The sequence below is a fragment of the Peromyscus leucopus genome, chromosome 15 (genome assembly GCF_004664715.2).
Source record: "Peromyscus leucopus breed LL Stock chromosome 15, UCI_PerLeu_2.1, whole genome shotgun sequence".
Classification (NCBI taxonomy): Eukaryota; Metazoa; Chordata; class Mammalia; order Rodentia; family Cricetidae; genus Peromyscus; species Peromyscus leucopus.
This window is the reverse complement of record NC_051076.1, coordinates 16,634,622-16,778,800: the sequence shown is the minus strand read 5'-3', so window position 1 is coordinate 16,778,800 and position 144,179 is coordinate 16,634,622. Positions and strand designations below refer to the sequence as shown.

The following is a 144,179-nucleotide window of genomic DNA, read 5'->3' as shown; positions in this document are numbered from 1 at the left end:
ACCCAACATTTATGTGGTTTATGTGAATTAGTGTTCTCGGCATTAACAATTATAATTCCATCACTTCTGAAAAACACTGAAGATATTCCATGTCCTAGGGTATAAAATGTTTAGCCAATGTCATATTTGCTATGTAAATATAGATAATTACATCCAGTTCACGGCTATACGAATTTGTTTTCATCTTTAATAAATGGTAAAATTATAGGTACACCTAAGCATTGCTTTAAAAATTCTTTATGAATTATTTCCTGTAAACATTTGATTGGCTACATGTTTTGTGTCTCTGTATAGCTAGGGTGGCATGCAAGGAGTGAGCCAAAAAAGTTGAAGGCCTGCCCTAAAGAACTTTTCCCGCCAGAGCAGTCCTACCCTCCTTTCTGGGAGCAGATGGCCTGGAGAGTTCTGGCCGGCACCCGGGTCACTGTACTCTTCCTGTACCCACAGCCAGACCAGGTCACAGTGTCTCAGCCGCCCTGGGCTCCCAGACCAGGCAACCAGCATCCCAGAGCCTGAGTTAGACGCTGCTGGGTTCCTCCTCTGAGCCCCGCTGCCTGGAGGACTGTAGGAAAGAATTGCCCAGCCCCCAGGCCACTGTGGACCCTCGGACCTCGGCCTCCTCCCTCCTCAAGAGTGAGTGGGAACAAGGAAGCAGGAACCAAGAGCTGCCACAGGGTTTGAGGTGAGAAAGCTCCTGTCACAGCTCTAAGACTACCTTGTGGTGAGCCACAGAGTCAAGTCGGGTGGGGTGGGGGTGGGGGAGAGTCCAGCCTCCAGGCTGAGGGCCCAACCTCTGGGAAGCGCTTTCCAGATCTGCCCTAACCGGGGTCTCCTGCAGCAGCCCAGAGGGACTTGGAACCCCGGGCCCACCCACTCTGATACTCTCCTAGCACCCGGGTGGGTGGGAAACTTCTCTCCCACGGCTCTTACTCTGGCAGGAAAGGCCCAAAGCCTCAGAGGAAGAGAGCAGAGGCCCAGATGGCCTCATGTCCCCTGGATGAAGGCTCCTGGTGTTCGCTGCCGTAACGGATGGGCAAAGAGAAAGGGGGTCAGCTTCTTTGGGGGGCGGGGTATGTGATCCCAGAAGAGGCACCAACAGGGGTCATCTCGGGTGTCATCTCGAAGAGCCGCTGTGCTGCAGGGAGCTGGCCTGTAGCCCGGGCCACTCTGGCTTTGAGAGAGAAAGCCCAGACCAACAGAACCCCTGGCTCTGCACCAGCCAGTCGGCCCTGGGTAAGCTGCCTATTGGGCAACACTCTTCCTGAGAGCCCAAGGAGGAGGGACGTGAGTCTCGAGTCAGTGGGGTGACAGGAAGCAGGGTGTGGCGATGCCAGGCTGGGCCAGGCCCGAAAGGGCTTTGTCAGCCCCAGGGAGAGTCTGGGGTGCCACCTGGCATTGGACTGCCCACCATCAGGCCAACACCATTTTCCTGACGACCCACGCACCTCCTTTGACGCTGGCCAGTGGGGCGACAGGCCACAGAGTTATCTGTCTGGACACCAGAGCTTGAGTGAGAGGGGTAACCCTTTCCCTGATCCTTTGTGTTCCCCAGCCAGGTTCAGGGTGGGATGTGGGGTGGGGGGTGGGGTGGGATGTGGGGTGAGGGAGTGGGGGCGGGCAGGAAGGATGGAGAGGTGTGCTTTGACAGCCTCCGGGCAGGAAAGCGCAGCATCTCACACTACCCTTGTGACAATGATTGGGCTTGCACAGGCCCACAGATTCCGCCCCTGCCCCAGCCCTAGGCTAGAGAACAGTGTGTGTGTGTGTGTGTGTGGGGATCCCTGGGCATAGCCTGAGGCCACTGTGGCAGGAGTGTGAACTCCTCCGAACCCAGGAGTTCCGAGGAAGTGTGTGAGTGGGAGGGATCCCTGAGAAGGAGGAGCTGCCGGTTCTCCTGGGGAGATGTGCCATGTGGGAGAAACAATGCCCATTTCCAGTCCAAGTGTTAGACCACCGTTCCTCCTGCAAGGGACCCTCGTGACCCATAGGAAAGGCTGGTAGGCTGACAGGAGGGCTATAGCTCCATGGTGCTCATTCCGCACATGGAAGGCCCCGAGTTCAAGCCCCAGCCTGACCGGAAGAGCCCCAAGACAGGACTTACCACTCCAGGTCAGGCAAGAAGGTCCTGAACCCAGAATGGCAGCACACACCTTTAATCCCAGCATTCAGCAGACAGAGGCAGGGGGATCTCTGTGAGTTCCAAGCCTGTCTGGTCTACATAGTGAGTCCAAGACAACTGGAGCTACATAGTGATGTTCCATGTCAAAACAAGCACCACCAGGAAGGAGGAGGAGGAGGAAGAGGAGGAGCAGGTGGTGGTGGTCCTGGGCATGTCTCAGTTTACAGGATATCTCCCTCCTTCTGGTTCCTCATTTCATAACAGCCTTGGGAAACAGGTTGGCCTGAGGCTGTGCCATGGTGCTCTGCCCATGTGGGGAAGCGTGGTCCCAGGCCCCGGGGAAACTACCCACTGTCTCTAAGGTGATTCCTACTTGGGCACAGCCAGGACAAGCTGGCCACTGTACTGCTGTCTCCCCAGGAATCCACAGAGAGCAGGCAGGCCCTCAGCATGCAGGGCCTCAGACCTGGTGTCTCCTCACCCAGCCTGCATAGCTGTGGTCAGTCCTATGCTCCCTCTGTCTCCACCCGAGAAGAGGGTCCAGAATCTGCATTTTAACACGGTTACACTTGGACAGACCCTAGCCAGCCCAGGTCTGGAGAGCCTGTGGCTCTGGCAGGCCTTGCCCTTCATCCCATTCCCTCTGCCTGCTAAAAACCGTTAGCTTACATTCCTAAAGCTGGCCACCAAGGTCTAGTCCCTTATTTGGCCACTTCCTGAGGCTGATCACCAAGGTTCAGTGATCAAAGTATTGAAGTCCAGCAATCAAAAGTCCCCTTTGGCTACCCTAGTTAACACGCCCAATTAAAATTAAACACCTCATCCTAACAGAGGGCTTCCCCTTGTACCTTTACAAACTGCCATTTTCCTATGTTCCACATCTGTCTGCTTTCCATCCAGAGGCAGTCAGTCCTCTGTTCCTCTGGGACAAACACCCCTTCCCCTCCGCCCTCATCCTCTATCTCCTGTCTTTGTCTCTTATTCCCTGCCCTCTGTCCCTCAGGGGCAAATAAATCTCCTTTGTGCTGAGAACTTGGTTTTGGGGTGTCCTGGGCTGAAACCTTTCAACCCTGAATGAAGCCGGTCCAGACTGGCTTCAGTGGTGGTGGCGCCTCAGGCACATGGGGACACCTGCTGTTCCCTGACATCTCTTCCCCTTTGCCCTCCTCCAGATGGTTTTAGCTCTGTCTGGAGTCCTCACCGGAGAGCTTCTTCCTGGCCACGTCTCAGCAGATGAACAAGTCGCTTTTGTGTGTGGGTGTGGTATTGACAAGGCGCCCAGGAGGCCGTGGTGTGTTTTGGACCGAGGTGTCCCGGGGCAGGTGAGACACGCCATGTGGGCGGGGCGGTCGCGGGGCGGTCGAGGCAAGTATGTTTAGTTTGGGGTTTGGGGGGGGGAGGAGAGGAGAGGAGAGGAGAGGAGAAGGAGAGAGAGAGAGAGAGAGAGAGAGAGAGAGACATGCACTACCTCTGGCGAGAAGGGAGAGGGATGGGTTTTTTCCTCTTAAGGGAGCTTTAACGTAAGATGATGTCAGGACGCTGGGCGGGTCTCCAAGGGGCGGGTCAGAATACTAGCAGGTGTATTTCATGCAATATTTGCAATAAAAATTTTTTTACTCTAAAATTATTTGCTGTCAATCTGAAATTTAAATGTAATTGGGCATCTGGGTAGTGGTTTTGTTTTGTCTTCTTCTTAGTTTCCGGTGACAGGAAGGTGACTCAGGACCTCACACATGCTACATACATACAGGCTTTCCTGCTAACCTACACCTTCAGCCCAAATGGAATGTCTAATGAACGATTTTGTCTGTTCATTTGTTTTGTTTGAGACAAAGTTTCTCTGGATTAGTTCTGGCTGTCCTGGAACTCACTCTGTAGACCAGGCTGGCCTCGAACTCAGAGATCCACCTGCCTCTTCCTCCTGAGTGCTGAGATTAAAGGCTTGTGCCATCACCACCCAGAAACCATTTATTTTTTAATAGGTTAAATAAGATTTATTTATTTATTGTTTAATTTATGTGTGTTGGTGTTTTTCCTATATGTATGTCTGTGTGAAGGTGTTTGATCCTGGAGTTACAGGCAGCTGTGAGCTGCCACGTGGGTGCTGGGAATTGAACCCAGGTCCTCTGGAAGAGCAGTCTTAACCATGGAGCCATCTCTCCAGCTCCAAGATTTATTGATTTTTATTTTATGTATATGGGTGTTTTGCTGCATGTGTGTCTGTCCACCACATATGTGCCTACTGCCTGTGGAAACCGAAGAGACTGATGAGGGCCCTGGAATTGGAAATACACACTTGGTGAGCCAATGCATGGGTGCTGGGAACCAAACCTGGGTCCTGTGTGTGCTGTGGGATGTTCTGTATGTTAAATATGCTGCTCTGATTGGTTAATAAATAAAACACTGATTGGCCAGTAGCCAGGCACAAGAGCAGGACAAAGTAAGTAGGCTAGGTGGGAACAGAAGCAGAGAAGAGAATTGTGGGAACAGGGACAGGCTGATAGATAGGGGAAGAGACAGCTTGCCAGCCAGCCAGCCGCCATGTCAGAAGAAGTATTGTTAAGAATTACCAGGTAATAAGACTCATGCCACTGGTCTGATACCGGATGAAGTCAACAGAGCCACGTGGCAACTTATAGATGAACAGAAATGGGTTAATTTAAGATATAAGAATTAGATAACAAGAAGCCTGCCACGGCCATACAGTTTGTAAATAATATAAGTCTTTGTGTTTACTCGGTTGGGTCTGAGCGGCTGTGGGACTGGCGGAGTGAGAGAGATTTGTCCTGACTGTGGGCCAGGCGGGACTGGAGAAAACTTCAGCTACAAACAAGTGCTCTTCTCTGCTGAGCATCTCTCCAGCCCATGTTTATTTGCTCTAAAAGACAAAGTCCTGTTATGTTGTCAAGGCTGGCCTTAAACTCCTGGGCTCAGGGGATCCTCTCACACCTCTGCTTCCCGAATAGCAGAAATGACACGCATGTGCCACCCGGTACCCCTACCTTGCATTTGTATTTGCTATTTCTGGCAACCCTACACTGGTGGGACTTTCTGCACCCCAACCCTGGCAGCAGGCAGATGTTAGCTGGGGTCCCCAGGGCCACAAACACAGCTGCAGCAGCACCTCCTGCCCCAACTCTGTGACGGGAGGAAGAAAAGAGCAAGTCGCTAAAGGAGGTTAAAACATGTGCTTCCTGAGACCGGCTAGAGGGAGAGACTATTTCTAATTCTAGTTTGTACTGTTGATCCCATAAAAGTGGCCACAGTGGGAACTGAAAGCCAGAAGCTCATCCGGGAATCTGCCAGTCAGGGACTCCAACACGACTGTTTCAGGAAGACTTCCCAAGGCACGTCTGCCAGATGCTAGCAGTTCATGATTTGATGGGGTTCTGTTATCAACTACTTGCGCTGAGAAATCTCAGCGTTAAAGCTAGGCTACAACCAATATCAATAGAGCTAATTTCTCTTACTTTTGCTTCCTGTATACTTAATAAATTAACTCATTTGAAATTACAGCTATTCTAGACTCTTTTTTTTTTTCTTTTCTGAGACAGGGTTTTTCTCTGTTTAACCCTGGCTGTTCTGGAACTCACTCTGTAGCCAAGGCTGGCCTGGAACTCACAGAGATCTGCCTTCCTCTGCTTCCCGAGTACTGGGATTAAAGACATGCTCTAGACTGTTCTTATGGAATACCTCCAGTGACCGTGGAAACCTGGAGTTGGAGATTTTCAAGGTTGAATTGTTTCCCCTTAGTTCTATGAAGGAGTCCTAATCACAGGACTTGGAAAGTGCCTTATTCAGTGGACTGTGTTTTTCTAGAGCAGTAGTTCTCAGCCTTCCTAAGGCTGAGGCCCTTTAAACAGTTCCCACCTGCAACCATGAAACTATATTTGTTGTTACTTGATACCTGTGATTTTCCTACTGTGATGAATTGAAATGTCAACATTTTTGGAGATAGGGGCTTGCTAAAGGCGGTTGTGAGGCACCCTGTGGGGGCTGGGAACCGAACCCAGGGTCCTCTGGAAGAGCAGCCAGTGCTCTTAACCATTGAGCCATCTCTCCAGCCCCCACGTTAGTGCTTTGTAGAGAGCATTGTGTGGGGCTGGAGAGCTGGCTCAGCGGTTAAGAGCACTGGCTGCTCTTCCGGAGGACCTGGGCTCAGGCCCCAGCACCCACAAGGCAGCTCACCACCCTCTGTAACTTCAGCTCCAGGGGATTTGATGGCCTCCTTGGCCTTCTTGGGCCCTGCATGCACATGGTGCTCAGACATCCACACAAGCAAATGCTCCCTGGGGCACCTTGAGTAAGATGTCCAACGTGAGTCTCAGGCGCTTGAATGCTTTCCATAGCTAGTGACTGAGGGGGGCTTAGGAGGCATGGCTCTGCTGGAGAAAGCGTGTCACTTGGGGAGGCTTCGAGGCTTCCAAAGACTCAAGGCCATTTCAAGGGCTTCCCGTTTGTAGTTGAAGCCCCCGGCTGCTGCTGCAGCTGCCTGCCACTTGCCACCTCTGCTCTGCCCGCACGGACTCTGACCCTCCGGAACCGCAAACCCTAAATAAACCCTTCGGTCTAGAAGTTGCCTTTGGTCGGGTTTTATTGCTGTAATAGGAAAGCAACGAATACACTCATCCACATAAAGTGAAAGTAAACACATCTTCTAAAGAAGGAGCTATGTGAACACACATGCGGAGGGAAGGCTGAGTGGAGATGTGGCAAGAAGGTGGCCATCTACAAGCCAAGGGGGCGCCTCAGACGGAGACGACCCCGCTGACACCACAATCTTGGACTCCGCCTGTGGAATAGTGTCCCCTCCCTCCAGTTGGTGGCACTTTGTCAAAGCGATCCTAGGAACCTAAAAGAGATCCCTGGGCTTGGAGCCCAAGGCTGGCTCTGCCCTCTTCCGACACCCGTCTTCCTCTGCTCACCCTGGTAGGATGGCTGCGCATTCCCAATTGGGGGCAATTTTGGGACAAAGCCTCCAGTTTTCCTGCACTTCCTGGGCCTTTGACTCATCTAAGCAGGCTTTGACCTTTTGACCCCAGCCCCTAAGATAGGCTAAAGAGGCAGGGACTTGTCTTCCTGACAGCTACATGGGTACTTTTGATCTCTGGATGTAAATGTTCCCTGGGAGCCATGAGATCTTCACGTCTTTGGACTGCAGGAGAGAAACACAGAGCAGGCTGTGGGGAGGAAAGCAGGACTCACAGGCGCATGCACAGTGGGAAAGGGACTCTTAACTCTCACGACAAATGGGCTGGACACCACTGTGCACAGACCATCTATCTGTAGCTGAAGAGAGGGATCGGGGTAAGAACACTGGCTGTTCTTGCAGAGCACCCGATCTCTGTTCCCAGCACCCACACTGAGTAGCTCCCAGCTGCCTGTAACTCCAGCTCCAGGGGATGTGATGCCCTCTTCTGACCTCAGATGATCACACACCCTACCACCACCACCACCACCACCACCACCACCACCACCACCACCACTACCACCATCAATAATAATAATAAAATAAAAGAAGAGCCAGATGTGGTGGAGCACACCTTTAATCCCAGTCAGAGGCAGGTGGCTCTCTATGAGTTTGAGGACAGCCTCGGCTACATGCTGAGTTCCAGTCTAGCCAAGTCTACAATAGTGAACCTGCTTCTCAGGAAACAAAGCAAAACAAAACACATAAGTAAGAGAAAGAAAGACTACCTTATTTCTCTCCATGTGTCCAGAGAGCAGCACATGGCAGATCATCTAAAGTGACCCAGACTCCTAAGATCAAAGAGAGGACCGGGCAGTGGTGGCACACACCTTTGATCCCGGTACTCAGGAGGCAGAGGCAGGCAGGTCTCTGTGAGTTCGAGGCCAGCCTCGGCTACAGAGTGAGATCCAGGACAGCCAGCATGACAAAGTGAGACCCTGTCTCAGAAAAACAAAACAAAACAGATCAAAGAGAGGATCCTGGCTCCACCAAAAGGAGATTATCTGACAGGAAGAAGTTCACTTAGAGGAGGTAGGTGACACTTTGATCTGCCATTCTCGACACCCAGGCTGGGTATCAGGGACTCTGGGCACAGGAGCAGAGAGTACTACCTCGGGTGACCTACTTGTGGTCTCTGTAAGATGAGGGGTCTTCAAAGTAGGAGAACTCCTCTCAGTAGTAGGCAGGATGGAAGGTACCCATGGTGAACAAGGACAGCGGGGGCTGGCAGCCCCAGGCTCCTAGGCTCCTCCCCTCCCCTCAGTCCCACCCAGGGGTCAGTGCGCCCAGGAGCTGGAGCAGAGGGCAATCTTGCATGGACTCCATTCAAGTCCATAGCAGGATCCCTGTGGCAGGCTTGGCTTGCTTTACATCTTATTAATTTATTATTTATAGACAGGTTCTCATGTGGTACAGGCTGGCCTTAAACTCACTGTAGTTGAGGATGACCTTGACTTTTGATCTTCCTGCCTCCACTTGCCAAGTGCTAGGAATACAAGTATGTTTCATTGTGTCCTGTCCGTGGCTAGAGACCAAACCCAGAGCTTCTAACGTGCTAGACAAGCTATATGCCCAGCTTGGTTTTTTTTTTTTTTTTTTTTTTTTGTTTGTTGTTTTTTTTTTTTGACAGTTTACGGAATGAATCCAGTCTTGAGTGACTGTCCATCCATTCTGTCCTGGCCTCAGAACAAAGACCAGAAGGCTGGAGCAGAGAGCATGCTTGTATGGAGTCCAGTCAGGTCCATAACAGGCTGACATGGAGGTGATCGGTGTCCCAGTTAACCCTGAGCGAGCAGGATGCTTGGAGGGGAAGATGTCACCATTACATCTGTCCTACCAGTAAGTGACGGGCCCTTCCTGGCAGGGTGGGACACCAGAACCAGAGGAAGTAAGAACAACTGTCTTCTGCCTCCTGGGTCAGCTTTTACCACTGAATCTCTCTGATGTCCAGGAAAATGAAGAGGGAGGGGGCAGCAGCAGGAGGGACTGAGAACCCTCAGGGAAGCAACATGCTACACTCAAGGCTGACAGTGGGTGGCACTTGGGGAAGCCAGTGGCTCTTCTGCCAGGTCACTTCATGAGCTTTGCTTGAGAGTCCATGCAAGTTGCACGTTCCTCCGTGAGCATGGAAGACCCCAACTCAAGCTATCTGTAGCCATGAGCCACAAAAGCTGGGACTACACATAAACCAGCTTGTCAATTGGGCGTGCAGGGCCCTTAGGTCCTCGCTGGTTACTGGGACAGCCAGTCTAGAGGACCCTGGAGACTGACTGCCCTTCTCCCTCAGGGCCCGTCATGTTAGGAGGTGGCCACTGCTAGCTGCTGGACTCAAAGGGGAAGCCCTGAGCAGTGAGCTGTGAGCTGGGTCTCTAGGCCAAGCTCCACCATGGGCCTGTCAGAGGGAGATACCTGCCCAGGTGCAAAGCTCATGACCCCCTGGCTGCTGGCTTCTTCTGGTTGACCTAGACTTGGTTTTGTTTGTTTTGCTTTTCTGAGTAGACCTGGCTGTCATGGAACTCGATTTGTAGACCAGGCTAAGCCTAAACTCAGAGATTTGCCTGCCTCTGCCTCCAGAACGGTGGGATTAAGAAAGTCACTCACCACCACCATCCAGTGTAGCCTCGACATTGAGTGAAGGTCAATGTGAATGCTGTAGACAAGATTTCTGCAATTCAGGATGCTGGGAAGGAACAGAGTGCATGCTAGTCTTCTCACCTACCCAGCTAGTGATCAGTGAGAGCACCTCCATCCTGATGGGTGCCTCTGACGGCTAAGCATGGGTACAGACGGTCACAGATCCACACTTCGATTCTGTAGTGCCTTCAACACACTACTGCGTCCCCCGCCCCCATCCTCCACTGATGTTGCTCACTGATGCTCAGTATCCACCCCTGGCTCTCTTCTACTAAGAAGACTCTAAGGTGACTGTTTCTACCTCCCAGGAATCCTTCCTGCTGTCTGCCTCTGTTCTGTGCACCTCTCCCCATCCTCGAGGGCTAGCCATGTTCCCTGAGATCTCTCTCCCACCCCCAAACCACAGGCATGTGCAAAGGGCTTCTTCTTGGGCCCTACCTGCCGCTCTACCCACGTATTTTGTTGTTCATGATAGCTTCCCAGCATTAATGCAGACTCAGCAGCCCAAGTGTCCTCTTCCCTCTGCCTTCCAGTCAGACTCCAGTTGATGCCGGCCCAACGCGAGAAGAGAAGGAAGGTCGTCAGCCAGCAGAGGGCGCTGCACACCCTCCGGGAGACTAGCTGCCGAGCGCTACCGCCGGGGGGCGCCGAACACTGCAGCCTGGATAGCCTGTGCCAGCTGGGTGACGCCAACCTTAAAAGACAATGGGAGGGCCGCGCAGAGGGACGCTGGGCATAGCCCAGGACGGGGCACGGTGGAGCTGTTTTCTCCCATCACTTTCGCTGTCTGCCTTGGTCCATCGTAGCACTCTGTCCTGACTCCCAAGCTAGCCTGGCCTGCCCGGGAGCCCCAGACTCCAGGACCGTGTTCTCAGTGCCCGCACCATGCGCGAAAGCCAGAGCAGATGGGGGAGGTGGGAACGGTCCCGGGGTGCTGAGACGACACGGAGCTCTACTTTCCTCCAGGGATGAAATGGGGACAAAGCCTCTTCCTGGTCAGAAGAAAACTTAGGCTCAGTATTTAATCCAGCCGGAGGTACTGAAAAAAACAAAACAAAACAAAACAAAACCCCAAAAAAACCTTTCCATGGAGCCCACTAGGTCCTTGGCAGCTGGCGGAAGATCAATACCTGTGATGGTTAATTTTGAGAGTCATACTGACCGGGTTACAGTGTCCAGATCATTTGACAAGTGTTATTCTGAGTGTGTCTCCGGGGCAGAAGTAGCTGCAGCAGAGCAGAATTTGGCCCCACGTCTCACCACAAGAGACTGGCCCTTTCTTCGATGTGCCACGCCCTCCTGTAGCACTTCCGGGAATGCGAGGCACCAGTTGTGGCCGCAGGTGCCTCTGAAAACTTGCTCACCCTTTCCAGCCTTCTCCTACTTTCCCTTTGTTAGGGTTTCCAACAGATCCTATGCCTAGGGACAACCTGAACAAAAGTGACTTGATTGTCTCTAAGTGCAAAGTATGGTGGTTGCTAGCCTGTCCGGTGATGCCAGGTCTGGCATCTGGGTCCAACTTTCCCCTCCTTATTGCAAAGTGACTGCAGTCGCTCTGAGCATTAAACACATCTCATTCAAGGAAGAGAAATGAAGAGTGATGGGTAAAGTGCTTTTCCACATTTATCTTCTTATGCTGGAGGAAAAGGGCTTTGTCAGAAAAATTCAGGAGATGTCCCCTTTCATCTCCCTGTCCAGAGAGAGCCATGAGGGCCCCTCAGAGCAAGTGTGGATCTACATTCTTAAGATCAAAGAAATTCAGTTGAGACCTGAGCAAATCGGGGTCACAGCAGCAGAGGGAGCGGGTGGAGGTGAGGTGGGAACAGACAGCCCAGGCACCACGGTCTCTCTCCCTCCTCCTCCAGCTGCTGGTCCCAGGAGCTTGTCCATGATGGGCGGGTGAGCTCAGACTTTAATCTGAGCCAGCTGGAGCCTCAAAAGGCCTTCAGTAGACAGGGCTGTCTTGATCATATGCTGCTCTGGCGAATGGGGGCTGTAAGGGGAGGGGAGATGGGAGAGGTGGTTCATGAAGACCCTTTAGAGACAGCCATAGCTTGTCTGCCTCAGGGCAGGTGAGGCAAATCCAAGAGATACCAAGAAATGGAGCCTTCGGGTTACGGTGGACGAGGATTGGTGGCTGGGTCATATTGAACTTGAGACACCCTGGGTGGAGAGGGTCTTGTGTGGGAGGCAGTGGTGGCAGGTCTCAAGAAGGAGGGAGGAAGGGCTTGAACTGGGGTCTGAAGTCCCAGAGGAAAAGGCTTTCACAAGACATAAAGAGGGCAGCACCCCCATGCCCAGCTCTAATTTCCCAACAGCCTGCACTCACACTCTCAGGTGTAAACTCTCCGCAGAAGCACCCCCCACCTCTCGAGGTCTGCCATCTGCCCATTCCTGGAACTCAGCTAACCCAGATTCCAGATGGACCTGCCACTTCCAGGCTATCTACATTTCCTCATCTGCTTCTGGATGGATCATGCCATGCGCTTTCATGCACCTGCAGTATTATCTATTTTGGTAAGCTTTACAGTGTGAGTATAAACTGTGCCCAGAGGCTCACGTGTTTCAACACTTGGCCCCCCAGCTGCTGCTGGTGTTTTGAGAAGTCATTGAACCTTCAGGAGGAAGTGGACCACTTTGGGGCAGGCCTTATGGGTTACAGTTCTGGTGGGGGCATTTAATGTTTTTATTGGTCAGGGTTCTCTAGTGTAACAGAACTCACAGAGCCCCTCCCACCCCGTATATGGCTTTATTAGAACGGCTTATGGCTGTGGCCCAGCTAATCCAACAATGGCTGCCTATGAACAAAAGGTCCAAGAATCCAGTAGTTGCTCAGCTTTTGAGGCCAAGGCTGGATGTCTAAGCTGGTTGTCAGCATTCACCAGAATCACAAAATAGGCTCTAATGCCCATGAAGGAATGAACTTGCTAGCTAGGTTGAGCAAGAAGCCAAAGGGAGAGAGAACACCTTTCTTCCGTGTCTTTTAGCAGGAGGGGTGGTCCAGATTAAAGGTGGATCTTCCCACCTCAGAGATCTGGATTAGAAGTGGGTCTTCCCACTGTGAATGATTTAATTAAGAAAAGCATCCCCCCACAGGTGTGCAGAGACATTTGGGTTTTAGTTCATTTAGGACATAGTCAAGTTGACAGATAAGAATGGCCATTGCAGCGTTGGAGTGTTTTGTGACTCCCTCGGAACTAGAGTTACAGATGGCTCTGAGCTGCCATGCGTGTGCTAGGTTTGAACCGCTGATCCCTCACAAGAACAAAATGCTCTTGATCACCCAGCACCTCTCCAGCCCTGGGGCTACTTCTAAAAAGCAAACAATCAAGGCTTTGCTTCTCCACTCCACGCCTTACAATTTTAGAGGGGGAAAAGGTGGGAAAAAAAAAAAAAGACCTGGGCTGTGACCCATGAACATCATTCTTCCGAGTGTTAAGGTTCTCATGTGTAACCGGGTTTAACATGGAAAGAGACCTTCCCACTGAGCTCTCAACTTACATAAAAAGATCTTTTCAAGCTTGTTCAATTATTTACTAATGTAATAATGGGCCCACTCCAGGCTGAATTCATCACACCCCAACCTTTCCATTCTTAGACCTTCCTCTGACCAAGGTGCTGGGGCTCAGGTGAAGGGCAGACTCTGCCCATACTTCTTTAAACACTGCAGCTAGAGCTGATGGTTGCCGTGGCTGTTGGGATCTTCCCAGAAGGGATCTGTGGGCTCTGGCACACCCCTCCTCCTCAATGAGTTCTGAGTCTGTGGTCAGACTCCAGCGCTCACCTTGCCATGCTGGTCTAGGAGGATTCCAGAAGGGACTGCATGCACTCCCACCCTCCTGGCCTCCTGCTAACATGGAGGCTAACACAGTCAAGCAGCTATTTTGAGCCTTTGTGCTCATCACCAGCCTGCATGAAAGGTCAGAGGGACTGTGCCATTAGTGACTCAGTGAGGAGAAAAGGCTTCACAGGAAAAGCCCTCCTTCCAGGTCCTTCTGCTGCTCAAATCCATATCAGACCAATGGCCAAGCCCAGTGTGTGTGTGTGTGTGTGTGTGTGTGTGTGTGTGTGTGTGTGTGTCCTTCTGCTGCTCAAATCCATGTCAGACCAATGGCCAAGCCCAGTGTGTGTGTGTGTGTGTGTGTGTGTGTGCATGTGTGTGTGTATGTGTGTGTGTGTGTGTGATTCAATGCAAATACAACACCAGAGTGTGGGTTTGTTTTTATTAATAAGACCTTTTAAGATTTGTGTTACACCAGAGAGCAGACTTTGGGGATTTTGAACAGTTTGAAGATAATATATGTAATTCTGTTAAAAACCTGTCAATTCCATACCACAGGTTAGTCTTTCACTTTGTGCTCAAAAACCTTGGACTATTACGGACAGCAGGATCACCTCCTCAAATCAAGAACAGTGGCTCTTAACCTGTGAGTTGCAATCCCGAGGTCGAACAAAATACTTTCACAAGGGTCGCCTAAGACCATCAGAGAACAGAGAATATTCACATTACGACTTGTACCAGTAGCAAAACCAGTTATGAAGTAGCAATGAAAATAATTTTATGGTTGGGGGGATACCACATGAGGAACTGTATTAAAGGGTTACAGCATTAGGAAGGTTGAGAACCACTGATCTAGAATACCTTTCAGAGAAAAAAAGTGGTATTAGGTAAATGTCTCACCTCTACTCCCTGAATGGGAACTTCATGGAATCCACCCATCAGAAAGGAGAAACTGTTCTGTAATCCCGTACGCTAAGTGATAACTTAAAATGCAATCAATTTAAAAATGAATTCAGTATAAACATCTCATTGGGGGCAGGTGAGTTGTACCTTGTAAGGTAATTCATTATGTGTACTCATGAATGAAATTCTTGCTAAGGAGGAAGAGTTTCTTGCTTCCGGTTCAGGAAAACAAATTTGGTTAGTGGTGTGCTGAGGTTTTTGGTTCTCTCACTTGGTGTTTGCTGGGTTGATGTCAGGCCAACAACAGGAGGTGCCCAGACCCTCTGATGTGCTCCTAGGTGGCTACTGCCATAGTGTCTGCAGTGAGGAGGTGCCTGCTGAGCTGACATGGGCATCTGTTGTGGCCAACCATGGCTATTCCTAGTTACAAACCCAGAAGAAAGGCACCCATCTGTTCACCACACATGCTGGAATATTCATAGTGGCACTGCTCATAATAGCCCCAAGCTGGGAACTACTATATCACACTGAGGACGGACCACCCACCACTATGTGTTAGGGATGAGTCTCACGTACAACACTGAAAGATGCCAAGCACCCAAAGGCACAATTCCATTTATGTCCAGCATGAGAGACAGCTAAGTGTGGAGAAGCCAGGAGAGGTTATGCCAGCTGTGAACTATGGAAGGAATATGAAGGGACTCCCAGAGTCCCAGCAAGGATGCTTCTTGACCTGGGTGCTGGTTACGTGTGCATTTAGCGAGCCGTGTGTAGCTAGTTTTATTCCAACTAAGAGAGGACCAGAACATGATGGTGAGAAGCCTCACCCAGCTTGTGGGAGTTCTGGTTGAAATCTCTTGTCAATAGCCTTTTCACAGGAGTTAGGGGTGGGGACACATCTGTCCCAGGAGGTTGAAATCTTCAAGTTGGGTTCCCAAGGCTCTAGGTTCAGAGGCAGAGCTATAAAACGCAACTGTATTGTATGAATCTTACAACAACCATCTGATTACCTTTCAATGTCACATCTGAAGTGATGTGTGTTTTTCCAAGTTTCTTAATTTCATAACTGTTTTGCCTCCATGCATGCATGTGTACTGTGTATGTGCCTGATGCCTGTGGGGCTAAGAAGAGAGGGTCAGATCCCCTGGAACTGGAGTTACAGTTGTAAGCCACCACGTAGGTACTGGGAACCAACCCTGGGTCCTCTTAAAAAGCAGCAAGTACTTAAGTCTTAGCTGGAGAGTCATTTCTCCAACTCTCAAGGTGACTTTAAAACCTAGCTCTGAAGAAGAGATCTTCAAGCTGGGTATGGCAGGTGCCTATCAGCACTTGGGAGGCTGAGGAAGGAGGATCATGGTCAGAGCTGTACAGAAAATTCCCGAGGAGTGAGTGAAACAGTCTCAAGAACTGTGATCCTGTCCTGCCAGCCTGGGTTGTCTGCAGCAGGCATCCCCACACGGGTACCCCTCAGCACACCACAATCACAGAAACCATGACACGAGTTTTGAAGATCCCACTCCTTCACAGGGAAAGCAGCAGCTCCCATGGCTTGGTGCACATGCCCACACTAGCCAGACTGCCTTCTCTCGGCCCTTCATGCAGCAGCCACTGGACAGCAAGTGTATTCTCTTACAACGTTCAATCTTAGGTAGCGGCCTTCAGGAGGAGTGTCCTCCTGTGCTGTGGGTTCTCAAATGTATCTTACACTATATATACTCTTGTTCCTTTGTGATGATGGGGTTTAGTCCAGAAAGGAAAAGTACAAAGGCCGAGGGTCAAACCTGCTGATAGGAGCCACGTGAACTTGGTCCCCATGCTGTGTACCACAGGGGTGCTCCTCGGGCCAGCTTGGGTCCAGGGTGCCCCACAAAGGTTTGGTTACAGGACTGACCTTGGTATCAGGCCAAACACTTGGGACTCGGGGCCTAGCGCAAGTCAGGCTGTGCAGTCTGTGTCCCTGAAGGTGACAGCAGTCCTCGCCCCTCTTGTTCTCCTTGCTTCCCGGCCACCATGACGTGACCAGGCCTCCTCAGCCACCCTTCTGCCATGATGCACCGCTTCGCCACAAGACCGAAGCAAAAGGGTCACATGATCATGGGGGTGAAACTACAGTCCAGGCCAACCTTTCTTCCTTTGAAGTGGACTTAAGAATTTTGTCTCAGCAATAGAAAACTGGCTGGCACACTCTGCCTATTTAGAAACCCGGCTGGTAAATAACGAAAGAAATGGAGTTATTTAATAAAGGTGCCTGGGCCTTCTTTCCACTGAGGCCATTAAATGGCCACATCTTTTGCACTAACTGAATACCTCATCAGGTTTCCATCAACACTGTTTGGTGTGTGTGTGTGTGTGTGTGTGTGTGAGAGAGAGAGAGAGAGAGAGAGAGAGAGAGAGAGAGAGAGAGCATCCTGGAAATTGAAGCAGGTTGCTTGACCCTCCTTGGATGAGATGCAGAAGGGTGGGTGAGCAATCTCCAGACTGCGAACTAAGGGTAGTGCAATGTCAGAATCACAACCATGGGAATAGGACACAAACACTTTTTCACGTAATATATTAGGTAAACAAACGGCAACCGGCAAAATAAATACAAATCTCTTTTGAATTAGGTATGGTGTCTTTTTATTTCCAAAGAAAGATACCAAGAAGCAGAAGAATGAAGCCGTTAAAATCAGCAAAGCTGCAAAGTAGGAGAGAAAGCTGAAAGGGGGACAGGTCTAACTGGACGACAAAAACTCTGAGTGCAAACCCCAGGGTCCAAGGCTGCAAGCTTAAGTCACAACATGTCCAACTCTGGCAGCCTGCTGACCCGTCAGCAGCAGGGCTCAGGCCTCTCTGCTGAGTCCTAGCTTTGCACATTCTGGACAAGTCATGCACATACATGTTACACGTCAGGGTTACATGAAACTGCATGCAATTCACACATAACATTATTGGAAGGCACTGTAATGTGTAGCAGAAACTGCTACTTTCTGGCAAGTCTTCCTAGGGTGGATCCAAAGTGGTCCTCTATATTAAATCATTGGAAACTTTGGTGCCAAACTCAGGCGCTACCCGATCCCACTAAGCCAACCTTCTTGCCTTCTCACTCTCTATTTTACTTCCCTTTCTTAAACCACGTGCCAAGCTTGGATGATGGTTTTTCCTGACGATGATATCGTGTTTCATACAGACTTTCAAACTATTCCATCAGTCAAACAACATTTTACAGTAAGTTATAAAATTTACAGTAAGCGGTGGCCAGTTTCACTTCTCCTGAATGTTAGCAAGGCCGATAATCCACAAGATTGACTGAGATAAGATCCACAGGATTCCAGCTAGCAAATGATTTAGAATTAAAACTCTTCCACTGAGGTGTCTACTTAGCTTCTAAAGTCTGACTTAAGTGATGCTGCCTCCACACTTGACTTTAGATCATAAAAGTCCCCAGTTCACAGGCTGCAAATCCTTTAGCAAGAATAACACTGGGCATCTTTTAAGGACACACGTGCATATTTCTAACAGTTGCTGCAGCAAAGCAAGATGATATGAGACTAAAAGTCCAGTGTGTTCTAAAGAAAGGTCACAGGCTCCCACTATCCACCTCTTCTAAGACTGCCCCTGAAAATCTCATCCATTGTGCTATTCTAGTGTGCATTTTTGGTTTATCAACTTGAGGTCTAAGAAGGAAAATGCATGTAAGGATCTAAATCTGGTTCTTTAGCCAGAAAGAGCCACACTGACTCCCTATTTCCTACAAAAGAAGAATCAATGCTAGAAACTATTTCCACGCTACACATGGGCCTAGTCACTGACTCCCAGAGGCTCACCAGGGAGCACAAAAGGAGCAGCTGGCTTGCATCAGGCAGAGGATCTGGACCTTCTCTCATGGGTCAGGCCCTGGGTTTCTAGCGGGAATCTCCCGGCAACTGTCTGAAGTTCTGTTCTGGGCAAAGCAGATGCAGTAGCCTTTTATCTGCTAATGGGGGTCACTAGAAATTCAGTGGGTGCCTACAATTATAGACCACAGAAAGGCTCCCTCAAAAGTACCTGCCCTTATTATAAACATGTATTATAGAGATATTTTCTACTAACTACAGATGTCTCGAGACAGACTTTAAGAAAACTCTATCCTAGTTTGCTCACATTCATGAGAGTAACTCGATCCTCCCCACCAAATACATACATTAAAGAAAGCAAGTCTTGTCAATGAGAAATGAATGCCAACACATATACCAAGAGTCAAAGTACCTCAGGAAGACAAGATGCCCACACATGTCTTCAGTTACCTATCTTAAAAAGCAAGCGGCAGTGTCAAGGGGGCACTTTGCTTTTAATTGTTGTAAAGCCTGAGTCAAAAACAAGGAGCTAGGGAGGAACGGACTTCATCTACTAAAAAGAGTAGACAGAGAGGGACGTGTAGTGCCGTCCCTTGCTCAAGCTGGCAGTGACCGAGTAAGTGCACTGTGACAGCTGCCTCCCAGGACACAGGCACTCACAAACACCTCGGAGGTGCGGAGGTGTGTGTGCTCCAGGAGAACAGGAGGGCTGGGCTGCTGCCCTCACTGGCTCAGCAGTTGGCTAGCTGAGACCCAGCTCACAAAGCACGGGAAGGGCACACAGGGCTTGCTTCCCGCCACAGACGGTGCGCTGGAGCACAGGTCTGAACACGACCCCAAAACACCAGCAAAAAACACTGGTCTTTCTGATGGCACACACCTCTACGGAAGTCACCAAGGTGTCCCCAGTGTTTCAGTTTATGAAAGCACACAAATGATGCACAGTGGACAATCACCAATGCCTAACAGAACACTTCTGACCTCAAAACGGCCATCTGCTGATACTTCCTTATTCATATAGGATGTCAGGGTTTTTTTTACTGAACATAATCTAGTATTTTTAAACATTCAAAGGCTGCTCTTTAAGACCAGAGAGCAGAGAGCTGGAGAGGTGATGGCCCAGCAGTTAACAGCACTTTCTATTTTTTTTCTTCTAGAAGCCTCAGGTTTGATTCCCAGCATCGAAAGGGTAGTTCACAACTGTCTATAACCCCAATTCTAGGAGATCTGATGCCCTCTTTTGGCCTGCAAAGGCACCAGCCACATATGTGGTGCTCAGATGTACATGTACGCAAAACATCTGTAAGCATAAAAAAATTCTGTTTCCTGGGTCAACCAACTAACTAACCAACAACCACAACTACGGAGGGTGAATGAAGAAACTCAACTAAATTTCAGAGGTAGAAGGGACTTTACAGACAAGCAATCTCACACACGGGGTCCCAACTCAGTGCCTGCCTCAGGGTTCATGGTCACAGCAAAGCAGGAACATGGAAACAGAGTAGCAGTGCATCTCACATGGGGACTGTATATACCCGAATTAATTGTCAGCAAGTGGAATGAGGGGTTTAGGATAAGTAAACAAACTCCTGAAATTGCCCCACCCCCGCCACAGTGGTAATTAGAAACTGTATCTAGATTTTTAACATGGCTTTCTTCTTCTAAATATCCATACCTTCCCAACTACCTTTCTCTGAGATAGTTTTCCTAGACACTGTGCAAAGCTGGTAGCAAGCACCATCTTGGTCTCTGAAGGGCTAAGCCAGCTCAGTTCTGATTTCTCCCGATACAAAAACGGGCAGAGGCCTGGTGGCTTTGGTATCAGGTAGGGCTCGTGACTATAAAGTTGTAAGAGAATTCCTCAGGACAGACAGACCTCAGACTTGAGGGTGAAAATGTTTGGGGGAAATCCCACAAGTTAGAATATCAAATGCCAAAACATGCCGGCATCCAGGTTCAACCTGGCAGTGGGACGACAATCTTATGCTGGTATGTCTCACCTAGAACAAGTTGAAAATAAAAAAATAAATTAAGCACAAAACACCATGTGAAAGCATCTTAAAAGTTGTGTGGATAGAACTGACTAGAGAACGTTGAATTTCAGATGCTTTTAGGTACCAAGCTTTAAAAAGGTTTCTGAGTCACATTTACTTCATGATTACAATAGACTATATTTTGACTTTTTTTTCAGTGCTAGGGATCAACCCAGAGCCTCATACATACTATGTAATCCTACACACACTTGCATCTCAGTGCTAGAAAATACGCATGCTTCTTCTCTGTGGGGTACCATTTTCCTTGTGCCGCCTGACTGACCTCCTGTGTGTATGTTCTAACCCTACCTAGAAGAACCATGACCAACACTGTATCAACTGGCAACATCACTCACTGTTTGACTTAGAGATTTTGTTTTTTAAAGGAGTCTATTATCTACTGCTAAAGAGATCTTCCTGGAGTCAAAGGGAGACAGTTAAACCAGATTTACAGAACAATAAATGGAGACTGTCACTCACAAATAGCTCTTTAACAAAGCACATGAACTTCTAATTTTTATTAAAACAGAAAGCCCTATTATCTTGCAGCTTAATTTATGTTTAGAGAAGGCTGAATTTAGTGATGAGCTCAGTGGGACACTTGAATTTTCTACTGCCAGTCAGTCAGTGCTCTGCCTTCTCTCAGCCCTTACCTAGCTCCCTGATCAAGGTCTTCCATTATCCAGGAATCCTAAGGTCCTACACCAGAAGCTTCTAAGGCTGTGTGTTACTGGAGTACCTGGTAAGCTTCAAACTAGAGTACAGTGACAGATCTCCTGTCTAAACACTTAACTGTGTATGTTAATGAGCATCTATAACTGAAGGGAAAAGCTATTTCCCTTACCCCTGATCCTCACATATATCATATCTTCAGATTTCAATGGATATGATCAATAACTGTAGCAAATTCTTTTTAACATCTTAAGTCAGCATGACCAGGTCACTTTTTACCCTTTCAGTGACTATTGCTTTACGAATTAACATAGCTCATACTTCAACAGTTTTCAAATTCACATTTTACTAAAAAGCTCAATTTTCCTTGTCTGAGTTGACTAGTCATTAGTATTCTACTGATGGAAGGTACCTGCTACTCCGTAAATTTACTGTACCGTTTTACTTTCTTTTCTAAGCAACTATTCAACCTTAAGAGTTTAAAAATTTGAATGTTTCATTTTTCCAACATTAAACTACCAAGAACAAAGGGGGTGGGGCTAGGAAGCTAAGGTAAATTGGAAAAGTGCCTCCCTAGCAAACAAAAGGGCCAGAGTTAGATCCTGGAACCCATGTTAAAATGCTGGGTGTGGCGGTACCAATTAGTAAGGCCAGCACCAGGAGGCAGAGACAGGAGGGTCCCTGTGGCTCACGGACAGCAGCTGGTCTAGCTCAATTTGTGAGCTCTAGGTCAATGAGGGACCCTGTCTCAAAGGAAGGGAGTGGTGATGTTCAACTCCGGTCTCTACATGCATACGTGCGTGTTCACCAACACCAAAGAACCCTGGTACTTCAAAAAATCATCAAGGGAAACACAAGAGAACAAGATTTAGTCCACAGCCTATTTTGGTATTGGGAATAGAGAAAGCCTGTATCACAGAGAAAGCTCCCCCACCCCCAAGAATATCTGGCATAAAAATAGATGGCTTTTCTTGAGAGATTGCTGATTTTAGCTTCTTAGTCAAATAGGTGTTTACTCAACAAAAACAATTGCTGTGAATACATGTTCTCCATGATCTTCATATAAAGTACTGACCAGAGTAACTGTTTAGTCATACTCCTTAAGATACAGCAAGTTATGACTTCAAAAGAAGCACTGAACTTATAAACAGTAAATGGCTCTCATCTAAATGTCAGAGGTATCCAGTAAACTCTTAGGATCCTTTTATATTTCTCAGTGCTCTGGGGAGATGATCAAATACCAATTCTATTCAAAACAAAAATGGCACTACCAGGAACAGGTTGGAGTTTGGAAGTGAGAAATGAGAACGTCCTTAGGAAAGTGAGTTTTCTTACAGCTTGATAAAGGGACAGGTACCCCCTTTACACTCTGCCTTCCGTGACATCATTTCCATGCTACGACCCGTAGGACTTTATGGATTTCTTTTAGACAAAGTCTCTCTATGCAGCCCAGCCTGACCTTGAACTCACAATCCTCCTGTTTCTGTCTCCAGAATGCTGGATTGGAGACCATGGTAAAGGGCTTAAACAAGTCTCATGGCCACACGAAACTACAGACCTTGCAGCTCACTTTCATAGGCCCTGTGCCTACTAAAAGCACGAGCTCTTCACAGCAGCACTGAAAAGATGGATAGAACTTAGGAGACAGTAATTTTAGCCAGGCAAACTGAAAAGCTTAGCATCTGTTGCTTAATTCATTTTTGAATGAGAAGTGACTAATCTGTGGATAAAGCAGGAATGTGAGTTAGGACACAAAGAAAAATCAGCTGGTGTTTTCACAACGGTGGGCTACACAATGGCTGCAAAATGCAAATTAATGCTAGGAACATGTAGTTCACAAAAATAGAGGACAGCTTGGGATAGAGGCTGGGGTCTGGGAAAAGGACAAGAAAATATACACGATTATTGTACTTCTAATGAAGAAATTACAGTTTGGAAATGGAACTCAGAACCGGTACTTTATAATAGATAAAAATGCTGAGGCTGAGATACAGAGCCAATTTAAAGAGCTCAGCATAATGTAGAAAAACACTGTAGATGGTACAGACTACTACATGTAAAGTGAATGACTTGGCAATATCCTTTAATCTGCAAATTATAGAGACAAAAATGAACTGTGCAAGAGGTGAAATATATGATCGTGCTATAGAACAAAAATGGAGTAAAACATTTTTTTACCATCTTGACTATGAAAGACACTGTATCAAGGTATGCTGAGAAAATGTAAGATATAAGGAACACACAGCACTCACTTCAAAAGTAAAAGGCAGAGAGATCATTACACATTCCCTTTGTGTTATGTACTATTCCTGACCTGGATGAAATCTTAAAGAACAGTGACATGATGTGTAAACTGTAAACAGTGAAGCTTTGGGCTTCATGAGGTGCGAATTTTACACCCAGTATCATCACTTGGTTTGGAATTAACGTATTATTTCAGAAGATCATCTAAGTGTCACAAACAAGAAACATGTATATACTGAAATTTTATTTCAATCACACAAATGAAGTTAGCGTGTAAGAAATTTAAATGAAACAGTTATGGTAAAAACAGCAGAGAACTGAAAAACCTAAACAGGAAATACACCTGCAGCATGAGGAATCAACATTCTTTAGTTCTGATTGACACGTTATGCTTGTAAGTTGTGAACAAACTCTGAGATCATGACGACTATTCTTTAGAGATTTCAGCACCAGCACTAAGGTTTGTACATTCAGGTTGTTTGCTATTGACGTGCTAGCCATTTACAGGGTGTGTTGTAGAGCTGTCGCAGGTCGGATCACAGTGTTGAGGAGAGCAGTGCCTTCCTGTAGTTAGAAAGGATCCCTAAACTGTACTCAGCTGAAGACATTCAACACACAAAAGCGAAACCCACCATCATACTACGGTTCCAAGGAACAGTTCTGGGAAAATAACCTAAGCTTCGGTTTCCCATTTTAATCACTGAAATCTCTAACAATGACAAGACTGTCATGTCTGACAGTGAACATACAGAATAGTCCAATCACGCTTTAGGAAGGGACACATTAGCCATGTGGGATAATGCAGTATTATGGAGGACATAGCATGAGTCAACACTGGTTCTTTTTTTTTTTTTTTTATCATTTTACACAGACATTGTGTTAAATATTAGACCAAGGCACAAAACGTTTAGTGCATAAACCAGTTTCTTTTAGGACTTAGCATCTGACTTTAGTATTCTGTCTCACTTTGGACCACTGATACCCAGTACTCTACCTATTACAGACTATTTAATTTCAGCAACAAAATCAAAAGTGATGTTTGATCAGATCTGTAAGGGATGCACACATTTACATTATCAAAGGAGCGCATAATCAGAAGTTCAACAGTAAAATGCAATGACTATTTCTTTGAGAGAACAACTGATGAGCTCACTGCATCTTCAATGCCTTAACTATTACTGCATGACAATGGAGAACAGGCAGAAGAAGAGCTGTGTATTTGAACTATGGTAGCTCATCCCTCACAGTTTAATCTAAAAATGAAGTTTCTACAGAAACAAACTCTTAACAAGGAAAAAAAAATCCTCATTCAACTTCTCGGTAGTGTGATGACTGCAAATTGTAGCGTTTAGAAAACTACGCTGTCATCAAGCTTTGTTTTAAAACTGAGATGTATGAAATCTAGAAAGCAAAAGAAAGTGGATTATTCCCCCCCCCCTTTTTTTTTACGTTTTGATAACCAAAGCAAGTATGGCACATGAATAACTCAAGCATAAACCATGATGGAGAGCCTGGAGAATTTTTGATTTCCTAGATTTTCCAAAAAGCTAACATTACAACAAATAGAATTTCTCCCTTATTTTAATCTTGCCAATTATAACATAAAGGGGTGGAACACATCCAACACACACACACACACACACACACACACACACACACACACACACACACACACACACACACACCCCTCTCTCTCTGGGTCTAAGTATCACTTCAGTTTTATGAAAAGAAAACTGCAGAACTCCCCACTGGTTTCCCTTTATCTGGTGACTTCTGTGACCCCAACTGCTGCCATCACTGATATTTCTTGCATTTCAGCACAACCAAGGTCAAGAGCAGCATCCACTCAGGAGCATGCACCCAGACACCCGCAGCACTGCAGGGTCTGGTGACAGCAACTGCCAAGTTCAGTGATCAAACTCTGGAGGTCCACAGTGAGGTGTAATTCATGTGAAGCTCAGAATCATGCTTCAGACCATGGGAATTGCTGGTTAAAATACAAATAGCTGAAGACATGATGTAAAAGATTAAGTACTTGGTTTTGTTAACATGTTTATCGACTAAAGTCACAAAATATTTCTCATAATTCATGCAGATAATTGAGAAAAAAAAAGATAGTGCAGAATTAACTTTAAATAAAAAATTATTCCTCCCCTTCCTCCCACTTCCCTATATTCTACAAAATATTTTCCCCTGGGACTAGGCCTTGAAAAGGCCACTACATATTAGTGTGACATGCATTACTGTCTGTAATTAAAAAAGCTAACTTTGTTGTGATTGTAATTACATTATAAAAATGTCCGCATGCATAAGTCTAAAAAAGGTTGAAAACCTACAGGAAATCTATAATAGAATGTTTTACATTTGACCACTGTTTGTATATAGAAGTCATAGATTTGGTAAAGCATTGTAACAATTTAGGAAGGCATCTAAATATTTAAATTCTGGACGGATTTTGTTTTAAACTACAAAATTGCATGAAGGCTAACCCGAGAGACTTCCTATCATTCTAAATTCCTCAAGTGGGACTAAACATTTTAGGACCTTTCTTATAAATACCACCCTTTGAAAGCACATACAATTCCATTTGTTCCATATTTTATGATCTTCACTATTCACGGAATATCAAATATGATAGGAAGACAAACCTGAGAGAAACGTTTACAATGCAACAGCAGAACTTGCTAAATTAAATTCTTCATCAGCGCCCCCTGAAAAAAACCTCCTAAGCCTTTATCTTTATTTTAGCAATGGATTGTGGAAAACGTGCAGCTTCATCTAGACATGAAAATATTTCTTGCCTGATGGGTTTAGTACTGCTAGGGAATTCAAACACAAGTCTTCATCCTGCGGTAAAGGTCAGAACAGGAGCACGCCGGGAGGGAGCAGCTGATTGCCAGAGTTGCTATGTCTGAAGGCTTTCAGAGGTTGGCGCTTTTTCCCTCCTGACTGTATCCATTTTCTTCTTGCAGCTTAAAAATCGTAGGGGGTTGTTAACAGTTGTTTGTAGGATTTCTTGTTTTTCTCCAGATTCAAGTCCTGTCTCTCTTAGTTCGCTTCTCTATGCAGTATTCGACTTGCTCAGTTCCTGCCTGATTGCTGTAATAGGGAAAAAAGGATTTTCAATGTCAATATTCCAGGAAGGAGATACAGATGAATGATTCATTCCTGAGAAATCCTGAGAAAGGGTTGTGTTCAAATTCAGTCATAAAAAGATATGAAATTTACATCTCCACTGTATACATCTTTTATATCACAAAGATTCCAATCACATGTGATTATATTTACGTACGCCAGACACAGACTCTGGTTCTGTGGGCTCCAAAACAAGGGGTGTACAGTGGAATGGATGAATCAAGGTGTCTTAGAGAAAAATCTGCCTGACTGGTTTCCACCACATACTACACTTGACACTTAGAAATCTTCTTTATCTTCCTTTTTACAAATTACCCCCATTCTAAGAGGACAGCACCTCCGCAACAACCTAAGCCAAGGCTAGCCCCTCCGGAAGAGCAGTGTGAAGAGAGCCGCATGCCTGGTACTTACCATCAATAAGCTCTTCCTTCAGCTTCGCTAGTTCTTTTCTCATTTCATCTAAAATGTCCTAAAGAACCAAGAGAAAACACCAGGAAACAAAGCACAGATGAAAGCACAGTGAAGCAGTTTCCTGTTCAGACAAAACTGAAGAATATCTAGAAATAGAGTTCTTTTGTGTCTGTACATGACCAGAGAACAGTCTCGGGCATTAGTCTACAAGTGCAGGCTGTCACCTGTCTGTCGGTGTGCGTCCCCCGCCCACCTTTCTGAGGCCATCTTTTACTTGCCTGGAACTCACCAAGTAGGACAGGCTGGCTGGCCAGTGAGCCGAGGGCACTGCACACCAACGTGCCTGGCTTGTTCATGTGTGTCCAGGGGTCAGACTCAAATCCCCATCCATGTGCTTGCTCCCAAGGGAGCACTTCTCTCCCCAGGGTCCCTCCACCCCATGGCTTCTGATTCCACCACAGTTTCAATTCTATTTCCTAGGAGACTAGCCTTAGTAAATTCTGTTTAAATATTTCTTCCTTACCCATCTTTGCTTCTTCTGGCCTAATAAGATATACAATGGCTAGTTCTGTCATTCAGAGAAGTATCACTCAGACAGCTGTGAGACCCAATCCTCTGCCAGCCATCTAAGAGGTGATGTATTGATGAGGAAGATGGCACTGGACAACCATCTCCTGGCAGATCTATCACCACATCTTAAGTATGGCAATTTCTTAGGAATCACCACAGCCTGCCAAGTCCTACTTCAAGTACCTAACAGAGCAGGCAGCAGCCACACTCAGCTGCTGAGCTCTTGAAGTTAGTCTGAAATGAGACGGACTCTAAGTGTAAAGCATCTGCCAGATTTCAGACTTAGTATTAAGAAAACAATGTGGAGGCTGGCTCTTGAAGAAGACCCAGGTTTGGTTCCGACTCACACGGCTGCTCACAACCCTCTGTAACTCTAATTCTAGGGGGGCCGATGATGCCCCCCTGACCTCTGAGAGAGGAAAGAATTCATTAAATGAAAAATTTTACGAAACAGTGTGCATATACTAAATTCATTTTTAATAAATTAGGGCTAAATAAAATACTTCAATTATTTTTGTTCATTTTAAGCAGACTTCATTGTTTTTTTTTAATTTTCCACATGTGAGTATTTTGCCTGCATGTATATATGTGTACCACATGTGTGCCTGATGCCTGAACAGGCCAAAAGAGGGCATCAGATCCTCTGAAACTGTATGATTTTTAAGAGAACATGTGGGCATTCAGAAGTGGATCCGGGCCTCTGCAATAGCAGCAAATGCTCCTAACTACTGAACCACCCCTCCGGCCTCACCCTGCTCCATTTGTTATGTGGCTGCCATTTCGTGTGTGTGTGTGTGTGTGTGTGTGTGTGTGTGTGTGTGTGTGTGTGTGTGTATGACGATATATATATCATATATGATGCTCTGTGTCTCCATCAAGAATTTACATTAAAAGTTAAAAGAGAATGAAAAAGAGCCACAATTTTCATAGGTGAAAAACAACAGCTATATTTGGAAGGGATCTTAAATTATGTGTTATACTGTACACTTCAGAAAAATTTTAAATTATCTCTTAAAGTTCATTAAAGAAAAAGCTTTTCTGGGTGGTGGTGGCGCACACCTTTAATCCCAGCACTCGGGAGGCAGAGGCAGGGGGATCTCTGAGTTTGAGGCCAGCCTGGGCTACAAAGCAAGATCCAGGAAAAGCACAAAGTTACACAGAGAAACCCTGTCTCGAAAAACCAAAAAAAAAAAAAAAAAAAAAACAAACAAAACAAACAGAAAACAACAACAACAACAACAAAAAAACCCCAAAAAGAAATAAAGAAAAGGCTTTTCGTGTACAATGAGGTTGATGTCTATCAACTTGTTAAAATCCTTTATCTTTGCACCAATCTATCTTTATAAGTCACTTCAAACTGCTGGAGTCAAAAGCTGGGGATCTGTTTTTGCCAAACTGCTTCTTAGAAATCCTAAGTATGCAAGAGCGTTCATTTCCCATACATTCTTGCCAAAATCAAATTGTTCAGATTTGTTTGGTCAAGTTTTGCCACTGAGGTTATGAGAAAGGTGAAGCCCACTGTTGCGGTAGCTGCAAGCCTTACCCTTACATCTCAGCTTTTATTACACTGCCACCCCATGTCCCCTACACTGCTGCTGGAAGTTAACGGGAGCTCACGGAACCAGAATGGAATCAAGATGGCCACGCTAATTTGTCTACAGTAGCTGAAACTGTGTGATCTTTCAGAGTATTCCCAGGATCCATGTAGAACATATGTGCGCAAGGTCCCTTGTTCCCTTTCAAGACAGAAAGATTAGAGTACCCCAGTACCCACCTGCTTCAGTCTGTCATAGTCAAGTCCTTCTGTCTGGACTCCATTGGCACTGGGCTGTGACGAAGGTGTAGATTTGGGTCTGTACAAAAGAAATTTCCAGAACAGATAAATTACATTTACAACATTTAACGAGTTTGCAAGTAACTGTAACCTTGCCACCCCAATGCCAGATTTAAATTAACTTCTTAAACCTATTTTGCTAAAAAGTTAATTGTCAAAATTATAGGACTGATTAGAACAGGAAGCAGAAAATGTCTTTCACTTTTCTCACTTGAATCATCTCTTTGAAAAAGAAGGAAAGGATGACAGTATGGTGAAGCTCCTTTAAACAGATGACAACACCCCTTGGACCAGGTAACACACAGCATGCTGACCATGGACGTGACAAAGTGATCAGTTGGAACTCCCAAGGCCTATATAACGCAGTCAGGTTGGCTTTTGAAACTTTATATTATGCATTAAATATCAAGCAAATCAATAAAGGGAAAGCTCTAATATCTAGAATATTTTATTTAACACAAATCAGCTTATAAGCTCTGAGCCTCAGTTTGTAGGAGAAAAATAATTTGTTTTTGTTAAGCCTAATTTCTTTGTCTATTTGCTTCCCTTTTAAGCATTAGAACAAAACCGCTGGAAGCTATTAGGTTAGAAGCACGCTTTCTCTCCAAAAGCGCTACCTTCCCATAGAGTGCATACATTTACTTTGTTTTCAAAAGGAAGAAAGAAAACAGAAAAATAAAAACTGGGAAGTTCTAAGATAGAAGCTTTCAGTTACAAATGCACTTTCAAAAGTTTAGCTTTCATTAAAAATTTTAACACAGTAAAATAAGTGTTATGTATGAATTAGGCATATTTGGAATTAGGCATATTTCAAACATAAGTTTCAACACAAAATAAACCAGTCATGGCTCCCTCTCCAATCCTGGAAATAAGAGAAACTCCTCAGGGGGAGCCTGGAGCTTCAGTCATTCGCGTCTTCATTTTCTGGTTTAGAACAGTAACCATTCTACAAGCCGTTAGTGAATCACATATTTCAATTTTGCAGAGTACCAATGTTAGCAAATTATCTGAATCAAGACCCAACACATGTAACTTGCTATAAAGTTATATTTCATAATACCTAAGATGAAATACTTCAAACCCAAAGGCATTGCTCATAGAGATGAAATACTTAATTTGCTTTAGTTTCAAAACTGCTTAAAAAGCTTATTATGAAAAAAAAAAAAAAAAGAAAGAAACTCAATCTTAACTTATTGGGTATCTGCTTCAACAGTAACTTCCAGAAATTTTGTTTAGTAAGTACTGAGGATTTATAGAAAGCTGCTTCTCCTCTTATGAAGACACATCTTTCTTTGTTGAAGACCCTACTTAATTCTAAAGTCCACAGCAAAATATCCAGTGTTCTGTGTATAGTAAATATTCTTGAGGGTTGGCACACTGCATTTTATACACCCAGGGTTACTTATCTCTGCTTTTAAGAATTAAATTATTAATTAATCTGCATTTACCTTTACCACTTAAGACAATTAGTTACTTTTCTCTAAGATATATTATAATGACTATTTTTGAAATTCCAACAACGGGTACAACCTGCTACGTAATTGAGAAATATGCTGTATCATATAAACACATCTGCATTTATTAAACAATTTAGAATGTTAATAAACAACTGTGCAAACATGCAACTTTAAAAAAATTTAATTCATGCTAACATGCAATCCATCACCACCACCTCCACCACCACCACCACCACCACCACCACCACGAACGAGAATTAACTCAAGGGGGAGAACTTTTCATACTGAAGGAAAGGAGTAATCACCACTTTTTAAATTTTTTTTATTTTTATTTTAAAGAAACATTATCCTGGCACTAGGTGTGAGAATAAAGTATCTTAGAGGACTTTGTTGTTAGGCACTGTTTTTCTCTATAGTCTAGCAGATTTTCCTAATAAACGTTTTGTTAAGAACAATTCGCCTTCCTCAAAGAAACAAAAAGGCTGACTGTAAAATGAACATTTACGGAAAATTGACTGGTTGATAAATAAATCTGCCAAATTTTGATTGCCAGTGGTATAAAAGTAACTTTAGCAAATAAGAATTTGATCAGAGTCCAATTACAGAACTCCTTACTGACAGATATTCTCCCTATGTATTACTTAATTCATGTGGTCAGTAGACTTGATGAACATTTTAAAATATAGATGTATAACATTAATGTATTTTTTTCTTTTGAGATAGGGTCTCTCTATGTAGCCCTGGATGTCCTGGAACTCTCTGTCAGTGGCTCTTAATCTTCCTAATACTGCAACCCTTCAATACAGTTCCCTCATGTTTTGGTGACCCCCCCAACCATAAAATTATTTTTATTATGGCTAGGTGTGATGGCACACGCCTTTAATCCTAGCACCAGGGAGGCAGAGGCACTCGGATCTTTGTGAGTTCGAGGCCAACCTAGTCTCCATAATGAATTCTTGGACAGTCAGAGTTACACAGTGAGATCTTGTCTCAAAAAATAAATAAAATAAAATAAATAAAAAATTATTGCTTACTCATGACTGTAATTTGGCTACTGTTATGAACCGTAATGTAAATATCTAATGTGCAGGGTATCTGATATGTGACCCCTGAAATAGGGGTCATTTTACCCCCAGAGGGGTAGTGAGCCACAGGTTGAGAAACATTGCTCTATGTAGATCAGGCTAGCCTCAAACAGAGATCCTCTTCTCTCTGCCTCCAGAGTGCTGGGATTAAAGGTGTATACCACTATGCTTAGCATATATTAAAGTATGTCCTTCCCCCCCTTTTCTTTTCTTTCTTTCATTTCTTTTCTTTCTTTCTTTCTTTTTTTTAATATAGGGTTTCTCTGTCCTGGAACTCACTCTGTAGACCAGGCTGGCCTCAAATCCAGAGATCCACCTGTCTCTGCCTCCCAAGTACTGGGATTAAAGGCATGTACTACCATACCCAGTTATTAATGTATTTCTAATAAAATGCACATAATTCAGTTGCTTATGCATTCGCTCATTTATCTGAGACAAGGTCTCATTACATAGTACAGGATACCCTTAATTTATAGTTCGGCCTCAGTATCCCAAGTGACAAGATTACAGGCATATAATACCATGCCCCTCTCTATATCTGTTGCTTTTAAATGATGGATTTTTATTACAACTGATAACAAAAAATGAGGGCTTATTAGATGTTTAAGTATGTGTTTTTTCCTTAACTTTAAGGAAACTGTTACCTAGACAACTGCCTATAAAATAACTCTACTGCAATATTTAACTTCCTATTCTATCAAATTAATTCTACAAACTGCTGAAAAGCATCTACAGACTTTTAATTGTTGTCTTTTTTCAATTAAGAAAGAAGCAGATCCTGCCCCTCCCTTTGGGAGGAGGTGGAGGGCAGTGTTGGAGACCTTTATGCATGCTAAGGACATGACCACTGAGCCCTACTCCCAGACCTGTATCTTTAATATTCTGAGGTTTGGGTTGTTTTTTTTCTCCCCCCCACTTTAAAAGAAAAAAAAACTTAGGGCTCATCTAGAAACAATGTGCTCAAGATGCTAGGTACCAAATTGTTACAGACACCCCCTTTCCTACATCGAAGGAGCAGCTTCATCTATGGTACAATACTGTCCTGTGCTCTAGCAAAACAAAACCAGCAGAGGGTCTTTGATTCCATTCTTTAAAATCCTTGTCATATCATCATGAAGAAAGTGGCCTTCAAAGGGAAATGCTTAAGCCGCCAACACCGTAAGATGATCTGACTTCTATCATTTGTGTTCATCTGAATTCAACTATCAAGCAGTAGCAGGGTTCTATATTAAATGTTCAAAGTACAGTTAAAATACGAAACTCATCCTCCTAATGTCTCCCTTGTGGTGATTACCAATCCAGGTAGAAAAAGCTCAGCCCTACCCTGGACATGTTATTGAAAAGTCTGAAATCACAAAGTCACAGCAGGATGATACCTGTGTAATGAATCATAGGACCTGTTGTCAAAAACAATCTGATTTTTCCTTGGAGAATCCCGTCTATGAAGGGGAAAAACCATTTAAAGGGTATACAATAGAACTTTAAAAGATAATTCCCACGACGCTACTGATTTATAGGCTTTTAGTTACAGCAAGCAAAACAAAAATAAAAGGTGTTAATTATCCTTAAAATATGGATTTTACTAAATTTTAAATTTTGATACTAATTTACATGACACAATGGCTACTCTTGTAGGCTGCAGCTACCTACTTACCAAGGATCAAAACACAAGCAAAGACATCCCTATTCAGTAAATATCAAAGCAATAGACTTAAAAATATCCGTAGCTTGATGTATACAAAACTAACTATTCCCAGGCATGTAAAGAACATTTCCTCCCATCATGAATATAAAGTCAGTAGATTTTTAATGAAAACCATAGGAACATTCCAATATTAGATATCATCCATCTCAACATATTTTTACCACAACACTCTTACCTACAGTTAACTCAGAAATAAGTCAGTCCTGTTTGTTTATGGACACTATCTTTCTTTGTTTTTGGAGACAGGATTTCAGGTAGGCCAGGCTGACCTCAAATTTAGTAAGTAGATGAATATAACCTTGAACTTTCTTCTGTCTCACCCCTAACCCCTACACCTCAGTGGATTTTAAGTGTATGCTACCATGTCCAGTTAGTTCATGCAGTGCTGACACTGAACTCAGGCCTCTGAGTATATTAGATATGCATTCTGACAACTGAGCCACAACCCGTGAGACAGAGAGAGTGTGGTGTGTGTGTCTGTGTGGGGTGGGGGGTGGGGGTGTAGGCCAGAGGTTGATGACAGGTGTTTTTCTCAACTCCTCTCTCCATTTTATTTTTTGGAAACAGGGGCTCTTGACTGGTCAGCAAGCCTATCTTTTCTAATTTGACTATGATTAAAAATGTTGGTTTTAATATTTTTGGGTATTTATTACTTTTTGATTGATTTGATTTTTTTTTTTTTGGTTTTTCGAGACAGGGTTTCTCTGTGTAGCTTTGCGCCTTTCCTGGAACTCACTTGGTAGCCCAGGCTGGCCTCGAACTCACAGAGATCCACCTGGCTCTGCCTCCCGAGTGCTGGGATTAAAGGCGTGCGCCACCACCGCCCGGCTTGATTTGATTTTTTAAGACAGGGTCTCACTATGTAGTCCTACCTGGCCTGGAACTTACTATGTAGTCTAGTTTGGCCTCAAACTCAGAGATCTGCTTGCCTCTGTCTCATGGATGTTGGGATTAAAAAGTGTGCACTACCACACCTAAATTATTTATTTTTTGAATTACATACAAATGGGTGTTTTGTTTACACATATGTCTACATGTGCATGTAGTGCCTTCACAGGCCAGAAAACAGCATTGGATCCCCAGGAAATGGAGTTACAGACAGTTGTTGGCTACCATGTGGGTGGCTAGGACTTGAACCTGGGTCTACTAGAGCAACCACTGGGCTACCTCTCCAGCCCACAATTACAGGTTTCAACTGAGATACAACAAATATGTACCTTTTTTTTGCTCTCTTACATTCTTTGTAATCCTTAGCTGAATTTCAATATAAAATATAAAAGTTTCTTCTAAAATTATATTTTAAAAACTATGTAGAGCCGGGCGGTGGTGGCGCATGCCTTTAATCCCAGCACTTGGGAGGCAGAGCCAGGTGGATCTCTGTGAGTTCGAGGCCAGCCTGGGCTACCAAGTTGAGTCCCAGGAAAGGCGCAAAGCTACACAGAGAAACCCTGTCTTGAAAAACCAAAAAAAAAAAAAAAAAAAAAAAAAAAAAAAAAAAAAAACCATGTAGAGACCAATTGGAGAATTACTGGTCAATGCTCTATCAGATTTTCATTATTGTTCAGGGGCAGTAATGCTATTTTGGTTATGTTGGAGATGCCCTAGGTTCTTTGGGAGGTTGTCAAAAATATTTAGGTTAAAACACCATTTACTTGCAAGTTTCTTTCAAACTATTAAGAGAAAAAAATTATGGATGCAAAGACATAAGACATGTAAGTCTGTTAAATTTGGGTGATAGTTGCATTTTAATATTTGCTGCACTACTGTTTTCTTTTAATTTGAATAAAAAAAACAAGTTAAAAGGGATAAAAATATCCTAAAATATCAAAAAATCTGATTAACAAATGTGTCAGCAGAATTTATCAGATAATCAGGAGTAGCAAAAATATGAATCCAGTAGTTGTTCGATATATGGCTCATAGGTGCTTTTATGTTTTCCTTTGTACAACTAAAAACTTTCTATGACGAACATGTATTAACTTCTCTTTAGACACATCTACAATATAAAACTGAGAACAAATCCATACCTGGAGATGACAGGCGACTTACTGCCATTCATTGTGTTTGTTCTTTCCCAAGGTTTTCTGGTCGGTTCTTCACAAACGAGAAATAAGTGTTATTAAGCAAACACACCTCAGATCCTTCCAGAACCATTGCAAAACAAGACACGAAAGAACTATCATTCTATGCACACAGTAGTAATACATATACAAAATTTAAATTCTGAACAGTGAGGACTCTAAATTGTATGATTTTAAAACTTAAAACAGAAATTCAGGAGGTAGAGGCAGGAAGAGCTCTGAGTTTGAGGCTATCCTGGTCTTCAGTGAGTTCCAAGCAGCCAAGACTACATAATGAGACCCTGTCTTAAAAAAAAAAAAAAAAAAAAAAAAAAAAAAAAAAAAAGCAAAGCAAAACAAATAAAACAAAACAAAAAAAGAAAAGTGAGAAGAAATGAGTAAGTGTCCTTAAAACCCCTTATATTATAAAATCTAAATAACCCAAATGAGAGTGGTGATAAAGATGATGCAGAGAGGATGCCTTTAACGATCAGCACAGTTTACACTAGAATCCAACGTTTCGCATACATTCAAACAGCTCTCAGGAATCAGTCAAGTCTAGGGACTTAGGGGACACGGAATGGACACGGGCTGTGAATGTGATTTTTCTAAACTGGCCAATTCACTGATGCTGTGTCACTGACCTGACTGGGTGACTTGATAAAATCAAAAGTGAAACTTTGTCACAGAGGAAAAGCATTTGAGTCACATTCAATTCAAGTTTATCTATGAGTCATGCTCCCACTATATACTTTTATATAAGAAACTTTGTTTCATCTTCTACTGTCTCTCTTCAAGTGGCTTCTGCACATCTTCACTCAGAAGGAAGCTTTATAGTCCCTTCGAACTTTATGCAAACTAAATTTAAACTCCCTTGAAGCCCTGCTTCGGGCTCTGAATTGCTGGTGCCAAGGGAAGAACCTTCAACTTATCTCCCTGTACTCCATCATCATTTAATTTTTCCTTTGGTATGGAAACAGCTAAGGCATTCTGTCAATGAACACATGAACGGCAGGTTCCAGAGTTAGTAAGGGAACATCAAAAAACCAGATGGAGTAAGAAATACATCGAATACACTAATCCAAGTAATAGAGGTTTGGAAGACATACCAGGAAGAGGGCGACACCACTGAGACACTGTTAGCACAGAGATGAAGGTGGAATGGTGAAAATAGCTAATAAGTTTTAAGATTCAGAACCAACATCTCCTTAACAGATGGGTGAGGTCCTTCCTCAATTAGGGAGAAGCCCCTGTTAATCTCTTTTTGTTCATCTGTTTTGTTGCTTGAGACAGTCTCTCACTGTAGTTCAAGGTAACCTGGGATTATATATAGAGTCCAGGCTGGTCTTAAACTTGTGGCAATCCTCCTGCCTGTTTGCCAAATGCTGGAATTGCAGGTAAGTGTTATCATGCCTGGTTACTGTTACCCTTTTAATCTTTCATTGTTGTTGTTGTTGTTCTCCCCCACCCCCACACCCCAAAGTTTCTCTGTGTAACAGTCCTGGCTGTCCTGAACTCTTTCTACACACCAGGCTGGCCTCGACATCAGAGATCCGCCTGCCTCTGCCTCCCAGGTGCTGGGATTAAAGGCGTGCGCCATCACTGCTTGGCTACAATGTCAATTTTAAGAATTGAATGAAACAGATGAAAAAGGAGCGCTACACCTTTCTAAATGAAATCCTGATTTCATATATGTGGATTACAAACAACTGAAGTTCTTATGAAGATAATATACCAAGCCCCATTTAGAGAAGAAACCAAGGTGGACTGTGGAAAACTAGTTCATGCTGTCACAGTGTTAATGACAGGAGTAAGTCAACTCAACGTCAAAAGGATTTTTTTTTTTCTTTGGAGTGGGAAAATGAGCCAAGAGAAAACCCCACTACTGTCACTTTCGTACACCAGCATAATTTCTAACTATATACTAAATACTTTTCTTTACATCCACAGATAAATACAGCTGCCACCTTTTTCTTCCCCCAACAGATGGAAACGATTACAAGGATCCACACTGTGCAGAGAATAAGTGACTGACTTGTGTGGCGCCAAGCCCAGCTAATACATCTGCTCTACACACCTATCTCTAAAGTTCAGGAAAGTCACAGCTGAGAGGGTGAGAAGCTTCTAAGAGCCAGAGGACCAGGCCTGATGCTGATAGGATCCTCCACACATGACAGGGAAGCTGTATCCAGGACATCTCAGCAATATGGTTACTTGAACAAGACCAGCACAGTGACAACACCAGCTGACATGCCAACACAGACCGGTAATTCCACGTGGTGAAACCCCAAACAAAGAACTACACGTCGTCAATGGCTGCACAGAAAGGGAGAGTTTGTTTCCCTAATTGAGAACGTTTTGAAATATATTATAATGCAGCCTAATATGTACATTTCGTTTCTTCTTCTAAGAACTGTGGTGGTATTGTGTTCCCCAAAATATTGTGCACCCTAATAAACTTATCTGGGGTCAGAACAGAACAGCCACTAGATACAGAGGTGAGAAAATTGTGGCACACACGCCTTTAATCCTATCACTTGGGAGGCAGAGATCCATCTGGATCTCTGTGAGTTCAAGGCCACGCTGGAAACAGCCAGGCATGGTGACTCACGCCTTTAATCCCAGGAAGTGATGTCAGAAAGCAGAAAGATATATAAGGCGTGAAGACCAGGAACTAGAAGCTTTTAGCCTGGTTAAGCTTTTAGGCTTTTGAGCAGCAGTTCAGCTGAGATTCATTCTGGATGAGGACTCAGAAGCTTCCAGTCTGAGAAAACAGGATCAGCTGAGGAACTGGCCAGGTGAGGTATCTGTGGCTTGTTCTGCTTCTCTGATCTTCCAGCATTCACCCCAATACCCAGCTCCAGATTTGTTTTTATTAATAAGAACTTTTAAGGTTCGTGCTACAAAGAACTGTTTAAAATAGTACCCTGTAATGAATAACCTCATGTCTATAACACAAAGAACACACATACACACACACTATATTTGCCAAGACAGCATGAGCAAAAATGTCGGTTTTAACAGATTTCACAGCATCAGGAAAAAAAGCATTGATTTCTGAGATCACAGAAGGCAGGAAAAAGGTCACTGCCTTCAATTATACATAAAGCACTTTAACGTTTTTTGGTGAGCAAGCAGTCACTTGGTCCAAACATGGGAAAAGAGACTTTAATTGGACAGTATTAGCATTTAGGGAGTGTTCTCCTGAACTTACCAGGTGTACTTGTTGAAGAGGCCTTAGAAGTTACAGGCTCTGAATCTTCCTAAATAAATATACAGAAACAGTCACACTAACATCACATCACCAGAGATACTACTCTCTGCAGCTAGGTTTACAAGCTCTCCTCCCATGGTCTTTCTGCCATCTACCTCGTTTGCTTTACATTCTGGCTCACACTGCTTCCTTCTCTTCCTGTCTTCTCCCTACCGTCTTCACAAAGCTCCTAATATGTGCATTTCATTTCTCTGGTAAGTTCTAAGAACCTGTACTAGCCAACGCTAGGAACCTGATACGAGATGGATTTGAGGAATGTTGTGAAAGGAGGCCAGATGGCCCAGGGAAAACAATGATGGCTGTGTTGAGTGTCAGCACAGGAACAGGTGAGAGAAGTTCACCCAGCTGAAATGTGGAGGAGGACATGGAGGGCAAGGGGCACAGCTAATAAACACAGGGTTCTTAAGGGGGACATATAAACTGTTGATTTAATGTAATTCTTTACTCTTACATTAGCACAAAGAAATTGAGAGGCTTAACAGATTAGAAAACTCGTAAGAATCGACTCACTCACTTAAAGGTGGGTGTAAGAACAGAAGTCACTTTGTATGTTTGAATGTCAGTACTTTCTCCACAACTCTCCATACTCAATTCACTAAGAATGAGATTGTAATTTTATACGTAACACTCAAGGCATTTTTAATACTTGTCTAGTTAGAAATGAGATAAGCAGACAAGCTCAAGTGAATTAAGTTCAGACTAAGTCATCTTCACATGAGTGTTTCAATAAGGTGGGCTGGAGTCCTATATCACAAGGAACAGAGGTTTTATGTTCACTTACACTTCTGTCTTCTTTTTGTTCTGTTTCTATGGTTGACCCTTTTTCAGCAATTCTTCTCCTGGAAAGGCAAATTGATGAGAAATTTTTATGTCACCTACCTACCTTTGTCTGCCTGCCTGCCTGTCTGTCTGTCTACTCTTGTTCTAATAACGAAGAGGACAAAATCATCAAAGTGTCCTTGACTCTGGACATACCCACTACAGTCATGTGTCTCACCTCCTGGCCAGCAGGGCACTCATCTCCTCCATTAAGCCGCTACCCCCTAGAGGAAGGGGTCCATTCCCACGACCAGCATCTGTTTTGGATGAGGCCAAGTTCACACCCACAGTACTCCCTCCACTTGGGAAAGAGCCATCCTCCACCTTAGTGAGAACACACACATAATAATTTCCTATGTAGATAATAATGTTTACTAACATTCAAAACAGAGGAACACATCATTATTGATTTCAAAAAAAATATTTTTTTTTAAATTTGAAGAACCAATAGAGTGAATAACATTGACTTTATATATAATGGGAATTCTGTTAAAGTTAAGATCACCGATAATGGGAAAACAGAATTGCCTTTCCATGTGATACACTGAAAAAGACACAATCCTGATGGTATTTCTTTTTACCCTCATCCCAAATATATAATCTGAATTGAATACTAAGGGGGAAATATGATAAACTAAACTCAAAGATAATTTTAAAAAATAACTTTCAGTGATTTTAAAAGGTAATAAAGATTGAGGAACTGTCACAGGTTAAAATAAGAGACATTACAATTAAATTTAACAAATGATTTTGAACTAGAAAAAAATATGCCACAAAAATTATTAGCTGTCCCCCTCCAGATTTACACTGAGATAGAAAAATCAGAACGTGGTATTTTTGACTTACTCTCAAACCATGTAGAGACTGTGTGTGGTAAACAAGATATACTCAAAGAAAGCGAGACCAAGAGTGGTGCAAATGTTAACAGTAAATCTAGAGACGATGGGGTCGCGGAAACTCTTCACACTAACCACCTTTACACCTGTTCTTAAATTTTACATTAGGTTGGTTTTAAAACCAGTAAAGTTAGTGATGGGTTCCTATCAGCAGAGCACAGTAATTCCACTGGTTTAGACACTTAGGAACAGTAAGACACACGTTTGGAGGTTCAGTAGCTTGGTGATTTACCCGAGACACTTTCCTAAGTTTGGCTCCAGCAATCGCAGCTGCAAGTCCAGTCAATGGGCGATTGTCTTCTGACAGGGGTCCAGAGGAAATTCCAGATGCAGGGAGGGGCGGGGCGGGAGGGGGGGGGGGGGGGGGAGGAACTTGATTAGGAAGAGGGGGTGGGGGAGGAGGTGGAGGAGGCCCAGTAGATGGCAGTGGAGGTGGTGGAGGTGGCCCAGGGGGGGGAGGAAGTGCTGAGGCATAGGTAGGGCCTGTTGGGAGGGGTGGGGGTGGTGGAGGTGCAGGTGGTCCCAAGACAAGGCCTGAGAGGAAGAAAAGCCAACACAGCCATTGTCAACAACAGAGCTAAATCACTGTATTTTACAGGAGCAGATAGATAGAATGACATTCTAAAGTAAGCTGACTCAGACACTGCACATAAGAGATTAATTTACCATAATACTTAAGGTCTAGACTAGTTTTTAACAAAAGAGACAAGAATTGAAAGCCAAAGTGTATACACAGCCATTTAGTGTTTGACCCTTAGTAACAGAACCAAGGAGACCCCTCCCAAGGGATCTGAAAACTAAGGCTTACATTATTTTAGCAAAGTATGCAATGTTCAGTGTTACACACACACACACACACACACACACACACACACACACACTACACCTAAGATAACAGACCCAAGATAATCCATGTAAAACCTTCCATGCTGAGATAATATACTTAACTATGATGACAAAAAGATATTTGTTTACAGACAGATGAAAACTGTAGAGAAGTGGGTCTCAGGTTTTAGTTTCTTAGAGGGATTCTAGATGTAAATTTAACACATAGTGTAAGTTGAGAATCACTAAAGAAATAAAATGAACTAATATGGGGCAAAACTCCCCAAATAACCGAGAAATAATAATTTAAGTATAGAGCTGTTTTAGCCCTCAAGGTAGGGAATATAAGTATTCAAATCTTGTTAAAAAAAAAATCAGAGTAAAGAATTTACTTAACATCAAAATACCAAATTAATGAGTATTTACTTAAGACTCAAAAGGGCCAATCTTTGCTTCTGTAAAGACAGAGTTGAGTTTGCACACTGGGTAGTCGCTGTCCCTTCGGAGGCACACAGAGAAATGAAGGGCTGGAGGTGAACTGTCCCGTCCTGCAGACTGGGTTCTGAGCCACAGCAGGAGGACAGGTAGCCTTGTTAGGCTGCGGGTGCCTCTTGATCAGATGTCAATCACAACATTAAATTACACATGTTCTAATTTGATTCACCTTTTAGAAAAATCTGATAAGACATCATCAAAGAGTTCGTTTGCATCTAGACTGTAACGCTATTTCTATAAGCATGAATTTATCTTCAGCATCCTCACTACATCGGATATTCCCAAACAACAAAAAGCAGGGCCATCCTGTGTCTTCTTACAGAACTAGGTCATCTTCATGTACATCCTCCACACCTACTGCTCCATGTCCCTTTCTTGCTGCCATGCAGCAGGGCTTGTGTGTGTGGGGAAAACTTTCAAAGACTCTCTGGTGGCCCTTACACCACTACTTGAAATCTGGACCATGAAATGCTCTTGGGGGCAAGCACCAAGCCTGCCAGCCCTCTCCGTCTGCCAACAGCCCAGAGGCTACCCTACCCTCCCTAAAAGTCTAACACTGAGCGCTCAATACAGAAGCAGCCAAAATGAAAAGGGGTCTGAGAGCAAGTGCCCCAGGGCAAACTCTGGGATGGTATCTATGACACAGACTCCAACTCTCCAGGAAAGTATTTAGATCTCATATTTACTGCATGGAAGATGAACTGGTGAAGTTTAAAAATAAATGTATTAGTATAAGGGCCCCTAAATATTAGATAGCACCTTCTACAATTCTTACTTCAAAAGATCCAAAAACTTAAGTTTAATATGGTATCTCCCATACTAAATTGCTATATACAGTTAAGGCCCCAAGATTTAAAAAAAAAAAAAAAAAAAAACAACCTTCAATTTTTAAAATTAACAACAAACCCCACGTAGTACTTTGGTACAGAGATACTCAATGATTGAAAGCATCCGATCCATTCTTCTAGGCAGTCCAAGCTGTCACTACACACTACTCTGAAGTGACTAGTGGTCAGCAGCAGTAGTGAAGGAAGCCTTACCCTGTGGGGTTGGCGTCTCGGCCGGCTGAGAGGCTGCCTGCTGCAAGCCTGGCTCGGAAGCAGAGGAGTCTCCCAGCTCAGGGTTTAGAGGGGTCTCCACAGAGGCAGGGGCAGCTGCAGAGGGAGAAGGGAGAACACTGGGCTTGGATGAGGGAGTTGAGGCAAGAGGGGTGCCTGGAGGAGGAGAAGCCTGTGATCCACAGTGTGAGAGCGAAGAAGCGAGGGGAGGCAGCGGCGGTGGAGGTGGCGGTGGCGGCGGCGGCGGTGGTGGCGGCGGAGGTGGCGGCGCTGCTGGCCCTGAGGTAGGCGGTGGAGACACTGGGTATGTTACAGAGTCCAGCAGCCCATTGGGTGCTGTCGGTGACGGAGGCATTTGGGGCACGGGAGAGGAGACACAGACGGGGAGGACAGGCCTGGGGCCAGTAGCTTTACCAGGAGGGCTGCTAATCATTATCGGAGGAGATGGAGGGAGGGGCGAGAAATTGGAAGTAGACCAGGCACAGGACTTCGCAGCTGGAGGCTGAGAAGAGGGTGTGTTCACAGGAGAAGAAGGTCGAGAGTTTTTGTTCAGAGGACGGGGAACCGTGGCGTAATGGGGAAGAACAGGGTGGAAGGCTGAACCTAGAGATGTTGCAAAACGTGTCGCTGAGTGTCGCAGTGGTGGTGTAGGGGGTGTGGAAGTAGGTGGCAAAGCAGTCACTACAGCGTACTCAGGAGTGGCATCTGACACTGGAGCTGAGATGACTTTAGCATATGATGGAGGAGGTGCCGGAGGAGGCTGGCAACTGGCATACTCAGGAAGTGGAGCGCTACACAGGGAGCTGTCTGAAGATGGAGCTGGACAGAAGGTGGGAAGCAGCACCAAGGACAGGATAAAAAGGAGAGAGAAAAAGGGAGCTAGTGAAGCCACAAAACCAGCAATCAGACAAAACGTATCAACGTCGTCGACTAGTTAGTACCAGAAAATTAGCCAAATCACTGTCTCCACTTGAGAACACTTAGCGTGTAAACACTCTGAAGCCCGAAGGAGGATGAAATAAGTCCTCTTAACTATGTGGATTAATACTCTATCTTTCATAGGAAAAGTCTTAACTTTTACTATTTCAGTCCACTAAAACAGCATCAAAATTATTACCAAACAGCAGAATAAACTGAGTTGCTTCAAACCTGGCAAAATGTCTAGAACACAGGGAAAGGGTACCCAACTCAGTGCTTATCTGTGGACATTTCTATCTTCTCGGCTCTAACTCCAGACAATCAGGCAGTTAAAAACAGTGAATTAACCAACTAGCCAATACTGAACCCCTACTGGCTTCTGATGTCGCTCAGAAAGATTAAAATTCTTCGATAACCACCCAACCCCTTAAGCTTTACCGTATCATAACCCTCTATGACACTGGATAAATTCCACCAGATGGCTAATTTTCACAATACCAGAAAATGCTTAAATAACTAGTTATGTTTGAGAATATTTTTTATCTGTTTTAATTTTTCCTTCAGAGACCTAACTATAACCAACCTAACTTCTTGCTGCATGAAGCATGATACACACAGTGTGTGATAATTTTAAGCGACTGCACATGGGAAATATCTTCCAAGTTCATTATATAAAAAAAATCTTTGCATAAAAACACATTCGCACTTTATAGCTTGAATTTTAGGGCAGCAAGAAGAATTAAAATGACAGAATAAAAATTCCCAAGCGCTTTCTTTTGGTTTCTAGGCAATAAAAGAAACACTGAAGCAATAACTGCTGAGTATCTATCCCAACTCCACACTGCACTGCCGATCCCCACGCACGGCACGTGTGAACTAGGGTAATTCCCGATTGCACAGAGCCGCGCCCAGCTCCGAGGCAGGAGACACAAGTCTGCAGGCTCCTTACCAGCATTGGACACTCTGCGCTCCCGCTCCCACTCCACTTGCTCCAGCTGCTCCAGGCGCTCTCGGTCTTGCCTCTCCCGCTCCAGGCGCTCCAGCCTCTCCCGCTCCAGGCGCTCCAAGTGTTCCCTTTCCTGGCGCTGGCGCTCCAGCTGCTCCTGCTCCAGGCGTTCCCTCTCCAGCCTCTCTCTCTCTAGCCGTTCTCTCTCCAACCGTTCCCTCTCCATCCTCTCTCTCTCCAGCTCCTTCTGCCGCTGCTGTTCTTGCAGCTGCCTGAAATTAAAAATTGAATACATACAAATAGAACCTGGGTCACCACTTCCACACAAACGAGGGCTTCCTTACGGACGGACACCTCGTGCTTTATAGCAATGAAGCGAACTCTCAACAGCCGCATGGGCTCGATCCAATGGAGAGCAGCAAATAAACCTTCCACGCTAATCAGCAAGTCATCATATTAATCAGATGATGAAATAATTATAAAAACGAAGTAATCTCCTTTTCTTAAAAACGTAATATTTTGCCGGGTGGCCGTGGTGCATGCCTTTAATCCCAGCACTCGGGAGGCAGAGCCACGCGGATCTCTGTGAGTTCGAGGCCAGCCTGGGCTACAGAGCGAGATCCAGGAGAGGCACCAAAACCACACACAAACCCTATCTGAAAAACCAAAAAAAAAAAAAAAAAAAAAACCTAACTGCACAAGTAGCAATTTCAGAGAAAAAGCAATGATCATAGCTATAGCTGAATAAAAATTTGCTGAATTGAAAATAAACCCACTTAAGTGAGGAATAAACTATACATCACTGAAATTTCTTAACTATAGTAACTATAGTTAACATTTTGGTATGAACATCTAGACCTTTTGTTTTATAACATACATAAACTTTAAAATTCAGCCAAATCAGTGTCATTTCACCCCAACTCTGAAATCTTTTTCTTTGACACAATACATACCGGAAAAATTACCCCAAACCCTTATTCTGACATCTTCAACTGCCATGAGCATATCAACAGCATTGCTTAATTGAGTTTAAGCAGTCTCCAGTGCAGGACATAATTTACCCTGGTATGTAGCCAGGACACTGTATATAATAATAAATGAATCTTTAAAGAAAAGACAATTTTTTCAATAATGTGCACACAATGAAAATATTCAACTAAGGTTTGTATTAAAATTTTAATTAGGAGCTAGGAAAATGGCTCAGTTGTTGAGTACTGGCTGCTCTTTCAGAGGACCTAGTTTTGATTCCCAGCACCTACATGTTGGTTCACAATCATCTGTAACTCCAGTTCTAGAAGATCCAACACCCTCTTCTGGCCATCAGGCAAAACACCCACACACTTGAAAAATAAATTTTTAAAAAAGAAAAGCGACCACTGCTAATTTGAAAAAAAACGTAGGTTTTTAGGATATTTACATTTTGTGCTTCTGTCTCTTTTCATTCATACACACACACACACACACACACACACACACACCCCTACATACACACATACATATATCAAGCTTACAACAAAACAAACATTAGCTTACCGGAGTCTTAACACGTCCCTACCCATTTCCTGTTTTACCTGATTCTTGTGTCTTATCTTTAGATACCCATTTTCTAATGGCAAAAGCCTTTCACAACCACCATCACCACACACACACACACACACACACACACACACACACACACACACAGCCATAAGAAAACAACTTGGCTAAATCAATATTCAGGGTTATACTGACATTATATAATCACTGCCCACAGCTGATCTACATTGTATTCTGACTGCAGTCCATCCCCATTCTAATTGCTGCCCCCTCCCCCAAAAAGGGCTGTTCACATCTGTTTCTCTAAGCAACACAATGCTTTTAACACAGAGCAAGTAGATCTTCTTAGTCATCACAGGTAAGCTCGGTATGGATGTGTGAGTCTGGAAGCAGTACTGAATAAAGACATTTATAAAAAGAACATACTGACTTCAGAAGATTGCTCCACCAGTCAAAATAATCTCTAAGGACTGCCAGTCTATAAAAGTTAGGAGTGTCTACTAAGGAAAAAAGCACAATGCCAGGGAATACTTCCAAGTTTACTGATAGATAACTCAAGTATACAGATGATACACCTTCAAGAGACTGATGCTTGAAGTAATGAATAGTAGTACTGTTAGCCTGCTCACTGAAAACATGATGTGTATATATAATTGAAAAAAGTGTCAAGCACAAATTTTCTGACTTACAAATCCTCAGTGGCATGAATAAATGAATAATTCCTACCTATACTGAATGGCTTACAAATCTGACTATAATGTTTTAACTTACAAAGTGAGACATTCCCAAATCTTTTTAAGAAGTCTCTAAGATTATACAGCTTGGTTTCCTCAGGATCATCACTACTAGCTTGCATACAGTAATTCATGAAGCCCTTCTTCCTGGAGATCATATACACCTAATTGCGGTCTCCATCATTAGCAGAATGACCTCCAGAGTTTACTAAAGCACAAGCGTCTGAATTCCAGGCCATGGGAAAATCCCAACAGGCTTGTTTTCTTTGAGTATAGATTTTCAATAATCTGAATGTTTCAGAGAAAACAATTACATAACCTTTCTCAGAAATAAATATAAACAAATACTATTGTGGCCATTAAAGTATTTTAAATATATTGAGTAAAAGATATAGTTTTCTTCTATCACCTAAATATTTTTCTCCAAAACAGCAGACCCCAAATGCAAACAAATGCTGAAAGAACTGGCCACAATGAAATATAAATACACACACACACACACACACACACACACACACACACACACACACAAACATGCATTTAGTTTATGTTTACTTAAGACACAGTCTTGTGAAGCATGTAAAATATAAATAAAACGTCAAGACACATTTTATTCATCTTCACCTTGAATGGTGGTTTGGTAAATATAGATTTCAATTGATGGTAGGGTCTCACTATGTAGCCCCAGCTGGCTTAGAACTCACACTGACCCACCAGCTTCTGTCTCCCAAGTGCTGGGATTAAAGGTATGTACTACTACACCTGGTGTAGATACATATTTTTTTTAACTGTACAATGTGATCATTTAATCTATTAGTTTAAAAAACAAAGCAAAAAAAGCAGGGGGGGGTTGCCTTTAATCCCAGCACTGGGGAGGCAGAGGCAGGAGGATTTCTGTGAGTTCAGGGTCAGCCTGGTCTACAGAGTGAGTTCCAGGACAGGCTCCAAAGCTACACAGAGAACCCTGTCTCGAAAAAAAACAAACAAACAAAAAAACCCGAAATAAATAACATAAAAATACAGTTGAGTTTTAACGCCACAAAGCTCCAAAGTTCCTGAGACAAGAGTCAATACTTACAACAAAATCTGACCAGCTCTTGGTCCATCCTGCCTCTGAAGGATGATAATGGGAGTGCTGTACACTTTCATTACTCCAGTTCCTCAGTTCTGTGCTGGGATTATTATCCCTCCCCCTTTTATAACTTTCAGATAGTAGTGATGATCTGAAAGCTATTTATAGATATTAACTAAATCATTCTCTATGTTGAGACAAGCACAGGACTGACTCATGTTTCTTAGAATATATTTTTCCATCACAGCCAAGGGAGCCAAATATTAATAACGCATAGGAACCAGAAACTGACTTAATGAATGATAGACACATGAGTAGAAACCTATATTATGGTATAACAAAGGTATTAGGTCAACAAGGCTTAATATTTAAAATAAACATTTATTTTACCAACTAACTTCATACTGATTAAAAAAAATAAACCTATAAAAGCAATGTCTAGTGTAAAACTCAAACAGCATTACAATGCATTTTACCAATACTCATTATTTCTGGTTTCTTTCCATAGAAGTAATTAAGTTTTCAATATTCTTGCATTTACTTCATGTTTCTAAACACAGCAATTTCTTTAGAAACACTTCTTCGGCTAGAGAGATGGCTCAGTCATTAAAGGCTAGGCTCACAATCAAAAATATAAGAAATATTCCTTCTTGATTTTCCTTGCTCATCCATCATACTTATTTCCCAAGGAAATTTTCTAATATTTTCCTAAGCTTTTTCCCACCTCTATAGCACCGCATCAACCCTATGTATCCTTTATCACTTCAAGCTCTCAATCAGAACTGTAATCCAACTGCTTTATATGGTTCAACATGTCAAATGCTCAGGTTTCTTACTCATTATATTCTCCTTCCCTTCAGACAAACGCATCAAGAGGCCACAGGCTTCCTGATTCCAAGCAGGGAGGCTATTTCCAGGCTATGAATTACTCTTTCAAGTTCAATCCCTCTTCTCATAGATTCCAACAATGTTACACAATTCTTGATTTCTTCCCTCTTTTTAACAGACTACAACATTCAGTAGCTTCTCATGAAGCTGTGTAGAAAATAAAACTATTTTTTGAGACAGGGTCTCAAATTCAAACAGATACTAAAGGCACTGACCCACAATGAAGTTAGTATGTTCATACAAATGTATATTTATGTTCAAACACAAATGTATACATAATATCAAAATTCAGCCTTGAATTTGGAACCCCCCATCTCTGCCATCAAAGTGTTGAGAACACAGTTCTATGCCACTGTCCCTGCCTGGGAAGATATCTTAAACTGGGCTTCCTCTCAGTACTGACTAACATGAACAATGAGCAAGCACCAAAAGGAAAGGAGGTGCTGGCTTCTGAACTCAGAGATCCTCTCTGCCTGCGCATCTGCACATGCTGTCCTGCCGCTTAAAGGGGGCACTGGACCCCAGCCAGAACTGAAGCTGTAGACAGCTTTCAGATGCCACATGGGTGCTAGAAGAACAACCATAGCTCTTAACCATTAAGCAATCTTTCCAACCCCATGTAAACTGTCTTAGTGATTGTGTGTGTGTGTGTGTGTCTAGTCTAGCTAATTCAGAAAAATCTACCCCTAAATGAGGTTATATTATACACTTGATTTTACTAAAAGGCAGAGAAGGGATGAAACTGTGTTATAATTTCAAGTCTACCTCTAGTGCAATCCTCAGTACACATGAAAAAAGAAAATCTAGTACATGGTACATGTCTGTAATCCCAGAGGTGGGGATGAGGATCCCTGCAGCTTGCTATGGATCCAGTCTAGCTGAATCAGCTTGCTCTGAGTTCAGTGAAAGACTGAAAAAATAATGTGGAAAGCAACTGAAGATACCCAATGTTGCCCTCTGACTTCTACATGCATGGGTATACAGGTGCATGTGAGACACACACACTGATACTGAAAAGAAACAGTAAGGCTTACTGAAGGAAACAGACACTTTTATACCCCAAGTCTATTCAATGTATTTTTAGATGTACCACAAGTATGCTTTTTACAAAAAAGCAGATAAAATGGAAGTCACAATTTCAAAGAACTGAAGGACATAATGTCAGTGTCCTTTGGGTCTGCTGCAAAAGAAGGAAGTGTAAATGTATAGATTTACCTTCTCTGGATTTCCAACTCTTCTTGGGATGGGCCATTTTGAACTTGAGCAGGTAGTTGTGAATTTTGTCTAGGCAATGTTGGCCCTATAAGGGAGGGAAATATTACAGATGAATGTTATCATCCTACCTAGCTGGGTGGAGGAAATTAAACCATGAGAACAACATAAAACCATCACATATTAAAAAAAATGCATCTTCTTGTCTAGCAAAATAAAATATAAGCTTTATATAACACACAGCAAATGAAAGACTGCAACATAATATTGTCATCATCTTCAGAAGGCTTACTTGAAACAAATGGAAACACCAACAATAAAGGAAAAAATAAACATTTATATATGAGGAGCTTGAGTAAAACAAGTGTTCAATGAGCATCTGAATAGGCACCTGAGCTTGACATTCTCTAAGACAATGAGACATTCTGTTCAGGGTAACTGTTCATGAGGTGACGAGGAAAAACTTAAATGAAAAATCAGAATTAAAAAACTCACCTAAATAGAACACTGGAAATGAAAAACAGGAGAGAGAGAGCATGAGAACCTCATTACTAGACTGGAGGATGCTAATGCATTATCAAACTTGCTCAGCTTAAGCTGCCATTTGTGTTTCATGGCATGGCATTTCCAAAACTGGTCAAACAAGCATTTGCTAAACTCCCATATACTATATTAACCTATTTATAATCTTAACAACTTTTCATTTGAGGTAAGAAAGACGTGGGGTAGAGGGGAAGACCCTGTGTTTACACCAACATGAGCTGTCGTGAGAAAGCACTGACCATCCATTCCCACATCTACATACAATGTAGACCTGCCCTTAGCATCTTAGACTGTCATTAGATTATGGGGAATCTTATTGTCACTGGATATAAAAACTAAGAGAGAGATGCATGTTGTCCCTAGTATAACATGACTAACCTAAGGTTGAGCTAGAACAACCTTGAAATCCACAACGGCAAAAGCAAGAGAGTGATGACAGTGTCCTTCCATTTTGAGAAGTGGATTTCTGGCTCCTAGTGACCCACCAGAAACGCCAGAGCTCGACAGAGCTCTACTAACACAGTAAGTAAATGCTGTGTGCACTAGAGGATGTGGTCTGGGAGTGAGGATCATGAAAGTAGCTATTTTCTCCTAGTAGAGCAGCCCCACGGCTGGAAGCGAAAGTCCCTCAGGATGTATGTAATACAGCACTGGCACCTCCCAGGTGTAGAGAACATGGGAAAATGACCTGAACTTACCTACGAAAATTTTCATCTCTTTACATGTTTTGAGATTAATCATTTAATTTGCCCTCTAATGGCAAGTTAGATGGTAACTGCAGCAATATATTCCATTAGATATTAAGTCTCCACTTTGAAAATCAAATGTAAAACCAACCCCATGTAATTAACAGGAAAAAACAAAAACACATTTTAAAATCAAAGTCAAATACACACATAAATGCTTACATAAATGAAAATATAACTGTCGTCTAATAAACAGTGTTTGGAAAATTAACACAATGACTTTAAAAAAAACCTGTCCCATTGTCCATGTGTCTCTCATGTTTACTATTTTATAGAGAGAAGATCCTTTCAGAAAAAGGTAGAGAGCATATGAGTTGGGAGAATAAACTTCAGAATCTATAAAATTGGGGGAGTATAATTAACATACCCATACTTCTACAAAATGAAAGCATTTGGCAAGGCCAACTTAAAAGACCATTATGGCTTACTGACTTTTAAAAATAACTGCTTGAGTGTTTAAGCTAAAACTTCAGCCAGTATGAATAAGGGAACAGCTGGAAGTCAGTAATTGGACTGTCATGCTCACATCCAAAGAAGGCACTGTATTTCAATGACCCCATTAATGAATTAAATCTATGTTTTAGCTGAAATCTATAAATTCAAGTCAAAGATGCTAAAATTTCAATCAAACCTTCTTGATATTATCAAACACTTTTTGTTCATTTTTTAAACTGATTCTTGGCCTAGCATGATGGTATATGCCTGTAACTTCACCATCTGGGAGGCAAGCACAGGAAAATCTTGAGTACAGGATCACCCTGGGCTATATATATACTTACATACTATCAACAAAACAAAACTACCAAAAAAAAAAAAAAAAAAAAAAAAAACCCTAACAATTCTGATATGATTCATAAAACAAACTGAATAGGGAAATTCACTACAGTCTATTCATGGCACATGAGATGAGAAAAACTTCAAGGAATCGTTTTAAAATGGGGATTTTGATCTACAAATAACTCTTATAATTCTTTGCTATGTAGCTTTATGATAATAAGACATTTGTTTTTCCAGGCATTCTCAAAATCTTTCTCTTTGGCATTTTTCACATCTATATTTAATCTGCTTATTTTGTTTTTCCTCATCAATATTGCCAAGTTGTAAAAACTAGCATATTGAAATATATGTGTAATTGAACATAATTTAATTATAAATATACTATAGTTATTAGATTAAAAATTCTAGGTAAATTATGAGCTAGAAGTACACAATTACATTTTCCTTCTTGTTAAACATTCCAATGGGTTATAAAATTGTTAAGTTGTATCAAAACTATTACACAAACAACAGAAAGCAGAAACTCAGGTTAGGCAAGGCTTCAGTGGCTGTATTTTCTGGAATGTATATTATCTTTTCAAACGGGCCATAATCTTAAATGAGTATCAATGTTCTCATAAAGTATAAAATAGGTACTTTCATAACCACCTCAGTGGGCCAATGACAATATTTTAACTTGTATGGTATGGAGGTGTTCAGTTATCTTTGTGAAGGGGAAAAGAAGAAGCACAAGGTGTAGAAATGGGCGACCTTGCTCTGGTCTTCCTGGGAGGAGGGCAGCTAACTGCCTGCTGGTTTGCTTTATAACCTCACATGGGTGGTCCTGATCTGCCCGAGGCTAGAAGGTGCAAAGCAGCATCTGAGAATGACTGTTCCTAATGCAAACAAGGCAATGCTGCTGATAAGCATCCTATAAATGATGGAAATCTGGTTTGAACCGTCTCTCCAACAGGAATGGTGTCAGTCTTGCCTTCAATGTTGAGTTTTGGTTAAAGCACATTTCACTTACTCGCCCATTTTAATTCTCATAAATCTAGTTTCATATTTAGCCACAGACTATTGAAAAGCATAGGACTAAAATACAAGTAGGTGCTACTATATACAATACAATCAAACTCACACTTGGCAATCAGATTGTAGATGGTACACAATCGAAGGCCATTATAAAGGTAATCTGTTTTAACCTGTTACTCTATAAGTTTTAAAAATTCACCTTTATTAATTAGGTCAAATCACTTTTTTCCCATTAAAACTGGGTGAACTATCACTCTGCACATGGATCTCAAGCCTTCAAGCACAAAGTTACAGTATCAAGTACGTTTTCAAAATGAACTGAAGAGAGGCCTAGTCACACAAGCCCAGGGAACCCCAGGAAAAGACACCACCAGAAGTCAAGTCACCAATCATATGCTATCTGCAGTGCTAGCTGGAGTCTGGGAGAGGGGAGGAGACATTTACAGCAAGTCGTAAAATAGGCGCTCACTGCTGTGACCATCAGCTGGAGCAAATCGAAATATAACTTGGGTGACCATGAGATACATTAGAATTTTCTTTCCCCCCCTTATTTACAGCATGCTTGTGTAAACCAGTAAGCACATCAACTCAAAGAGGATTTTCCTTAAAGAAACCTTATCAACAATACTGAGAAACTACACTGAAAATTCTGAGTAACATGGATAAAGTACACACACTAAACTATTAATTCAATTCCCCCCCCATACACCACCTTACAGTTTTTTCTCATGAAATAATCTAGTTAGTCAAGGTATATATGAGTCAAAAAGGCACACGTGAATCAATAAAAAGTTCAAATAATTAAGACATTTTTTGAAACTTGGATTTTCAAAATAGAAAGATTCAGAGTCAAATAGAAATAAAAAGAATTCAAACAATGATATGTAGCTACATACTTGTCTATATAAACAATTTCCTTGTGCAAAATTTATATATATATAAATTTTATATAAAATCTGTTTATTTTATATAAAATCTATATAAACTATAAATGATTGCTCCAACCTGGGGTGGCTAAGTGACATACCTAATTTAACCATGCAAATAATACATGTATGTATACACATGTATGTTTATGAGAGTGAGCATGACAGAAAACTATCTATAAGCCTAGATTCAGTTCTAAGCCACAGAAGCCTAACCTACTGAATAGAGGAGGTTGTCGTCTGAAACCAACCTATGAGAAGAGTAAGTTTACATCTGCCTGTACAACATGCACATCTAGAACTCACCAAGGTAAACAAAGCTCTTTTCAAACAAGGCACATTTACATTACTCAAATCATATGAAAAATGCATATACCCTTTTCTTTTAAACTAAATTGAATGTTGGCTCCCAAAGAAAATTAGAATTTAAAAAACTCTCATTTATATTGGAAAAGGTGAACAAAAATAATTTGAAGATTCTATTTCTAACTAAATCCTCACTAGTAAGCCAACTCAAAACCACCTACATGAACACAACAAATATCACAACATAAAACAGAAGCTTGCTTTATATCCCAGATACCACAAACCAGACTATGGCCTAGGGACAAAAGTTATGGCAATGTGCAAGTCGTATGTACCACAGCTTGAAAAAGTAATGTAAACATAATGTTGCTTACCACAGAAAATACATCGCAAATTAGTGCTGTCCTGGGTAGCAGTAACCTTGCTCTGGGCTGCAACAGACACCTCCGTGTTAGAAGCTTCGAAAGACAATGGGGCCATCTGAAGAACTTCACATTAACTAAAAGGTGCTTTGAAATGTTCAAAATGTATTTATACATACGTCCTATCTAGATCCTCATTCTGGAAACTTTATCACTTTACAGCTTAAATATTTCCTGAGTTATACAATCAAAGAATGCAATCTGCATTTTAAGACTGTATTCTTTAAAACGTTAGTGAAAATGAAGTATAGAAAGTTAAAATATATGGCCAATAGAATTAATTTCATGAGGTCTATCCCCCATTTATGAGAACTGCATTAAAAAAATTCCGGGGAATTACTTTACTTATGATTGTTCACTTATATCAGCTGGAAAAAAACAAAGGCTATTAATTAAAAGGCCGTAATATATATTCACTGATATGAGATTACTCTGTACTTAATAATAACTAACGAGGCTTACAGAGACACACTTTACTACTATTTTTTCCCTAGACATGAAAACATACTCGACAAAAAATAATTACTAGAAATTTTGTGTAGCCACAACAGCTAGCCATTTAACATAAATGATTTACATTAAAATTTAGTTTACCAATGAAATAAATTCTTTTTAGGAAGAAAAACTCAAAGAGAAAGTGGTAATTTCTGAAAAGAGGAATGCTTTATCCAATCAAGGCAATACCCAAAATTGGGATGAGGAAAAACTTTTTATTAGTAATAACATGCAAAGGGTGCATCAATAATTTCTCAGAAAACCCTTTTCAGCAAGGCAAAGATTTTCTTTTCTTATGGGTACTACCTAAGAAAACAGTTAATGGCTTACATCTACGCTGGTTTAAGGAAGAGCATATTAAAGTGAACAAGACAGTATTTTAGTATATTCTTTAAATAAGACAACTCCTGCTAAGTAAAAATCAGAACCAAACCAATTTATATTCAAAGGCTTATCTTAATATGGTAATAAGTTATAAATACAAATAATTTTTTCATCATTTTTAGAAGACAACATAATCTAATTAAATCTTAAAGTCTTAGATACAGTAGGTACTTCAAATACCAATAAAACTGATAATGCCAACTTTGCTAAGTATTTCCACCCACCCATCTATTAAAGACGCATGCACAATATTTAAGTGTAGTAACATAACCCCAGGCACACAAAGGAAGACAAGCTCAACAAGCTAATGCGACCATGCTAAAGGAGATAAACATTTTAGAAAAATTATGATAATTACATTTTAAACTCCTTTATAAAAATCTTTCTCGCTGGTGTTTATAAATGCTACCTCCACCAAATCTTTATTAGTAAACATGCCCAGTCATCAGGTTTACCCTTGAGTTCCTTTAATCCATATTAAACAGGAAAACACACAAGGACAATTAAAAGGCTCACATGAAAAACCTGAGAAAATATCTTGTTTCTGACAGCAAAGGAGCGTCCCCATCCCATGAGCACTCATTTCAGCAGAAAGTCACCTGACAACTGTCAGAATGCAGGCATCGTTATCACTGCAGACCATTCCCGACCGAGAACTACTATCTTTCTCACAACTCAACTACTAAGCAATCCCTGCTTGTCATCGTTAAGCATCTTCTTTCTGGTGACTTTTATTTCTGTTAACAAGTAAAGCACTGACTGACTTTCTGACGGGGTCGCTTGAATTCTACTGCAGTTTGCATTTCCCGAAGACACTGAATTATTCATCCCATCATATGCATAAGGCTAACAGCGTCCTGCTTACTGTTGACACCATTAACTCTTTCTTTACTGAATCTGAGAAGGTTGATTTATACAGGCAAATACATTATTACCAGTTTTAATGCTAGCATTTATCTATGAAAAGACACTTTTTTTTTTTTAAAGCAAGCCATACAACAGAAGCTTAGTTAGGGCTAAGGAAACCAGGGTGAAACACATGGGAAAACAAACCTAAAGCAATGAAAATTAATCAAAAATGTAGAACTTAACATTTTATGATATTTCTGCAAGTAATATAGCCCTCCTCATCAACTCCTGTGGCCTTTTGATCTTGTTCAGATGCTCATCTGTCTCTTAATGTAATTTGTGAAACAGTTACCCTTAAGGCTTTGTCCCTGCCTTTACTATTTTTTTACCATTTGACTGTTTTTTTTTGTTTTTAAACAAGGAAACAAAAAGACATTAATCGAGGTGATTTCCATCTGTAATGGAAAATCACAGGCTTCTTAGCTTTGATCCATCATTCTATTGCATGCATTTTATTATTACCTATAACTTCTACAGCAGACCCTTAGAGCATTTGTGCTTTAAAAAAAAAAAATTAGTGAGCCAGGCAGTGGTGGTACACGCCTTTAATGTTGCACTTAGGAGGCAGATCTCTGTGAGTTCAAGGCCAGCTTAGTCTACAGAGTGAGTTCCAGGACAGCCAGGGCTGTTACAGAAAAACTGTGTCTCAAGGAAAAAAAGAAAGGAAAAAAAAAAACAAAAACAAAAAACAAAACAACAAACAAAAAAACTAGTGGTTTCTATTATTAACTATTAGCCATCTTAAGGTAATTTGTAAAGGGAACACTATCCATCTCAGCACTTTGTATTTCTAAGGATTGAGTGAGATGTTCCCTTAAAGACTGGTTTGGATTTGATTTGTCTTCCTGGAACCTAGTCACTGAGTGACAGAGCTCAATGTTATCATTTAAAAGAATGGTGTTCACACTTCTGGTCATTTCAGTAAAGACCCTTAGACTCAGAGGAAGTGAAAGCAAAGGCTAAGGTAAGGACAGAATGGAGGCAGGCACAGGAGCTACCCACATTAAAAACAGTTAAGTCCCTAAAACAGACTGAACAGGCTGTATTTATATACTTATGTGGTGGTGGTGGTGGTGGTGGTGGTGGTGGTGGTGGTGGTGGTGGTGGTGTGGTGGCGCACGCCTTTAATCCTAGCACTCAGGAGACAGAGGCAGGAGGATCTCTGTGAGTTCCAGGTCAGCCTGGCCTTCAGAGCAAGTTCCAGTACAGCCAGGGCTGTATTAAAGAGGTCATGTCGCAAAAAAAAAAAAAAAAAAAAAAAGAGGCCATGAATTTGAAGGGGAATGGGAGGGTTTGGAGGGAGGAAAGGGAAGAGGGAAATTATGTAATTTATATTTTAATTTAGAAAAGTTTTAAAACCTAAAAACAACAACCAAGTTCCAGATTGCAGGGCATTATTCAGAGACATGAAAATTACAAACAATAAATTTATTCAAAGCAATGGGCACTTTAAGGTTTGTTTGTTCAGTTTTTGGTTTTTCAAGACAAGATTTCTCTGTGCAGCTCTGGCTGTACTGGAACTTGCTCTGGAGACCAGGCTGGCCTCAAACTCTCAGAGATCCACCTGTTTCTGCCTCCCGACTGCTAGGATTAAAGGTGTGAGCCACCCCTGCTAGGCTAATGTTGCATTCTAAAAGCACTTTCACAGCATTATTTCAAATTTTGTTTTGAAACATGTATGCTTAATGAAAGAAATCATCTCTCAAGAAATGGAGCACTGTGTAGTTATAACCACATACGGAAAAAAACCAACATTATCTAGACCTCTCACTTCTTTGATTTAATCTAGAGCAATATGTATATATGTATTTGGCTTCCTCTCCTTTGCTACCAGAAGGTAATCTTTCTTCAACTTATGTTTTCAAATGTACTTATCGTTTACTTTTAAAAAAACAGAAGAAAAAATGGCTGTAAACAATAAATTGCAGATCATTTAGTACACACACTGTACAGGCCCACCACGTTTTGTTAGTCCTTTATTTTCAACCAAGGAACAACAGACTGTCTCTAGCTGAAGAAACTTTAGGGGTCAGCTCAACTAGATGCTCAGTGGCCGATAATTTACCAATCCTGTCATATCCTGATGTTCTAAAGACACACTAACCAGTGCCTCCTCATTCATTTCACTAGTTCTTCTTCCTAAGCAAAAATCAAGACCTGTCAACACATCAATCACCTCTCGTGTCTTCCTGCCCTTTATCGTTCAGGTGTCAGGTATATATTCAGAGAAAACAGTGCACTTTCCAGTGGTAACATGTTTAGTGATGAGCAGAGCATCTGCTGACTTTCAACCAGCATTAGCTACTCAGTTGCACAAACTGGAAACACAGAGCTGTGGCACCTCTTCCCTTTACTCTTATTGCTTGCTCCAAAGCTGTCCACGAAGCCTCCTTGCTTCCCTTCCGCCTTCACTGACACTGCTTGTTTGATGACCTACTGCTTAGGAGTGTTCAGTGTTGAGAAGTTGAGCGCATACTCGAGGGGAGGAAGGAACAGTAACTCTTCTGATCCATTTCCCCATACTTTTTATTTTTCTATTCTTGTTTTATAATGTATATACTATGCCAACACCAAAGTGTGTGTGTGTCTGGTTAAGTAATATCAATTTGGCTACTTTTCAGCAAGAATTGAAACAAAAAAAAAATTTTTTTTTGAGACAGGGTTTTACTGGATAGCACAACTTCTAAAGATATTCCTTAAGAATATGGAGTTGGAGAGACAGCTCCATGGTTAAAAACACTGGCTGCTCTTCCAGAGGACCCAGGTTTGGTTCCTAGAACTCACATCAGGAAGCTCACAACTGCCTGTAAGTCCAGCTCCAAGGAATTTGACATCTTCTTTGGGCCTCATTGGGCAACTATACATACATGTATGGACACTCACACATACACATAAACATAAAAAATTCAATAAAAAACACCTCTGAATATATATACACCCATTTAGGACAGCTCATCAAAACTCAGGACTGTCCTAGTTACACAGGTCAACTGGCTCCTTTTCCATGGGAACCCAATGCTCCTGGGCCCTTCTTTTTCTCTGCACAGTAATTCACTGTATTTTAAGTAAGTTGCTTACTAGGAAGCCTCAATATCTAAAATAACAAAGGACAGCAAATATATAAATAACAAGAGTTTGAAATTGGATTTTGAAATTCATAAACTCACAAAATTTTATTGTAATAGTTTTAATGAGTTTAAAATAAACTGTACTTTCCACTGTAAGACTTATTACATAGCATTAAATACAAGGTTTTAATATGTATTATTTGAAATGGTATTTAAAAATTGTTTACACAGGGCTAGCAAGATGGCTCAGAGGTAAAGGTGCCTGACACCAAACCATGCATGTCTGCCTGGAGGAAAGAACCAATCCCTCAGGGTCCTCTGATCTTCACCTTACAGACTGACATGCTTGTGAGCACACCCACACCCAAACACAAATGTTGACAACCCAGATATCACTATCTCTCAAGTGTAATAATAACAACGTACCTTTGTTTTACTATGCTTTTAAAAGTATGGTGTAGTAGGCTGAAGAGATGCCACATTGGTTAAATCATTCGCCTCCCAAGTGTGAGGAAGTAAGTTTGGATCCTCAGAATCAATGTGTCAGATGGGTGTGGTAGCCCGCCTATAACTCCAATTAGGAAGTCAGAAACAGGATACTAGAGCAAGACCTAAAATGCCAGCATCCCAGAGTCTGAGGTAGTAAGATTTAGAGTTGGCTACACAGTCAGACTCAGTCTAAAAAAGCAAAACAATGTTCTGTTCAAGTTGTTTTTAATGCCATGCCATTTCAAACAAAGATAGTTTGTTGTTTAGATGAAACAGTATATTCAAAAATAAAATAAAACACACACACCACCACCACCACATGTTGCCAAACATAAAAATTGAGAGAAATTTAAAACAGGAGTGCCATATTCCTACTCTTAAAAATCCATAAACAAGGTGATGGAGAGATGGTTCAGTGGCTAGGAGCATTGGCTGCTCTTCTAGAGGACCTGGGTTCAATTCCCAGCACTCACATGACAGCTCACAGCTGTCTATAACTCCAGTTTCAGGGGATTCGACACACTCACAAAAGCCTACATGCTGGCAAAGTACCAATGAGCATAAAATGTATTTTTTTTTAATTTGTAAACGTTAATTATTTCAGTTTAAGAAAGCTGTACAATAAATGCAAAATATTCTGATATTTATATTACTTTATCATTTTGCTTCCTTCGCTGACAATTTCCACATTATATTTAGCCTTCTATTATAAATCCTCAAAAAATAAGATACAAAGCAGCAGAAATGTATTCTTTATTTATCAACAAGCCACTATAAAAACCTAATATCCACAGGGAGGACCTAAGGTTTCTCTAATTTCTCATGTAATTGCTGGATAAACTGACTGCCTCACTAGACTTGAAGACACTCAAAGATAACATATAAACCATTCAATGAAAAAAAGAAATGAGGAAGGAAAGACTTGACTCCTCCTGGGTATGGTGGAGGAGGTTTGCTGTAGATAAAGGGGAGAACACAGCCAGAGGCAGGGACATCCCGCAGAGTCCAGAGTGAACAAGACCCCGAGCTGGACAATGAAAGAGAGGGGGAGGCGAAGGGAAGAGCCAGGAGAGTAAAGGGTAGGTAATCAAATGGCTGGATTATATAGGGAAGGGCAACCCAACTCCTGGACTGGAGAAGTTTAGGGTAGGGAATGGGTTATGCCAGCCAAACTCTGTAACAGGTAGGGACTGAGGGATGCTGGGAGAAACTGGCAGCCAACTCTGCTTTGATCCTGCAAGGGATGTGAAACTCAAAAATAAAACTGAACTGTTCAAACTGAGGACAAAATATATTCTCAAGATGAAAGAGATATTATTCAAGCAGATTTTCCAATGTTTCCATTAACAGCAGTGCAACAATTCTGGCTTCTTAAGAAAGAAACTATGGAGACTCAACATCTATTTATGCAAATATTATATTACTGCACTAAATATACTTGAAAGCTACATTTAGTCTAGCTTAATGGGTCTTTAAGTTCCATTTGAAAAGAAAAATCTATGTTTTTAGCCTGATATAAAGGGACACTTTGGTGATTTAATTTTTACATACAAGTAAGTGCTACTGTATTTGTACTATGGCTAAGTCTGGCTTTGCTGGATTTATTTTATATAGCCCAGGAATTAATCATTCAGAATACACTGAAAAAAGTACGCAAGAGAAAGATGTACACGACAAATCTCATGGTACTGAAGTAAGAGCTGGGGCGTAGGTGAGTGTGTTTATAGGTCTGGGTCACGAAGGAACCAAGAGAAGCAAGGACCAGTCTAACAGAAAGCCGCTGCAGGGTTATCTGGGACATATGCCTACCCTACCTTCTTCCTAGGGATGCAATGTCATAGTGTCAGTTCAATCTGCAGAGGACTGGGAGACCCTTTCATGGGTGTTCATCATTTATCTAGTCAATACTTTCAAACTAGGGGTGTATGAATCCAAGGTTTGAGAATGAACGATTAGGACAAAATGTTTCTAAAACAAATCCCTCAGGAAAAATTTATTCTTCCTATATGAATGGCACTGGAATAACAAAATACTGCAGCCCAGTGTGGTGGTGCATGCCTTTAATCCCAGAACTCAAAAGTCAAAAGCAAGCAGATCTCTGTGAGTTCAAAACCAGCCTGGTCTATACAGTGAATTCCAAAACAGCCAGGGCTTTGAAGGGAGTCCCAGTTTTATGTCTTGACACAAGCTGGAGTTATGAAAGGAAGGAACCTCAACTGAGAAAATACCTCCATAATGTCCAGCTGTAAATCATTTTAATTAGTGATTGATGGGGGAGAGTTGAGCCCATTGTGGACGGTGTCATCCCTGGCCTGGTGGTCCTGGGTTCTATAAGAAAGCAGACTGAGCAAAAGCCATGAAGAGCAAGCCATGAAGAAGCACTGCTTCGGATGATCAACTGATAAACAAAACAGATTGGCCAGTAGCCAGGCAGGAAGTATAGGTGGGACTAGCAGAGAGGAGAATTGAAAGAACAGGAAGGCAGAGAGGAGGAGACACCAGCCTGCTGTCCAGGGAGCATGATGTAAAGGCAGCAGGTAAAGCCACAGAACACGTGGCGACATATAGATTAACAGTAATGGGCTGAGTATAAGAGTAAGAGCTAGACAATGGTAGGCCTGAGCTAATTTAAATAATATAAGAGTTGGTGTGTTTTGTAAGTGGGCTACGGGACTGCAGGGGCTTGGTGGGACCTGGAGAGAAAAACTCTAGCTACAAAGCAGCCCTCCACGGTCTCTACATCAGCTTCTGCCTCCAGGTTCCTGCCCTGTTTGAGTTCCTATTCTGAATTTCATCAATATGGAAGTGTAAGTCAAGAAACCCTTTCCTCCCCAGGTTACTTTGACTATGGTTTTATCACAGCAACAGAAGAAACTACCTGAGACAGACCTGTCTCCAAAAAAGTAAGAGTGAAACAAAACAAAAAGACCTGAAACATTTTCAAAAGACACAACTTATCTGTTTTTCCTTGTGAATCATCTGAGACACTACACTCACAGAAATAGCACGTCTACTTCAGAAGACCCATTTTTAGTAACTTTACACAAGTAGCATGCTACATTTGCTAAATTTATTTCCCTAACCTATTTCCCAAGCACCACTTTGTGAAGTACTTACACTGCCTTGCAGATATTCCCAACCTAGTATTATCTTCTCTATACAAGTAAAAGCCACATAAGATCAACCGCTTTCAATTATTTCATTGTTCCTTTATTATTCTAGTATCATATAGCACAGTATCTAAATAGGAATACAAAAAATTCTGTCCATTGATGCTTTTATTTAAAATACTGGTTAGATATTTCTATCTTGTCTAGATTATGAAAACGGGAATGCATGGTGTTAACTCAGAAGCAGCATACTAATGTGTATGTGGACATGAGGAAGCTGGTGCGGCTGCACGTATAGAGATGAATGAAAACTTTTTTCAAAATTAAAAGGTAAAATCTGTGTGAGAGATTTGTCTGCCATTCTGTGCTGCAATGACATCAAGAGAGAAGTGGTTCCCAGTCATTCCTTATCACTGTAGAAGACAGAGGCTACCTAGTTCCAGTCTGGTTGTCCTTTGTGTCCTATACAGAAACCAGACTGATGAAATGACATTCAGTAAAATGCTTCTCTAATTCGTGAACACAACACCAATTAAAAATTGCAAATACTGGTGAAACAAATGTGTGCAAGTTATTATGCCTGTGGAGGGCAAGTATCCACATTATGAGATGATGCCTGCAGGTCACTGCAGCAACAACCGTGATCAAAGCTTGGTATAAGGCAAGTCTGAAGACAGCTGCCAGATGCGCAGAGAAACAGAGATGCAAGGCAGACTGCAGCACAGTGAACTTCAGATTAAACTAACTTGTTAAAGGTTGTAAATTCCAGATTTACCACAAAAGCGGCATCTGCCTCTGAGTTTCCCTAACTCCACTTCGGAGCAGGATAAGTTCTACAACCAAAGACTAATTGTGGTGCTCCCTAAAAATCAGACATGAATTCAGGAGACTTCATGGACATGGAAGAGTGAGGTTGGGGGGGGGTTGCTATGGGATGCTGTGGTCTAGACGTGACATGGCTACTACACTCACAGTTCACTGCAGCTATGGTTGCCTGCTCGAGGTCAAGGCAACAAGATCAGACAACATTCCAGCAGGAAGCACCAACAGGACTCAATGATAAAAGAGACATGAGGGCTGAAGAGGACTGCTGACTGGACAGTCTGGAGAGGCATATGAGGAGAGAACTGGGGTTGAATATGCCCAATATACATTGTATACAGGTATGAAACTGTTAAATAATAAAAAAGTTCTAAAAAAAAAAATTAGACAAGTTATAATCAAACTAAAATAGCTTGCCCAAGTACTGATGTTCAGGGACATAAAACTCACTCAGGTAACTTTCAAATTTATTATAATGGTATGATTTATTTTAATTTACATACATAAAAAGAATTCATGTAATATAACTGTGGGGGGAAAAAAGAAAGTCAGTCAGGCTGTGGTGACACATGCCTTCAATTACAGAACTTAGGAGGCAGAGGCAGGCAGATCTCTGAGTTCGAAGCAAGCCTGGTCTATAAAGCAAGTTCCAAGACAGCCAGGTATACACAGAGAAACCCTGTCTCAAAAACAACAACAACCCCCACCCAAAAAAAGTAAAGTCATAAATGTACCAAGTACATAGGAAGCAGAGAGCTTAAATTTCTAAAAGGCAAAGCTATAAAAACATCAATGGTTATCACCCTTAAGAGATGGTAGCTTCACACCTAAAAGACCATTTTTTTATTGCGTATGAAAAAAAGGCTTCCACACCTATACTGTCCCTTCACTATTAGAGAAGGAGGGCGGTGGTGGTGAAGAAAGGAACAGCAGTCTTTACCCTCTTCTGATCTGCAAAGTCCTATTTTTAAACACCAGCCTCTTGTGATGTCTTTTTGTGGGGAAGAAAGAAGGTGAAATATGTAAGATGAAAAGAACTGAGGGAAAAAAATGACAGAAAGGTTTCTATGTTGCAGGCAAAGCCAGGGGTGTCTACCTATTAAAAAAGACAGAAAACAGCAATAATCAATTCCTATCCAATAGGCAGCTTTCAATTTTTCCTTGCTAGATGATGTGAAACTGATACAGAGAATACAGAAACTGTGTGTTAACAGCAGCAGTTCTCAGGGCCTCGCAGGACTTGTACACTTAAAAATTACTGCAGATACTGGAAATCCTGTCTACTAGGTTCTATCCACCATTATTCATGAGACAGGGTTTCTTTGTGTGGCCCTGGCTGTCCTGGAATGCTCTGTAGACCAGGCTGGCCTTGAACTCAGAAATCCACCTGCTTCTGCCCTGTCTCCCGAGTGCTGGGATTAAAGGTGTGCTACACCACCACCACCACCACCACCACCACCACCACCACCACCACCACCACCACCCATTCCACTATGATTTTTAATATTAGACTATTTGAAGTTTAATGTGTAAGAATTCATTTAGGATATAAAAGCTGTCACATGCCGCTGCCACCGCTGCTGCATGCCTTTAATCACAGCACTCGGGAGGCAGAGGCAGGTGGATCTCTGTGAGTTCGAGGCCAGCCTGGGCTACCAAGTGAGCTCCAGGAAAGGCACAAAGCTACACAGAGAAACCCTGTCTCGAAAAACAAAAACAAAAAAAGCTGTCACATCTAAAATAGTAACATGATGAAATAAATAAATGAGTGTATGTGTGACTTAACGACACAGATTTACGTTTTTATAAGCCCTGCTGTGGTCTGTCTCCCGTGATGGATTTGTTGCAGGTTTCCTATCGTGAGGTATGGCCTTGAGAGAAGCAATTGGAGTGGTGTCCTCAGATGGGAGACAGTCACAGGAGGGCTTTTCAAGACAGGGTTTCTCTGAGTAGCCCTGGCTATCCTGGGACTCACTCTGTAGACCAGGTTGGCCTCGAATTCACAGAGATCCGTCTGCTTTCACCTCCTGAGTGCTGGGATTAAAAGCGTGCACCACCATGCCCGGACACAGGAGGGCTTTTCTAAGAGAAGAGCTCTGTCCCTTGGGGCCTTCTAGTCTGGCAAAGTGATCTCCCAATGACATGTTTTGAGGCCTTCACCAGAGTCCAGCAAGAAGCCTGTGCTATACATCCCCACAATGTGCTGAACTGTCGACTAATAAACTGTTCTTATAGTGCAGATGCTCTTTGGCCTTTCATCACAGGAAAATGGGCTTTGATATTTGGCTTCACAGAAGACAACTGGACTATTTCTTCTCTTTGTATTCAATATGCTGCATTATGTGTTTTCACTGATGTATAATAAAGGGATTTTTTTTTTTTCTTTCAAGACAGGGTTTGCGCCTTTCCTGGATCTCACTCTGTAGACCAGGCTGGCCTCGAACTCACAAAGATCCACCTGGCTCTGCCTCCCGAGTGCTGGGATTAAAGGCGTGAGCCACCACCGCCTGGCTCGGGAATTTTTTTTTTTTAATGGAGCACTTTGTAGCAATCTAGACAGGAACTCCCTCAAATGTCCTTAAGCCACTTTACTGAATCCCTAAGTGAGGGTTTTAAACTCAAGATTCCCGATTCTACCTCTGGTTTATTTAGCAAAGAAGAAAGTCATAGAAGTGAGCACAGCAATCTAGGTAGTAATCCTGATGATAACAGTCTGCACAATATCCACTCACTTCTCTTTTAATGACTAGATATGAAACTATTTCAAATATACATCAATACAAAAGCCAGAAGATAAAGCCCAATGAGAACACTGGCATTTAAGTAGTCTTGAAAACCAGAACCCTTCTTATCCCAGTTCTAGTCCACAACTTCAACAGCTTCCTGTGGGCAAATGGGAAGACAGGAGAGCAGAGGCTCAAGCTGGGAAGGAAGCACAGAAAACAGCCTTCCTACGACAATGCAGGCCAAACGCATCCCGTCCAGGGGAAGACACCAGATTATTCTCTTTTAGAAAAATGGAGGAATTAGGCACCCAAATCATTTTCTGACTGAAAAAGTTTAATCACACTGAAATGAAAATTTAGGCTTTGAGGTATAATAAAAGATGTGGGGCACAGAAAGCTAAAGTGATTCAGTAGCTCCTGTTCCTTTTCAAAAGTCAGAAATTCTCTCTCTTCTCAAAAAAAAAAAAAAATTCATTTTTGTCCTTTTATGTGTATGAGTAATTTGCCTGCATGTTTTGTCTGTGCGCCATGTCATGTAGTGCCTTTGGAGACCAGAAGAGGGCATCAGATCACCTGAAACTGGAATAAAACTGCGGTGGAGGCTTGGAACCAAACAGTCCTGCAAGCTCTCTTACTGCTGAGCTCTCTCGTATTAGTTCTTTCTTTCTTTCTTTCTTTTTTTTTTTTTTGTTGTTGTTTTTTTTTTTTTTTTTTGGTGTTTTCAAGACAGCGTTTCTCCGTGTAGTTTTGGTGCCTGTCCTGAATTTCACTCTGTAGACCAGGCTGACCTCAAACTCACAGAGATCTGCCTGCCTCTGCCTCCTGAGTGCTGGGATTAAAGGCACATGGCACCACCACCCAGCTCTCTCTTATTATTTTAACAAATCTCTTTAACTTAGTTTAGTGTGACTCTGTCCAAATTAGCTGTATGTGTAATTAATCTTTGTTCTTTCACAAGTCACTGAAAATCAATCAGTTATGTACAGTTCAGACACTGTAGCTATCCTACCCTTATCAGTATCCGGTGCAACCATAAGACATACTGACACCTTCAGTCATTAATTACAACTTCTGGTTAGTTTCAGGTAAGATTATCTCTACAAAGAGCTGATAATTTTAGCCTCAAAGCAGCTTACAGTTTGGGCATTAGGGATATCACTAAAATGCATGATGTGTTCCCGAGATTGAAAACCATTTCGGACTTTCTTCTGTTTTCAAGTTGGCCACTGCTCTGAGTACGTGATTATGCATCTCCTATAAAAACAAACATTCACATACATCACGTGAAATGTTAATAAACAACTAGTTCTAACATTGGCTCTCTAATTTTCTTTCCTTTTTCTATTTTCATGTGTACATGTTTGGGGTGCATCTATGTGCAGGCCCAAGGCTAATGTCAGAATGTTGTATGTCCTTAAACATGACTTTCTCGTATCAGTTATATCCTGTTTGAAGAGCAGAACATTGACAACACCACTTTTCTTTAATTCTTCTATGTACAGATAGATGGACTCAAAACAATAGATGACTTAACTTTTTCTATGGACAGTAATTTTCTTCACAGGGGAGGGGTAAAGAAGCTGGAGGAAATAATCTGACAAAGTGCACTTTTCATTCTCAAAATAAGCTATTCCCCATGAAATCTGAATCAGTCTCCAAAATTAACACTTTATACTTTAAGAATGGCAATGGCCCCTGTGTCGTCTAATTCCCGTGCCACACTGATGAACCGTTCTCTAAATGAGGAAACCTGTCCAGGGAGTGACCTGCTCAGCCCCAACTGGAGATGAGACAAAACTGGAAACTCAATTCCAAATTCAAGTTTTTCCACAGGTCACATTAAAGGTCTTAAAATTTTACTAAGAAATACAACTCAAGATGAAATGCAAATTTTTTCTAATTTCTTTCTCACCCTAAACTGGCTTTTTTTCATATGTCTTTGTAAAAGAAAATGCCTTAGAGGTTTTGAATTGAAAGGCAGAAAAACGTAGTAACAAAAGAAATCGGCCACTAGAAGATCCAGCCGCCTCCGTGGTGCCTCCCTTCCTAAAGACACACCTCCCAACACATGTGCTATCTGGAAACTGAGGACGACGCCAGACACACTGATCGGCCCTACTCTACCAATGGCAGATGTATAAACGGGAGACACTATTAGAGCTGTGTTAATAAAGTTCCCTAAACACAGTATGCCCAGAAATATCTTTGCTATCCCCTTAATAATCACCTCTCTAAAGCCTCTTTCTATTCTTTCCACCTCTGGATCATGGCACCAACCTCACCAGTACTCCAAAATCATGTGTCTGGGTATCATCTCAAAACATCATTTATTCTTCCTATGTCACAGTGAGAAGAGGTTGAATTTTAAAATAAGATCTAGGAACAAATGCCACTGTCTGGATGTAGGCCCTAAGGCTAGTCTAGTGGCCATAAGCCCAAATCCTACTTCTAGAACAGTAATATCACTAAACTCATACGGTGTGTATGTATATACGTATATACATACATACATACAGATAGATGGATAGATAGGTATAAAATCATAAAATCACCAGTAAAGTTAGATAGATAGATAGATAGATAGATAGATAGATAGATAATAAAATCACCAGTAAAGTTTATTCTAGATTAAGATCAGAAACATAGTAAGTAAGCAATCAAGTCCAGCTCAGAAATGCTGTCCTGATTTACTGAGGTCATACGCAGAAGCTAAAATGGTAACGTGATGGGACGAGTACGCACTCGATAGAAGCTGGTTGCCTCCGCTTCACTGTGTTCCTTTCCCTCTCTACTGTGTGGAAGACCAGGCCACATCTTTCTTATCAATATTATTACAACAGATGTTGACCCATGTTCACCACTCCACCACTTTTCTACTACAGCACAAGCCTGGCTACCCACCTGAGGGCAAATGATAAAAAGATAAAAGACACCACCAGCCCCCTTCAATCTTTCTAGCCCTACCTGTTAGGATTTCCCTATGCCCCAGACCACGTAAATTCTCATGCTCTAACCACAACATGGTCTGTTCTTTCTCAATTGTGACATACCTTCATGACAAGCCCACTTAGAATATTCTCTTATCGAGGAGGTCCAAACACCTTCTGCTTGCAAAGTTTGCTCTTTGGTAATCCAAAGGCTTTACTTCGAACCTCATTCATGAACTATCTCGATGTTCCTGGCTTTCCTAGCTGGCTCTAGGCCAGGTATGCAATCCCAGAAGGAAAGGGATGGGCTTAATTATATTGATGTTATTCTCAGTGGCTACCAGAACAGTACAACCCTGAGATTGTAAGCTTAGTGTTGTTCTTATTCATATCAGCAACCTAGAAGACTAGGAAGTAAAACTATCACTAGGAACAAGTATTTTAGGGCCTGGGATAATGGAGTATGACTTTAATCCCAGCATTTGGAAGGAAGAGGCAGGAGGATCTCTGTGAGTTCAGGGCCAGTGTGGTTTGCATAGGGAGTTCCAGGACAGCCAGGATTACACAGAGACCCGGTTTCAAAAAAGAAAAACAAAAAACCAAGAATTTCCAGAAACATTCTGAGATTTTAAAAATCCAATCAATTCCAAGTATATCATAAAGATATTATATAATGTTGAGAATGCCAATGCTTATATAATAAGTAATATTAGGCCAGGTTTATGTTAAAAAATTAATATAATCTCAAAATTTATTATAAATCTGATGAAAACTTCAACCATAAGAAGGTTATCTCTCTCGAAAAACCAAAAAAAAAAAAAAAAAAAAAAGAAAAGAAAAGAAGGTTATCTCTCGGGGTTGGGGATTTAGCTCAGTAGTAGAGCACTTGCCTAGCAAGCACAAGGCCCTGGGTTTGGTCCTCAGCTCTGGGTTAAAAAAAAAAAAAAAAAAAGTTATCTCTGGCTGTGTTCTCATTCACAACAGTTAAAAAACAAACCCACCCAGTCTTTCAGTTAGTGGTAAAATATTTTGAGGTTTTTCTTTTGGTAAGCTATGCTTAATCATGGCTGAACAAACACAGAGTAATCTAACTGGAATAACATTTTCTTTTTAAAAAATGGGTTTAAAGACACATTTCCTGTTACCAAATGATTTAAACCATTTACAAAAATGCAACAAGGCTGTGCAGATTTACCTCAACCAACCATCAGCAGGATTGACACTGCAGCTTATATAATCTATTGCTATTATCTACAGAAGCCTATAAATATACTTGACAAGTAAATACAGAAATAAAAATTGTTGATCTGTATGATATATTTATTTAAACTGAGATAATTTCCATTGGTGAAAAGAAGTTATACTGTAGCATTTGGTAGAAAAGCAAGAGCACTAATTCAGCTCCTTGAAAAAATGTCAGAACATGTGATTCCTGTTTTTTTTTTAATTCCAAATATAACTCACTGTATTTAGCACCTCCTGTACTTTCCAGTATATTAGATAATTGCATACCATGTTAAAAACAAAATAAAGGAAAACATTCCTGCCACCCACCTTTTCATAAAAAACTGAAAATATTAAACATACACATGAGGGATGCTGTGAAGGTTCAAGTGACTAGTACAAAGAACACTGCATTTCTCTTCTTAATTAAAAAATAAAAATCAAAAAAGAGGATTTAGAGGGCTTCGAAGGATGGCAGCAAAAGAAGGGAGAAACGTGGCATCGCTGGCTTGGGCAAAAAGAGACAGTTCTTCAGCCAGGTACATGGTGCTGGGGCACGCCTTTGATCCCAGCTCTCCAGAGGCAGAGCCAGGCGGATCTCTGTGAGTGCAAGGCTAGCTTGGTCTACAGAGGCGTCCCAGGACAGCCAAGGCTACACAGAGAAATCCTGTCTCAAAAAAACAGAGAGAGAGAGAGAGAGAGAGAGAGAGAGAGAGCTGCTAAACAATGCTCTGGGAAGCCATGTTGTACCTCAGTGGCTATGAGCCCTGCCCTACTGATCAGAGAGCTTCCCTCCCCTAACTTTTGGTCCATTTGTACTGAGTCTCAAAAAAAGTTTGAATAAAGAAGTCCATGACCTTAAAGTCTGAGAATCACTAAGAAGGATTAACTGATAAACAGCAATGTTTGACTCCCATGTTAACACCTACACAAATATACGTAACAGTATACAAATAAGCATTAACAGTCAATATGGAACATGGCTTTATAACGTCGTGAAAACAGGCTGAGGATGTAGCTCAGTGGTAGAGTGCTTGCCTAGCATGTACAAAGTTCATTTCAATTCCCAGCACCACAGAAGGAAGAAAGGAGGGAGGAAAAGGAGAAAAGGGAAGGAAGGAGGGAGAGAGGGAGGGAGGGAGGGAGGGAAGGAGGGAGGAAAGGAAACTGTCAACAAGCATAAAGAGTAAGAGAGAACTAGATCAGTATGATCAAAGTACAGTATTATGTATATGAAAATATCAATATCATGCAATTCATTATTTTGTACAAATAATATATACTAATAAAAAATTTAAAAAGACAGATGCAGAAAATTGCTCTGCCTTCATGGGAAAGTTTGTTCTTTTGCTTCTGGTCAACTGTGTTGAGCTACTGTTTACAGAAGAGTCTGAAGTCAAGATTTTCCGACAGCTTGGGTTAGCAGAAAGAGCAGATGATTTCAACAGATGATTTTTTTTTTTTTTTTTTTTTTTTTGGCTGTGAACCCAAAGCAAAGAGCTTTGGCAAAGGAAGATAAGACCAGGCTGCTATGCAGTATTGTTTGGTATGTTTGTTTAGGTGGATGGGTGGGGGCCAGCACAATATTAGGTAGAGGACACACCTATCTTGCTGTGGGAATCTACACAAGAAATCACATCCCTTTCCAAGGAAGTGTAGTGACAAATCCCTTTTTGAAGACAGGGATGTCCTGCCTCTGCTTCCAAAGTGCTGGGATTAAAGGCATGCTCCACCTGGTGACACTCCAGAGTCTGTTTGTTTGTTTGTTTTTCGATACAGGGTTTCCCTGTGTAGCTTTGCGCCTTTCCTGGAACTCACTTGGTAGCCCAGGTTGGCCTTGAACTCATGGAGATCCACCTGGCTCTGCTTCTGAGTGCTGGGATTAAAGGCGTGAGCCACCACCACCCAGGCAGACACTCCAGATTCTTAACATTTATTTCTTCCCACATTCCATTTCAAGGACAATTATTGCCATCAAAATTCAGAAATTGGTATTTATAATAAAAAGTAATTTCCTAAAGAAATAAATCATGCTGCCTACAACTTAACTACTTTAATGTTTTGTTTTCTCTGAGAATGAACAAGATAGAATAGAACCAAAAGCTTCACTGCCAGTGACTTGGTCCATGACAGAGAAAACTAACTTCCACCAGTTTATACTGCCACAATTGAAATTATGAAAGAGAAGAGACACTGTATTATTAAGTCTGTCCATAACAATAATCCCATATACTATACAGACCAAAAATGCTTCTACAGCAAATGAAACCACTGATTCTCCTATTTGCAAAACTTTACATAATTCAAAACAGTGGTTCTTAATGTTCATTGTTTTGTAAGAGAGTAATTTGAGTCTCTCCACACTAAGACTCAATTTCAAATAATCAGGATCAGAACAAAACCAACACTCGCCATTTGCATTTTAAAAGCTAACGGTAATATTATTCACTGATAGAAACAGTATTTTCCACTTGGTAAAAACAAAAACCAACATCAACAATTTGACCTATGTCAAGTGACATTTAGTTCTTAACTGGACCCCCTTTGAAGGCTCAGAAATAAAAATGGCAGTTGGTTCCAAACACAGGAAGACAGAAGCTGCTGTGCACTTCAAATTATGTAACTGACCTATTTAAGACATATGAATCATGAATCTAGTTCCTTCCCAATCACTACAGTGTAAAGTCTATCCCTATAATACATGCCAATAAAAGTACAGGTGCCATTCACTATCTTCTTTTTGGACTAAGAGAGAAACTAGAATATGTTCCTGTGGTTTATTTCCTCAAAATAGATCCGATGAGAACAAAATATGTTCCTTACAGATACTGATTTCCTCCAAAGAGAACTTTATATAATAAAACAGGTACAGACAGGTACAATACCATAAAGCCTTCTGCAAGATCTCAAAATGCTGATTGCTCTAAAGTTCATTTTTAAAACAGACAAAGGAGTTCGATGCTTTGATCCTTTTCATGCTTCAATCATTTTCGGAGTAAGATATAAATATAACATTTATAATGGATTTTTGGAATTATATATCAACAAAATATCAATTTCATCTGGCTATAATACTCCTCATTAAACTATATGAATTCTACTCATAACATTTATGTCATTAAAATCACTATCAAACATACAACACAGGAGTAATTGATTATATGTATTTTTTTCATATTTAACATTTTCTGATTATAAAATTTATTGCATTAAAGCAAAAGAAAATTTAGTTTATCTCTGACATAACGTTTCAAATACTTGAGCTTTAAAAAGTGAATTATTTTTATTCTTTCTAAGCAACATGTAGTTTAATACTGTTATTATGTCCAAAAATATATATATATTACTGTCCAATTATGGCTTGGACCAGCTGAGGGCATGCCTCAAATCTTTAAACAACCTTTTAGAACAGTGGTCCTCAACCTGTGGGTCATGACCTCTTTGGAAGTCGAATGAATGACCCTTTCACAGGGGTTGCCTAAGACCATCAGAAAACACAGATATTTATATTATAACTCAAAACAGTAGAAAAAATACAGTTATGAAGTAGCAACAAAAGTAATTTTATGTTGGGGTCACTACAACATGATGAACTGTATTAAAGGGCCGCAGCATTAGGAAGGTTGAGAACCACTGCTTTATAGCCAAGCTCTTATTCATTAGGAAATCGTATTCTAATTTTAAGTCCTTATGATCAGCAGTGGCTTGGAAAGTGTATTTTAGAAACCTATGTGTTTTTCATAAAAAAACAAGTAACATCAGGCATAGTGGAATGACTGATCCAGCTACCTGGGAATGAGAAGGCAGGAGGACTGTCTAAAGAGAAGAATGGGAGGCTAGCCTGAACAACATAGAGAGAGACCTCGTATCTCTGGCGGCTCTCATGTCCTAGTATCAAAAATTATGTTTTAAGACAGGATGGAAAATCTAAGTAATTTCAAATGAGGTTTGACAAATAACTAGACTAAATTCACAGGATTATGCTTCTAGACTTTTAACATAAAGAAGAGTTCACATTTTTTTCCAGAAAACTTAGGAATTACTTTAAATATATATACGACTTAAAAGTTGACAAGAAAGGTTTGCTTTAACATATACATAGCATTTCAGTTGAAGAATACAGGGGAAGCACAGACACTTTACCTGCTTCCTGTGAATTTAACACTTCTAAGGCATGCATCATGGCACTTGCGAAGACATTGGCATCCTCTTTGCTGCCAAAGTTGAGACCATACACCTGTCTAGCATCCCGCCACTGGTGGAAAGTCTGTGTAGCTTGATTGTACTTCAGCCCTTTAGGAATGGCACAATTTATCACAACCTAAAAGACAGTAATGCATTATAAAGTCAAGCTGGTAACTGGGAAAATAATAGAAGCCAATTCAAATCCTGACTTCGGGTTATTTATTTAAACTTGTTCCTAGCAGACTTTGCCAAAACTAGTTGGAATAGTTACCTAGGGTAAAAGCAAGTCTACAGAAATGAGTCTGATGGAACTTAAGCTATCCTAGGTTACAAAAGGCCTACTCTAAAACAGTAAATCAGCAAAAGAAAAGCAATGCACCTCATTAAATATACTTTACTTGTTTGTCTGAAAACCACCAATACAAAAACGGAACATTAAAGGGAAATGGAACTGTAAAGGGCCCTCCTGACTCCTCCCATCCTGAGAAGGTATCTCTAATAGTTTTATAGGATTTGAGAAAAACAGAGTTACAGAATCCATGTTGAGAGATGTACCTGTCCTCTTTCCTCAAGTTCATACCTGAGAGTCATCCACTTGTGTGTGCAACTGTGGTTTGTTCATTTTCACTGCTTTATGCAATATTCTTTTGTATAAACTACCAATCTGCTCATTCTTTGCACTAACATTTTTATTGCTCAGAATTTGTGGCTACTACAAATAATGACATGAACATTCCACTAAATATCTGGTATGCCCAGCACACATTTTTACTGAACATGCACCCACGAGTGGGATTAGCATAGGTCATATGTACATTTAACTTTAGTAGAAAACTCCACACCGCTTTCTAAGTTTCTCCTACCATTTACTCTTCCAGAGCAGTTTATGAAACTTTGTATGACTCTCTATACTGTGGAGCATCACCACTGATAATATTGGCTTTCACTTTTATAGCAATTCTGGTGGGTTTGAATATGTATCTTTGTGTTTTAGTGTACAATACATTACTCTGATCACGAATGAGGTTTAGTACTTTTTCAAGTTTTGGGGAAAATTTTAATTTATTACACTGTGTGTCCATAATGGGGTTTGGAGGAAGGTATGCATGTCATGGCACATGTGTAGAGGTCAAATGAGAACTTTGTGGCATTGGGTCTCTTTCCATTTTTATGTAGGTTGTAGGGATAAAGCTTAGCTTGCCAGGCTGCACAACAGGTGCCTTTACCCACTAAGTTATACATAGGCTCCCTTTTTGTGCTTTATTTGCTTCAAAATACTTCTTCAGTTAATTACTGCTTACATTCATTAATAAACCTCTGGTCCATTTCTCTCCTGAGTGATCCATCTTTTTCTTCACGTATTATCCCAAAGGGAAGGTTATCTGTGTGACAAATATCTTGTACCATTCTATAATTTGCCTATGTACTCTTAGTGATAGTCACTTTCTTTTATTTCAAATTAACAATCCTTTTCTCTTTTAATGTTTGTTGTGTTCTGTTTAAGAAATACTTCTCAATCTAAGTAATGAAAATACTACCTCATTTTGTCTTATAAAAGCTTTATTACTGTTACCATTAACATTTACATCTCTAGTACAGTTGGAATTGATTTAAGCCCATGGTGTGAGACAGGTTCCGACTTGTATTAACAAAGATGAGGGGTCACCTTTTGTCACCAACTGTGATTTATCCCCCTGGTAAATATATCTAATATTTGCCCAACTCTAGTGTCTTAACTACTGAAGCTTTCTACTAGGTCCCAGCCACTGGGCTTTGTTCTTCCACTCTGTTCCTTGTTACTGCTTTAGCTATTTTTGGTTCATTGTATAAAGCTACTATTTACACTCTAATTGTCAATTTCCAAATTTAAGACTGCACTCAAACACTGGGCAGGGGTGGCACATGCCTTAGATCTTAGCACTCGGGAAGCAGATGATAGTGCATCTCTGAGTTCCAGGCCAGCCAGGGCCACACAGAGAAATCTTGTCTCAAACAAAACAAAAAAGACTATACTGAGGCTAATAGAATAATCTGATCACTGATGTCACAGCTTCTCATGAGTATCGTATATTCCTTATTTAGGCTGCTGTTAACACTCAATGCTTCTCTGTATTGGTATCTTGAGCACCTATATAAATTTATCAGGTATGATAAAATTTTGTTATTTGGTGTTAAAATGTTCTCCATAGGCTCATGGTTGAACACTTGGTCCCTAGCTGGTGACACTGTTTGGCAAAGTTGTAGAACTTTTAGGAGACTAAGCATTTCTAGAGGAAGTGGGTTCCTGGAGGCAACCTTGAAGACCTACAGCCTGGCTTACTTACTGTTCACTCTCTGCTTCCCAGTTGGCGATGCAATGTGACCAGTCAGATGGCTGTTCCTTCTGACTTAAATTGCTTTAGTCAGCATATTTTATCACAGCATCAAAAAAGTCACTAAGATACTACTGTAAATAATATCAATTAAATCCTTTTCCTAACCCAGATGAAAACTAGTTTTAGACAATGACAACATACCTAGAGCACCTGTTGATTTTAACCTATTACTAATCTAAGATTTATTAATTCTAACATCCTGCTAACCCTAATGATTTATATTCAGGTTTCTTCCCTCAAAATACACACATAATCATGTTATCTACAACTAACTATTTCATATCTTCCTTCTTAATCCTTGTACATTTTATTTTCTTTTTCTTGCCTTCACTGGTTAGACATACAACAACGTTAAAAAGATATGGTCAATACAAACATCTTTTGTCTGATGCTATCTTCTGAAGAGTGTAAATATTAAGCTTGTAAGTAAAGATGAATTTTGAAATGCTTAACTTGTGATAAAGTACAGCAAGGACACAAACAAATCTGTTGAGAAGACAGGGAAATGAGTCATAAGCTGACTTTACAGACAAGGTTAATGCTGCAGCAGGTCATTAGAGGGTAAGTACCCATGGACTCTTCACTTTGTTGTGGCAAGGCTAAAAATGAATAGAGCCAACTTAGATGGAACATACCACCTATGTGGACTCAGTGCACAAGACTGTAATGTAACACACAGTTTGGGCATATAGTATGCTTTCACGGTCAGTCACTCACTAAGTAGTTACCATTAAGTGAGAATATCTATACTTCTTTTTTTGTTTGTTTTTGGTTTTAGTTTTTTGAGGTAAGGTCTCAATTATGAAGCCCTGGCTGTCCTATAATTTGCTATATGGACCAGTCTGGTCTTGAACCTGAGACCCACTTGCCTCCCAAGTGCTGGGGTTAAAGGCACATACCATCACACCAGACTACATTTCTTATTTTTAAAGATTAGTTACAATGTTGTCCTTCCTCATTCCTCAAAGGTTAGATGACTGAAAGAATTGATTCCTGTTTTTTGTTTGTTTGTTCTGAAGACAGGATCTCCCTATATAGCCCTTGCTGGCCTGGAACTCACAGAGATCTGCCTGCTACTGTCTCCCAAGGAGCCCGCCATCTTCCGGTTTTCACATGTGATTCAGACATACATGCAGGCAAAACATCCATACACAGATTGGGGTGTGGGGGGCGTGGGGAATGTCCAACAATTTTTAAAGGTTTTCTTTTCGTTTTTTGTCGAGAGGGTTTTCCTGTGTAGCTCTGGCTGTCCTGGAACTTACTCTGTAGACCAGGCTGAAAGACAAGGGCCACCACCACCCAGCTAATTTTTATCTTTTTTTCTTTTAATATTTATTTATTTATTACATATACAGTGTTCTGCATGTATGCCTACATGACAGAAGAGGGCGCCAGATCTCACTACAGATGGTTGTGAGCCACCATGTGGTTGCTGGGAATTGAACTCAGGACCTCTGGAAGAGTAGTCAGTGCTCTTAACCTCTGAGCCATCTCTCCAGCCCCTAGTTTTTATCTTTTTAGTTTTCATTTTGTTCTCCATGACAGCATCATGGGCAATACTGACAAGGCTCTAACCCAGTGATTCTCAACTTGTGGGCTAAGAACCCACTGGGGGTCGAATGACCCTCTCACAGAGGTTACATATCAGATATCCTGCACATCAGTTATTTACATAAGATTCATAACCGTAGCAATATTACAGTTAGGAAGTAGCAACGACAATCACTTTATGGTTAGGGCTCAGCACAACATGAATAACTGTATTAAAGGGTCGTAGTGTTGGCAAGGTTGAGAACCACTGGTCTAACCTAAGGGACCACTCAGCTGGGGATAGATGAAAAGAGAAAACAGATGGCAGAGCTGAACAGCCAAGCAGCCGTAAGTGGAGTTTTGGGTAGAGAAACTGAGGAGACTAGAGGCTGTGTAAACACAGTGAGGAAACTGGAGCACAGAAGAAAAGGGGAGGCTAGGGAGGAGGAAGGGACACGCAGCAAAGATGAGAGGTGAACTAACCTCTGTACACTCATTCATAACTACGAAACTTTCTCGTCGGAGAAACACTGCATTTTTTGTTGTTGTTTTTTGTTTTTTCAAGACAGGGTTTCTCTGTGTTGTTTTGGTGCCTGTCCTGGATCTCACTCTGTAGACCAGGCTGCCCTCGAACTCAGAGAGATCCACCTGGCTCTGCCTCCCGAGTGCTGCGTGTGCCACCACCACCAGGCAGAGCGTTGTTTTAATCAGTTGTCCTAAGAGCTTCACTGCAAGCGAAGTCAATCGCTTATGGAAGGGAGATAAGCTGCAATTTCTTTCTATTTCCCAGGGAAACTCCCTAAATCTCCTCAGTCAAAAAGAGGATTTTCTCTTTGTCCTCTTTTTATGGGATGCAGCCTCTCTGAGACTCAATTTTGTGCAGAAGTACAAGTTCCAATGCCCATTTGCTACCCGCATGCATAGCAAATATAAATCCTTAGCTAATCACACCTGGCAAACCAACTTCAAATCGAGGGCTATGCAGCACCTGTTTACATCACATCTTACTAGAAAATTAGGGATCTAACTGTCTTTTAACCAGAACGCACAGGGCACCAGGTAAAATTTAGCTGTATCTTCCCTGCACTTTGTAGCAGGATAGTTTTAAACATCAATTAGATGACATATTTGTAAAGTCCCTGTTGTTAGCACACAATAAACACACCAGGAAGGCCGCTCGACCTTTCCCTCAGCCTACAGGTCCTGATCTGGATCTAACAGGGACCAAGACATCAAAGTAATCACACAACCCAGTTACTTTCCTGAAAATCTGGAATAGGGAATTACCAAAAGCTAAGCTATCACCTTAGATATGAACAGAAAAGAAGAGCCCAATTATTCTAGAACAACTAATGCCTACCACTTTAAAAAAAAAAAATCGCTTACGAATTTAACAATACTTTCTGAAACCATTTATATATTCAAATCCTTTCTCTAGCCTCATAAAATAAGTAAAAAAAATGAGTTCCATAAGCATTCAATGTGCTCTTTACATTACACTTCATCTTGTCTGTCCTGAATTCAGATTATAAAAACTGGTCATTTGGATGGCCAAATAAGACAATCTACTGAAGACACAAACAAACACCTCCTGCTCAGTGAGGCTTGGTGGACGTTAGTTCGATCTTCAGAGCAGCAGACTCCCAGGAGCTGTGCTCTAACCTCCACATGTGTGCTATCACATGTGCAAGTCTGTTCTTACACACACACACACGCACACGCATGCACAAACACAAATCAGAACGGACTTCAGCAGCCCCTTACCTGATGGTCTTGAATCTTCCTGCCCACCACTCTGAATGTGTTGTTGCCTGTATGGTGATATATATGTACTCTGCTGAACCCGGTGGAGCCACCGGCTGGCACCCACTTCTTGTTGGCATCATCATAGACCATTACAGCAGCTCTTGCCTGACAGATACTCTGTTCACTGTAAAAAATAAAGTTCAAATGAGATACTTAAAATATGTGAGGGATGCCACAGAGCCAGGAGCCAAGATTAGCCAACCTGGCAGTCAGTTAAAAAACGAGCAGAGGCTCTTACCCCTACGGGTGGAGTCTAATGGGAAAGACAAACGCCAAGTATAGTAAGGGTGGAGTTTGGGGTCCATAAAAATACAAAAACAAAACAAAACAACCCACCAAAATGTATCAAACTTATTATCAAATTGAATAAATCTATCAATACAACTGTAAATTAATCACCACTTGTTTAACTATACGATGGGGACCTGTCTAGAGATTTATTTTCTCCTTGTGGATGGAATTAGTTTTATCGTTAGGATCACTTCAAAATCTCTAACAAATTCAGTCAAAGGAGTATCTGTTCCTCCAAACACAGAGATAAAACTAATAATCAATGGCCAACAACATGACTGACTCCTTTCATTCCCTTTACTCAAGTTAATATCCTACACTTGAACATTTTTTTTTTTTCATTTTTCCTTTGAAAAGTGTAAGAACAGGGAACTGGAGAAAGAGCTCAGGGATTAAGAGAGCTTATTGCTCTTACAGAGACCCCATTTTTGAGTCCTGGTGCCCAGACTTGACAGCTCACAACCACCTGTAATTCCAGACAGGAGACCCGATGCCTCTGTTTTCCATAGGCACTTACGAGCTTCACACATAAATAAATAAATAAATAAATAAATAAATAAATAAATAAATAAATAAATAAATAATGATTTCTAAGAATCTATTAGATTTAAAATCCTCTTCTTCACAGATAAATACTAAAAAAGGAGAAGACCAGAATTTTTGGTTCCTATCTATCCCAATTACTTGCTACTAAGTGATACTGAGACACAAACAGAGACGAGGTCAAGTTCTTACTGAGCAATACATTCACCTTTCAAATTTCCCAATGTTCTTGGGGGGAAACCTGATTAGTTTTCTATTACCTTATTCTATGCTACATTTCTTTTTCAATACCATATATCAAAAGAGAACATAAAAAACAGGCACTGTTGACTACTAACCCAGTTAAACTAACAACCTCTAGGGCAGTGGTTCTCAACCTACGTGTCACGGCCACTTTAGGAGTCACATATCAGAGATCCTGCTTTATCAGATATTTACATTACAATTTACAACAGTAGCAAAATTACAGTTACGAAGTAGCAACAAACTAATTGTGGTGTGGGGGTCACCACAACATGAGGAACTGTATTAAAGAGCCACAGCATTAGGGAGGTTGAGAACCACCGGTCTAGAGGAAGAAGCCTACTTTTGAGTGGTTAATACAGATGCTCCTAAATAGTTCATGCACTCCCCATCCCACTTGTAATACAAGTACTTGGTTCCGTCTACCAATTCCTGCCTCAAGAGATCTCAGACAACACACTGTGGTTTTCCCCCACACTCCTGCCTTACTCATGCTTCTTCTCTCCATCCACCCAAGGGGACAATGAACACAGCGTTGCGGGCGGGTTTGTGATCCTGATGACAAGATCATGGAAGACCTACAGAAATCACTTCCCTGAATAATCAGTTTGCTTCAGAGAAATTAGTTATCATTATTTTAATTTCCCATTGAGGAAATTCTACAAAACCGAAGCTACATGTAAGCAGCAATGCCATAGTAAGTGCTTGTGTGACATCTCAACTGTTATGCTGCCTAGAAATTTTCTGGGACTAGAAACAGTCAATGACTGAAGCCTGAATTGCTTGTTTTTTTTAAAAGAGCATTACTTAAAGGTATTTGTCAGTACGGAGGTTGAAAACTTATTCCTCACAAGAGAAACACATACTAAGTGACAACTTTCATCTAAGTATAGCAAAGATGATTGAAATAAGCAAAAGTCAGTGCTTCTTATAGCTTAGGGCTTACAACTACAGAAATAAATATACTATGAAATAAAAAAAGATAAACCTGTAAATTAATGCAAAACTAAATCTTTCAGTGTTCAAAAATTAGTACTGGCCAGGCACAGTGACACAAGCCTTTAATTCTGGCACTTGAGAGGCATAGGTAGATGTATCTCTGTGAGTTTAAGGCCAGCCAGGGTGGTAAAACAAGACTCCTTTAAAACAAGCAAACAAACAAATAAATAAATGGCATTCCAGGAGGCCATTAAAACTTGATGACTTGAATTAGATGCAATAGCACACACCTGTAACTCTAGCAATCTCATGGGAGACAGGAAACGACAGGAGACTCACAAAGTCTCATAGACTAGCTAGCATATATCTACCTACTCTGACCACAGATGCTACACACAAGTTAAGCCAATGGTAATCAAGTTTTTAATTTTATAGACCTACAAATCTAAAAAAGATTGGGTGAATCAATACAGAACAGGATGTTAGTATTTTGGTCTATTAGCCATTTTGGTAGATAAAAAAAACTATAGGGGGGAAGACCATCACAAGTTATTAAAATGAAACAAAAAAATAGGAATAGAAGAGATGGAGAAATGGAACAGCAGTTAATAGAACAGCTGCTCTTCCAGAGGACCCTGATTCAATTCCCAGTACCCACATGATGGCTCACAACTGTCTGTAAATCCAGTCCCAGGAAATCTGGCCTCTGCAGGTACCAGGCACATATGTGGTACACACATATATGCAGGCAAAACACCCATACACATTACAAAAAAACAAAACTTAAAATGATCACATGTAGTAACTTTAGTTTTCTAGACATTACATTATTCATGTTTGTCTTTTCCCCCTCCACTTTATTTTAGTTCAGTGAAATCGTCAATGATCGGCTTTAAAATAAGACAGCTCTGTGAGGTACCTGTAATCCAAACACCCAGGAGGCTGAGAGCAGAAAGATCCAAAATTCAAAACCAGCCTGGTCATAGAGAAAAACCCTTAGCTAATTATGGTTGTTCTCAGCCACAGAGAAAGTACTGTGGGTATATATGCAAGAACAGAGCATTGCATCTTTATACGCACCATGACAAGCCTCAAAATAAAAACACATCAAAATCTTCACATTTCTGAATCAGTGAAACAATTATGAAAAAGATTAAATAAGTAAAGTACTAAACTGTAGTTTTGTGAAGATTAGATACTAAATTAGCCATAAACAAAACCCACATTCTTATGGTGCAATTTAATTAGTGTAAAGAGTTGACTATACTCCATGTTCCTGATGTTAATTTTGGTATTTTCCAATGAAATATGGCATTAAAAAGCTAAAGATTGCTGGTTTACCCACCCACACACATATACACACACATACATACACAAAGTGTAAAGAAACACAGTATTACTTTATGTATAATTTTGTAGCTTAGTCAGTTAGTTCATTTCTGAATATATTCCTGAACAAGTAGGTATATATAATGGGTAGAGAATGCTCGTCAAAAACAGGCACCAGTAAATAAATGTTTATATTTAAGGGGAAAAAAGAACTTATTCTTGTATATACTATTTAGTGATAATGCAGTAAAGCAGTCTTTAACAAACAGCAATTCCCTTTCAAAGACACCACCTACTAATCATTTGTTAAAATATGAATATTCCAGTGCCTCACACACAGTAAGTACTCTTTAAACGCTATTCAGTAAATAATCACATCTCACAAAACCTGACTTATCAAAAACCTGAACCAAATACTTTTTCTTTTGTTAAGTCTTCCTAGGGTCCCCAAAGCCATCATTAATTGCTTCCTTTTGCGTTCTCCTAGTGCGATTCTCTGGTGAGGTAGCATTTTAGCCACAGGTAGGAGATGGTAAAATACTAGAGGGCTTAAAGTAGAGCATGACTTACATTTTTCAAAAACATAACTAGCTACCATGAGCTAAAGAGAGATGGGAATTAAGAATACCTGCAAGAATACTAGACTAGAAAACAGGAGAAAAACATGTGGAATGTCTGAAGTGTAGCAGGAATTTTAAAATTTCTTATTCATAAAATCAAACCCGGGGCCAGTTATTGGGGTGAATACTGGAAGGTCAGAGAGACAGAACAAGCCACAGCTAACCTCACCTGGCCAGATCCTCAGCTGGTCTTGTTTCCTCCGACTGGAAGCTTCTGTGTCCTCATCCCAATGGCTCTCAGCTGAACTGCTGCTGGAAAGCCTGAAGCTTAACCAGTCACATGCTTAACCAGCCACATGCTTCTAGTTTCTGGTCCTCACGCCTTATATATCTTTCTGCTTTCTACCACCACTCCCTGGGATTAAAGGCTGGCTTTCTGGGATTAAAGGTGTGTGTCACCATGCTTGGCTATTTCCAATGTGGCCTTGAACTCAGAGATCCAGAGGGATTTCTATCTCTGGAATGCTAGGATTAAAGGTGTGAGAGCCACCATTTTCTAGCCTTTGTATCTAGTGGCTGTCTGTTCTCTGACCCCAGATAAATTTATTAGAGTACACAATATTTTGGGGAACACAATACCACCACACTGAAGTATAACACAAAGGATAAAAACTATGGATATAACTAGCATGTTACTAATGTTCCTGCTTTTTTTGGGGGGGGGGGGCATTGTTTTGATCTGAGCTTCTTCACTAGGTTCCAAGACCAGTTCAGACTAAAATGGAGTCATCAATGCTGAATGCCATACAATCAAATTGAAGCTTTGAATAGATAGATCCTCTACTTAAAGAGGTTCCAAACAAAGCAGCTATTTCTGTGCTCCCCACCCCCACTTAAAAAAGAGGTCCACTTGAGTCAGAGTAATCCATAAATCCCAAGTTCCTGCAGCAAAAATGTAACTGATGGTAATGAGCCTATGCCCCCACCATTATTGTTATTTGTTCCCACCTTACAAAACCCAAAAAACCATTTTTTGTTTTTTCGAGACAAGGTTTCTCTGTTGTTTTGGTCCCTGTCCTGGATCTCGCTCTGTAGACCAGGCTGGCCTGGAACTCACCAAGATCCTCCTGGTTCTGCCTCTCGAGCGCTGGGATTAAAGGTGTGCGCCACCGCCACTGCCCGGCCCAAAGCCCATTTTTAACTCCTACTGCTCAGAAGGAGCTCACTCATGAGTATATACAAAGGCCCATTAGATATATGAGGTGAAATTTTTGTTAGTTTCTTACAGCCCCTCCCCTCCCAAGAAATGACTACTCACCAGACCCTGGGAGAATGCACAAGAGGGGCTAACGGTCCCCGTTGTGTGCCCTGCCTTCCTCATGGAGCACCACTGACTAGACAGAGTTCTTTCCACTGGTCTTTGCTCCTGTTTCCTCAAGTCATGTCTCCCTTCAAGTTCACAGGTGTCCAAACCCATGGTTGGTTTGTACTGTGGGCGTGTAAGCGACCTTTGGGGCTCTGCAGTAACTGAAAAGTCAGTGTCACGAACTGTAGCTTTACAATTAACTGTCAACAGATGTAGTAAGTGACAGGACAGCTGAGAGCCTAAACTCTGGCTCTTCAAATAGGGAAGAACACCCCCTACCACCACCCCAGCTCTCTGGAACAGGAATCACTGGCTAGCTGATCATGGGAGTTGCAGGGCCAAAGCCACAACTTAACTGGTGGGCAGGAGACACTTGACCATTTGATGACTCATCTTCACACAAAAAAATGACTGTCAGGGTCCCAACCCTGTAGCTGATCACCTCTTCTAACAGACTCAAGAGCCAACATAAAAATGGGATCCTTATATTTTTTTGGTGGGGAGGGGTGTTTTCAAGACAGAGTCCCTGGTTGTCCACAAACTCACAGACACCCACCAGTCTCACTCAGCCAGTCTCTGCCTCTCCGTGCTAGGATTAAAGGTGTGTGCCATTCTGCCTGGCTCTTACTGTCTGAAGAACTGAGTATGACAGCTTCTGCCTATCAATATGCTTTTTACACACTAAAGGAGACTAAAACACTCAAAGGATGAGAAGCACCACACGTACAAAAGGCATATTAAGAGGACATCTAGTGCAAGTGCTTGAGCGGAAGCCTTGGGACACCAATCCCATCATCACCGTGATCACGGACTTCTTGTCTCACTCCGAAGAAGTAAATTTCTGCTCAAGCCTCATAATAATAATAATGATGATGATGATAGTAAACCTGGAAGAATATAACATTTTAAGGATACCAAGATTTATTTCCATTAGCCAAACACAAATCAGTAGATTACAGAAGGCTTATGACAAAAATTTATGAAATATTAAACAGGATTTCTCCATTAAAAAAAAACTTGCTAAAGGGGCTGGAGAGATGGCTCAGAGGTTAAGAGCACTGGCTGCTCTTCTGGAGAACCCAGGTTCAATTCCCAGCACCCACATGGTGGCTCACAACCATCTATAATGGGATCTGATGCCCTCTTCTGGCATGCAGGTGTACATGGAGGCAGAACACTGTATACATAATAAACAAATCTTAAAAAACAAAACAAAACAAAAAAAACTTGCTAAGGACAGGGCAAATTTGGCTTACTAATAACAGGTTCTTCTATCATGGTTCACTGAAGAAAATAGTGTGAATGTCATTGACAAACAGCAGGTACAAATAAGGGCAGCAAACAAATTTTTTTCCCCAAAGCAAGAAAACCATCTGAGATATAGACACTTCAAATATGTAGAAAGGCAAGATGTATCATTTATCACTTTGACAAAAGCAGTATTATTAATTTTTAAGAGGTAAAATACCAAAGTCATTACTGAGCTCTTATCTCACAGTATCCAAGTTCACATACAAAATGCAAATGCAACTAGGTATAACAAAATTAATTCACAGTCAGGAAAAAGTGTCAGTTCATCTAAAGCAAAATAGTGCATTTTAAAAAATATTTTGGTAAATCTGTTAGGCCACTTTTCAGGATGAAGAATCCCTTAACCATTATTCTTTCCTCATAGTTAGTATGTAGAAAGGAGGTTCATTAAGATGTACAGACTTGATGTCTGATAAATTTTGGTATGTGATGTTTATTTTGTTTACAAGTTTAAATATATTTATTAAAAATGAAATGATACTTGTTACCATCTCCCCAAAACAACAAAATATTTGTATACTCTACAATATGGGTATATTATGTCACTGAATGACTCTTTCAACTGTGCTACACATTGAAAAATGTCATGATAAAATGTTGGGGAGAAATTAACCAGCGTTACTACTGTGCAGGTATCTCTATGGAGATACAGTGATGGTTAGTTTTGAATTATCAACTTGACACAACCCACAATCATGTGGGAAGAGTCTCAATTTTTAGGAAGTGCCTAGATCAGGTTGAATGTTGGGGGCATGTGTTGTGACTGATGTGAGAAGACCCTTCCTCAATGCGAACAGCACCATTTCATGGGCTGGGCCTGAACTGTGTGAGTAGAGAAAACTACCTTAGTGAGCAGGCAGCCCGGATGCATTTGTTTATGCTGACCGTGGATATGATGTGCTGAGCTGCTTGAATTCCTGCCTTGACTTCGCCTGTATGAAATGAATCTTGGAATTATAAGCCAAATACACCCTTTTCTCTCCTCTGTTGCTTTTGGTCAGGATTATTTGTCAAACAGAAATGAAACTACAACAGTTCCAATATAAAATGACATACAAAGTAATTGTATATCATAAACAAAAGACCAAGGACTGACATGTTTTACTTCTTATATTCACTCAAGTAAGAATTTTAAATTGAGGGACAGCAAAAAGACTCAGAGAGAAAAGGTACTTGTCACATGAGCCTAGAGAATGGAGTCTGATCCCCTGAACCTATATAAAGGAAAAGATCCAGAAAATTGTTCATTAACTATCACAAGCACATTGTGGTATATGGACCCACCTGCTCACACATGAACCCATACAAACACAATAGTAATAATTAAAAAAAAATTAATTGATGGATAGGTAGTGTGCTGACTAATGCTTCCCACTAAAACCCGAAGACATATACCATTAAGGCTTGAACAAAGTCCATAGTCAAGGTTTAGACTAACACCAGCGTCCAGCAGTATTTCCAATCTACACTTTCCTCCTGCAGCACTCAAAAGCTCCACACACACACAGCTACTTGCTGTGTACTTGTACAAAGCTAATTCTGAAACATAAGGCATTCTCCCACCCAGCTTCTTCCCTTACTCTCACTGCCCCTCTCTCCAATTTCCCTTTCCAAATGAAACACACCCACATTTCTTCTCCAGACAGAAATCTAAGTTCGCTACACTGCTCCTGTTCGGTTACCTTCCATCAGTCACCAGGACCCAGAGGTATCTTTTATACTGCCTCTCCACGGTCTCAGTGACACCTCATTACTGTGCTCTTTCTTCCCTGGATTATCATAAAAACTCACAAGAGCCTTCTAATATCCAGGATCTTTCTGTAGAAGGCTCACAGTCCGCACTTTCCAAATAAGCGTAACATATTTTTTGTTTTTTCTGTGTATCTTCCATGTTTACGTACGTGCTGGTATCTACAAAGGCTAAAGGACATCAAATCCCCTGAAAGTAGTTACAGATAGTTCTGAGCTGTCCAACATGAGTGCTGGGAAACTGAACTTGGGTCCTTTGGAAGAACAGGAAGCACACTTAACCCCAACTCATCTCTCCAGTCCCAGATTAAGTATCTTAATATTACCTAGAATATAAAATGCTTTACTATTACTTCACAGGAGAATCTAGTATTAATATTTTAATTAGGGCATTTTTTTTAAAGACATGGTCTCACTACGTAGCTCTGGCTAGCCTGGAACTATGTTGCTCTGGCTAGCCTTATACTCTCAGAAATCTGCCTATCTCTGCCTCCTGATTGTGGGATTAAAGGAATGCTCCCACCAGGCCCAGCTTTAACTAGGACATTTTACAAAACAGATTTATATTCCTGATGAGATATAGTGGGTGGCTGTTTGAGCCAGTGCCCTGAAGCACCGCCCCTAGTGAGACAGCAGGTAGCTTACACCTGCCTGTGACCTGCCTGGGATGCACATGAGGTCTCTTCTGCTCAAGCTTCCTGCAGTGTAACAATTGACTTCCTGTTGCCTGCAAGATGTAGGACTCTCGGCTGCCTCTCCAGAACTATGTCTTCCTGTATACCATCATGATGATAATGGACTGAACCTCTGAACTGTAAGCAAGCCACCTCAATTAAATGTTTTCATTTATAAAAGTTGCCGTAGTCATGGTGTCTCTTTACAACAATGAAAACTCTATTGCTGCTAGACACACATTCATTCATACATACATAAATATATACACACATACAATTATTAATACACAGATTACATGATTGTGGCCCACATCCCCCCACAATTCATCAAGATTTCTGAGATTTTCATCATCAATACTCAGTTTTATAAGACTGAAGGTGTATATGTTTAGAAGCACCAGAGCTTGGGAGTAACAGTATAGAATCTTACCCAAGGAAATCAAGTGACTAGCAATAAAATAAAAACAAAATTTCAATTATAACAGACTCTAAAATGTCTTAAAAACTATGACATAAGCAGACAAATAAAAAAGACTAAAGGTTGATGAGGACTGAGACAATAGAACTATACTTAGTAGGTAGATTGGTACAGGCATTCCATGTGACTGACCAGTCACACTGACCCACACCTAGGCACCCACACATCTGCCCAGAGAAACTTTAGGTAAATATTAGAAAAGACACAGGAAGAAGAAAGGGGGAGGCGGGGGAGGAACAATGCTAGAGAAAAAATGCTTTAAACAAAAATAATTGAAGGGATACACACAAATGATAAAAGTATTTCCTGCTGTAAGAAGTATGGCTAACTCAATTCTATATGCTAAAATTTCAAAATAAATAATAATCAAAAAATATTTCTGACTGCAGTCTGATATATCTCACAGTCCTTGTTCAAATATACACTTACAGGTTTGTTTGTTTGTATTGTTTTTCTTTTCTTTTTTTTGTTTTGTTTTGTTTTTCAAGACAGGGTTTCTCTGTGTAGTTCTGGCTCTCCTGAAACTCGCTCTGTAGACCAGGCTGGCCTCAGACTCACAGAGATCCATCTGCCTCTGCCTCCCAAGTGCTGGGATTAAAGGTGTGTGTCACCACGGCCTGGCCCAATTCCAGGTATTTTATGAAACCTTCTCTGAGCTCCTAGAAAAACCAAGCCAGCAATACATAAGCATTTCTTAACTGTTATAAAACTACCTTGATGTCTTCAAGTTTGGGATTCCCTAGAACAGGGGTTCTCAACTTGTAGGTCACGACCCCTTTGGAGGCTACGTATCATATAACCTGCATATCATATATTTACATTATGATTCACAACAACAGCAAAATTAGTTATGAAGTAGCAATGAAAATAATTTTATGGTTGGGGGGTCACCACAACATGAGGAACTGTATTAAAGGGCTGCAGCATTAGGAAGGTTGAGAACCACTGCTCTAGAAGAAATGCTGACACATGGATTTGAGCACTGGTGGTTTATGTGGAAAGGATTCACCAGCAGGAGAGTCAGGCAAATAGAGGAAGCCATCAAAAAGTGCTGCCAATGAACAAATGAACAGTTACACTGAATACTGTGAAAACACAGAGCCAAGTCAGGCATCCTGGTGGGGATAGGAGGAAACTGGGTGTACTTGTCCACTAATTTCTGTCTTTCATTGACTGAGAGCTGCTTCTAAGTACACTAGATCTCTGGAATATTAGTTCACCCTGAGCCTAGCTATCAGCCAGAAAAACCTCCAGGGGACTGGCATGATTAACCTTTGGCTGTATGGATATGACAGGAAGAGTCTGCTACATTTGCGCATCTGCCTCCTAGGCTTCTTTACTTGTAAAGTAGAGACAATAAAGTCACCGAGAGATTAAAGGAGATAAAGAAGAGTGCTTTTGTTGTCATGTACTCAATAAATGGCAGCTCTGTTTTGTTTTCAGTGGACTTACAAGAATGAGAGGGATGGCCCAGTAGTTAAGAGCACTGCTCTTAACTTTTTTGATTCCCAGCACATGGTAGTGCACAATCATCTCTAACTCCAATCCCAGGGGACCTGATGCCCTCTTCTAGCCTCTGGGAGCACTGTTTGCAAAGTGCACAGACAAGCATGCATGTTAAACATCTGTACACATAAAATAAAATGAAAAAAAAAACCTTTATGTGGAGTTGTAATACAGCTTATGAAGCAACACTGGAATTTATCTGAAGCAAATAATTGCTAATAAATACAAATGTTTAGCTATAACTTTTGAATAATGGTTCTAATATATGGAGATTTAGTTAAAATATAACCTAAATATGCAATGTTGTAAGCATTGTTCACAACAGTGACAGATACAGAAAGAAATTAAATGTAAGATAACAGCAGCTTGACAAAAACATATGAATACCCTATAGAGAAATAAAAAAGCCAACGGAAATTATAAAAGCATTGGTAAAAAAAAAATCAGGTTATAAAGTAATGTATACTAGCTGAGTACAGTGGCTCATGTACGTAATCCTAGCACTTAGAAGGCAGGAGTACCAGGAGATTAAGAGGATGTTCAGCTACACAGTGAATGAGGCCAGCCTCAGCTACACGAGACTCTGCCTCAAAAAAGTCAAAACCAGGAAAATTATGATCTTGTTCATAAATGTATACATATAAACACATATGATACACCACAATATATGTGTACATGTGTGCATGTATATGTCTGTGTATATATCACCAATACTAAATCATTTTTAGTGGTGTCTGTTGAAGCCAGAATAATGAATGGCTTTAATTCTCTGTTTGGGGAAGGAAGAACTGGGATCTACAATCCCAGTATTTTCTACAATCAATACATTGATTGTCATTAAAAAAAAAAAAAAAAAAAAAAAAGGAAATTTGGATACAAAACAATTTGCTTTCCATGCCATTGAATTTTAAAGATGGGTTGCGTGTTTGCTTGTTTTAGAGTTAAAGTTCTGCTTTGTACTGACTCACAATCCTACTGTTTCAGTTCCCAAGTAATGAGAATACAGACATGGGCCACCACTCTGGGTTTTTTAATCTAAAGGTTTAATTTTCTTTTCTGTAGATTTTATATAGACTGTTCACAGTAAAAAACCTTCAGCATAGGGTTGATCATGATATTTTGTTCATATCAATCCAAAACATTAAAGAAAATATTTAAATGTACTTTGTTGGTGGGCAAAGAATATGAACTTAAGCCTAAGTGAATTTCAATGCCAACTGTTGCTCATCTCAACCCAAAACATTAAAGAAAATATTAAATGTACTTCGGTGGTGGGCAAAGAATATGAACTTAATTAAGCCTAAGTGAATTTCAATGCCAACTGTTATTTTCTAGTTGTATTAAATGATTTATAAAGCCTTTGAAGGCTTCAGTTTCCTGATTTCTAAAGTAACACATGCAACAATTGTGAGAATGAAACTATGTACATAAAGCCCTTCAAGTACCTGTCATGGGCTTGCTGGACACTCAAACTTATGCACACTGACCATTATTAGTGGAAACAACAGCATTTTGGCAAACTGAGATACTAATAAAGAGTTTTAAAACCACAGTAAGCACACTGCCAACTGCAGTACACTCCAACATTTGCTCAGCTGCCAAATAACCTTCAAGATCCATGGCACCCTTTAAATGACCACAATCCTCCAGTCAGTTCAAGATCCTGGACTGCTCATTCTCCCATTCTAATGTGTGAAGAATGAGCCTATGTAACTCTGATAAAATCCGCCAAACTCAACTCCTACTCTCCTGCAGACCAGCAGGCTTTCTTTATTTCTACCCACCCTTCAGAACCCATCTTATGTGAAGGCTATTATAAGCTACAGTGATTACTTCTAAATCTGGGAATTCATGATGGCCTTGAAATTTCCCAGCAAACTATAAATGGCTGTTGCTTAGCACATCTCCATAACACTAGAATACAATTCTAACTTCTGGTTTCAATGATTATAACTTAATAGAGATTATGGAGCCAGGGGTGGTAGGAAATGCATGTTATTCTGGTAAGAAGGAGAATGAGAAAGGAGAATCATGAGTTTGAGGCCAGCCTGAACTACATAGATAGCAAGATTCTGTTTTTTTGTTTGTTTTTGAAAAAAGATTGACCATGAAATCTTTGAAATTGCTCTCTGTTAGTAACTAATGTGAATAAGGTACAAGTATATATAATATTTAGTAGCACTGAATACTTGGTCCAACTAAATCAAAGCCCAAATTTCCCATTTTTAAATACAACTTCTGGAAGAAAGTCTGGTTTTCCTATTATTCCAAGGAAACTCTTAATTTTCCAAGAGTATTTCTTGGACACTGATGATTCCAGACCAGATATTTATACTCTGGCAAGTATCTCTACATTTACCAGCTGCCAGCTTCTGCTCAGAACTACTTTATAAATTGGGCAATTCTGTCCTGAAAAGCAACCTATCTACTACAGCTGGGAAAACATGCTTTTCACCTTTTTTTTTCCATATACAGTTTCTCCATTAAGAGGAGGAACTTGGTCCTTCAAATGAGGTTCAACATATTTTAGTTCTCAGAACTAGACTAGCTATGATGGTTACCATACAACATAAATTCCAGAAAAGATTATTTGAAGATTAGAAAAATGAGACAGCACATAATAGGCCTTTCTACCCACATACATCAAATAAGTCTAGGAGCCTTGAAAAGCTAATGGCAAACATACTTCTTAGAAGTTACTCATTTCACATTAAAATCTCATTCTTTAGTAATTTATCCCCTTATACAACCTGTTTTAATATGAAGGTATCATTCCTAAAAAGCTTGTAGTAAAACTGGCATTCTGTGTGGACAACCTACACTTTTCAATCCTGAGGCAAGTGTCAAGTGCCCCAGTATGCAGACACAAAAGCATCACAAAGAACTTCCAAGTCTGACCAGAGGAAGCTTACATCCTAAGGGGGAATACTGGGTAGCAAAGTACAGAACGCTGACACACTACTCATGGGTCTGTCACTGACAACAACTAAAGGACAATGAAGCATGACTTGGCAATCCAGCCTACGATGTTCTGTTTGCACACTGACAGTATTTGGAAGTAGTGATAGCACAGGACCACTGAAGACAATCACTAGCTATAGTCTAAAATTTTCAGCCAAATATAAAGTGTATGACATTCCTAAGGTCTAACAGTTTCTTGTCCTGTGCTCCTATAAAACATTCAAGTAAGATATAATGGTCATTAGTACATTTTTTTCCTGGTTAATCTTTAAAAAGGCCTTGATACTGATCTTTTCTGGTAATATCAGCAGGGGGGTTTAGTAAGAGGGAATGCTTTCAGGAGACTACCTGCAGGAATCTGGTGAAAGTGACCAAATTAATGTGCTTCAAAAATAACTACCTTGTATTCTTATGATCTAAAACATAAAAGTCTCTTTTCAGTCTATCTTAGGAGACACTGAAATCAGGGAGTATGCAATAAAGTTGTGTTAAAGCTAGAAACTCAGAGATACTCTCTCTCTCTCTCTCTCTCTCTCTCTCTCTCTCTCACACACACACACACACACACACACACACACACACACACACACACACAGAGTTTCACACTGTAGCTCAAGCCGGCCCAAAACTCACTATGTACCCCGGGCTGGTGTCAAACTCACAGCAACCCTCCTGCTTCAGCGTCCTGAGGTTATAGATGTGCACTGCCCATCCAACAGCCTTGTTCTTGTCAGAACCAGTTACACTGCTTCTTCCGTGTATCGCTGGGTTCAAAGTTTAAGGGCAAACTGTTGTTAAGTTTTAGCTGAAGTGACAAACATACGTAAATACTTTTCATGTGTAGTGTAAGCCAGACTATCTTCAAGCAGGGCACAAAATCTGTTGGGGATTTGAATGAAATTACACCATTAAAACAACCTATGGGGGCTGGAGAGATGGCTCAGCAGCAGGCAAGAGCACTGGCTGCTCTCAAAGAATTTGAGATGGTTCCCAGCACCCAGATGATGGCTCACAACTATCTGTAACTCCAGTTCCAAGGAATTCAAAACTCTCTTCTGGCCTCCCAAGGTACCAAGCACACACACAATATATACATACAGGTGAAACACTCATACACAAGAATAAAACTAAATCAACCTTTGAAAAAACATAAGAAATTCTCTTTTGCACTGAGTAACAAGCCTCTCCTCTCCATTGCTTCCAGCCTGCTAATTTCTAAGTTAGCATTTCCTTTTCCAAATAAAACCTCACTTCAGTTTTCTTAACCATTACTGCTCCATTGTATCTTCCAGTTCATATCCAAGTAGTCTTCTTAGACTATCCTTTCCCATCAGTCTCACTATAACCATATACTAGACACAGAATTCCTAGTGCAGAAGTACATCACCTCTATCTACAGGATTAAAAGTACATCACCTCTATCTACAGGATTAATACCTAAAGCATATTCAGATACTTGCTGAATGTCAAGCAAGCAAATGGATAAGGCCCAACAAGAAAAACAAAAAACCACTATTTTAGTCTCCTAAAATTTTTAAAATTAGAAATATCTTCCAAAGCAATTGCTAGTTTTAATGTGCTCCCCAAAGTTCATTTAATCCCAAACTGTTAGAAGTAGGGCCTTTAAGAGTCATAAAAGCACTGTCCTCACAGATGGATTTATGCCATTATTTTTAAAGTATATTAAGCTATAACTGTAGTGGGTTCATGATCAAACAAATCCACTTCTTTTAATCCCAGCGCTTAGGAGGCAGAGTCAGGCAGATAGATCTCTCGGAGTTTGAGGCCAGCTTGGTCTACAGAGGGAGTTTCAGAACTACACAGAGAAACCTTGTCTCAAATAGGAAAAAAAAAATTTTTAAGGGAGAGATATCCACTCCTCACCACCTCCGATCTTTTGCTAGAGGATGACCCAGCAAGAAGGCCTTCACTGGACAGATGTGGGTCACTTGATCCTTGTTCTCTCAGCCTTGAGAACCACAAAAAACAACTCTGTTCTTTGTAAATTACCCAACATCAAGTATTCTTTTATAGCATCACAAAGTAACTGGGACAAAAAACAATAAGCAATTTTATAATTTAACGTCAGTGGTAAACTTTGTTTATACAGAACCTTGGCCACAGACACAGACTATAGAGTACTCAACTAAAAGCTGAGGCTTTACATATGTAGGGTCTGGAGAGATGGCCAGCAGGTGAGAGCTAAGAGTAACCCAGAAGACCTGGGTTCGGTTCCCAGCACCCACATGGTGGTTCACAACTGCCTGTAACTCCACTTCCAGTGGATCCAATGCCTTCTGTCTGCCCTCTTCAGGCACCAGGCATGCACGTGGTACACATATATATGTGCAGGCAAAACACATAAAATAAAAATACCTATTAAATAATCCCGCGTGTCTAACAGGCATATAGAATTGACACAACTGGGGTGGGGGAATGGAACAAGAGAACAGAAAATTCACCATGTAACAGTCTCAAGAGATTTACTTGCTGCTTGGGAGCAACTCAATCTATGCACAATTAGGCATGCCACAAAGAATCAAACTAGATATTTCAACTGACTAAGTTTTATCAAATGAAGTGTGGAAATTGAGTTGATTTAATGAAATGTATCTCGACCTGAGGAGCTGGTCACACTTATTCTGGTTCCCAACAAAGGGAGGGGAGCCTACTCCCAACTTTCCAGCAAACAACCTAAAGCCATTCTCCTAACCACTCAGCCACTGCAGTCTGATGCCCACAACAAGGCAGGCACTGCCCGGAACGTGCTCCAGGAGGGTGTTCACGCCCTCTAAGAGTTCTATTCTCAGGCTGGCTTCTTCTCATTCGTAGCAGCTATCAGCTGGCAGAGTATCCAAATCATAATCCAAATGCTCGAAGCAACTCACATGCATCTCTAAGCAACAGCTGTGTAATCTTTATAGTATGTCTAAAAATACTGTTTAAAACATTAAATGAGTTTCAGCTAACATTTAGAAATATGACTGAACAAAATACAGTCAACTCAATTCATGTTAACAGAGTCATTTAGCAGAAGGCAACATTCAAAATGATGAGTAATCCAATTCATAAAAAGTAAAAATGTTTATAGGCTGTATTTTTATTTCAGAAGTGTCCTCTTTTCCTGCGGCTATGTGATACCTGCAACAGAAAGGGTTCTGTTTGGTTTTATCCCCAGTGCTAGGGATTGGACCTGAGGCCCTTGCATGCACACTAAGCTCCCACTTGACCACTGAGCTTCGCCCCAGCTTTAGACAGTCTTATTTCTTCCTTACTAGTGGAGAAGTTATCTTTTTGTGTAAAAGTTTAGAAAGTCGAGTTCCGGACTATCTTGACTTAATTTTCTGCCCTCCCACCACTTCTGTTGAAAAGGACTCCTCTGAAGCTCATTTGTTTTCCCTTGGCTGACCTCATTAGCCACTACAGCTGAAAAAGCTCATATCCTTTAACACTGTGTCCTTGAGATCTCACTGCTACTGAGATAGACCGCTATGCCAAACACACCTCAGGAAAAACTCAATGTCCAGATGCCCCACCCACCCAAAAGACCAGCCAACAGCCTGCTGGGCAAGCTCACACAACTGATTCTTCATGTTGAATTTAGCCCTCTCTGGTCTTTAAGTTCCTGATCTCTAAAGCAAATGGTCTCTGAAATGCACACAGCTTCTTACAGGACCAAGAAGGCCACATACAGCTGTAAGGCAGTGGTGAAACTTACAAGGTGTGTATGTAAATGTATGACTAGCTCCAAAACACGCACTTTTCCCCCTAGTTTAACTACATTCAAACAACATTCAAATTATGCAACAAAAACAAAAACGTTATGTTTATAAAAATTCTAGAGTAAGGTAACTATAGTGTGAGTATGGAGAAAAGGGTCCATGTTGTTTACACGTAGGGATAAGATGTTTTATATGGGTCTAATTTTCAGTGTTACAATGCAGACAGACACAGAAAATCAGCATGTTTGCTTTTTAAAGCAGTTAGACATAGTTCAGCTGGTAGAGTGTTTGCCTAACATTCACAAGCACTGGGTTCAATCATCTGAGCATGGTAGCACATACCTATAATCTCAACGCACAGGAGATGAAGGCAGAAAAATACAAGTTCAAGGTCATCCTCAGCTACAGGTCATCCTGTAAACCAGCCTGGGTACAAGAGAATTTGACCACTAAATTTAAAAGGGGGAGGAGGGACATATTAGTAATTGATGAATGCATGACTGTGAAGAATGCATCAATGTCTCTGTACTCTTACAAAATTCCTAAAGACATAAAATGTTTCAAAAACAATAAATTATGACAAAGAAACCACACACTGATAAAAATGAGAATATAATCTACTCATCACAAATACAGTCACTCTAAAAAAAAAAGCTACAAAATACATGACTAACACAACTGTCAAAGAAATAGAATTACCTTTAACATTATCTGCTCAGAATTATTGATAGATCAAACATATAAATTAAAAGCAAAAATATCAAGTCCTAAACATAATATTACAAGACTCAAAAATGTACAGATCTAGCAGGCATGAAGGCGCACATCTGAAATTCCAACACTTAGGAGGCACAAAGGGGAAGAAAACTAAGAGAGAGAGAATATGAATAACACTTTCAATCTCAGAACTCAGTAGGTAGAGGCAGAAGAATCTCTTTGAATTGCAAGCTAGCCAGGTATACACAGTGAAGCTGTATTCCATACATTCAAGCAAAACATTCATACACATAAAATAAATAAATCTAAAAAAGAAATTAATTTTCTTGGCTATACAAAATATTAGAGTTTCACCCAAAGAGTCATTTTTCTTAAGTTGAAATAAGCAATTAAACAAACATTTAGAATTATATATAGAAGTTCTTAAAACTCGTAACATTAAAAAAAATACACATGCTGGGCGGTGGTGGCACATGCCTTTAGTCTCAGCCCTTGGCAGGCAGAGGCAGGAGGATCTCTGGGAATTCCAGGCCAGCCTGGTCTACAGAGTGAGTTCCAGGACAATCTCCAAAGCTACATAGAAAAACCCTGTCTCAAAAAAAAAAAAAAAAAAAAAAAAAAAAAAAAAGAAAAGAAAGAAAGAAACAAACAAACAAACAAACATATAGTTCTTTGTTATATTTCTAGGTACATATTTACAAGAGTCTGAATTATTTTCTCAACCCTGAAATGGGTTGAGATATGCTAATTTTCAGTCCCTATAAAAATATTATACAGTAACATTTGAAATTTAAATCAAAGTGGGGGGAGGGTGTCTGCAAATATACCTGACTTTCCCCTTTCTCCTAGTTCTGCTCATCTTTAAATTTAACACAAGTACTGAGTTCAGTCTGAAATGTAAAGAAATAGCTATGATTTTTTTTTTTAATTCTATGATGGCCTCAAAATGTACAGAGAAGCATTCATTAAAGGTATGTTCTGGCACTGAGTGGTGGTGGCACACACCAGGGAAAGAGGCAGGCGGATCTCTGAGTTCAAGGCCAGCCTGGTCTACAGAGGGAGTTCCAGTACAGCCAGGACTACACAGAGAAACCTTGTCTAGAAAAACCAGAGAGTATGTTCTGGCTACCCAAAGGCTCTGAGTAATGTTTATTTTTTAAGGTAACACTTAAGGAGCATCAACCAGGAATACTGAAAAATACACAAAAAAACGCTAGTGGGTCAGTGAGGTGGCTCAGTGGTTTAGCAAGTAAAAGCATTGCTATACAAGTTTAATGACATGATTTCTAGTTCAAGAACCCAGTAAACGTGGAAGGGAAAGAATGACTAAAAAGTTGTCCTCTGACCTCTATACACATGAACCATGGGATGCACTCTCTTCACCCCGTCATGAATGAACAAATAAAGCAGCATTTACTATATGTAAATTTTTTTAATTATGTCAACCAACATAACAAATGTTTAAAACTAAAACTGTTCTATGTAAAATTTTGTAAACTTAAACATAGAACTATGGGTTTAAATAATCAAAATAAAAACCCTTATTTACTCGGGATCCTAAAGATTAGGGGATAGTAGAAATGCAGTAAATTTTTTAAGTGAGCCAGGCATGGTAATGTGCATTTGTAATCCCAGAACTAGAAAGGCTAAGGCAAGAGAATCCTGGGCTACAATAAGGCCATCCTAAAATAAAATAAAAAACAAAGTGAAAACATTGTCCAATATCTTTCTCCACATAGCTGGTTTCAATAGATCCATCTTATTCAACTATATAAAACTATTTCTGAATATTCTAATCTGATGGGCAGGGCACAGTATGAATAATGTGAAAATAACACTGTCCATTAAATGAACTGAGAAACCTAAAGCAAACTTTAGCGGCATGTATAAAAACCAGAATTCCTTGATATTTTTTATTTATTTAAAAATTATTTTTTTCTTAGTCACTGTTCTGTTGCTGTGAAGAGACACTATGACCAAGCAACTCTGATGAAACAAAGTATTAAACTGGGGGCTTGCTTAAGCTTCTGAGGTTTAGTCCGTTATCCTCATGGTGGGGAGCATGGTGGCATACAGGCAGGCAGGCAGGCGCTGATAACCTAGGCAGAGACAGGGAGAACCTGGGCCTGGTATGGGATTTTGAAACCTCAAAGCCTACCCCCAGTGACCTATTTTCTCCAAACAAGGCCACATCTACTCCATCAAGGCTACAACTCCTAAACCTTCTAATCCTTTCAAACAGTGCTACTCCCTGGTGACTAAGCATTCCAACACATGAACCTATAGGGACCATCGAATCAAAACGCCATAGTATTGTTCAAGGCACTGAGTCCATACTCTCTTTGCCGAAGTTTTGTTTCTTTTGTTGTTTTGCTTTCTGAGACCAGGTCTCACTATGAAGCCCAGGCAGACATCAAGCTTATGGCAGTCTTCTTGCCCAAACCTCCACAGATGACGAGGTTACAGCAATGTGCTACCACACTGCATTTTTGTCTTGTTTTATTTTGTTTTTTTCTGTAACTAGAAATGCCAATGGCTTTCTGAGTAACAATGATCAAACAGATAAAGTTGTAAAGACAATACAAAAGGAAGCAATTAAGTAGGTGAGCAACACATAATGTTTACATTGTACAAATGTTGATCTAAAACAATGGAACATTACAAAATAACAAACTGAAAAAAACTGCTCTTACTCAACTAAATCTCTCTCTTTCTCTCTCATACACACACACACACACACACACACACACACACACACACACCCCAACAATATGTTCAATTAGTAAACAGCCAAGATTTTAAAATAGACCCAGTTTAGGTTGTGTAAGCCCCAGGAGAAAAGATTACAAGATGGCTACACTCTACTTTGGTCAACATTAATCAGATGTTAAATAAGGGTTCTGAAGGGTTAAACAGTTTACACACAATTCAGGCTACAGAGCTGAATCCCCACAGGGCTTGAGAGAAATCCATATAACAGGAAAACAAAAAGTTACTTGTTAATCTCTTAAATGTGCATCTCAAGGAAGTGTGGTGAGGGGCTTAAATACCATAATCTAGTCCTTGAAACATATTCCAAAGTAAAGTTTAAATCAGATGTAAAGTGTTGTCCTTGTTCATTCAGACACTTAGTTCTAGTGTATCACAAAGGCTATAAACTATGCCAATGAAACAGGAAAGGTATTATAATCTAATTTTAAAACAGACTGAACTCAAACTATCTTGCTTTAAATTCTATTGCAAAATAGGTAATTCTTTTAGTTCTTAGCTAAGAAATATATAACAGTTAAATCTAGCCTGTTATTACACTCATGAGTTCTCAACGGCTTCGGTTAACTATACAAAACCTGCATAAGATCAATCTAGTCAATATTCCACCAAGGATGGGGAGAAAGGGGTTCACAAGGTTCCATTCCTAGTGGAGAAGCTACAGGAAGTCACAACTGCTAGTGGAAAGAAACAGTTTTTACCGGTGTGAGCCCCTGGGACATTGTCCCATGCTACCGCAGCAGCCAAAATAAAAATAGAGTGAGGAGGAAAGAGGAGGAAGAGACTGAACACCACAAACAAGTATAAAGCGAATGCAGGTGCTGCACTAATCTCTACTGAAAACCAAAGCTGATTTACAGGAGAGGCCCCTCTTAAATATGACGTATTAGATCCTGTACTATTTTTAAACACAGAAAATCAAAAGCAAGTAGATGTATTCAAGAAATCACTGTTAAGACTAATCACAATTAGCTAGGAATAAATGCCTTGTCTTGAAATAAAGTAATTACTACTTAAAATAAGTTCTATAACAAGATGAAGTTTCCAGTGAAAAGGTTATGAATGGTAGGAAACAAAGGGTACAAAGAGAGTCAAGAGTTCTACTTCCACCATTAATGACTTATCACAGACAGCTAACCTTCAATGACTACCTAGCACTGAGCTACAGTAACTTTGCAAGCACTGTTTCCTTTAATTCTAGCAACAGTTAAATGAATTAATTACTGTTACTCTCACTTGCAGATGAAGAAACTGAAGCCTAGAGGTCCGAGTGCTTGTCTGGGTTAAAGTACTAAAAGCTACAGAGGGATTCAAACCTGAGCATCTGGGGCCAAGAATCTCTGTTGAGTGCGTTTGGCCTTTTTAAAATGGTCTCACCCTTAACAATCCATGAAAAACCTCACTCCCTTTAGTTTAAGAAACAGAAAAATACAACTGAATTTTCAACTTCTGGACAAAGCATGCTAAAAACAGTCAATTCCTTCATTTCAATCCCAGCTCTGAAAACAAAACTGGACCATTCACAAAAGATTTAGGGAGGAGTAACAAAATTATGACAGACACTGAAGCTCACTTGTGGGCAAAGAATGCAAGTTAGAACAAGCTATCCTTTTCCAGTGTGGGAGGACAACAGCAGCGTGAGAGTGGGGACAGACAACCTCCTCTCGGCCAACACAAGAGCCTCGGGTACATGAGCGTCAAGTCTTTGAAACGCAGACTTTCCCTGACTCAGCAGGTTACAATTCTGGAGGTTTCACTTGAAGTGCACTCTGCAGGATTTAAGAACTCCTTATGATGATAGAAAAGTCCAACAAGGGACTGGGGAAGCACGTTCTTAGGTTAAATCTTATATAGCTGCCAGTCAACCACTCCTGGGGAGAAGGGACATCACAATTTAAAATGAGATATATCTACATGGATCGTGATATTAATTGAGAATAAAAGGAAACATAACCCACTTTAGAAAAAAAGCACAGCTAAGAAAGGAATATTTGACTCAATTAACTGGCTTTTTATAAATTATGATGTACTACAACTCCAGTCTACACAACAGGAAGCCAAAATCTGAAGAGTGCAATTAGTGAAATGTTAAAACTACATACATGAGTACCAAGTTCACGCTGTTTCCACTAAGTCACATCTACCTACTGAAGTGCATTAGAAAAAAAAATGCCTTTTGTTATATGCACATCCACAACCGAGCACTCAGGAGGTTGAGGAAAACTGCTGTGGACTGGAGGCCAGCCTGAGCTACTTATCTCATGCCAGCCTGAGCTATTTATCTCATACCAGACCAGGCAGAACAGCAAAAACAAAACAAAACAGAGAGAAATAATCCTGCTGGGCTGGAGAGATGGCTCAGCAGTGAAAAGTGTTTGCTGCTCTTAGAGGATCTGCATTTGGTTCCCAGAACACACATCAAATGGCTGCACAGCTAATTTCCAATTTCAAGACTGTACTTGGTCTGCACAATAATGTTCAAGAAAAAAAAAAATAAACATCAGAATGTTCATAACATTTATAATATATGACTACAACCAATTCAAATGTTCCTCTACCTGAGAACGAGTAATCCACACAATGGAATGATATGGAAGAACAGAGTACACGGACATGTTTACCCCCACATTCCCAGGCCACAGAAGAGTGCTTATCAGTAGTAACACTTGTTAAGTTAACCAATAAATCCTTCTATTTTTTTAGTCTGTCAATAAGTATATTGTCAATAAGCATTTAGTAAGCCATAACATATGGCTTTTTTTTTCTTCATCCTGTTTTTAAATATGTTAACTAGGTGAATGGGCACATATCACCTATTGAGTCAAAAGAAATAGTAACTGTTAGATATTCCCTAAGAGCAAACCAAAGGCTTTGTTTTCAGTCATAACAGGAGCAAAACCTAATCATAACTCTCTCCTAGTGAAGGAGAGTAATAACATGAACCTTACAGCATTATCTTAGATAGGAAAAACGCAGCTTGCTCTACTTTTACACGGTACTCATAACAATGCTTCTGGGCAGAGGAGCACTGTGCACTTAGCATGTGTGAGGCCCTCAGCTCAATTCCCAGCACCCTGGGAGAGAGCTCCACTTCTGACATTAGATTCTCCAGCAGACACCAACTGGGTGTCCTCCATGCACCTCAGATGACAATCACAAGCCCCAGGCTGTGATGTCGCCTACACTCCTGTAGATTAGAACAACCCTCTCCTGCGTTTTGATTTGTTAAGTGTGATTCAAAGAACTCAGAAAACACGTAAGCTTACTCATTAATATAAAGGTTATTTTAAAGGGCCCAAGTGAACACAGGGTTAAGTCCATAGGGTCCTGAGTAAGAAAGCTTCACAAAGGGGAGGCATTTCACCCTCTGGGCCCTTCTGTTCTTTTTTACAACTCCCCAGAAATCCTTTCAAATCTGGGCATTCTGGGGTTTTTTGGATTTGTTTTTTTGTTTGTTTTTGGGTTGTTGTTTTTTTTTTTTTTTTTTTTTTGGTCTGGTTTGGGTTTTTTTGTAACAGGGTTTTCTCTGTGTAGCTCTGGAGCCTTTCCTGGAACTCTGTAGCCCAGGCTGGCCTCGAACTCACAGATATCCACCTGCCTCTGCCTCTCAAGTGCTGGGATTAAAGGCGTGCACCACCACTGTCTGGCCACATTCTGGATTTTTAATAGAGGCTTCTTTATGTCAAAATGACTAATCAAATCACTGGCCATTCCTGATCAATTCAACCTTCATTCAGTTCCTTCTCTCCAGAAGTGTGAAGTGGGATTGAAACTTCCAATTCTCAAATTATAAATGGATTCCTCTATGAATTAACTCCCACAGCTCATTATCTTTTGCAAAAATACACTGAACATTTCAGTAATCCAAGAGTTTTAACAACTGTATGTCAGGCAGTAAGAAAAGAAACCAAGCCGGGCCGGGAGGTGGTAACACACGTCTTTAGACCCAGCACTTGGAGGCAGAGGCAGGCAGATCTCTGAGAGTTCCAGGCCAGCCTGGTCTATAGAGCAAGATGGACAGGCACCAAAACTACACAGAGAAACCCTGTCTTGAAAAAAAAAAAAAGAAAGAAAGAAAAAAGAAAGAAGAGAGAGAGAGAGAGAGAGAGAGAGAGAGAGAGAGAGAGGAAGGAAGGAAGGAAGGAAGGAAGGAAGGAAGGAAGGAAGGAAGAGAGAGAAAGAAAGAAAGAGAGAGAAAGAAAGAAAGAAGGAAAGAAGGAAGGAAGGAAGGAAGGAAAGAGAGAAAGAAAGAAAGAAAGAGAGAAAGAAAGAAAAAAAAAACCAAACTGGGCAGTGGTGGCGCACACCTTTAATCCCAGCACATGAGAGGCAGAAGCAGGTGGATCTCTGTGACAGCTGGGGCTGTTGCACAGAGAAACCCTGTCTCAAAAAACAAACCAACAAAAAAGAATAGAAACCAAATACAGAGTTCTTTATTATATTGCAATATCACAATGACCTATTTCCAGAAACTTAAAATGACTTGTTTTACATTTTCAATGTCATAAATACCAAGCCCACACCAATGCTATCTCACCATCCTCTGTGCTCCCCAGCACATACACAAACCCTAACCATGAAATTTTAAATACTCACATTTAGGGCACAAAAAAACTATTTCAGAACTTACAGGAATATATTAAGGTGAGACTTCCTTAAGTAAATAATTTACTTTCACAAATAAATCTCAAGTATACTAGAAAAGCATCCTAACTACATCTAGTCTTCTAACTGTTCTCTAGTGAAATTAATTTCATGTGATTGTGATTTTGTGTGTGTGTGTGTGTAAAATGTTCAAAAGTTTGCAATTTTGAAAAATTTCAGATGCTCAATTGGTAAAGTCTATATAAATATTCCAAATTATAAAAGCCTCTAAAACATGAAACTCTCTGGTCCCAAGCATTTCAGGTTCAGGACATTTAATCTATATCTCTAACTATATAATACATCTGCATATAAAAATTGAAAAGAAGGACTGAGAATGTAGTTCAGTGGTAGAGCATTTGCTTAGTGTGCTCAAGACCCCAAGCTTAAACTCTAGCACCAAACACACACACACACACACACAAAAAAAAAAAAAAAAAAAAAAAAAAAAAAGTTGAGGATACAAACATTCTGTTTCTGAAGAGACAAGCTGGTTAAGATGTTTGAAAGTCAAAACTGGGCCAGGCGGTGGTGGCACACACCTTTAATCCCAGCACTTGGGAAGAAGAGGCAGGCAGGTATCTGTGAGTTCGAGGCCAGCCTGGTCTACAAAGCGAGTTCCAGGACAGGCTCCAAAGCTACACAGAGAAACCCTGTCTTGAAAAACCAAAAAAAAAAAAAAAAAAAAAAAAAAAAAAAAAAAAAAAAATCAAAACTGATACTATCAACAAGAACTTCAAAGTCAACCTAAATATCTTGGGAGGAGATAGCTTCCAATATAAGCAATCCAAATTTACAGTGAGTAAGTTCTATAGTCGTTGGAAAACCTACAAATTAAGGTTTGAAGACTCCCAATTTGTGCCAAACAGACAACTGAATTTAGCTAACAGTCGGGCACCTTACAACTCTGAAGTACACTAGTTCACTGATTACTACAGCATCATCTTCAAAACTGAGCTGAAGTTGTACTCAAAAATGACCCTCAAACTAAACAGACAGACAACTGCACGCCCAAACCTTCTTAGGGCTGACAACATATCATGCGGACACCACAGAAGACCGAAAGGCCAAGCCTAAAAGGGTTTGGGTTTATTATATGACCCTGGGTCAGATCTGGATACATTATCTGATACACAGAACCCAGCATACACCCACTCACATTAAAAGCATCTATACCAAGTTCTAATATATAGAACATTCAAATGGGTATTCATTTAGACAACCAAAAGGCTTTTAGCCACATAGTGCTAAGTTGACAAGAAGCTACAACTGATGTAGTCTCTTCTCCAAACTCAATATGATTAGTATCATCACAACTGGTCATATGTATGATCCAGGTATGCAATCCCAACTGAGGATGCTTAAGAATCATCCAGCTAAGTAAAGCTTAAAGGTTTCTAAAAGTTGTTAGAATTTACATTCCTATATGTAACACTGGATAAGTATTACTTGATGCTTTCATCAAAACAACCAGAAGGCTTATATCTCTACCATTACCAAAAAATATTAATTTAAATCCAAACATTGTTACCATTAACTGTTCAATTCCAAGAAAAATTAAGAAAAAGCAGCAGTAACATTTTCAGTGTGCTCACAGTAGCTGCCAACCACTCTTTAAAGAAAACTTCCTTACAGAGAAAGATTATCAGTTAGAAACATTACCAGCCAGAGCTAAGTAAATGTAACCAGAGTGAGCAGCAAAGCATTTATCCTTAAGGCAAAAAACATCATTTCAGCAGCCAGGAGGCAGATTTCAACTACACACCAACTTGCACCTAATCCCCAAACAGACTGTTCAACAGCTGTTGCCCCCGCCAAAGCAGTCTCCATTCTCATCCAAACACGCCCCTAGGGGAAACGACCAACGGAGGGGAAAGCAACCAGCCTTACCAGCAATCAACTTCTCCAATAACTGGGGATGAAAAAGAAGTGAACCATGGACCCATGTCCCTAAAATTAACCAAATAATATCCCACCAGCAACTCTCTGTATGAATGACTTATCCATCTCTCTCTCTCAAAAAAGGGGGGGAAGGGGAAGGAAGAAGGGAAGGAGGGAGGGAGGGAGGGAGGGAGGAAGGAGGAGGAAGGAAGGAAGGAAGGAAGGAAGAAGGAAGGAAGGAAGGAAGGAAGGAAGCCATCCAGATGTAAAATTGGCCACAGGGATTTCTTTTAATCATCCATTTGCCAATTTGGGATTCCTCTCTCCTCATCTCTCCTTCCTAGAGAATACAGCCCAGAAATGAGAACAACCACCCCTCCTTCCTCCATCTCTTCTACTCCATCATTCACTAACAAGTAGTTCACTGATCTCAGACAAGTACATAGACTCTCCTCTCATTCCACAATATTTCTTTAGTATCTACTAAATGTCAGGCAGTATTCTCCCACTTTCCTGAGATACTGAGGATCCCTCAGTGGCTTCTCTAACAACTCAACTGGTGGGATTTCCAAGTTCAACTTAAAACAATGCAACGATAAAGTGTGACTTCTGTGCCGTAAATGCCTTTAAAAACTAAAATCCCTAAGGATTCTATTATACTACACTTACTACCTGGCAAGTGTAGGAAGAACATGAGTCACTTTCTAAAGGGACTGGTGGGACTACTGGAACAAAAGAGAAGGTCTATCATTCAGGCTCATGGTAGCAAAATGATGTCCTCAAACTCACCCTCAACTCCCGAGATAGCCAACCCACATCATGTCATCTCTCCCAGTGTATCGCAAACTGTTAAGGCTAGTAATAAAGCCACTGTATATCCAACTCAGTATACACACACAGAGAAACTACCTTCATAACATTTGCCACTACCATGTGCAAAGTTATTTTATATTCCTATTCCATTTCTGATAAATGTTAGACGACCAGTTTGTAAAACAATGTCCTCTCTTAACCCCTCTCCTCCACTTATTCTGTGGTCTTTATGTAGTGCTTGTACAAGGAAGGATGACAACTAGAGATAAAACCTACCAGAATCTCGAGACAGTCCCTTATTCCCAAAGCAGCTAAGTGAGCAAAAAGGGTGCAATATAAAAGAAAAAGAGAACATTCAATCTCAAGTATGCCTGTTTAAAATTCTCAATAGTCCCAGACAGACGGTTCAGTGAGGTAAGGGACTTTGATGCCAAGCCAGATGAACTGAATTCAAACTCTGAATCCCACAAATGCAAGTGGAAGGAGAGAACCAATTCCAACAAGCTGTCCTACGGCCTCTACACCTGTGCCACGGACAGGGATGGACACACACACGGACACAGACACAGACACAGACACAGACACACACACACACACACACACACACACACTGAATAAATGTTTTTTAAAAATGTTAAGGATCTGTCAAGTCAGTTTTGTATTCCTTGTGTTTTTCAAAATTACAACCATCCAAAATGTTCAGAGCCAGGCATATGCCTTTAATCTCACCACTTGGAAGGTAGAGGCAGGCTGATCTCTATGGAGTTTGAGGATAGCCTGATCTACCAGTGCATTCCAGGCCACCAGGGTCACATAGTAAGACCCTGTCTCATAAAGGGGGAAGAGGGGAAACGCTGGAGAGAAAGTTCAGTCATTAAGAGCACTGACTGCTCTTTTAGAAAACCTGGGTTCAATCCCAGCACTCACATGGCAACTCACAACTGTGTGTGACTCCAGTTCCAAGGGAATCAATGCCCCCTCTTCTGGACTCTGTGAACACCAGGCACCTATGTGATACACAGATGTAAATGTGGGCAAAACACTCAAACACACAACAAAGAGGGAAAGAATTGTGTAAGATTAAAAGAAAAAAAAAAGAAGTCTATGGTGATATTTTATTTGTACTGAAATGTAATTTTAATTTTATGTTAATAAAGTTGCCCTGGGGTCAGAGCTATTAGAGCCATAGCAAGAGCGTGGTGGTTAGAAGAGCTAGGTAGATTTCTGTGTGTTCAGGGATACAGCCAGTATTGGAGACATACGCCTTTAAGACCTGGAGGGCGGTACTTACAGGCAGTGATGAGGCAGTCATGTGGTTGGGTTTACAACCAATGAGAAGGTAAAACAGAAAGACTATTTAAACACAGACAAACAGGAAGTAGCTCTCTCGTGGGGAAGTTAGGAGCACTGCAGGAGGTAAGATTTTATCTCTGAGCTCTGACCTCTCGGCTTTCTCTTTTACACTGGCTCTGTGTTTCTTATTTTAATAAGACGATTGGTTACATCTACAGAAGTCCAAGAGGTTATTAAATGTACAAGGTTGAACCATTTAAAATTTAAAATTGCCAAAACCAGTAATTCTGCACAGCTTAACCTCCTAGTGTAACACATAAGGGAACAATGATTCAAATAGCCTTGGCAGTACTGACTCAAAACTTAACCCTCATTATTAACTGTCCACAGAAGTTGAGTGCTACCCTCCTACTAAACAACTGACTGTGGAAGCCAGGCTGCCCAGAAGGCCACACTATGTCACGATCCAGTCTCTGACCATTCAGTCAGAACCAGGCCTCTAACACAGGCCTATTACTTTTCCATGCCTCATGGGAGACTCCCAATTCATTTCTGTTTTTTCCCACAGAGAAACTATTATTACTAGCAACAGCCTTGTCTTATTTTCTGGAGGTCTGAATAATCAAATAAATCACAGGCTCCTTAATAGTAGAGATAACCCTTTCCAAGCTTTGAAAATCTGCAATAAAATGTGGACTCCATTTAAGACAGGGTGGATGACCTGCCCTACACAATAAAAAAGAGGGCCTAGTTTCCTCAACATCTCAACCTCAAAGAGATTGAAGACCCAAGACTTAAGAAATTCAAGAAATAATCCAAAATTCTGACACTTCTGGTAGCTGTCTCTGGGTTGATTCTTCCCAGGCCAGTCTGGCATGGTCTCTATGTAGTGGGAAATCTAAATGAATGCCCACCTAACCTAATCTAACAGAGTATTAAATGGGCCCTCCCTTCACCTAATATTTGATGGTGAAATACAGTTGATGTACTCAATAATGTAAATGTGGAACACTGGAAATTTCTTTATCCCTTTCTTATACATAATCCATTCTTGAAAAGCACGTGAAACAGAAGCATGTAAGAGATGAGCAAGAAAACTTACTTTTTTAATGATTTTTTAACCTTTTATTTTATATAAATGGGTATTCTGCCTGCGTGTGAGTCTGTACACCATATTTGTGTTGGATCCCCTGGGACGAGAGCACCATGTGGGTGCTCAAAATTGAACCCAGGTCCTCCAAAAAAGCAACCAGTGCTCTTAACCTCGGAGCCACCTCTCCAGTCCCGCAAGAAGCTGATGGACTTTCATTCCAAGAGTTAAAAAAAATATCCTTAGTTGTCTTAAAGAACAAATGCTTAATTTTAAAAACCAAGGCACAAATAATCACTTACCATATGATAAATACAAAAAACAGGAAATTAATTTTCTTAAATTAATTCTTATCTTAAACTCTAATTTTCCTCAAATACCTAAAACAATATTCATTTATACAGAACTTTAAATAAATAAATAAATAAATAAAGGAACAGAGATCTTGAAAGAAAAGAGAAATTCCCTTACAAATGTTCTGTTTAAAAATATTTTTTTTCTTGGGGGCTGGAGAAATGACTTGGCAGTTAAGGGCACTGAGTGCTCTTCCAGAGACCTGCGTTCAAATCCCAGCATCTACATGGCAGCTCACAACTGTCTCTAACTCCCAGATCTGACGCTCTCGCACAGACACATCTGCAGGCAAAACACTAATGCACATATAAATAAAGGTAAAAAAATTTAAAAAAAAAAAAGAGAGAAAAGAAAAATAATTTTCTTGCTGGGCAGCGGTGGCCCATGCCTTTAATCCCAGCTCTCGGGAGGCAGAGACAGGTGGCTTTCTGGGAGTTCAAGGCCAGCCTGGTCCACAGAGTGAGTTCCAGAACAACCAAGGATACACAAAGAAACTCTGTCTCAAAAAAAAAAAAAAAAAAAAAATCTCTTAGGATACAGACATGGTGGTGCATGCTGCTAAGCTGGGGCAGAAGAAACCACCATTTGCAGGCCAACGTGGTCTATGTTAAACTTTAGGCCAGCCTAGGATACACAGCAGGATCCTGTCTCCTAAAAAAAAAAAAAAAAAAAAAAAAAAAAAAAAAAAAAAAAAAAAAAAAAAAAAAAAACCCTACACATATTCAGTCTTTCATTCTTTCAAAGACAAGAAATCTCAAAATTGGGATCTCAAAAGCAGTATGTACCTGGGCAATCTAACAAATCACTAAAATAGCAATCTTAAATGTCTCCATCAAGAATTTCACCTGTGTCTTAGTTATGGTTTCTACTACTGTGACAAAACCCCATGAACAGCGCGAGTGGGGTGGCTCATGCCTTCCATTCCAACACTGGGGTTGTGAGGGTGAAATGGCAGAGGTAGGCAGTTCTCGAGTTCCAGGACAGCCAGGGCTACACAGAGACACCATGTTTCAGAAAACAACAACAAAAAACACTATGAACATAAGCAGCTAGGAGAGAAAATCGGTTTCTTTTAGCTTACAACTCTCAGGTCATTCTATCACTGAGGAAATTTCAGGTACAAACTCCAAGCAGGAACCTTGAGGCAGGAACTGAAGTGGAGGCCAAGGAGGAGTGCTGTTGACTGTCCTGCTCTGCTCTACTTTTATGCTTGGGTCCACCTGCCCGCAAATGGTCCACCCACCCCTTCCCCTGTGGTCTGGGGTGGGCCACTCACATCAATCATCAATCAAGAAAAGACTTGCCTACAGGAAATCTGATAGAATCATTTTCTCAACTGAGGTTCTTCCCAGATAACTAGCTTGTATCAAGTTAACAAAAAAACAAACAAACAAACAAAACCACCAACCAGGATCACCTGTTAAGACACGATTCCTGTATGCTTCATATATAACTCTGCTATTGTCTGTCTTCCCTGCCAACACTCCTTCCACCTAAATAAAACAGCAGCAGCTACACACACACACACACACACACACACACACACACACACACACACACACACAGTGTCCTAATCCCACAGAAGGGACAGGGGTTCAAGCAAGCTTCAAAAATCCCTTCAAAGCCTATTCTCCCTGGAGACTACAGGAAACATTGTTGCTCTCAATGTACAAAAGCTGGAGGCATGGGGCTATGGAAGAACTGTGTGAAGACCACAGGGAAACTGAGTATGGGGGTGCACCATTATCAACTTGGCACTTGGGAAGCTGAGACAGGAAGATCATCAAAATAAATCCAGACAAAATTACAAGTTAGACTAACTCCTGTTCAACTAAAACCATCTGCTGTTTTCATCCCTGAGGCCCTAGATCTGCTGAAACAAGATCTCCTCACCCAACCCCTACACACACACACCTTTAAGCTATTATTTTTTGGTTGGTGTCAACAATTTTTTCCCCCAGACAAGGTTTCTCTGTGTAACCCTGGCTGTCCTGGAACTCACTCTGTAGATCAGGCTGACCTCGAACTCAGAGAGGCCTCTGCCTCCCAAGTGCTGGGATTAAAGACATCCATCCTTCACCACCACCTGGCAACAAATCTTACTGACAGGCAAGAGTTTTACAAGTAGGATCGATCCAGTCCAATGAGGCTGAATGTACCCTCCAAAAGTCCTATCACCAAATCCCCCAAGTTCTAGTGTTAGAAGACTGAACCTTTGGGAAGTGATCAGACCACGAATCCTTCGTCCTCATAAGCAGGATGAATGTTCCTCAAGAGCTAGAGGGAACAAGTATATGGATGCATGTCTTTCACGACATTAGGACCCAGAAGTCCTTACCAGACCATGTATCTGCTAGTTCCTTGACCTTGGACTTCCCAGTCTCTGTAACTGGGACAAGTTGCTGTTAATTACCTAGTCTAAGGTATTTTATCACAGCAGTGGGGGAAACACACACACACACACACACACACACACACACACTGAAGAATTATTTCTTTGGGAAGGAATGAAATTGCTGATGACACAGTTTTGATATAGGTGTCATCACTAACTATTTCTTGTCTTTTTTAAAAAAAAGATTTTTTTGTAAGAGCAAAACTACAACAGCAGTCAAATAAATGCATATACTGCTCTATAAGGACATGGCAAAACTGAACCACTAATGGTGGCTCAGGCCTGTAATCCCAACCCTGGAGAGGCTGAAACAAGAGGACTGTTTCAAGACTGAGACACATTTAGGCTACATTCTGAGTTTCACCGCAGTATATGCAATGGAGTGAGACCCTGTGTCAAAAGCAAAAAGAAAATCACATAAGCTGTGAAGACCAGGAGACTGCATGGAAGGAGGAAGACCAGGATATCAGCTAATGAGGTAAGGAGAGAACCCCCCAAAAAAGCTTAAAAATCATTTAAGTCAAAGTGATCTGGGCCAAAGGGGAATTCTGTTATATAGCCAGTTATCACTTTTTTTTTTTTTTTTTTTTTTTGGTTTTTCGAGACAGGGTTTCTCTGGTAGTTTTGGTGCCTGTCCTAGATCTCACGCTGTAGCCCAGGCTGGCCTCGAACTCACAGAGATCCGCCTGGCTCTGCCTCCTGAGTGCTGGGATTAAAGGCGTGTGCCACCACTGCCCGGCTCCAGTGATCACTATTATGACCAACTTTTGGTGGGAATGCTTTCCCATGACCTTCCTTCCATTCACGGGGGAAATGTTCTATCCACACTAACGGGAGCAACTAAATCAATTTCAGATGCTGCTACACATCTGGAGGGAGAGCCAGAGCTATCAAGTTTTCAAGGTAAAGGCCATGTGAAACCATGATTTGTCCCCATCACTCAACTTATCAAAACGCTTGAGGTTCAACAGCAGAAAGTCACTTCCTGCATCCAAGAGATGTCTTAACAGGGCAAGGACCGCACTGTAATAAAACCTGGACAGTTTAAAGAGCACAGAATGGTCAGCTCGGCTTTCCTTCTCACTAACCTGACCACAACCATAGCTGGAATCTAAGTATAATTTGGGAGAAAAGCTCAGCAGAATCCAAAGTTAATTATTCTTCAATTTAAAGGTCAACATCAAAACACTCTCTGCTGCTGCTGGTTGTGAAGCTGTGGACACTCTGTGTATCTGCTGGCTGGCATAAAAACTGGCACAGCACTTTTAGAAAGCATTTTGGCAATATGATTCAAGAGCTTTAAAAACTGTTCCTATTTTCTCAGGGATCTAATACTATTTCTGGAATTCTATAAGACACAGTCTACAATTAGGGGGGGAAAAAACCTTTGGGTTCAAAAGTGTTATTCATTATACAAAATCACTTTAAACTATGTAAATAGCCACTCAGAAGGAAATAGGTAAATTACAGTGAAATATTCATCTAGTAAAATTCTGAGTTTCTTTCAAGCATTAAAAATGGAAAAGACACCAACAAAGCAGGATGCACACAGCATAATCACCTGTACATAAATCACAATGTCAGAGTTGTCTTTAAGTGGATCTCTGTGAATTCAAGGCCCGCCCAGTGTATAAAGTGAGTTCCAGGACAGACAAAGCTACAACAGAGAAACAGCAAAGGCTACACAGAGAAACCCTGCCTGGAAAAACAAAACAAAAAGTTGTGGTGGTGATATTTTGTTTGTGCTTTAACAAATAAAGCTTGCCTGAAGATCAGAATGTGGAGCTAAGCTACTAGTTAGCCACAGAGGCCAGGCGGTGGTGGCGCACACCTTTAATCCCAACACTCGGGAGGCAGAGCCAGGCGGATCTCTGTGAGTTCAAAGGCCACCCTGGGCTACACAAAATTGATCCCAGTTTAAAGAGAAACAAGGCAGGCAATGGTGGAACATAGGCCTTTAATCCCACACTAGGAAGTGACATGGCCAGCAGAGAAAGGAATATAAGGGGGGAGGAAACAGGAACTCAGGGTCTTTTCAGCTGAGGATTCCGTAAAGGTAAGAATTAGTGGCTGGATGCTCTGCGTCTCTGATCTAGCTTTCACCATGATATCTGACTCCGGGTTTTTATTAAGACCAATTAGGACTCGTGCTACAAGTAATCTTTAAAACATGGTGCAAGCTGGGCGACGGTGGCCCACACCTTTAATCCCAGCACTCGGGAGGCAGGGCCAGGCAGATCTCTGTGAGTCTGAGGCCATGGTCTACAGAATGAGATCAGGACAGGCACCAAAACTACCAGAGAAACCCTGTCTCGAAAAACCAAAAGAAAAAAAAAATGGTGCAAATACGAATTACGAAGTGAATCTGGTTGAGCAACACCAGAAGACACATAAATCCAGAAGATCAAGATTCTGGGTTGTAAGGTAGAAAAACCTACCAGCTGGCAGTAGGGTGGGAATCCAAGAGGGAAGGTGAGTGGTTACTTAAGGTACAGAAAGAGAAGCAAGGCCTGGTTGCTCATGCCGCTAATCCCACAGTCCAGAGGCTGCTGCATAAGGACTGCAAACTCAAGGGCAGACTGTGCCACTACACAAAGGGACCTTGTCTCAAGGGGAAGAGGAGGAAGGAGGAGTGGAAACAGAAATAGAGTGCCCACATAACACAAAGCAGAAGGAAAGCAGAACCTATCAGAGTCCACTTCTCATCTTTTAAGCACTGCCTTAGTAATGTTTTTCTCCTTTTACCCCTGCCTAATGCTCTATTTTCTAGATTACCAAAACTACAGTTAACTACAGATCACCCACCAACAAGAAGAATTCTAGAAAATACTTGACTAAGTAGAGGACCAATGACAACCGGCTGTAAGCTCTGGACAGCACTGTATTAGAATTCACAACACCTGTAAGGTTGAGACAGGAGGACTGTGAGGTCAAAGGCAGTATGGGCTACAGAGTGTTCTAAGTTTGTCTAGGTTATGAGACCCCAGCTTTAAAAGACACCAAAAATGTAAGAATATCTAGAAAAAAAATACTAAAATATTTCAGTGATGTACAACCAAAGTGAACAGCAAAGTGCAGTAAACATTCACTTTACTTGAAGAAGCTACCTCAACAATTAAAAATATGTACCACTGCTCTTACAAAACAGAACATGAAGTCATTCCAAAAGAGGGCAACATAACACAGTGGTTGAGCACCATCAAGAGCCAGACTGCTGGTGTTGGAAGCCTGGCTCCATCAACTGCTCATTTTACATTACTCTATGCCTCGGTCTTTTGATCTGGAACAGAAGTGTGTACCACAGAGGACAAACTTTGTATTACATTATACTATATATGCAATATTTTAGAAGATTAATATTGCTTGAGTTAACTTATCTAAAGGATTTAGAAGAGAGCCTGAGTGAAGTGCCAGTTCTCAAAACCATAAAGTGATGGATGGTGGCAACAATTTTGCACATCTGTTCAATGCCAATGAATTATACATGCTGAAAGTGGTTTAAATGAGGCTGGACGGTGGTGGCACATGCCTTTAAATCCCAGCATTTGGGAGGCAGAGGCAGCTTGGTCTACAGAGTGAGTTCTAGGACAGCCAGGGAAACCCTGTTTGGGGGGTGTGGGGGAGTGGTTTAAATGTAATCATGCATATATTTTTACCACAACATAAAACACTATTATTCATCATCCATTTGTCATTGCATTTTAATTTATCCTGCTAAAAATTAAATAATTATATTCTATGAGATAGTATAAAAGTTCAAGATTCCTGTTTTAAAAATCATTTACAATTAAAAGTGTTTTAAGATACTTTTCTTACTTTTCAAAAGTAAATTTCAAAACATGTTGTACTGTGATAAAATTCCGATGTTCAAAATATTTAACTTGAATTCTCAGCAAAAATACACTCTGGAAGTTGGTGCTATCTTTTCAGTAACAAAACCAAAATACTCTGTTCTAACCTGAAACAACTTGGAAACATCTATAAACTCTCCCAGCACAAGCATTTTAGTGTCTTCTACATGCAGAAAAACTCCATGAACCTTAAATACAACCAATTATGAATAGCAACAAAAATCTTTAAATGTCGGTTTTAAAATAAAAACTTACAAAATAGCCCCAAACCACTTATAAAATGAGCATGTGGTGAAAAGGGACAGAGAATACCAATTTACTATACCCAATGCTGACTGACAATGTTTGCTGCATAGCAACAAGATTCTGCAATTTGAAAACAGTACAAGACTCCCTTTCTCCATTTGCCAAGCCACAATTAACTCCATCAAGGTAACAAAGCATGCAAAAATATATATGTATTTGCATATACTACCAATGTAAGTCTAATTATATAAATAATTTATACTTCCAACACTACAAAATGGTAATCCAAATTCTAAATTACTTTGAACTTTGAAGTGTTGTTATACCTTCACTCTCCATGTTTCTCTCTATTTCTACTGTTTCTCTTATTTAGCAAAAAACTACAAAAGCTTGCCGGGTGGTGGTGGTACACACCTTTAATCCCAGCACTCAGGAGGCAGAGGCAGGCGGATCTCTGTGAGTTCGAGGCCAGCCTGGTCTACAGAGTGAGTTCCAGGACAGGCTCCAAGGCTACACAGAGAGAACCTGCCTTGGGGGGAGGAAAAAAGGGAAAAAAAGCCCCAAAACTACAAAAGCTCATTTTGGGGCCATTCTTCACTTGAAAACATTTGTAAGGTGGTTCTGGTTTTGTTCTGTTTTTTTATTTTGTGTCCCTGAGTATTTTTGCCTGCATGTATATCCATGTGCCAAGTGTGGTACAGTGCCCACTGAGGCCAAGAGGGAGTCCGATTCTCTGGAATTGGAGTTACGGATAGTTATAAACCGCCTTGTGGGTGCTGGGTTACCTGGCCCTCCTCTGCAAGAGCAACAGGAGCTCTACCTGCCAAGCCATCTCCCCAGGTCCAGTTAGTTTTTAAAATAACAGGTAACAGTGCTCGTGTGTGCACAAACACCTTCTGTATCTTAATAGCTAGATACCTTCAGCTGATTTAAAATTTGTAATTTACTAAAAAGAACTATAAATATTTTAAATCTTGGAATCTCAACTATTTCTATGGATTGTGCATATAGGTAAACAGATTAACACTTCACAAGACTTTTTCAGGTAAAACCCTACTTCACAAACAAAATGTAACAACTGCAGTTATTCCTACCTCACCTTTAAATACCTTCACTGATTTGTGGTTTCTCTATTTATTTTAAATGCCCTGATGTGACAGATTTAACACAGAAAAAAAATTTTGTTAATGCTTCCCAACACTTTAAATGATGAGAAGCCCTTTAAATTCATAGAATAGTTAATCCATTTATAATGAAAATTTAGGAGTACTTTGAACTTACTACCTTTAAAATGGATCTACATATCACAAAGACATCCACATACACTTCATGTGTATTACAAATGAAGGCTAGTATACAGAATATAGACATAGCTTAGTACAAACTGGCTCAAAGAGACTCTAAATTCTGTATCTTAACCCCCCAAGCCCTGAGTTTCAAGTTACTAAACCAGCAGAAGAGTTCTCCAAATCATTTTAAAGAGGAGTCTTCGAGACAAACCATGTAAGCTTGGGAAGAAAACCAAGCTGGGTTCCATCGAGGCCCCACCACTAACTATGTACTCCAACGCAAGGGCAGTGCAGACTGTGCCATGGCTTAAGGGACTAGAAGAAATAATTCCTAGGAAGCACATGGCGCATTCGTTTTTCTCCACCACCCACCCCTTAAAACTTCACACAATCTTGCCCGTGCTGCCATCTTTCCTACTACTTCGTCCACAAGCTCCACGTGCAGCCAGGCAGCAATGGGTTAACCTTAACAATGAAAAGTGAGATCTGAAGAGTGAACACTGAAAGGTCGAGTTTAATAAGAGGCCATGTTTAAATACGGGACTCTGATTTGAATCTCAGCTGCCATTTATCCATGGTATGACTCCAGCCAATCACCTAGCCGGCCTAAGCCTTGGTTTCCCCACTGTAGAAGATCAGTGAGAACATCTGTGAGGCTGCTGGCCTTCCAATGCTCATCAGTAGCAATGGCTTATCCAATGTTTACTTCACCTATGTTAGGAATATTCAACACTGTCATATACAATTGTTGATCCCACTTGGTTTGCCCCAACACGGGTAAATAGCATCCCCCAAATCGAAGCCCAATAATGTTCCGCTCTATGATCAATAGCTCATCCTATAACAGGCATGTGTTCAATATTCAACTATCAGGCCTATAGACAAGGAAATTTCATAGCAGACTTGTGGAATAAAACAATGAATCTTTCTGAAGCTCAAGGGGATGGACTCAGTAGGTGTAAGTGCTTGCTGAGCAAGTTTGGGAACTTAAATTGAGATCTTGAGCGTACACACACACACACACACACACACACACACACACACACACACACACACACACACCACACAAAGACTGGATGGCATGGTAACCACCCACCTGTAATCCAAAAGCTTTGGAGGAAGATATGGGATTTGTGGAGCAAGCTGGCTAGTCAGGAAGCTGTGGTGATATTTTATTTGTGCTGAAATGTGGTGATACTTTATTTGTATGTTAATAAAGTTTGCCTGGAGATAGAGGACATAGATAGCCATCAATAAACAGGAGCCAGGCAGTGGTAGTGCACGCCTTTAATCCCACCACTCAGGAGGCAGAGGCAGGAGGATCTCAGTGAGTCCTTGGCTGTCCTGGAACTCTCTTTGTAGACCAGTTCTTGTCTGTCCTAGAACTCTGTGTAGACCAGGCTGGCCTCAAACTCACAAAGATCCGCCTGTCTCTGCCTCCCGAGTGCTAGGATTAAAGGTGTGCACTACCACCGCCTGGCTCCTGTTTATTGATGGCTATCTATGTCCTCTATCTCCAGGCAAACTTTATTAACATACAAATATCACATTTATCAAATAAAATATCACATTTCAGCACAAATCAAATATCACCACAGGAAGCCAAACTGGTGAGTTCTTGGTTCCAATGAGACGCTGTCTCAATATATAAGGTAGAAAGTGATCAAGAGTGATCAAGAAAGATGCCTGACATTAACCCCTGGCCTCCACACACGCATTCAAACACACCACACACAGACACAGACCAAAAAAATAAGAAAGAAAAAAGGTGTTATCTTTCAAAGAGTGATAGTGCACTGGCTAGAGTCTCCACATCTGGGAGGAATCTGTACAAGTTCAAGGCTAGCCTGGTCACACACCCAGGCCCCACCTCAAAATAATTTTAATTTTAAAATGAGTGAAGTTTAAATATTTGCACTCAACAGTGAAACACACATTCTTTCGAAGAGCTTTATTTATTTATTATTACATTTCACTAATACTAAAATTCAAAAGCATGTTTTCCTTCAGATAACTTCTAATACAGTAACAGGCTTGTGTCAGTTAATAATTTTTATGTGCTTCTACTGTCAGAGATCTCGTGTAGCCTAGATGTCTAGTATCAAGAATCAGAAACGTGTGTGTATGTGTGTGCACGTGTGCGTGCGTGCGTGCGTGCGTGCGTGCGTGCGTGCGTGCGTGCGTGTGTGTGTGTGTGTGTGTGTGTGTGTGTATACTGAACCTGTGGGAAAAACACTAAAATCTCATTCATATAACTTGTTAAAAAAGAAGATAATCTTTCCCACTGCATGATCTTACTACTCTCCTTGCCTTTCTTGGGTTGTTCATTTGGTTGTTTTGGGGGAGTGTTTAGAGTAGGATGGTCTCATTCTGTAGCTCAAGCTGGCCTCAACCTAGCAGCAAACCTCCTGCCTCATCCTCCCCAGTGCTGGAATTACAGTCCAAGTCAACACACCCAGAAAGAAGGCTTTCACTCTTGTTGAAAATAGACTGAAGAGCCGGGCGGTGGTGGCGCACGCCTTTAATCCCAGCACTTGGGAGGCAGAGCCAGGCGGATCTCTGTGAGTTCAAGGCCAGCCTGGTCTACAGAGCGAGTTCCAGGAAAGGCGCAAAGCTACACAAAGAAACCCTGTCTCAAAAAACCAAAAAAAAAAAAAAAAAAGAAAAGAAAGAAAACAGACTGACACGCACACCTGAGAGTTTGTTTGGACTCTTCTATCCACTGGTCTGTAGGTCTGTCTTTATGCCACGACTGGAGTATTGTGATCACTGTAGCACTTCAGTACGACTTCTAAAAATGTTTTCGTGTGTGTGTGTGTGTGTGTGTGTGTGTGTGTGTGTGTATACATTAGAATTACAGGAGGAAGTAAAATCTCTTCTACCATGTGGGTCCTGGGGATATAATTCAGGTCACCAGTCTTGATAGCAAATGTCTTGACCAGCTGAGCCATCTCACCAGCCCATTTTAGTAAGTTTTGAAACTGGACATATAGATCCTCTAATTCTGCTTTTTAAGGTTATTTTGGGTCCCTTGAAATTCCACTATCAATTTTGGATTTCAAAGAATGTCACTGGGATTTTGAAAAGACTGCAGTGTCCATATGCATCATTTGGGGTATCAATGTCCTCAACATTATCTGTTTTCACTTACTTAGATCTTTTATTTCTTCCAGAAAATTCTCAGTTTTCAGAAAACAAATTTTAACTCCTTGATTCAATTTACTCCTTGGCATTTTATTCTTTTAGATACTACTGCAAATGAAACTGCTTTTCTTGATTTCTTTTTTAATGGCTCATTGCTGGTGTACAGAAACAAAATTGCTTTTTGTGTGATCTCAGACCCTCCAACTCTGCATTTATTAATGCTAGTAGCTTTATCCTGACTCTTTGCATGTTTTTTAGACATATACACAAATTTCCTTCTATATCTGTCATGAGACCACTTGTCAAACCAAAGTGAGAGATGAATGAGACCAAAGTTGTGATATATAACCAGATGGAAAACTCAAGCTCGGACTTATAACGTATCTCAAAATAAGACCTTACTACAGAAGGAACACAATGTTAGGCCCTTAATCCTATATGGTTGGAATTCTTATAAAAAGAAAATGTATTACTAGGCATGGTGGCACACACTTGTAACACTAGTACTTAAGAAGCTAAGGAACTTAGGCGACGTGCATATAGTAAGACCCTGCCTCAAACAACTGGGGGTATCATGTTAATAGAAAACCAGAATTTTATGATCAGAGAAGCATAAAGTAAAGGTGTTTATCTACAAGTCAAGGATAGAAAACACAAACACAGGAGTCCTATCCGACTTTCTAACATACTAGGCATATCCACAAATTCCCGACTCAAGATTCAAAATCAACTTATTCCTTTTTCTAACATCCTCCGGTGGTAGGGTTGAAGCTAGGTTTTGCACATGTGAAACATATATTCTATTACTGAACAACACCCCATCACTCAACACCAACTCTTCTGGGTTCCCAGCCTACTGCTCACCTTATAAAACTCAGATTTACTAACACACACACACACACATGCATGCACGCACACGCACACGAGAATTCTAAATACAGAAATCTCCTAAACTTAGTATGTTAAGTCTCAAAAATATGGCAACTAATTATTAACCCTACTTTATGGAGAAAAGAAATTGAGATTTGGGATAGACAAGGTCTCACAGACTGTTCTTACTTTAATTTCTTCAAGTCTGTGTGTGTGTGTGAGTGCCCACCAGAACACTCTTAGGTGGGAAGGTCAGAGGAGAACCTGCAGTTCCTGTCTTCTGCCACTTGTGCTCTGGGGCTTGCTCCCAGGTCCTCAGGTTTGGCAGCAACCACCTTTACCTGAATCATCTTGCTGTCTTTCACAGACGTAATTCCCTGACTACCTGCCCCGCAAGATGGAAAACTTCCACATTTAGAAGAATATATAAAGTTAAAAGATGGCATTCAAAGGCAACTCCCATAAAGCAGAACAAGAGGCACTTTTGCTCCACCCATGACCTTGGGTTATAAGGCCGGAAGGAGGAGGGATGTGACCTCTTAAAAGGAAAGGGAGGAGGTCACATGGTGGCCCACTACACACTTTATTTAGGCAATACAAAATATAGTGGGGCATGAGATTTACTGTACAGCAGGTTAACTCTAGTCAATAATACCGTGTATTTCAAATATACCATCACAAAAATACATCAAGCAAGGCGACAGTTAACTGGTATTATTTTAATCATTTCACATATATATCAAACATCCTACTGCACTCCAAAACATAATATAACTATGATTTGACAAGTAAAAATACCAGGGGCATGCTAAGCAAGGTACTGGGTTCAATCCTCAGCTCCAAAACTCAACATTTTTAAATGAAAACAAAGTCGCATTGGCAATCTCTTGTAACTAAGAAGTATAAATACTACAGGAAATTCAACTAGCATGTGTGACTGGCACTATTTAGAAAGAAATCAACCACAAATATGTAAAACAGTCCCTAGCCTCACGAAGGATTTTTCTTACGTCATCCCTCACTAAGCCAAGTACAAGGGGATGGGTAATTTCCAAGCATGTCTTTATTTATAAGTCATTTGGGGGATTTATCTTATTGGGCTAGTCTGCTAACTTTGGAATCACAGTGAGGAAACAATCATGCAGGACTGAGGCCATGGTAAAGAAAAGTTCTTTATTTCTTTAACTCTAAGAGCAACAGAAGACATGGAAAGTTGCAAAGGATAAGGCTGAGCTAAAATCCGAATCAGAAATATCTGACTACTGTAGAGATAACAGACTAGACAGGAATAACAGACTAAAACAATCAATGAATTCAGAACAATGTATCTATGAAAATGTAAGAGAGGACAAAACAGATAAAAGGGTCTTAACATGGAGCTTCAAGAGACTCTCAGAATTTGTTAGAAAGGCAAAAGGAATCCTAAAATAACCACTAAAGAACTATAAGAACACACTGTTACCAAGATCAGGTATTCCAGCAGGCCTTTTCCACTGGAAAAGTACAGTTCATCTAAAAATGTCATCGTGGCTATCTTATTCCCAAGACAAAACTCTCAGTGGTATCTGAGATTACTGTAAACAGACTCAAGGAAAACAGCACTCAGACGAAACAGTTTTCTAAAGAGCCTATAGATGTGCTTCATCACATTTTATTGGTGGCTTTTCATCATTATTTATTGTTTTTAGAACTTTTGGGGAGGGGGAGTGTGTGCCACAGGTACAGAAGGAGGTCAGAGCACAACCCACAGAGGCTGTTCTTTCCTTCTACCAGGACGGTCCTAGGATCAAACTCAGGTCAGCAGGCTGGGTGGCAGGTACCTTTAGACCTGCTAAGTCATCTCGCCAGCCTCTCATTTTTATTTATAACAAGGAAACTAACTATCGTTAATTTAGCGGTAATATAAGACTCTATAACTTGCTCAGGCTTCTCAAAGGCACCACTGTCAAGGTTTCAACCTAAGCGTTTCCAAAGCTAGCTCCCCAGAAAAATCAGCCCAGTGTTATATCTTCAGTCCCTCTTCATTAATGAAACATGAAGCCAGTGGTTGTGTCAATTATTATATATATGTAACAAATTAAGGAGCACAGGGGTCAACTATATTGACGAGGACAGCATGTATACGACGCTTTTTCTTTGGTATTGTGGCTACGCTCTAGGAACTAGATAAATAATGCGTGAACAGCAATATATGCCTTAGGGAGCGTGAGAATATAGAAGTGTAAGACTCTATATCTTCTGAGGCACTATATGATTCAAACAATGGCATACCTTATCTATCAATATCATTAACCAGTAACCATTAAAGCAGCTCGTGGGCCATACCAGGACAATATTTACATACTCATTCTTCCGTATCTCTCACAGAGAGGTCAACATACCGAATGACTGGGTAAGCCATTCAGGTAATAGATCTTCTGCTGTCGCTCATATTTTCTCGGGTCACGTCTCATCTCACTCCTGATATGTCCCACTATATACTACAGACTAATAACCATTTCTCGATGTAATATTAGGAGGGAGGCTTATGGATCTTATCCTTCTATCTCTCTATCACATATATTTCCTACATCGCCTACAGGTGCATTAGTTTCAACCTGAGTGCATTATGGTGGTAAGTTTCAGTTTTGTCCGAGCTATTTGTGGTTTGTGGAGTTTTCTCTTCTCTGTTGAGTTTTATTCGACCACGAGCCTCTGTCCTTGAGCTTTCTCTCTGAGGTAAGAAGAGAAGTGCACTTGGCCTCCAAACTCGATGCAGAGGTGCTGCGAACTCTGCCCTTTGTACCACTTCCGAAGTGAGCTTGTGGGCCACTGTACAAGGCATTCTGCTGCCCACTCTCAACGCTGCTAAGAATCACACAAGATGTGCATCACCACCTGGGCATGTTTGGAAAGTTGGGGACGAGGATTCATTATGTGACCAGGTTCAACACGTTTATGTCACACATCTCTCCATCGATGAACATCTTATAAGATGTTCACGACTTGTCTAAGATATATTCAAAGAGCGCATTGTCACTCTACATACATCTCGGATAGCGTCCGCCATTTTATAGATGTGACGCACAGTGAGATTTAATACCAGGAGCTCTAAAATGCTCTATCCATAATCCATATACTGCTAGATCTTCTGCATGAGGGCAGAAATTATTTCAATTTTATCTATGAATTGATATTCAGATAATCTATAAGTAAATATTATATAAAGTTTCACATTACTCTTTAGTCTTATATAATCTATATGATATTGATTCGCTCATGATCAACCTAATCATTGGAGAAGGTGCCCCTCCATATGCCAGAGGCTCGACTTCCAAGATGCGTAGTTCCTTCTTCTACTTTCTATATACTTAGCTTCAGTGCTAGAATTACATGCTTTCAAGCATGATGACCAAGCAGATATTTCACGGTATCTGAGATTATGCTGCTTATGTTAGGCGCCTGTATCATATTATCTATAGATTCAGTAGAGTACGAGAGGAGAGGAAAAACGTTTTCACATTCAGGAGGCATTTGTAGTGAATTAAATTTCTAGATATGAAGCATAGTTACTTTCCAATTATGGATAGTGACTCTTTTCCTATTAAAAATTCGTGCTAAGTATCGTGAACTTAGGAGTGTAACTTTTAGTTCTATCTATCCATATTGTACCAGATTACTTTTCTTAATAAATTGATTAAACTAGTTATTTCTTTCTCTTTAAAAGAGAGCTCATACTTAGGGATTGTAGGGTACAAACAGTTGAGAGCCATGGTGGTGGCACACGCCTTTTAGTCTCTATCAGTCTCTAGATCGTAAGAGCCCGAAGCAGGTTGGTTATTCTCCACACTGGAATTCGATAGGAGATTCAAGCTATGGGTCTAATTCTGCTCTACAGACTGATTGTGTGTGTGAGGAATGAGTTTGGGAATCAAGTGTCAGAGTATGCCTGATTGATCCTAACCCAGCATCCGTAACAGTGAAATTCCTTGTCATGATCTGTAATAAAGGCAGCGATAACGCTTAAATAGGAGGTGTTATGGAGTGTGTTGAGACTCCGAGTTCTCACACTAGATGACTGGTACTGGACTTGTAAGCAACCTAGAGTCTTATAGTATTTTACTGCGGCATGTCATTTGCCGATCCTGAGGTCAGTAGGGACAACCTCTTGACTCGATTGTCCCAATCTTCCAGTGGATGACAACAACAAGAGTCTCTCTAATACGATCCTTCCAGTGTCGACTTCCTGAAACTTCCACTCCTCCAGCTCAGAAGAAGTTCACCATTAGCAAAACGTGGAAGTCTACAAGTGCACCCTGAAGAAAGAAAAAACCAGGTACTGATGCGCACACATACAGTTAGAGCACATAATAGAGATAACTTTATAGTGGTCTATCGCTTGCTCAAATATGTCTCTTGGACGCATCTTCTTGTTAATACAGACACTAAAAGAATCGGTGATACAGTAGGAATATCACATATCCTACGTTCGATCTTTCAAGATATCTTGTTACGAGATAAAGTCAAGGAACCCATTTACACAGCAAACTGGGAGTTAGGCCTCTCGCCTCCAGAGTGACTACTCCTTTATGTCTGGGAATAGTCGATTCATTGGTCTAAAATGCAGAAGCAGAAAATTGTCTACCTGAAAGTTTCTTTAGCACCCATTTCTGGACTAGAGAGATGCTCAGGCTTGGTGCTCTTCAGAGAACTCTAGTTCCTCAGAATGAGTCCTCCAGCTAGGGGTAGCTATATAGCAAACACGGGCTTAAATCACTTTGAGGTGTGACTCTTGCACCTTCTGGCCTTTAGAGTGCATTCTGGTGAATTATGTATAGCTGAAGACTCACACATACTTCCTACTAACATCCCATAGCTAGATAAAGTTTAAGTAGATATTGTCTTAGGAGATTTAATGTTTATATTAGTTATATATATTTATCAGATACATCAAATCAGTTACATCTCGAGGCAAATACTGGCAGCACCACTAGGTGTAGAGGATCTGTACCACACAGTAAACCAGTATCTCAGAATGTCCTAATCAAGATCGGCCAGCTCCATAAGCCGATGACTACCATTAACGATAGCTATAGGTTGGATCTCGATTGAGGTCAGCCAAGCGGTAAGGACTTCCATAAGAGAAATATGACTGAGTATCATACACACAAAAGCATAAACAAATCTCGAAACATATAAGACAAGTAAACTTCGCTTGCGTGGTCAAGCCTATATTTAACTACTGTTGTCAAATCCTCTGAGCGTGTATCCATGAAAATCGTTAGGATCCCGCTGGGTTCCATTCTATGTGGTATGTTCTTGGGAGTTAATAGTATTTTCTGATATGCAATCCTTATTTAGGACACAGGAATAACAGTAGAACTGTTCTATTCGAAGGAGGGATATGTGGGAGGGTAGGAAGAGATATTGGGAGCGCGAGGCACCGGGAGGATAGAGGGAGTGGGAGGAAGGAGTCCTACAGATGTTGTGGAGTGATATAGGCAGGGAGAGTAGTCAAAGGTCTTTTGTCAGAGGTCAGGGAGAAGCAAGAGACGTAGGTTAAGGGAGGACAGGGGGAGACAATTTAGGGACTAAACGATGCTACAGAAAGTATCACTGAGGAATAGTGAGCTGGCTCTCTTTGTCGCTTTCCTCATACATAATGCAAAAGTGTGCGTGTCTATATCACTTTATATTGGTGGTATGTATGGTGCATTGTGCTCTCTGTGTGAGCTCTAACTCAGCTATCCATATTTAAGTATTAAGTCTTTCTCTGCGCCTCATACTCTATACATACATAGGCTTCCATCTGAACCAAAGTACTGGATTCAGACTCAGCGGAGGGTGTCGGTAACCTAACGGTTTATCAGTATCCTAGGAATTTCACCTCAGTCCACCAAACATACAAGTTGTACCAAGCGCTGCACTGCATTACCAGGTAAGGCATCTTCTTTCTGGACCAAGACAGAATTGTGGATCACAGGACCTCAGGAGATGTCATTGTGTGGGCAGCCATGTGCACACGGTCTTATAACAGATGTTTGCTTCCTTAACGTCTTATACTAGCCAGTTAATACAGATCTAAAGCTAGTGTTTCTAAAGTATCACCTGATACTAGATCTTATAAGAGCGGTGAGAATAATTTGCTTAATTTGTTGAAAATATAAGTTCTAATAATTTAGAATCACCACTAAGCCATTTAGCCACTTACTATTGATCCTAAGAAGTTTCCTGTGTTGACGGAGAAAATATACTAAGTTGAGACAAGAGGATGTAACCAGGCACAACCGTGAGTTCATCTGCATAGCCAGGCATTATGTCTTCACCACACAAACATAGCTATATTGCGTTATTTCAGCATAAAAGCACGTTAGCTCAGAGAGGAGTGCAGCGATCGACCCTGAGTTGATCCCCCAGTACACACTGGGTGGAAGAAGAGGACAATTCTGAAAGTTTCTCTAACTAACCTTCCAGTCCACATCGTTATGGGTAATTACTATATGATATGCTGTATTCCAATAGAGCAAATAATAGAGTAGGCCGAGAGAGATGCAATAGAAGTGTTAAAGAGAACTGCTGCTTTCAGAGGTCCCGGTTCAGTTCCCAGCACCCACCCATGACAGCAGCACAATCAGTCTGTAACCTGCCCAGATTCGAGTGAGAGGGGCCGATCACCCTTACTGAAACATATAGACATATTATTAAAACTTATTGACTCATAACATTCCATAATGCAAAACTCTTCATTAAAAATAGAGCTTAATATTATTCTACTCTTAAAAAAATATGAGATAAGAGCGGTAGATATGACTATTCTACATAAACTCAGTTTTTTCGCTCAAGTTTCTAATATATTACATAACGCTCGAAAATGTGGCTATAGTCTAATCTACTGTACATTTCTTTTATGTGTTGAACATATATATCTTATAGTTACAGCCTATCCTGATGTAGAGACATGGTTAAGCACCCATGTAAATTTCAATCACAGCCTTTCAGCAAGAGAGATCGGTGCATAAATAAGATTGCGCAGCCGCGAGCTCATTGAGACGGTTAGAAAGCGAGTATGTGTAAGACTCATTCACGCACAAGTGGTTAATCAATCTTTCCATGTGAAAATACTATAGGACATCCACGTTAGATCATCTATATGATCTGTGTACAACTGTCTGTTGTACATAGAGTGATTATCTCTTTTTAGCCCAGCTTGAAGTTCACTTCGTACAAGATTAATGCGGAATGACGGTTCTAGATTAACCTGATTTTCATACTCCTCATTGAAACGTGATACAGTTCGGTCCCTCATTAACCGAGTCGCTGCTATGTACATAGGTAATAAGTAACTAGAGGACCAGCGCTGGCTGAGAGGAAGAGCCGATTTCTGGTATCATGCTGCAGAGCACTCACCCCATCCACGCCTAGCCTCACTACACTACTTGCAGAACTCGTTATATCTAATAATAGAGCAGAAGGTCAGTCCACAATTAACCTTACTGGTACTAAAAGTTTTCAAGACCCAAACATATACACAAAACAGCGAACGAGCGCAACAGATGACATGGCATGTAAATACTCTGTATTTTCTTTTTTACTGATATTCTAGGGCATCTACAATTTCCAATATCGTCTGGGAAGTCAATACAGTTTAGAGTGCAAGCTAGTAGTAGATTCTTCCCCTTGGTTTTATTTATCTCACTCATGCCACATCTAGTTAGCACGAAAATGTTAGGTGAAAGGCGAGCTAAAACTTCTGACTCTATCAGTACCTCTACTAGTCTCGAATGACACAATAGACTATGCACAAGACTATACCTGTCTGCTACTGAGCACTACATGGATTCTTCCTCATCACATGCTTGTAAGCATGCCGCTCTGACAGAGATGAATTTGGCTTGAAGGAGTAGTGTCAATGTTCAGGAAGCTCTTGCTGACAGTGTGCACTATGTCACTGATTAGAAGTCTCTTAGGACGACAGATGACCTCTCTGTCTGATCTCTTATCTCGGAGATTGCTACTGAGTTAGCAAAATGTAACCTTGGCTATCATCTATACGAGAGGGGTATTTCGTCATGTCTTGATATTCAAGTTGTCTATATTCGTTCGCAAGCAAACTGTGAGAACACAAAAATATGTATTCTATGTGAATGACACACCATGAGGTGTTACCACATGAGTTGCTTGTGCTATCTTAAACAAGGGAAGCTCATCGAACGAACACGATCTCTATTTCTTTAGTTAGCTTGTATCTACTCACATTGGATGGTGAACCCAACCTTGGCTTCATTTAATTGGGAATTACCCTTTGGTGAGTCATTAATTCACTCCATGTCACATGCTCTTGAATTTAATTTGTCAGCTATTGGAATACAGCCTAGTAGTTCTTGGAGAGAGGGGGTCATTAAGAAAGCATCCAGACAAATCTGTAGATGCTTTATCATAATTGATTGATGTGAGCGGGCGCATATGCTCCGCACAGAGGATGTGTTATGTGTCCCTAGCTTCAAGGATAGGATTGGTACCAAGCCAAAATCGTGTGCAGTTAGAATGCAGCTGAGAGCCAATCTATAATAGCCTAAGTCAGCCCAGCACTACAATGCAGACCTTCAATAGGCTTGCTGGTCCCATCTCCACTCGATCGGAGCACTAGAACCCTGAGAGTTAAACAGCATGGAAATTCAAATCCCTATATTCCCTCCCAATTGCCTCTTTGAGGTCCAGGCAGCATTTGAAGTGTGTTGATCGTTAAAGGTTAAGGAAAGACAACATAGATCTCAGAAACCATTAGTGTTCACAACTTCTTATGCCTACTACAGACAGGGTACATAGAAGTATGGGGAGGGTAAGCCACATTTCCTTGTCTAAACTCTTGATGGAGGGCCAGTTGAAAACTGAGGCAGGACATGCATTGGAGGAGGACACATAGGTCTCACACACCAAATATGGTCTATGAAAGAAAGCTAAATAGTGATTTTCAGCTGCATCGCAGAACCTTCATCAAAGTGTGAGTATTTTCTATACCCTTAGTTTCGTTGGGATATATTAATATAGTTATTATCTCTTTTGTGTGTTTTAAAGATAGTGGTGGGGGAGTGTTGTCTTGGCATCTGGTGTGTGTGTCGTGAATTTGAAAGTACCGAACGAAGAGAGAGAGAGAGTCATGCGAGCGGCTAGGTCTAAATTGGGCTCTAACACTGGCTACACGGGGTTAAAGGTCCGGGCTCCACCAGTTTGAGTGGCAAAGGGCTGCTGTTTACTAAGGGAGAAGCACAGCTGGATGCTTTACACTAGAAGCGGGTGGAAGGTGAGTGCTTTATTTAGCTGTGCAGACAGCTGGTGCAGTGTGAGGTTAACTCTTGGAGGAAGTCCGAGCCCAACTAAGGGAACAGCCAGCGAGTTGCGCACGGATGAGGAGCATGGGAGGCACAGCGTGAGGGTTCGTGAGTATGTCAGAGAGATTGCAGTATTAGAGTATGTATTTTGATTGTATGTAGTGTATTGATGTTAGTTATTACATGGGGCAGGGCTTGAGTTGTGGCTACTGTTGCATGCATCTGTTGGGCATGGTCATGAGGATACAGACTCTATGCTGAGGTCATGCAGGTTCACGCTCACACACAGTAAAAGTGGATGGCCTATTAAGTTCAGCGTTTTGTGTGCAGGACTATCCGTGACAAGCGCACTCATATTACTATTAGACTTTTTCTATCATGAGAGAAGGATTCTTGTGTACTCCTACTCTGCTCGTTCTCAGTTGACAGACTCTGCGTATATTCATTCACAACATCAGTTGTGCGCAGGAACACAATAAATATGCGTTAGTCTAACAATAATGTCTGTTCTTTGCAGAAGCCATCCAATCGCTGCTACAGATTAGGTGTTCTATGAGATATAGGATATCATAATCAGTTATGAGACTAGGACACCATGCTAAACAGATGGCAGTCTCATTCATTATTGCTCTTAGTTAACAAAAAAAAAGGAAAAGTTTCTATATATATATAAATTTTGAGTGTGAACCTTAGTCATAGATGTTTAAAAGTCATTGACACAATTCTAAGCTTCTTACACGATACACAGGCTATCTCTTTCTTCATCACCATAGATAGAAATTCATACACGTCTCATTGTTAATGTAATACATATCTATCTATGTCACCAACGCCTGTGATGAAGATAGTAGTGACCACAGGAAATAACTAGCAAGAGGCGAGGGCTTGGTCCTTTTATATTATCTTTCTAGAAACGCTACTTGGTAGAATATACTTTTCGGTGTTATGCATGAGGCTTTTTTCTGCTTTCCTTCAACTCTACTACTATATAGCTCCACGTAGTAAGATATAAATTAAACTAAATTCATTTCTTTTTTTTATACTCTGTTTACCATGCGTTATTAAATTAAATTAAGTGTAGAATAGGTAGGTATCAGACTCATGAATTTATCAAAATGTGGAGCGGGCATTGTGCCTCTTAACGATGTTGCTTCTAGCGAGTGTGGAAGATAATTTTTAGGTGTATACCTCATTCATCGTATTTAGATTAGACGCTATGTTAGGTGACATTAGGCTCTTAACCATCGTCTGTGAGTACTAAACACTTAAACCCAAACTACAGTTCTGACACGATATCTTAACAGATACAATTACTACCTACAACTACTAATGTAAGATCGCTATCTATCTTCTGAGTTCTGATACTAGATAAGGATAATCTTAATATTAGATATATATCTCTTACTGCTCAAGGTTATTACCATACTATAATTCCTGGAAGATATGGTCTCTCTTAAGCATAACACAAAGACGCACATATCAGATTTGGTCAAGCATTAAACTTGTAGAAAATAAATAATTCCGGGATTAGAGAGTAGTATCGTTGCTCATATAAGGAGGTTAATGTAGCAGTATGTCCACTAGCAAGGCAGCTAGGTGTCCGTCTAGCCATGTATTTGGAGACCTCACTAATGCTCATGCAGGAACAGATAGGCACTGTCTCCTATCTTGAAAGCATGCATATTCTTCTTTCTAAAATTGGAGGGATATCAATTAACTGGGTGGTTCATGCATCACTCGAGACTGGTTTCTTACGCAGTCATACCCTGTAAGGGTTTCTTATTCCACCACATGGATTCTACCACTATGATAATCTACCCTATATGTGTAGAAAAAGAGTATCTCGTCATATAACACTTTTCAGGGATCTTGCCAAGCTGAGTCTCACAAGACGACAGATCTAGTTTATAAAGTCAATGCCACCAATAATAATATAGTAGTTTGTACGCAAGACTAATCCAGAATGTTCTTTTCTAATCCTTGTAATCAAACTTGGACGTAGGTCGTAAACTTCACAGTATACTTCTACCATCTGTCGTTTCTTGAACATCTTATATATTCAATCAAGTGCTCTAGTTTCTTGTCAGTACAAAAGACTCCTACTCCCGTAGACTGCTCAAACATCTTGATGGGATACACCACTGCACAGGGCATAAGTGGATGTTCTGAGCATTTATATACGTAGTCTTTTTATTTGTTGGTTTGTTTTTATTTTTTCAGAGTGAGGAAGTGAAAGCGCAGGGTCTTAGCAACCTTAGACTAAAGGCTCAAAAGCGATGTCCTACCAGCAGGTGAGGTGATTCTCTATACCTTATAGTCACCCACGAAAATACAGCAATGAAATGTATGTCTTTGCATATAAAAAGAAGAAGTTTACCATTAATCTTTTGCGAGAGCACTTAGAACTTAATTGTAAGCATCCCTGACGGGAGCTTATTAGGTTAGTTCACTGACAGATCAGCCTTCCTCCAACTGGGAGCAGTCGAACTTTAATATATTATGTGGTTGCTGGCTCGAGTAATCCTTCAGCATATGCGTTGTAGATGATTAGCTGCTGAGGTCATAACAAAGGATTTTTCTACGGCTTGACCTAAACTGTAGTATTTCTCAATAAAAGATAATTAGATGCTTGAAGATGTCCTTATGGGCCACTAGTTTGATTGCCACAAGTCTAAGGAAGAAAGAGTGAACGGAGAGATACTTACACTCTAGTAGTATTGAGAGTGGAGAGCCTATCTAGGCTTATAGAGAGAGACATTTAAAAGTACTTACTTATGAGACGAGTAGCGTAATAAAAACGGAGTATGTATATTGAGCATGACCAGAGCAGAATCATAGTAATTTTCTTCTGTGTAACAGGGTATGGCCTAAGCGGTAAAGTGTTTCTTAAGGGGCGCGACTCCAGTTTATGCGTGTAACTAGAAAAATGCACAAAAATGTAACTGAGCAGTTTTAGCCATGACTGTAGCGCCCCAAGCTGATCTTCTCTGAGGGAGTTGGGGAAATTCTCATCCACAGGCCTCTCCGAGGGTGTGCTATATATATGTTATATATGTGTCTTTTTGGTTGTTATCTCCGTTCGACAGTATAAGTAAGCGTTGCATTAGTTTTACTGCTCATCTCTTATCTAACCATTCTCTTGGAAACCCATAGGTGAGCTTGTTTGTTGTTACATGAGAGTCGAACGCGCTGAACGTCGAGACGAGGGGGTCAAGTGTTCAGCTCAGCAGTTAAGGTCTGAGTCAGAAAACTCTAACGTAGTACATACAAGCTGATAAAATAGAGCCAAATTCAGAAGCGGAATGTCACACCAAAGATTCTGACGCTTGGGAATCTGGAAAATTCATAGTAAGCCTTAAGTCGAACACGAACACCACAAAAACACTTAGAAGTGAAACGGGACTGTGTTTCAAACGCCTTGATGGGGGGCCGGGGCGGCGACCCCTTTAACTATACATGATAAACTCCACCATAATGTGGATTGTAGGAAAACGGTTCTCCGGACTCATTAGAACGCTTCAAAGACATAAGAGGGGCGGGGCCTGGGAAAGTAGTTTCTTAAATGGACCAATTTAACATCTTCATGCTAGATTTGAGATATGTGACATGTGTTGTATTGGTATAATTCATTTCCATTAAGATGTGCTTCCCGCTCAGCATTACATTATAAAGGTCTTGGCAACGGCTGGGCTTCTCATGTTTAATCGTTCTAAACTGACATAAAAGATAGGAGGATGTTCGAAAGGTGCCACTATGAACTGAATAGAGCTAGATGCCTCAGGAGAAACGCAAAACTCGGTTACGTCATATTTACACTTCATCCACGCGAATTTGTTCTACACTCTTCATTAACTTCACCACGTTGTCGGGCGACTAAATTTGTAGCGTTATAGGGTCCGTCGCTTTTTGGTTACTAATGTGAGATGATGAACTTGCAAAATGGGATCAGCCTTCAGTCTAGGAAGTCCCCTTTCTCACTAAGTCTTGCACCAATCCAAAAACAGGAGGTTATGGACACAACACAAGCTTAGAAAAAGCTTGGGGGGTGGGGTGGAGTGGGGTGGGGGGGTTCCTCCAATGAATGACACACCACATCATGGTTTTCTTCTCCTACACAACTGGAGAAACAAAAAAAAAAAAAAAAAACGAAAACCATCACACCATATGTTTCCTCGTATCAATCAAAGAGCGTTTCACGACGGTACATCCATCCAATTCTTCCCCTTCGGGGCTGGAGGAAAGACCCGCCGTACCGATAACCGAGGAAGGGAAAAGCTGCGGCTCCTGCTGCAATGCAACACAGCCTGCTACAGAACGGGAGAGCAGGGCTTTCCAAACAAAACCCTCCCCCGCCCGGGCTTACAAACCTCCAACAACTTATCCCAGCCTCTCCCGGGCCCCCGCCGGGGGAAACCTGGTCAATTCTCCCCGTTCCCCACCATCCGGACATTTCACCTTGCTCCGCGCCTCGGCTTCACCCCGACCGGAGGCACTTGATTCCCCGCAGCGGTTTCAGACCTTTCAAACTTTCCTCCCCCACCCCCCACCCCCACCCCCTTTCTTTTTCTTTTTTTTCTTTTTAAATTCACCGCAGCTTTGTACCAAAAGTACAGGCGATTTCTGCAGAGATACGGAAAATACCTGTCTGTCGGCCACCACCACTCTACGATGGTCGAGCCCCTCCCCATCTCCTGGGTTTCGCTAGCCGAGGCTGGGGGGAAGGAGGGAGCAGGCAAATTAAACAGAGGAAGGGGGATCCTGGGGGGAAGAAGAGCATCTGGGAGAACACGGAAGGAGGCCCCCTCCCCCAAAACCAGAAGGCCAGGGCAGTGGGGGGGAGCGGGGAGGGGAGGAGAACCCCGAAGGGACAAAAGGGAGCGGGGAAAGAGCAGGGAGAGCCTACGCGCCGGGCCGGGGGCAGGCGGGGTCCACGCAGAGCGCTCGCGGCGCCGCGGCACAATGGCCGGCGGCCCGCGCGCCCCTCACCTCATGGTGCCGACGGCGCCGAGGCTGCCCCGGCGCGGGAGACGCCGAGCCGAGGGTCTCTCCTCAGGCGGGGAGGCGGACGCCGCGGGGACGCGCGAGCAGAGGCGGCTGCGGCTCCGGCTGCGGCTCCGGCGACCGGGCTACACCATCTCCGCGCGCAGAGGCGAGGCGCCGGCCCGCCGAGCGCGAGCGACCGACCGCGGGCTGAGGAGGGGGCGCGGGGCCGAGGCGCCGAGCGGGTTCCCCGGCGGCGCCGGCGGCCGCCGCCTCCTCCTCCACCTCCTCCGCCTCCGCCGCCGCCGCCGCCGCCTGCGTCGCCGCCTCCGCCCCGCCGACCCTCGTCCTTCGCCTCAGACGGGAGCCGCCGGGACCGCGCGCCGTCCGCTCGCTCGCTCGCTCGCTCGCTCGCCCGCCCCACGGCCCGCCGCTCCACAGGGCCGCTCCGAGCGCGCCGCCGCCGCCGCCGCCGAGGCCGTGAGGAACCGGCAGCTGCTGCAGCCGCGGGAGGAGAGCCGGGCTTCGCCGCGGGGCGCCGGGGCGGGGCGGCGGAGGAGCACGCAGGCGCCGCCCTCCTCCCGCCGCCCCAGCCGCTCCCGCGTCGCCCGCTTCCCCCCCACACCCTCCCTCCCCCTTCTCTCTCTCTCTCTCTCCCGGGGCGAGGGGCAGCGCGCGCGAAGGGGGACGACTGCGGGGCGGCGGCCCGGGCGGCCCTTTGTTGCCGCCCACCGGGCTCCGCACCCCTTGCGGTCGGGGGAGGAGCGGGGGGCGGTGGGAAGGGGGGGTCTCGGCGCCCGCGCTGCCCTTGACCTCGCTCTCCGGCCGGCCGCGGCCCTTCCCGCCGCCCCGAGGCTGAGGTGGAGGAGCGGAGCGCGGGGAGGAGGCGTGCCTCGCCCGGCGCGAACGCGGAGGGGACTCGGGCGCGCGGGGCGGGCATCCCCGCAGTCGCCGGCGTCCCCACCTCCCGCGCGTCCCCGCGGCGGCGCGACTCTTTTTTTTCCCCCCTTTCCCCGGGTGAGGGGCGGGGTGGAGGGGAGTCCCGAACACGCAGAACATGGTCATCGTCGTCGTCGTCGTCGTGTCCCCCCACCACCACCGCCCCGGGTTCCCCAGGACCCCCCGAGCGTGCGGGGACCCGGGGACCCGGCGACGCGCGCACGGCACGCGGATGGCTGCACACACACACACACACACACACACACGCACGCACACACACACGCAGAGCTGAAGGCATCGGTGTCGGGGAAACGCGGTGGCCCGAGGCACGCGGAGCCCTGTGCAGCCGCGCGCGAGAGAGACGCAGCCCGTGGAACCCTTTCTGTCGTCACCGGCAGAAAGGGAATCCCGGCCGGGGGCGGGGAGGGATGGGAACTGAGGATAATTTTAAAGCGTTCTGTCTTTCACCTAGTCTGGAGCTCACCTCCTTGAAAAGGTAGATGTAAAATACTAACGCGGCGGCGAAGGTGCTATACCGTCAGATGGTGCCGGGGCCCGCTGAGAAGCCCGAATTTGTAAAGGGGGTGGGGGGTGTTAATATCCGAACAAGAAAAAAAAAAATCCAGTCATCTAATAAAAATTTACACTGGACAAATAGCCCGCTTGTGGGAGCGGCATTCAGGATGACTGGAATGGGATAGAAAGGTTTTACTGCTACGGGGATTCCTATTGCATCCAAAATGGAGGACCTACCAATACTGCAGGAATCCATTCAAAAGTTTGATGTTCCCTATAAAACGGGCTGCGATTCAAAAGATAGTTAATGAGTGCTGGGAATGTGTGCACCTTCGAATGAAAAGCGAACATATTATAGTCATCCCGTGGTCAATGCACGGCTTGTCTGGAGAAGAACAGCATAACCTGTTTTTAGCTATGAAAAGCCTCCTGGTTTCAGAGCTCAACAAAGACAATGCGCTTTTTGGAAGGAAGCCCTCCCTGCAAGAAGCAGTGACCTAGAGCTGTGGCACCGGACCAGGGTGGCCTCGGGTAGGAAAAAGCACGGTGCCTCTGCCCTAAACATGGTGTACTTGAAGAACACTAATTTCCACCCACATAGCTAATTACAGCTTGCCATCACAGAGCATTTTATTCAAGGATCTCCAAGGACTGAAGAGAAAACAGCCTTGTCAGTCAAATGTCCTTGTTGCCATATGACAAGAAGAGACAGAGAAATACACACATCAAGGGATCCCATGCATTATTAGTACAGTAGCCATGAAGCCATGATTAGGAAACATCTCAACTGTGAGGTGCACTGTCTTTGTATAAATTACCGTAGTTGAAAATGCTTGCACCTCAAGTATTAAACAGTTAAAGAACATTTGCTATGGAAGTTTTTAAGAGTATTAATGTATATTGAATCATCTTGGGGGAAAATTAGGACACATTCAGCCCCAAGTCACACCAGCTCTCCTTAGTCCATGCATACCAATACAGTAAATGCAACAGAGCTTGTTTCAGATAAAAGTCAACAGCCAAAGAGGTAGAAATACTGCTGTGATGACTCAAACTATCTCTTGTCAGAGACGAGAAACACGAATAAGAATTCCTCACAAATGATGCCATAACCTATTTGTAAAAGTTAATCCATCCTGGTCTAAATAAATTGTGTATCATCATCTTTATCCTAACAACAAATGTCCCAATGGCATGGGTACCAAATTAAGTGATCCAAGAGGAAAATGCTATTCTTGTTTTCTATGTTTATTAAAAATGTACCGGCCAAGAATGTTGGCTGCCTACACCCATTTCCATCCTTTTGAATGGCAGCCTGCCCGCTCACAGTTGGTCACACCATTGCCTTTGGATTTAGATCGTGCATTGGCTGGCCTGACCTCCAAAGGTCATTTTGTGGAAGGGCAGTTTGTTAGCTCTGACAAAATATTACTTCTTGTTCATATTTGGTCTAACATTGAAAGAGGACAAAAAGGGAAACGAGCTAGAAACAGACTAATTCTGGTCACAGAGGAAACTTCATGGATTGTGTTACTATATAGAAGGAAAGCATTTCAGAGATGGGAGGAATCTTAAGCTGTCTGCTCATTTTTAAGAAGAGGAATGTGAGAGCCAGAGAGGTGAAGTCACGTGCCCACTGCCATCACCAAGTGCCTTTGAGGAAGTCCTGAAACTCAAACCCAGGATTTCCAGCTCTTGGCCCATTGTTCCTCCTCCCACATCATACTGACTTCCTGTGGTATCTGTAAGAGTTCACTAAGGAAAGAAGTACAGCTGATTGTCTACTCATAAACCCAAACTCTACTTAAAAATTGGAGTTGGCGTGACTGAGTCACAGAAGTCTTTGAAAATGATTTGAACTCTGTGAGGGTTGTCCATCAAACACAAAGCCTGGCCCATCATGTAGGGACCTGGATATTTGAAAAGTGGATGAAAGAATAAATGAGTGAGTATCCAGCCGCTGTAATCTACAGAAGAATAATAATATGCCTGGATGTGCTGGGGATCTAAGCCTGGGTTTACAAGTGCTAAGCACTAGTACACTTAACCACTAGCTACATTCCCACCTCAAACTTCCTTCCTAACACCGAGGATGTGGATCTCCACTTTCCCTCACGGAGACTTTTTGTCCGTTTGGTATGGCAGACTGACCCATGCAGCTATAAGCAGTGTGCACTCAGATGGAAATAAAGAAAGCATGCTTCTGTTGCCGATAGGCTGGCTATGGAGTCAGTCTGGCTCTGAGGGCTTCCCTAGAGCAGACCTGATTGAAATGCAGCTGATAGCATCAGTAGGCTTGTCCTCCATTTATGGACATGGAGAGCATGACTAATGCTCCTCCACCGTCAGAAAATCACTGTTCAGGGCTGAAGGCCTTCCCCTCCCTCATTCCCTACAGGAAAGTTCTCCCTGGAGTTACCTGGGATGGAAGAAAATGGAAAAGTAATTAATTGGAATGAACTTTACTGTATACTTTATAATTGTCTGTAGCATTACTGTGTTTTTCTGGCAATTCATAGTGAAGTTTTTGTCCCCTCCCCCCAGAATGGTGGGAAAATAATGTAGAACGTGGCATTCCAGCAGGATTCAAGATATTTTTATTACTCCTCTTTCAGCTGCCTTAGCTGCCCACATGTAACCTCAGTTCAGAATTTCTGTCAGGAGACGTTAGAAGAAGTTAGTGGCTCTCTGTCATTGGCGCTCTTCCCATTTGCCATCCAGCTCCGTCTCTCATCCTTCTCCCTTCCAAACTGGGATTTATTGGGTTAACCTCCCTTCTTCCTTTCCAGAGTCTCTTTCTTTTAGCTTGACAGTACTTAGACCTGGCAGATCATTCCCATAACCAGAATGGAGTTACGTTGTTTAATTGGTAGAGATCATATTCTAGATAGTACAATACACCATTTCTACAAAATTCAGTGATTACATTAATGAATGTGGTTCCATTTCTAGACAATAAGCAAGCCACTGTGCTTTAGAAAAGGGTTACAAACAAGTATGGCCATAATCTAATTCTGCACCCTTAAATCTAGCAGGTAGCCTGAGGGAAAAAACAAAGTGATTGTATTCTTTCTTACATCGAATTGACTTCTATTTATTGTAATCAAACTTGGTAGACTACCAGGCGGTTTTCATGGATATTATGACCAGATGACAACTGACCTTGGAGTATTCCTCAAAAGGTGATCAAAAGAAATGTTAATAAAGATTATTTCTTGGCTAACCATAGCCGAGAAGAAAGATGGCACCACTAGATGATATCCTAAACAAGTTTCCCCAAAACTAACTCACACTGCTCAACACTCTCTCTTTTGTAGCTTTTTATCTGTCTTTCAGGTAGGGTTCACAGCTCATGAAAATCCCAACTTCTCTTTTTCTTTGAAAACAAAAACAAAAAAAAATGTTGATAGCGTAACAACCTAACCTCATTCTAGTTTGAAAATGGTGTGGTTATGCAGGCCTTGTCTCAGTACCGTGGAGGTAGAGGAGGGACAATCAGAGGCTCAGTGTCATCTACAGTAAGGGAAACTCAGGATGAGGCCAGCCTGGGCTGTTAGCTTTAACCTTTTATAGTTTTTGTTTTTGGTTTTTGGTTTTTTGGGTTTTTTTTTTTTTTTTTTTTTTTTGGTTTTTCGAGACAGGGTTTCTCTGTGTAGCTTTGTGCCTTTCCTGGATCTCGCTCTGTAGGCCAGGCTGGCCTCGAACTCACAAAGATCTGCCTGCCTCTGCCTCCCCAGTGCTGGGATTAAAGGCGTGTGCCACCACCGCCTGGCTAACTAATCTTAAGTACCACCTCAAGATGAAGTAAATAGTGATGCTTTTATGTATGGGGTGGTGGAGCCCTTTCCTGGCTGGACACTATAGTTGTAAATGAACTGAGCAGCAAACAAACAAAAAGGAAAGCCAATGCAGGCTGAGCATGCACATGGCACTGGGTTTGATTGTCTAGCACTGAAAGAAAAAAAGAAAAGAAAAAGCCCTGAAGGGAAGAATTTTGGTCTCATTTTTATCCTCTGCACAAATACTCCTTTAATAGGATCAGACATAGACACGCTTCATATGTGAGAAGAATTTGTAACTAGTAGATGAGAAAGGCTAGTTCCAGAGCCCACAGTAGAAGATCTCTTTTACTTCATTTTACTTTCTCTGATTAAAAAAGAATAAAAGGAAAGCCGGGTGGTGGTGGTGGTGGTGGTGGCGGCGGCGGCGGCGGCGGCGGCGGCGCGGCGGCGGCGGCGGCGCATGCCTTTAATCCCAGCACTCGGGAGGCAGAGGCAGGCAGATCTTGTGATTTCAAGGCCAGAGTGAGATCCAAGACAGGCATCAAAACTACACAGAGAAACCTTGTCTCGAGAAAAAAAAAGAAAAGAAAACAGGAGCTCAAGCATGCCTGTTAATCCCATCACTCCTGTAGAGGCAGGGGAAACAGAAGTTCAAAGTCATCTTCAGCTACAGGAGCAAGATGAAGGTAACCTGGTCTATATGAGACCCCATCTGGAAAGAGAAAAGGGAGGAGACACAGAG

General features: G+C 41.5%; 1 protein-coding gene across 12 annotated transcripts; it reads right to left on the bottom strand.

The window, feature by feature from the left end:
* Positions 1-23,397: 23,397 nt before the first annotated feature.
* Enah (ENAH actin regulator) lies at positions 23,398-138,446 on the bottom strand. Of its 12 annotated transcripts, XM_028858999.2 has the most exons (17): positions 138,207-138,446; positions 80,843-81,008; positions 75,132-75,309; positions 54,787-54,843; positions 50,596-50,607; positions 50,104-50,188; positions 44,662-44,930; positions 42,777-43,613; positions 40,649-40,950; positions 39,699-39,844; positions 39,483-39,540; positions 38,642-38,690; positions 35,395-35,461; positions 33,039-33,101; positions 29,061-29,139; positions 26,717-26,774; positions 23,398-26,269 (listed from the first exon to the last, which is right to left on the bottom strand). In XM_028858999.2, the coding sequence occupies exons 1-17, from the start codon at positions 138,209-138,211 to the stop codon at positions 26,232-26,234; spliced, it is 2,469 nt and encodes an 822-aa protein (XP_028714832.1). In that variant the 5' UTR covers positions 138,212-138,446; the 3' UTR covers positions 23,398-26,231. The 12 variants fall into 12 exon arrangements, with proteins under 12 accessions (XP_028714832.1, XP_037067064.1, XP_037067061.1 ...); XM_037211169.1 differs by lacking the exons at positions 50,596-50,607; positions 138,207-138,446 and adding an exon at positions 137,862-138,200 and having other exon boundaries at positions 42,777-42,890; XM_037211166.1 differs by lacking the exons at positions 33,039-33,101; positions 50,596-50,607; positions 138,207-138,446 and adding an exon at positions 137,862-138,200.
* Between the last annotated feature and the right edge of the window lie 5,733 nt (positions 138,447-144,179).

Coding starts and splice junctions, on each gene's coding strand:
- Enah (XM_028858999.2), bottom strand. Junction 75,310..80,842: donor GGAAGATTCAAGACCATCAG/GTAAGGGGCTGC, acceptor ACTGTCTTTTAG/GTTGTGATAAATTGTGCCAT. Junction 39,845..40,648: donor AACTTAGGAAAGTGTCTCGG/GTAAATCACCAA, acceptor GTTCTCACTAAG/GTGGAGGATGGCTCTTTCCC.